Source organism: Apodemus sylvaticus, chromosome 1 (genome assembly GCF_947179515.1).
Source record: "Apodemus sylvaticus chromosome 1, mApoSyl1.1, whole genome shotgun sequence".
NCBI classification, from domain to species: Eukaryota; Metazoa; Chordata; class Mammalia; order Rodentia; family Muridae; genus Apodemus; species Apodemus sylvaticus.
Window position 1 is genome coordinate 173036574 of NC_067472.1, and position 144179 is coordinate 173180752.

The 144179-nt window shown below is 38.8% G+C and overlaps 1 protein-coding gene and 1 pseudogene across 1 annotated transcript; both read right to left on the reverse strand.

Moving 5' to 3' along the window:
* Nucleotides 1-21563: 21563 nt before the first annotated feature.
* LOC127670538 (vomeronasal type-2 receptor 116-like) lies at nucleotides 21564-92803 on the reverse strand. The gene is made up of 6 exons (XM_052165058.1): nucleotides 92595-92803; nucleotides 63048-63339; nucleotides 61908-62714; nucleotides 59728-59955; nucleotides 58484-58607; nucleotides 21564-22501 (listed from the first exon to the last, which is right to left on the reverse strand). The coding sequence occupies exons 1-6, from the start codon at nucleotides 92801-92803 to the stop codon at nucleotides 21564-21566; spliced, it is 2598 nt and encodes an 865-aa protein (XP_052021018.1).
* An 8807-nt stretch (nucleotides 92804-101610) lies between these two features.
* On the reverse strand, nucleotides 101611-122165 carry LOC127694681 (vomeronasal type-2 receptor 116-like; annotated as a pseudogene).
* Between the last annotated feature and the right edge of the window lie 22014 nt (nucleotides 122166-144179).

The following is a 144179-nucleotide window of genomic DNA, read 5'->3' on the forward strand; positions in this document are numbered from 1 at the left end:
TCAATATGATGTTTTTCCTTTTATATTATTATACTTTATTTTATTATTTTTGTGGTTAACTCATACAACTCTGTTCTATTCTAATGAGACAACTAAGGAATAGGTATGGATGAGAGAGAAGATGGGAAGTAATCAGGAAGAAATTGAGGAACAGGAAATATATTCAAATTACATTGTATGGGGAAAGGATTTATGTTCAATAAAAGGGAAGAACATTTTAGATGAACACATAACATGAAATAAGTAACACTGACACACAGGCTTGCAGAAGAGACAAGTCACAGTCAGAGACAGCAAGACCAGTAAACACAAGAGGTAACCAGATGGTGAAAAGCAAAGGCAAGAATGTGCAACAGAATCCATGGCTACTTGGCATCACCAGAACCTTGTTCTCTCATGACAGCAAACCCTGGATACCCAAACACTCCAGAAAAGCAAGACTCTGATTCAAAATCACATCTCATGTTGATGATAGAGGACGTTAAGAAGGATATAAATAACTACCTTAAAGAAATACAGGAGAACACAGGTAAACAGGTAGAAGCCCTTAAAGAGAAAACACAAAAATCCCAAAAAGAATTAGAAGGAAACACAATCAAACAGGTGAAGGAACTGAACAAAACCTTCCAGGATTTAAAATTGAAATAGAAGCAAAAAAGAAATCACAAGGGAAGGCAACCATGGAGAGAGAAAAATGTAGGAAAGAGATCAGCAGTCATATAGATGCAAGCATCACGAACAAGAGATAGAAAAGAGAATCTGAGGTGTAGAAGATACCATATAAAAAATGACACAACAGCCAAAGAAAATGCAAAATGCAAAAAGCTCCTAACCGAAAACATCCTGGAAATCCAGGACACAATCAGAAGACCAAACCTAAGGATAATAGGTATAGAACAGTGTAAAGATTCCCAACATAAAGGGCCAGTAAATATCATCAACAAAATTATTGAAGAAAACATCCCTAAACTAAAGAAAGGGATGAACATAAACATACAAAAAGCATACAGAACTCCAAATAGATTGGACCAGAAAAGAAATTCCTCCTGCCACATAGAAGTCAAAATACAAAATGCACAAAATATTTATTATTAAATCTGTTAGGGAGAAATGTTAAGTAAAATATAAAGGCAGAACTAACAAAATTAGAGCCAACGTCTCGCCAGAAACTATAAAAGTTAGATCTTGGACAGATGCTATATGGACTCTAAGAGAACAAAAATGCCAGCCCAGGCTACTATACCTAGCAAAACTGTCAATTACTATAGATGAAGAAACCAAGACATTCTATGACAAAGACAAATCTGTGCAACATCTCTCCAAAAATCCATTCCTACAAAGGATAATGATAGAAAACCCCAACACATGGAGGAAAATTACACCTAGAAAAAGGTCTGGAGTGCCTATGTGTCTGGAGCTATGGGTAACTCCATGTGAACTCTCTGGTTGATAATTTTGTCCCTGGAAGCTCTGGGAGTACTGGGTGGCTCATATCATTGTTCCCCATGTGGTGCTGAAAAACCCTTAAGCTCCTTGAATCATTTCTCTAGCTCCCCCCATTGGGGATCCTATAGAAGAAAGTAATCTTCTTTAAACAAACCCAAAAGAAGATATAAACACAAACATAAAAATAACATAAAAATAGAAGGAATCAATAGTGGCAGTTCCTTAATATATCTTAACATCAACGGACTCAGTTCCACAATAAAAAGACATAGACTAATGGACTGTATATGTTATTTTGGCTGTAGACAGGAAACATACCTCATTGTCAAAGACAGACACTTCCTCAGAGTAAAGTACTGGAAGACAATTTTCCAAGCAAATGATCTCAAGAAACAAGTTGGAGTAGCCATTCTAATATTGAATAAAACCAACTTTCAACCAAAAGATGTCAAAAAGAATAAGGAAGGACACTTCATACTCATGAAAGGAAAAATCTACAATAAAGAACTCTTTTTTTTTACATTTTTTATTAAATATGTTTTTATTTACCTTTCAAATGTTGTTCCCTTTCCAGGACACCATAAAGTCTCATAACCCATCTCCCAATTTCCCAATCAACCCTCTCCTCTTCCCTGTCCCAGTATTCCCCAAACACTGTGGCATTGAACCTTTCCAAGACCAAAGGCCTCTCCACTCTTTATTTTTTTATTTATATTTTAATTATTGAAAAGAGAAGTAAAGGGAAATAAAAACACTTTATGATAAAATTAAAGATTTGCATGGAAAATATTTCAGATAAACACGTTAAATTTACAAATTTCATGGAAAATTAAAGAGTAAAGTGTTAGACATGTAAAATATTGCTAAATAAATTGAAATGTGGGATAGAAACATTTTATGATAGAATTGAAGATTTACATGGAAAATATTTCTGATAAAATTATAGAAAATGTAGAAAACATGTTAGAATTGAAGATTATCATGGAAATTTTCATATAGATATAATAATGGTATGTATAAAAGTATTCATAAGTTGATTGAAAATGGAATTATAAACATTTTCTGATAAACTTGAAGATATACACGGAAAATATTTCTGATAAAACAAGAAATATATAGAAAAAATGTTGAAATTAAAGATTATCATGGAAATTATATAGATAAAATGATAGGCATAAAGATACTTCTATGTTGATTGAAGGTGGAATTATAAACATTTTAAGATACCATTGAAGATTTACATGGAAAATATTTCTGATAAAATTCAAGAAATAAAAAGACAAACATGTTAAAGTTAACTATTTCATGGAAAATTTTACATATAAAATGGTAGATATAAAAACTTTTTCTAAATTAATTGAAGGTGGAATTAGAAACATTTGTGACAAAATGAAAGATTTACTGGTAAATTGAAAATATTTCTGATAAAAGAGGAAGTATATAGAAAGACATATTAAAATTTAAGATTATCATGAAAAATAATGCAGATAAAATGGTAGGCATAAACATTACTAAATTAATTAAAAGGGGAATTATAAAAATTTTCTGATAAAATTGAAGATTTACATGAGATATATTTCGGGATTCTATGGCTTTTTATGAAGAGTTGAGTCCATTCTTGTTAAGAGGTATTAGGGAATAGTGATTGTAGCTTCCTGTAATTTTTGATGTTATTTTTATATTTCTGTGGATATCTTCTTTTGGGTTTGTTGGAAGATTACCTTCTTGCTTTTTCTAGGGTGTAGTTTCCCTCCTTTTGTTGACATTTTCCATCAATTATACTCTGTAGGGCTGGATTTGTGGACAAATATCATATACATTTGGTTTTGTCATGGATTATCTTCTCTCCAGAGATGTCTCACTTTGTGATTTCTTTATTGTTTCTACTTCCACTTTTAGATCCTGGATGGTTTTGTTCAGTTCCTTCACTTGATTGTGTTTTCCTATAATTCTTTAAGGGATTTTTGTGTTTCTTCTTTAAGGGCTTCTGCCTGTTGACCCATGATCTTCTGTATTTCTTTAAGGGATATTTGTTTTTCCTCTTTAAGAGCTTTTACCTGTTGACTTATGTTCTCCTGTATTTCAGTAAGGGAGGTATTTAAGTCTTTCCTGAAGCCCTCTATCAGCATCATGAGATACAATTTTAAATCCAACTCTTTCTTTTCCAGTGTGTTGGGATATCTGGGACTTGCTGTGGTGGGAGAACTGGGTTCTGATGTTGCCATGTGGCCTTGGCTTCTGTTGGGAGGGTTCTTGTGCTTACCTTTTGCCATCTTGTTGTCCCTGGTGCTAGTTGGTATTGCTGTCTCTAGCTGGAGTTCCTCCTATGGGCCTGTAAACCTGTGTCCTTACTCCTCTGAATTCACAGTGAAAGCACTCCTGGGAGACCTCTTTCTCCTGGTGGGCTATGCACAGAAGGCTGTGGAGTTTCCTGGCTCTCTGGTGCAAATGGTGGCGGGAAGACTTCCGTCCCAGCTGCTCTACTGATCTTAGGCCCTATGTGCTCCTAGCTGGTCCTCTCCAGAGAGAAGTTGGAGATCTCACCTCTGCGCTCAGAAGTGAAAGCACTGCTGGGAGATCTCTCTCTCCTGGCAGGCTATGCATAGAAGGCTGTGGAGTCTCCTAGCTCCCTGGTGCAAATGGCGGCAGGAAGACTTCAGTCCTAGCTGCTCCCACTTTGCTGGTTTCTTACCACATTCTGTTTTATTTTTGCTGCCAAATGCTTTACCATATAATGGCTATGTAAATCTGCAATAAACTGAGACTTGATCCTGTCTTGTCTCTATTTCTTGCATCTCTTGCCCCTAGGTCCTCACTACACTGCTCAGTAACCTCTTAGAGAATCTGCAGACAGGTTCACTTGGTCCCAAACTGCCTCTCCTCTCTTTGATGTCCAACAAGGCCATCCTTTACTGCCTATGTGTCTGGAGCCATGGGTAACTCCACGTGCACTCTCTGGTTGATGGTTTTGTCCCTAGGAGCTCTGGGAGTACTGGGTGACTCATATTGTTGATCTTCCAATGGCACTGCAAACCCCTTCAACTCCTTGGATCCTTTCTCTAGCTCCCCCATTGGGGACCCTGTGCTCAGTTCATTGGCTGGCTGAGAGTGTCCCCCTGTGTATTTGTCATGCACTAGAAGAGCCTCCCTGGTGACAGGAGTCCATATATCCAGTTCCTATCAGCAAGAACTTGTGGGCATCTATAATAGTATCTGGGTTTTGTAACTGTTTATAGGATGAATCACTAGGTGGGGGTAGTTTCTGGATGGCCCTTCCCTCAGACACTAGTCCATACTTTGACTTTGTATCTCCTTCTGTGGGAATTTTGTTCCCCCTTCTAAGAAAGACCAGAGTATCCATACATTGTTCTTCCCCCAAGAATAACTCTTAATTCTGAACATCTGTGCTCCAAATTCAAGGTCACACACATTCATAAAAGAAACCTTACTAAAGCCAAAAGCACATATTTCCCCTCACGCAATAATAGTGGGAGATGTCAGCACCCTAATCACATCAATGGGCAGATTATGGAAACACAAACTAAACTGAGATTCAGTGAAACTAACAGAAGTAGTGGATCAAATGGATCTAACAGATATCTATAAAACATTTCATCCTAAATCAAAAGAATCAACCTTCTTCTCAGCATGTCATGGTACCTTGTCTAAAACTGACCATAACATTTGTCACAAAGCAGGCCTCAACAGATACAACAAAATTGAAATAATTCCATGCATCACTTTGACACAGTGCGCCATCTCCAAGCAGCACAGGAAGACAGATATCTACCCAGCAGCCAGCACAGAAGAGGCAGCCTGCACAACTGAGACCAGCTCTGAAGATCAGAGGATCCTGTCTGAAGGTCTCTGGCAGAAGCCTTCCGGTATCCGCCTCCAGATCAGAATATCCTCTGCCACAAAAACACCATCTCCAAGTGGCTAAGGAAGCCAGCTATACACCAAGCTATGCAGAAGAGACAGCCAGCACAGCCTGCATCCAGAGTTGATTGGGGCCACAGAGCTACATACACAAATACAACTATAAGAGAGTGGGTCGTGGCTGCCATCTTTGCTCCTGTGACTGTAACAGATTGGCAGGCAGGGATCCCCAGAGTAGAGGATTGCTTGGGACACACTCCACCAGGACTCCACCTTCACCCAGGAACACAACAACACCACAGCAATTTGTGCAAGGGGAAAGAAGGTCACCAAGAGTTGCTGAGATAGGCCTGCAGGCACACAGGAGGGGGAAGCACCAGCCAGTGACAGCAGGACCAACTAACACCAGAAATAACAAGATGACAAAAGGCAAACATAGGATCATTGCTAACAGTAATTAAGGCAATATGGCACAATCTGAACCCCATTCTCCCACAACAGCAAGTCCAGGATACCCCAACACATCAGGAAAGAAACATTTGGATTAAAATCACAAGTAATAATGCTGAGGGAGGGCTTCATGGAGGGCTTCAAGAAGAACATATTTCCCTTAAAGAAATACAGGAGAACACAAGTAAACAGGGAGAAGTCCTTAAAGAACTAAGGAAAAACAGAATGAAAGAGATGAAGGAATTAAATAAATCCATCCAAGATCTAAAGAAGGAGGTAGAAACAATAATGAAATCAAAAAGGGAAACAGCTCCAGACATAGAAAACCTAGGAAAGAAGCCAGGAGTCATGGATCCAAGCATCAACAACAGAATGAAACTAACAGAAGTTTTGGACAAAATGGATTTAATAGATATCTATAGAACATTTCATCCTAAATTAAAAGAATATACCCTCTTATCAGCAACTCATGGTACCTTCTCCAAAATTGACCATATAATTGGCCACAAAACAGACCTCAACAGACATAAGAAGATCGAACTAATTCCATGCCTCCTATCAGATCACTATGGAGTAAGGGTGGTCTTCAATAGCAACAAAAAAACAACTGAAAGACCACATACACATGGAAGCTGAACAATGCTCTGATAAATGATACCTTGGTCAAAGAAAAATTAAGGAAAGAAATGAAAACCTTTTTAGAATTTAATCAAAATGAAAGCCCAACATACCCAAATTTATGGGACACAATGACAGCAGTGCTAAGAGGAAGACTCATAGCTCTGAGTGCCTACAAAAAGAAGCTGGAGAGAGCATAAATTAGCAGCTTAACAGCACACCTGAAAGCTCTAGAGCAGAAAGAATGTAGTAAACCCAAGAGGAGTAAAAGGCAGGAAATCATCAAACTCAGGGCTGAAATCAACCAAGTTGAAAAAAAAAATGGAAGAATCAACAAAGGCAGGAGCTGGTTCTTTGAGAAAATCAACAAGATAGATAAACTTTTAGCCAGATTAACCAGAAGACACAGAGAGAGTTTCCAAATTAAAAAAACAAAACAAAACAACAACAACAACCAGAAATGAATGGAGAGAAATAAAAACAGAAACTGAGGAAATTTAAAAAATTACCAAATCCTACTACAAAATGCTATACTCAACACAACTGGAAAATCTGGATGAAATGGAAAATTTTCTAGACAGTTACCAACTACCAAAATTTAATCAGGGTCAGATAGACCATCTAAATGGTCCCATAACCCCTAAAGTAATTGAAATCATCACTGACAGTCTCCCCATTTAAAAAAAAAAGGCACAGGACCTGAAGGTTTTAGAGCAGAATTCTGTCAGACCTTAAAACCAGACCTAATACCAATACTCTTCAAACTATTCCACATAATAGAAACAGAAGGAACACTACCCAACTCATTCTATGAAGCCACAATTTTGCTGATATCAAAACCACAGAAAGTTCCAACAAAATAAGAGAACCTTAGATCCATTTCCCTTATGAATATTGATGCAAAAAATACTCAATAAAATTCTTGCCAACTGAATCCAAGAACACATCAAAATGATCATTCACCATGATCAAGTAGGCTTCATTCCAGGGATGCAGGGATGGTTCAATATACAGAAGTCCATCAATGTAATCCACTACATAAACAAATTCATAGAAAAAACACATGGTTATTTCACTAGATGCTGAAAAGGCATTTGACAAATTCAGCATCCTTTCATGCTAAAGGTCTTGGAAAGAACAGGTATTCAAGGCCCATACCTAAACACAATAAAAGCAATATATAGCAAACCAGTAGCCAACATCAAACTAAATGGAGAGAAACTTGAAGCAATCCCACTAAAATCAGTGACTAGACAAGGCTGCACTCTCCATATTTATTCAACATAGCTCTTGGAGTCCTAGCTAGAGCAATTAGACAACATAAGGAGATCAAAGGGATACAAATTGGAAAGGAAGAAGTCAAATTATCACTATTTGCAGATGATAAGATAGTATACTTAAGCGACCCAAAAATTTCCACCAGAGAGCTCCTAAAGCTGATAAACAACTTCAGCAGAGTGACCAGATATATAATTAAATCAAGCAAATCAGTGGCCTTCCTATACTCAAGGGAAAATCAGGCTGAGAATGAAATTAGGGAAACGACACCCTTCACAATGGCCACAAACAATATAAAGAATCTCTGAGTGACTCTAACCAAACAAGTAAAAGATCTGTATGGCAAGAACTTAAAATCTTTGAGGAAAGAAATCCAAAAAGACCTCAGAAGATGGAAAAATATTCCATGGTCTTGGATTGGCAGAATTAAGAGAGTAAAAATGGCCATCCTGCCAAAAGCAATATACAGATTCAGTGTAATCCCCATCAAAATCCCAACTCAATTTTTCATAGAATTAGAAAGAGCTATTCTCAAATTCATCTGGAATAACAAAGAACAGAGGATAGCTAAACCCATCCTCAACAATAAAAGAACTTCTGAGGGAATCAGTATCCCAGACCTCAAGCAGTACTACAAAGCAATTGTGTAAAAAACTGCATGGTATTGGTACAGTGACAGGGAAGCTGATCATTGGAATAGAATTGAAGACCCAGAAATGAACCCACATACCTATGGTCACTTGATCTTTGACAAAGTAGCTACAACCATGCAGTGAAAAAAAGATAGCCTTTCAACAAATGGTGCTGGTTCACCTGGAGGTCAGAATGCAAAAGAATGAAAATCTAGAGGGCTAATATCCAATATATATAAAGAACTCAAGAAGTTAGACTCCAGAAAACCGAACAACCCTATTAAAAAATGGGGTACAGAGTTAAACAAAGAATTCTCACCTGAAGAACTTCGGATGGCGGAGAAGCATCTTAAAAAATGCTCAACTTCATTAGTCATTAGGGAAATGCAAATCAAAACAACCCTAAGATTTCATCTTACACCAGTCAGAATGGCTAAGATTAAAAATTCAGGAGACAGCAGGTGTTGGAGAGGGTGTGGAGAAAGAGGAACACTCCTCCACTGCTGGTGGGGTTGCAAATTGGTACAACCACTCTGGAAATCAGTCTGGCGGTTCCTCCGAAAACTGGGCACCTCACTTCCAGAAGATCCTGCTATACCACTCCTGGGCATATACCCAGAGCATTCCCCACCATGTAATAAGGATACATGCTCTATTATGTTCATAGCAGCCCTATTTATAATTGCCAGATGCTGGAAAGAACCCAGGTATCCCTCAACAGAAGAGTGGATGCAAAAAATGTGGTATATCTACACAATGGAGTACTATTCAGCCATTAGAAACAATGAATTCATGAAATTCTTAGGCAAATGGATGGAGCTAGAGAACATCATACTAAGTGAGGTAACCCAGACTCAAAAGGTGACTCATGGTATGCACTCACTAATAAGTGGTTATTAACCCAGAAAACTGGAATACCCAAAACATAATCCACACATCAAATGAGATACAAGAAGAAAGGAGGAGTGGTCCCTGGTTCTGGAAAGACTCAGTGAAACAGTATTCGGCAAAACCAGAACGGGGAACTGGGAAGTGGTGGGAGGGAGGACAGGGGAAGAGAAGGGGGCTTATGGGACTTTCAGGGAGTGGGGGGGGCTAGAAAAGGGGAAATCATTTGAAATGTAAATAAATTATATCAAATAAAAAAATAAAAAAAAAAGAAAATCTATCCATTCTTATCTCCTTGTACTAAGCTGAAGTCCAAGTGGATTATGGACCTCGACATAAAACAAGACACACTGAAACTAATAAAAAAGAAACTGGGGAAGACCCTTAAGGACATAGCCACTGGGAAAAAATTTCCTGAACAAAACACCAATAGCTTATGCTCTAAGATAAAGAATTGACAAATGGGACCTCATAAAATTACTGAGTTTCTGTAAGGCAAAGGACATTGTCAAAAGAACAAAATGGCAACCAGCAAATTGGGAAAACATCTTTAGCAACCCTACATCTGACAGAGGACTTATATCCAAGATAAAAAAAGAACTCAAGAAGGTAGACTCCAGAGACCTGAATAACCCCATTAAAAATAGGATACAGAGCTAAACAAAGAATTTTCACCTGAGGAATATTGAAAGGTAAAGAAGCACCTAAAGAAATCTTCAACATCCTTAGTCATCAGGTAAATGCAAATCAAAACAACCCTGAGATTTCACCTCACAGCAGTCAGAATGGATAAGATAAAAAACTCAGGGAAAAAAACAGGTGCTTTTGAGAATGTAGTGAAGAAAGAACACTCCTCCACTGCTGGTGGAGTTGCAAGCTTGTACAGCCACTCTGGAAATCAGTCTGACAGTTCCTCAGGAAAGTGGGCATGATACTGCACACCAGAAGACCCAACAAGCAGCTGAAAAAGTCATATGTAGATATTTGCACCCAACCAATGGACAGAAGCACCTGAACCCTGTTGTTGAATTAGAGAAGCCTGAAAGAAGCATAGGGGCTACCCTGTAGAAGGATCAGCAGTCTCAATTAATCTGGATTCCTGGGATCTCTCAAACACCAGACCACCAAACAGGCAACATATAAGAGCTGATATGAGGTCCGTAACACATACAGTAGAGGACTTCAGAGCCTGTGTCCATTCAGAGATTATGTACCTAACCCTCAAGTGACTGGAGGCCCCAGGGAGCTTAGAGGTCAGGTGGGGTGGGAGATGATGATATCTGCGTGGAGACAGGAGGGGTATGGGATATGAAACAGTTGGAAGGTGTGGAACAGTGGACGGGGTGGTAGGGTGGGGAATAAAGTGTGGAGTGTATAAACGTAATTCATTAATAAAAGAAAGGAAAAATAGAAACGTCAAAACTTAAAGCTGAGTCTTTGAGAGAATTCACAAGATAGACAAACCCCTAGTCAAACAAATTAAGGGCACATAGAGAGTATCCAAGTTAACAACATCAGAAATAAAAATGCGACAATTCTACAGAAACTGAGAAAATTCAAAAAAAAAAAAATCATCTAATCCTACTACAAAAGCCCATACTTAACAAAACTGGAAAATCATGCTAAAATGGGTGATTTTCTAGAAAGATACCATGTACTAAAGTTAAATCAAGAGCAGATAAAATATCTAGATAGGCCCATATCCCCTAAGGAAATAGGAAAATTCATTAAAACCTCCCAAATTAAACCGACAAAAAAAAAAAAAAAAGACCAACACCAGAATTCTATTAGAACTTCAAAGAAGAACTACTCCCAACACTCCTCAACATTTCTGTTTTCTGTCTTCTGTTCTGTTTTGCTAGCACCTATGATTCCTGATTTCTTTCCTAGGTTTTCTATCTCCAGGGTTGTCTCCCTTTGTGATTTCATTATTGTTTGTATTTTCATTTTTCAGGTCTTGTATGGTTTTGCTTGATTCCTTTATCTGTTTGATTGTGTTTTCCTGTATTTCTTTAAAGGATTTATGTGTTTCCAGCTTAAGATGTTCTACCTATTTATTTGTGTTCTCCTGTATTTCTTTAAGGCAGTTATTGATGTCCTACTTAAAGTCCTCTATCACCATCATGAGATGGGATTTTAGATCTGAATTTTGCTTTTCTGGTGTGTTGGGGTATCCAGGGCTTGTTGTGTTGGGAGAACTGGATTCTGATGAAGCCAAGTAGCATTGGATTCTATTGCTTATGATCCTGTACTTGCCTCTAGCCATCTGGTTATCTTTGTAATTACCTAGCCTTGCTTTCTCTGACTGGAGACTGTCCCTTCTGTGAGTCTGTGAGCAAGGGTGTGTCAGATCTGGAGATCAAGCTGTCTCTGTGATCCTGTGATCCTGTGATCCTGTGAGCCAGGATTTGTCAGCACTCCTGGAGGTCAAGATTTCTCGGGGTGGAATTGGGGTTGGGGTGGGGCTGTAGCACAGTAACAGCTCCAGGGCATAGATGAAAACAGGAAGCTCAATATTTCTTTCTATCTAAGATCAAATGTTCTTTTTCTAGGGTCTTAAATGCAGAGTTTGTAATGTATTGTTAGTGTATGACTCCTTCATGGTGGAGGTACTTCTTCTGCAGACATTCATGTGAAATCATTACTTTCTGTATTTTGTACATTTTAGTAGAAGGATGAGAGTAAGATTTTAGTAGAAGGGGGATGACTAAGTTTTTAGTTTGAATTCTCATTCTTTATTGTTATCATCATCATCATCATCATCATCATCATCATCATTATTTAATCTCTTTTTACAATGCAGTCATCATGCCCCTTCTTGACCACCCTCTAACAGTTCCTCATTCCATTCCTCCTACCCTGTCTCCATCCCACATCCACACTCTATGAGACCTCCCTCCTCCTTGGGGTCTCAAGTCTCTCAAGAGCTAGGTGCTTCTACACTCAATGAAGCCAGACCAGGCAGTCCTATACTGTATATGTGTCAGGACCTCATATCATCTAGTGTATGCTGCTTGGTTTATGGATAAATGTCTGAGAGATCTCTGGTTTCGGGTTAGTTGAGACTGCTGGTCTTCTTATGGGGTTGCCTTTCTCCTCAGCCTTTTACAGTCTTTCCCTAATTCATCCACAGGTATCAACAGCTTCTGTCCATTTGTTGGGTGTAAAAATCTGCATCTGGTTCTTTCAGCTGGTTGTTGGGCCTCTCAGAGGGCCACCTTGTTAGACTCCTGTCTGTAAGCACACCATAGAATCAATAATAGTGTCAGGGCTTGGAGCCTCCACCCCTTGAGCTGCATTTCAAGTTGAGCCAGTATCTGGACTGCCTTTCCTTCAGTCTGTTCTCCATAGTTGTCCCTGCAGTTCTTTTAGAAAGGGACAATTCTGGGTCAGAGTTTTTGACTGTGGGATGGCAAATCTATCCCTACAGATGATGCCCCCATTTTTCTCCTCACTGTCCTCATTGTTTAGCATTTCATCTAAGGTCCCTTTCTCTGATTTCTGAGCATTTCTCACCTCCCAGGTTTCTGGTATATTCTAGAGGGTTTCCCTTCAACTCCAATGGTTGCCTGCTTCCCTTCATTCTGCTGTCCTTCTAGACTTCAGTCTTGACCACCCCCCAACCTGATAATGTTCCTCTTTCTGCTTCCTGTCCCTAAACCACCAAAGTCACACCATCCATATATCCTCCCTGTGATTGTGTCTTTTCCATCCAAGTGGGATTGAAGTATCCTCACTTGGGCTTTTCTGTGGATTGTATCCTGGGTATTCTGTAATTTCTTTTGCTAACATCTACTTATTAGTGAGTACTTACCATGCAGGTCCTCTTGGATATGAGTTACCACACTCAGGATGATACTTTCTAGTTCCATCCCTTTGCATGCTAAAGTCATGATGCCCTCATTCTTAACAGCTGAATAATATTCCATTGGGTATCCATTCTTTCATTGTGGCATATCTGGGTTGTTTCCAGTTTCTGTCTATCTCAAATAAGGCCACTATGAACATAGTGAAACATGTGAAACCCTCAATGACTATAGGGTATGGAACTAAATGGAGAACTCACAGCAGATGAATCTTGAATGTTTGAGAAGCACTTAAATACTCAACATTCCTAGTCATCAGGGAAATGCAAATCAAAATGACCCTGAGATTGCACCTCACAGGAGTCAGAATGGCTAAGATCAAAACAATAAGTGACAACAGATATTGCCTAGGATGTGCAGAAAGAGAACACTCCTCCATTGCTGATGGGATTTCAAGCTAGTACATATACTCTGGAAATCTATCTGGAGGTGCCTCAGAACATTGGGAATAGGTCTACCTGAAGACCCAGCTTTACCACCCATGTGCATATACCCAAAAGTTGCCCTATCATGCACATGTTTGATTATGTTCATGGTGGTCTTATTTGTGATACCAAGAAGCTGGAAAAAACTCATATGTCCCAAAATGACAAAATGGATACTGAAAATGTGATTCATTTACATAATGGAATAATATTCATCTATTAAGAACAGGGGCCTCATGAGTGTTGGAGGCTAATGGATGGAACTATTATTAATGGATGGAATATCCTGAGTGAGGTAACCCAGTCACAAAAGAACATACATGGTATGTACTCACTGATAATTGGATATTAACCAAAAATATTGGAATACCCATGATATAACTCACACACCATATGAAGCTCAAGAAGAAGGAAAAGTAAAATGTGGATCATTCAGTCCTACTTAGAAGGGATAACAAACTAATCATGGGAGGTAGAAAAGGAGGAACCTGGGAGGGAGAGAGGATGGTGATTTAAAAAGTAGAGCAGGATCCAATGTGAGAGGAGATGGAGGAGAAGTGCAGAGGCTCAAGAAATTGAATGGAGTTGTGTAGCAGTGGAGAATGGGTAACTGGGAGTAGCCACTTGAAAGTCCCAGATGACAGGGAAGCAAGAGTTTCTCAGGACACAGTTAGGATAACATTAACCAAAGTACCCAACAAAGGGGACATAGAAACTGTAGAGACCATATCTATTGATTAGGCACAGCTGCCGTTTGAGGAATAGGGCCATACATGCATCTCAAAATATTATCACAGAATTACTCCTATGTAAAAAAAAAAAATCAGGGATACATAGTGGAGCCAAAGCTGAAGGAAATGCCACCCAGAGACTGCCCCACCTAGGGATCCATTCCACCTGCAGACCCCAAACCCATACAATATTCCTGATGCCAAGAATATTCTTGCTGACAGGAGCCTCATACAGCTGTCCCCTGAGAGGCTCTGCCAGTGTTGATCAAGACAGATGTGGTTGCTTGCAGGCAATTATCAAACTAATCAAGGGGACCCAAATGGAGAAGTTAGTGGAAGAACTGAAGGTGCTCAAGGGGGTTGCAAGCCCATATAAAGGATAGCAATATCAACCAACCTGAACCCTCAGAACTCCCAGGGACTAACCACCAAACAAAGTGTGAAGGGACCCACAGCTCCAGATGCATATGTAGCAGAGGACTGACTGCCTTATCTGGCATCAACAGGAGGAGTGTCCCTTGGTTCTGTGGAAGCTTGATGCCCCAGTGAAGGGGAATGCTAGGCGTTGAGGCAGGAGTATGTGGGAGGGTGGATGAGTAACCTTATAGAGAGAGAAGGAAGGATTTGTAGAGAAGCAAGTAGAAAGGGGGACAATATGTTATATAAATAAAATAAATTAAAAAAGGAAAGTTTCTTGTGCATATTTTAAAATTGGACATATTCTTTATTTACATTTCAAATATTATCCCCTTTCCTGGTTCTCCCCCTGCTGGAAACCCCCTTTCCAATCCTCCCTGCCCCTGCTTCTATGAGGGTGTTCCTCCACCCACACAACTCTCACCTCTCCATCCTCAATTCCCCTATAATGGGGCATCTAACAAACCTTCAAATAACAAAGGACTGTCTTTCCATTGATGGCTGAGAAAGCAATCCTCTGCTACACATGCAACTGGAGCTATGAGTTCTTGTTACTTGATGGCTTAGTCCCTGGGAGCTCTAGGGAGGGGGTTGGTTGTTGTTACTCTTCCTATGAGGTTGCAAATCATTGACCTTAGCCACTCTGACTGATGTAAGGTGAAATCTCAGGGTTGTTTTGATTTGCATTTCCCTAATGACTAATGATGTTGAGCACTTCTTAAGGTGCCTCTCGGCCATCCAAATTTCTTCAGGTGAAAATTCTTTGTTTAGATCTGTACCCCATTTTTAATAGGGTTATTTGGTTCCCTGGGGTCCAACTTCTTGAGTTCTTTGTATATATTTGATATTAGCCCTCTATCAGATGTAGTGTTGGTGAATATCCTTTCCCAATTTGATGGTTGCCGTTTTGTCCTTTTAATAGTGTCCTTTGCCTTACAGAAACTTTGTAATTTTATGAGGTCCCATTTGTCAATTCTTGATCTTAGAGCATAAGCTACTGGTGATCTGTTCAGGAACTTTTCCCCCGTGCCCATGTCCTCTAGGGTCTTTCCCAGTTTCTTTTCTATTAGTTTCAGTGTGTCTGGTTTTACATGGAGGTCCTTGATCCACTTGGAGTGAAGTTTAGTACATGGAGATAAGAATGGATCAATTCGCATTCTTCTGCATGCTGACCTCCAATTGAACCAGCACCATTTGTTGAAAAGGCTATCTTTTTTCCACTGGATGTTTTTGGCTCCTTTGTTGAAGATCAAATGACTGTAGGTGTGTGGGTTCATTTCTGGATCTTCAGTTCTATTCCATTGGTCCACTTGTCTGTCACTGTGCCAATACCATGCAGTTTTTAATACTATTGCTCTGTAGTATTGCTTGAAGTCAGGGATACTGATTCCCCCAGAATTTCTTTTGTTGTTGAGAATAGTTTTAGGTATCCTGGGTTTTTTGTTATTCCAGAAGAATTTGAGAACTGCTTTTCCTAACTCTGTGAAGAACTGAGTTGGGATTTTGATGGGGATTGCATTGAATCTGTAGATTGCTTTTGGCAAGATGGCCATTTTAACTATATTAATCCTGCCGATCCATGAGCATGGCAGATTTTTCCATTTACTGAGGTCTTCTTCGATTTCCTTCTTCAGAGACCTGAAGTTCTCGTCATATAGATCTTTCACTTGTTTGGTTAGAGTCACACCAAGATACTTTATATTGTTTGTGGCTATTGTGAAGGGTGTCATTTCCCTCATGAGTCCTTTCTCTAACTCTGCCATTGGGAATCCCTTGCTCAGTCCAATGGTTGACTACGAGCATCTTCCTCTGTGTTTGTAAGGTTTTAGAAAGGCCTCTCAGGTGCTGATAAGGAGAGGGCTCTGCTCTTTGTCAGCAGAGGGACAAGTCTTGGTAATGGGCCCATTCTGTATTTTGAATATAGCCACGGCTGCCAAACTGAATGGGCCGTTAACTGATTCACAGGAGTTGAACTTAAACTATTTTCACCTTATTATGGTACAAGAGCAATTTGTGTTAGTACTGGTCATATGTAGTGTTTGCTCTTTTCCTGGGCACATGATGTCCCATACGGTCCACTCAATCACAGGAGGCACATGCAGTTCTCTCATACTGCATCTCAGAAGGCAGATGTAATTCTCAGTGAACCCAAGTTATAGGGAATGCAAGAGACACTGCAGTGTCCTACACTGCTCAGTGACGGTGTTTAGCTAGGTATAGTTAATGTATTTTCATCTTACTATAGCTTCCACTATATTATATATATAAAAGCTATATATAACTATATATAACTTCCCATGTATTCAGATGGAATGTACTATATATGAAGGACTATCTGTATGTAATCACCCAAACTTATAACACAATTAAATTTGTTAATTGTATTATATATAAATAAATCCTACCTCTATATAGCTGATTAAACTGTTTTGTTTTCTTTTAGTTTTTGTCTGTTTTTAGAGCTAGGGTTTCTCAGTCCTGAAACTCACTATATAAACCAGACTGGTCTCAGACTCACAGAGATAGGCCTGCTCTGTCTCCTGAGTGCTTGGATTAAAGCTGTTTGCCACTATGTGTGGCTCTGGTCAAGATTTTTAATCGGGTTCCATGAGGAAGATTTTACTTGAGAATAATTTCTAAATAAGCTTCAAAATTAAATACATACATATGGTGTGTGTGTGTGTGTGTGTGTGTGTGTGTGTGTGTGTGTGTGTGTTTGTGTGTGTGCAAGGTTGTTTTGACTGCATGTATGTCCAGGGACCACTTATGTGCCAGGTACTTGCAAAGGCCAAAGGTGGGTGTCAAATCTCCTGAAACTAGAGTTCTAGATGGTTGTGAACTGCCCTGTGGGTACATAGGAATTAGACCTATGTCCTATGGAAGAATTGTCAGTGCCCTTAACCACTGTTCAGCCATCTGTTCAGCCTCTTAATTTTTGTTCCTGTTTTTAACAGAGTTTTCCTATATAGCCTAGGCTCTCTCTCTCAGTCTTCCTGAATATTGCATGATTCTTTTAAAAGAAAGTACACTTTACTAATATTTTTTTATTCGATGTATTTTTTATTTATATTTCAAATGATTTCCCCTTTTCTAGACCCCCACTCCCTGAAAGTCCCATCATCCCCCTTCCCTCCCCCTGTTTTCCCACCCAACCCTTCCCACTTCCCTGTTCTGGTTTTGCCCTATACTGCTTCACTGAGTCTTTCCAGAACAAGGGGCAACTCGTACTGTAGATCTTTAAAACTTCTTGAACTGAGGTAGTAAGTTTGTCCTTTTGAATCTCACATTGCCCAGGCTGATTAAGGGTGTTTGCCACTATGCCTGGCTCTGATTAAGATTTTGGTCGGGTTCCATGAGGAGGATTTTACTTGAGAATAAGTTCTAAATAAGTTTTAAAATTGAATACATACATATGGTGTGTGTGTGTGTGTGTGTGTGTGTGTGTGTGTGTTTGTGTGTGCAAGGTTCTTTTGACTGCATTTGATCACATCGTGTGTCTTACTCCATGACTCGTAATGACCTTCAACTGCCGGTCCTTCTGTCTTCTTGTTCCAAATACAGACATCAGATGTGTCACCTCACTCAGGTAGGATTGTCAACAACTTAAAAATTACACAGAGATTTTAGTTCTTGTTGTTTTGAATTTGTAGAGAAGTGTTTTGGAAAATTAAATTAATAGTACCAGAGGTCCATATGAATGGAATTTCCACTTAGCAATGTTTTATGGCTTTTTTGTACCTTGGATTGCATATAACTCAGTGTAGTCATATGAGCCTCATCATTTTGATACTACTGTAAATAATATCCTGTCCCTTTCCCCCTCCCTCTGTCCTTCCTCCCCACCCTGCCCCCCACTCTCATATTGTGGCAAGGCTGGCCAGCCCACAAACTCCCAGGATTCAGGGGTTTCTGTCCTCCAGACACAGGGTTACAGCCACACCAGGACACTGGCTGTTTACATGGGTGCTAGAGATTCAAGCTCACCTCCCTATTCTTGCACAGCAAGTATCCTTATTTATGTCTCTCCAGGACACCTATATTATTTATTTATCTTTCATTTCCAATTGCATGATCTTAGTATTTAAAAATTCAATTGGTTTTATAGGTTGCTTTTGTAGCCTACAGATATATACCATTCATTTATTAATTTCAGTGAGGTTTTAATATATTTCTTACAGGTTGCTTTAATTTTTATTTTGTATGTGTGGGCATTTTTCCTGCACCACATGCATGCAGTTCCTGAGAAAGCCAGGAGAGGGAACCAGATACCCTGGAATGGGCCTTAGAGCTGTCTCTTAACAATTAAAATAGTGAAGGAAAAAAAAAAAGAAAGGCCTCTCAGGAGATAGCCATATCAGGCTCCTTTCAGAAAACATTTCTTGGCATCCACAATTGTGTCAAGGTTTGGTGACTGTATATGGGATGAATCACCAGGTGGGACAGTTTCTGGATGGTCTTTCCTTCATCTCTGCACTATGCTTTATCTCCCTATTTGCTTCTGTGATTATTTTTCCCTTCTCTGAAGAACCGAAGCATCCACAGTTTGGTCTTCCTTATTCTGGAGCTTCTTGTGATCTGTGAATGATATCTTGGGTATTGTGAGATTTGGGGCTAATAATAACGTATCAGTGAGTTAATATCCTGTGCGTTCTCTTGTGATTGGGTTACTTCAAACAGAATGATATTTTCTAGTTCCATTCATTTGCCTAAGATTTTCATGTATTCATTATTTTTAATAGCTGAGTAGTACTCCATTGTGTAAGTATATCACATGTTCTGTATCCATTCCTCTGTTAAAGGACATCTGGGTTATTTCCAGCTTCTGATTATTATAAATAAAGCTGTTATGAATATAGTGGAGATGTGACCTTATTACATGTTGGAAGATCTTCTGGGTACATGCCCAGTAGAGGTATATCTGGGTCCTTAGGTAGTACTATATGCAATTTTCTGAGGAGCTGCCAAACTGATTTTCAGAGTGGTTTTTCCAGCTTGCAATCACACCAGCAATGGAGAAGTGTTCCTCTTTCTCCAAATCCTCTCCAGCATCTGCTGTCACCTGAGTTTTTGATTTTGCCATTCTGACTGGTGTGATGTGGAATCTCAGGATTGTTTTGACTTGCATTTCCCTAACTATGTATGTTAAACTTTTCTTTTTCTGTTTTTCAGCCATTCGATATTCCTCAATAGAAAATTCTTTGTTTAGCTCTGTACCTCGTTTTTTAATAGAATTATTTTATTCTCTGGAGTCTGACTTCTTGAATTCTTTGAATGTATTTGATATTATCCCTCTATTAGATCTAGGATTGGTGATGAAATTTTTCCCAACCTATTGTTTGCCATTTTGACCTATTGATAGTGTCCTTTGCCTTACAGAAACTTCTCAATTCTATGAGGTCCCATTTGTCCATTCTTGATTTTAGAGAATAACCCATTAGTGATATGTTCAGGAAATCATCCCCTGTTCCCAAGTGTTTGAGGCTCCTCCCCACTTTCTCTTGAATAAGGGTCCATGTATCTGGTTTTATGTGGAAGTTCTTTTTTTATTTTTTATTTTCTTTTTTTATTCGATACATTTTTTTATTTACATTTCAAATGATTTCCCCTTTTCTATCCCCCCACTCCCTGAAAGTCCCATAAGCCTCCTTCCCTCCCCCTGTTCTCCCACCCCCTTTCCCACTTCCCTGTTCTTGTTTTGCCCTATACTGCTTCACTGAGTCTTTCCAGAACAAGGGGCCTATGTGGAAGTTCTTGATTCACTTGGTCTTGAGTTTTGTATAAGAAGATAATAATAGGTAAATTTGCATTTTTCTACATGCTGACTGCCAGTTGAATCAGCACCATTTGTTAAAAATGTAGTCTAGTTTCCACTGGGGGTTTTTAGCTCCTTTGTCAAAGATCAAATGACCTTAGGTGTGTAGGAGAATTTCTGGGTCTTCAATTATATTCCATTCATCTTCCTGCCTGTCTCTGTGCCAATACCATACAGATTTTATCACTATTGCTCTGTAATACAGCTTGAGTTCAGGGATGGTTATTCTCTGAGAAATTATTTTATTGTTGAGGATATTTTTCGATGTCCTGGGTCTTTTGTTATTCTAAATGAATTTGCAAAATCGAAAGATTTTTATTTTTATTGAAGTATATAACCTCCATATTACCTCTTCTGCAGAATTTTATAACTCCATTTTCCACAATGCTCTTGTTATCTGAAGTGGACTTGCATGCCTCTCTACAATGTGATGTGCTCATAAAAGCTTATGAAATGCCTGATCAGCCACTCACATCAGATTCCTTAGCTCTAAGTTAATAAAAAAAATGCTAGATACAACTCAGACATCTTTTGTAGTTTCCCAGTGTAAGATACTTCACTTCTTCTCATGTTACAAACCATTAAAATAGTGGGAATTTCTACCGTTATTTAAAACCATGGCATTATTTTTCTAAAAATGGGAAATAAGAACCTGTTAAATTGAATCTTGAGAGACACTTTACTCTAATAATATTAAGTTTACAGATTGTAATATAATAGCATTTTCTTGAGCTGAAAAACAAATAAATCAACCACAAGAATGTTTTTTAATGAAATAAGTACAAAATGAATCCCATGTGGTTGACATGGTGACATATCTTCCACAGCAGCATTTACTGTGCAGAGGAAAATACTTTGTATCCACCAGTTTATGCCGCACTGGCATAATTATGGGACAGAAGTCCAATAAGGGAACATAGTGTAACTATTTTACAAAAAACATATAATGAATGTGAAACATAAATCAAAATGAATGTTTTGAACACAAAGAGAGTTTAAAACAATTACATGAAGACATGATAAACATGCACAATCGCATAATATTATACCTTAATAAGATATTTAGAATGCTGTTACACTGGTTTAAACCACAATATTTAATTTAGTATCATAGATAAATTTTAATTTTTAACTAAATTTAAATGAATATTCCTTCTTGAATGTTTTTTGTGCCTGATGCCAAGAGAGGAGTTTTTTTCTGGCCTTAGCAAAATAATGTAGCACTTGGGGGCAAAAATCAATCCAAGCAGTGCTATACTAGAAGCCAATATGGAGAACATTTCCATAGCCACCATGACTTTCCCCTTTGTGCTATGGTAGACAGGAAGAAAACTGATCCAAACACAGAAGAATACCTGCATGCTGAATGACAGGAACTTGGCTTCATTGAATGTGTCAGGCAGATTCCTGGACAAGAAGGCCATGATATAGCTCCCAAGTGCTAAGGAGCAGAGGTACCCCAGGACAGTGTGGAAGGCAACTGTTGAACCCATGTTGCACACAATGATGATATGACCATGTTCAGCATGAGTATCTTGATCAATAAAGGGTGGAGCAGTCACAAGCCAGATTCCACAAATAATAAGTTGGATCAGTGTGCAGATTGGAATGATGAAATTAGGGGCTCTTGATATCATTAACCACCTCACCATTCTAGCTGGAACAGTGGCCTTGAATGCAACAACAACTGTAATAGCTTTAGCCAGCACTGTGGAGAGAGCCACAGTGAACAAAATTCCAAATACTGTCTGTTGCAAGATGCAGGTATTTGCGTTGGGCTGGCCAATGAAGAGCAAGGAACTAAGGAAACAGATGAAGAGTGTCAATAGCAGGGTGTAGCTGAGAGCCCTGTTATTGGCCTTGACAATGGGTGTGTCTCTGTGCTTCACAAAAACTACAAGAACCACAGCTGTGAGTACAGAGAAGCACAGTGCTGTGATGGTGAGTGCCATCCCCAAGGGTTCTTCATATGCCAAAAAGGTCACAGATTTTTGAAGGCAGTGATTCTTCTCTGAGTTGGCATAGTGACTTTCTGGACACTTCACACACTGATCCATATCTGTTCAGAAATGAGAATGATTGTGAATAAATCCTTAGATGTTCCATTCCCCATTAATATATTAATTATCCCCAGATCACTAATGTGCTTCCTGAGTCACCATTCTTTATTGTTTCAGAAAGTCATTTTTATAAGTACTCTGTGATTCATTTCAAACCTTTACATTTTTTTGCCTATGCTAATAAAAATTACAAAAAAAGAGGCATCATCTAGCAGAAACAAATGTATCTTCTTAGGAAGGGGAACACAATAATTATTGCAGTTGGGCTGGAAGCAGGTGCAGGAAGAAACAGGAAGAATCATTTGGGCATGGAGATGTAATGAAGGGAGAGAGTTTTGGAAGAGATGCTTGGAATTGGGAAAGGGAATTGCATTTATGTAGAAATATTTTGAATTTTAAAACTGATCCTATTGATGACTCCTAGTAATAGAGGATAAGAAATCTCTTGAAGCAAGGCTACAAGTGGTAGGACTGGATTGCTTTCAATTAAGTTTTTGGCCAAGGAAATCTAAGGAAATCACCAAATAATACTGGCTGATACAAAGACAAAGGCTTGCTCTCCACAAACCGACAGAATGGGTCCTTGTTTCAAAGGACAACATTCATGCAAATCATTGAACACGGACATTCGAGCTGGTTCACCCAGGGAGCCTTGATGCCTATGCAATTCCAGGCATTTTTGATTCCTCTATTGAATATTCTGTTTAGATATATACATCATTTTTCTATTGCTATTTCACTAAGTTGTTTATATATTCTGAAATTTAGGTATCTGGTTTTATGTGGAGTTGGTAAAAATAATTTATCACTCTTTAGGCAGCTGATTTCTTTGGTTGTTTTGTACCAAACCCAAGACACTATTGTCAAGAAGTACATGATGACAGGAGCCTGATATAGCTGTCTCCTGAGAGGCTCTATCAGAGCCTGACAAATGCAGAGGCAGATGCTCACAGCTGATCTTTGGACATAGCACAGGGTCCCAAATGGTGGAGTTGGAGAAAAGAGTTAAAAAAAACTGAAGGGGTTTGCAACCCCATAGGAAGAACAACAATATCAACCAACCATACTCCCCTCAGAGCTCCCAGGGACTAAAGCACCAACCAAGAAGTACACATGGAGTGGCACATGGCTCCAGCCATATATGAAGCAGAGGATGGCTTTGTGGGATATCAATGAGAGGAGAGGTTCTTGATCCTGTAAAGATTTAATGCCCCAGTGTAGGAGAATTTGAGGGCATGGTGGCTGGAGTGTGTAGGTGGGTAGAGGAACACCATCATAGATGCAGGGAGACTGGGATGTAATAGGGGCTTTCTGAGGGGGCTTCAAGAAAGGGGATAACATTTGAAATGTAAATAAAGAAAATATCCAACAAAAACTAACTTGGTCTGTTCTAATGGGAGAAAAAACAAGAGTTGATCCATAAGTGTGGAGGAACTGAGAGGAGAAGAGGGAGGAGAAACTATAATCAGGATAATCTGATTAAAAAATGTTTTTACTAAAAGAACAAAATAAAATAAAATCAGCAGCGAATTTGAAGAAAGCAAGGAAGAGGATATAGAAGGATGAAGGGGTATTAAATGAAGAGAAGAATATGGTAAACATAGTGTAATTTCAAAAATAAGAAAATTAACAAAATGAAAAAATAACTAAGCATTTAGTTTAGCAGAAGCAGAGGTCACAAGATCAGCACCTGATTTTGCATACAGATATATCTAGATACAATGTTAGCATTTATGAATTGGTGTATATAAAGCCATAGCTTTACAATGATAATAAGTGATTGCAAAACAGCATTTTAAGACCAGCACAATGGCAATACCAGTTGACATTCCAACATTTGTGCGGGAAGTAGAAAATCTGTCCACAGAGTTTTAGTACTATAAAAGAAGAATAGTTTAAACCACTTAGTTTAAACGTGGTTTTATTTTGAGCTATTTTTCAAGAAGCTAGCTAGTGCCTGTCCCGAGACCACCATGGTCTGGCTGTGGATCTGCAAGCATTAATCAGACCAACTAAAGAAGATAAATATATTATTCCAGATAAATTTGAGAATTTCTCTTTTTAGATCTATGAAGAATTTATTTGGAATTTTGATGGGGATTGCATTGGATTTAGGAAAATAACAAATGCAGTGGCCTTTAAAGAAGAACTGATAAACCCCTTAAAGAAATACAGGAAAGTACAATTAAATTGGTGAATAAATGAATGAAACAGTTGAAGACCTGAAATGGAAAGAGAAGCAAAAAAGAAAATACATTCTGAGGAAATCTACAAAATTTGTGACACAGAATATCTAAGAAAGACCAATCCTAAGAAACATAGGAATAGAAGAAGAACACCAGGCCCAAATATTGCAAAATGTTTTCAGCAAAATCATAGAAGAAAAATTCCCCAACCAAAAAAATAGATGCCTATAATCATAAAAGAATCTTTTACAAGATAGAAGTCTGAGCCAAGGTGGATGCCATGTTTCCTGCAGGAGAGTATCCATCTTCTACAGACCCCTGCCTTGCACACAGAAGCCATCTTCACTCCATGACAAAGCAGACAGGCATCACCAGGTACTGAGATATCCCGGGTATTAATCTTTGGAGGTGCAAACCGCCAGGGGTCTGACTGCACCCAGGACCTGGGCTGATCAGCAGTTTGTCTGTGTGTCAGCTGGTCATGGGTCCTGTGTCCTATGAGGTGATCAGCATTTGGAGTGACTCCCTGAAGCCATATTCTCTCCCTGACAGAGCAGAGGGCCAGCAACAGGTACTGAGATATCATTAGTTTAAGATCTCTGGGGAGGCAAACTGCCAGGGGTCTCCCTATGCCCAGGACCTGAGCAGATCAGCAGTTTGTCTGTGTGCTAGCTGGTTGTGGGTCCTATGCCCTAAGTGGTGATCAGCACTTGGAGTTACTTTCTGCCACCATCTTCGCTCCATGACAGAGCAGGCAGGGAGCACCAGGTTCACTGAGGTAACCTAGGTATAACATTGCTTGGGACAACACGCAGCAGGGCTCCAATGTAACACAGGAGGAGGGCAGCACATCAGCAATCTGGGCCAGGGGAAACACAGTCATCCAATGGTGCGTAAATAGCCTTACAGGCTCACAGGAAGTTGAAGAACCAGCCAGTGACAACAAGACCAACTAACACCAGTGAGAACTAGATGACAAAAGACAAACATAGGAACGTTACTAACAGAAATAAAGGCAATATGGCAGCATCTGAAGCGAATTCTCCAACAACAGCAAGTCCTGGATACCCCCAAAACACCAGAAAACAAGATTTGGATTGAAAATCACTGGTCATGATGCTGTTAGAGGAACACAAGAAGGACATAAATAAATCTCTTAAAGAAATTCAGGAGAAAATGGAACAAAAGTTAGAAGCTCTTACAAGGGAAGCATAAAAATCATTTAAAGAAATTCAGGAGAATATGGGTCAAAAGATAGAAGACAATGAGGAGGAAATGCAAAAATCACTTAAAGAAATACAGGAGAACTTTGGTCAACAGGCAGAAATTGTGAAAGAGGAAACACAAAAAATCTCTTAAAGAATTATAGGAAAACACAAACAAACAAGTGAAGGAGCAGAGCAAAACCTTCCAGGATCTAGAAACAGAAGTAGAAACAACTAAGAAATCGCAAAGGGAGACAACTTTGGAGATAGAAAACCTTGAGAAGAAATAAGGGCCATAGATGTAATTATCAACAACAGAATACAAGAGATAGAAGAAAGAATCTCAGATGTTGAAAATACAATGGAAACCATGGACTCAACAGTCAAAGAAAATGGGAAAAGCAAAAAGCTTGTAACCCAAAACATCCAGGAAATCCAGGACACAATGAGAAGACCAAACCTAAGGATTATCGGCATAGATGAGAGTGAAGATTTAAAACTTAAAGGGCCAGCTAATATCTTCAACAAAATTATGGAAGAAAACTTCCCTAACCTAAAGTGAGGGATGCCCACGAATATATCAGAAGCCTACAGAACTGCAAACAGACTGGACCAGAACAGAAATACCTCCCATCTCATATTAATCAAAACCCCAAATGTACTAAACAAACAAAGAATATTAAAGGCAATAAGAGAAAAAGGTCAAGTAACATATAAAGGAAAACCTATTAGAATTACACCAGACTTCTCACCAGAGACCATGAAAGCTAGAAGATCCTGGGCAGATCTCATTCAGAGTCTAAGAGAACACAAATATCAGCCAAGTCTTCTATACCCAGCACAACTCACAATCACCATAGATAGAGAAACCAAGATATTACAAGACAAAACCAAATTTACACAATATCTTTCCAAAATCCTAGCCCTACAATGGATAATAAGGGGAAAAAAACCAATACAAGGAGGGAAACTATACCCTAGAAAAAACAAGATAGTAACCTTCTTTCATCAAACCCAAAAGAAGATAACCACTCAAATATAAAATTAACATAAAAAATGACAGGCAGCAATAATCACTATTTCTTAATATCTCTTAACATCAATGGACTCAATTCCCAAATAAAAAGACAAAGACTAACAAACTGGATATATACACAGGATCCTACATTTTGCTGCATACAGGAAACACCTCAGTGTCAAAGACAAACACTACCTTACAGTTAAAGGCTGGAAGACAATTTTACAAGCAAATGGTCTCAGGAAACAAGTCAGAGTAACCATTCTAATATCAGATAAAACTGACTTTCATTTAAAGTCATCAAAAGAGACACAGAAGGACACTTCTTACAAGTTCAAAGGAAAAATCCACCAAGAAGAACTCTCAATTTTGAATAATTATGCTCCAAATGCAAGGGCTCCCTCATTTGTAAAAGAAACTTTACTAAAGCTCAAAGCATACATTGCTCCTAACACAATAATTGTTCCTGACTTCAACATCCCACTCTCTCAATGGACCAATCAGGAAAACAGAAGCTAAACAGGGACACAGTCAAACTAATTGAAGCTTTGGACCAATTGGATTTAAAAAAATATATATATATCTTTTAAATGTATATAAAACATATATATAAATATATATAAAACATTTGCTCCTAAGGCAAAAGATATATCTTTTTCTCAGCAATTCATGGTTCTTCTCCAAAATCGATCATATAATTGGTCACAAGACAGACCTCAACAAATATAAGATCACAATAATTCCATGCCTATCAGATCACTTTGTAGTAAAAGTGGTCTTCAATGGCAACAAAACAACAGAAATTCCACATACACATGGAAACTGAGCAATAATCTACTCAATTATACCTTGCTCATGGAAGAAATAAAGAAAGAAATCAAAGACTTTTTAGAATATAACAAAAATGAAGGCATATCATACCCAAATCTATGGGAGAAAATGAAAGAGTGTTAAGAGGAAAGCTCATAGCCCTGAGTGCCTCCAAAACGAAACTGGAGAGAGCATACACTAGAAGCTTAAAGGAAAAACTGAAAGCCCTGGAACAAAAACAAGCTAATTCACCCAGGAGGAGAAGAAGGCAGGAAATCATCAAATTCAGGGCTGAAATCAATGAAGTAGAAACAAAGGGAACCATACAAAGAAACAACAAAACCAGGAGCTGGTTCTGTGAAAAAAATCAACAAGATAGATAAACCCTTATCCAGACCAACCAAAGGGCACAGAGACAGTATCCAAATTTTAAAAAATAGAAATGAAAAGGGAGATACAACAACAGAAACTGAGGAAATTCAAAAAATGATAAGATCCCACTACAAAAGCCTATACTCAACACAGAATCTGGAGGAAATGGACAATTTCCTAGACAGATACCAAATACCAAAATTAAATCAGGATCAAATAGATAATCTGAACAGTGCCATAACCCCCTAAAGAAATAGAAGTGGTCGTAGAAAGCCTTCCAATGGAAAAAAAGCAGAGGACCAAATGGTTTTAGTGCAGAATTCTATCAGACTTCAAAGAAGACTTAACACCAATACTCTTCAAACTATTCCACAAAATAGAAATAGAAGGAACTCTACCCAACTCATACTATGAAGCCACAATTTTGCTGATACCAAAACCACACAAAGATCCAACAAAGAGAATTTCAGGCCAAGTTCCCATATGAATATCGATGCAAAAATACTCAATAAAATTCTTGTCTACTGAATCCAAGGATACATGAAAACGATAAGCCACCATGATCAAGAAAGCTTCATCCCAGGGATGCAGAGATGGTTCAATATATAGAAATCCATTAATGCTATCCACTACATAAACAAACTCAAAGAAAAAAGTCACATGATCATTTTATTAGATGCTCAAAAAGCATTTGACAAATTTCAGTATCTTTTCATGCTTAAAGTCTTGGAAAGAACAGAAATTCATTCAAGGCCCATACCTAAACATAGTAAAAACAATATACAGCAAATCGGTAGCCAACATCAAACTAAATGGAGAGAAACTTGAAGCAATCCCCCTAAAATCATGGACTAGACAAGACTGCCCCCTCTCTCCATATCTTTTCAATAAAGACCTTGACGTCCTAGCTAGAGCAATTAGACAACATAAGGAGGTCTAATGCATAGAAATTGGAAAGGAAGAAGTCAAAGTATCACTATTTGCAGATGATATGATAGTGTACTTAAGTGACCCAAAAAACCCCACCAGAGAACTCCTAAATCTGATAAACAACTTCAGCAAAGTGGCTTGTTATAAAATCAACTCAAGCAAATCAGTAGCCTCCCTACACTTAAAGGATAAGCAGATTGAGAAAGAATTTAGGGAAATGACACCCTTCACAATAGCCACAAACAACATAAAGTATCTTTGTGTGACTCTAACCAAACAAGTGAAAGATCTTTATGACAAGAACTTCAGATCCCTGAAGAAGGAAATTGAAGAAGACCTCAGAAAATGAGAAAATCTTCCATTCTCGTGAATTGGCAGGATTAATATAGTCAAAATGGCCATCTTGCCAAAAGCGATCTACATATTCAATGTAATCCCCATCAAAATCCCAACTCAGTTCTTCATAGAGTTAGAAAAGGCAATTCGCAAATTCATCTGGAATAACAAAAAACCTAGGATAGCTAAAATTATTCTCAAGAGCAAACGAACTTCTGGGGGAATCAGTATCCCAGACCTCAAACATTACTACAGAGCAATAGAGATAAAAACTGCATGGAATTGGTACAAAGTCAGGCAAGTGGATCAATGTAATAGAATTGAAGACTCAGGAATGAACCCACACACATGGTCACTTGATCTTCGACAAAGAAACTGAAAACATCCAATGGAAAAAAGATAGCCTTTTCAACAAATCGTGCTGGTTCAATTGGAGGGCAGCATGCTGAAGAATGTGAATTGATCCATTCTTATCTCCTTGTACTAAGGTCAACTACAAGTGAATCAAGGACCTCCACGTAAAACCTGACACACTGAAACAGAAAAGAAACAGGGGAAGACCCTTGAGGACATGGGCACAGGGGAAATGTTCCCGAACAGAACACCAATAGCTTATGCCCTTAGATCAAGAATTGACAAATGGGACCTCATAAAATTACAAGGTTTCTGTAAGGCAAAGGACACTTCCAAAAGGACAAAATGGCAACCAACAAATTGGGAAAGGAGCTTCACCAACCCTAAATCCAACAGAGGGCTAATATCCAATATATACAAAGAACTCAAGAAGTTAGACCTCAGAGAACCAAATAACCCTATTAAAAATGGGGTACAGAGCTAAACAAAGAATTTTCACCTGAAGAACTTTGGATGGCTGTGAAGCACCTTAAGAAATGTTCAACATCATTAATCATTAGGGAAATGCAAATCAAAACAACCCTGAGATATCTCCTCACATGAGTCAGAATGGCTAAGGTTAAAAACTCAGTAGACATCAGGTGTTGGAGAGGATGTGGAGAAAGAGGAACACTCCTCCACTACTGGTGGAATTGCAAGATGGTACACGACTATGGAAATCAGTCTGGCAGTTCCTCAGAAAACTGAACATGACACTTCCAGAGGTCCCTGCTATACCACTCCTGGGCATATACCCAGAGGATTCCCCAGCATGCAATAATGACACATGCTCCACTAAGTTCATAGCCTCCTTACTTATAATATCCAGAAATTGGAAAGAACCCAGATATCCCTCAGTGGAAGAACAGATACAGAAAATGTTGTATATTTACACAATGGAATACTACTCAGCAATTAAAAACAATGAATTCATGAAATTTTTAGGCAAATGGTTGGAACTGGAAAATATCATCCTAAGTGAGGTAACCTAATCACAAAATAATACACATGGAATGCAATCACTGATAAATGGCTATTAATTAGCCCAGAAGCTCTGAATTCTCAAGACACAATTAGCATATCAAATGATACCCAAGAAGAGGGAAGGAGAGGGCCCTGGAATGAAAAAACTTGATCCAGCATTGTAGGGGAGTACCAGGACAGAGAAATGGGAGGGGTGTGATTGGGAAATGGTTGGAGGGAGGAGTGCTTATGAGACTGATTGGGAGGGGGAAACTGGGAAAGGGGAAAGCATTCGGAATGTAAACAAAGAATATAGAAATTTTTTAAAAATTTAAAAAGCTAGCAAAGAAAAACAAACAAAAAAGAAGCTTATACAATAAAAATTATATCAGACCAGAAAAGAAAATCCTCCCACCACATAATAACTCAAATAAAAATCTCCAAAACAAATATTAAAAGAATATTAATGGCTTTAAGAGAAAAACGCCATGTGACATACAAAAGCCTATGTGAATTACATTTGACTTCTCAACCTCAACAGAGACTCTGAAAGTTAGAAGATTATGAAAAGAGAACTGTTTTACAGCCTTTAAGAAATCACAGATGTCCTCAGGGGTCTTCCCCAGTTTCTTTTCTAGTAGCTTCAGAGTGTCTGGCTTTATGTGGAGGTCCTTGATCCACTTGGATTTGAGCTTAGTACAAGGAGACAAGGATGGATCAATTCGCATTCTTCTGCATGCTGACCTCCAGTTGAACCAGCACCATTTGTTGAAAAGGCTATCTTTTTTCCATTGGATGTTTTCAGCCTCTTTGTCGAGGATCAAGTGGCCATAGGTGTGTGGGTTCAAAGGACACCATCAAGAGGACAAATCGGCAACCAACAAATTGGGAAAAGATCTTCACCAATCCTACATCAGATAGAGGGCTAATATCCAATATATATAAAGAACTCAAGAAGTTAGACTCCAGAAATCCGAACAACCCTATTTAAAAATGGGGTACAGAGTTAAACAAAGAATTCTCACCTGAAGAACTTCGGATGGCGGAGAAGCATCTTAAAAAATGCTCAACCTCATTAGTCATTAGAGAAATGCAAATCAAAACAACCCCAAGATTTCATCTTACACCAGTCAGAATGGCTAAGATTAAAAATTCAGGAGACAGCAAGTGTTGGAGAGGGTGTGGAGAAAGAGGAACACTCCTCCACTGCTGGTGGGGTTGCAAATTGGTACAACCACTCTGGAAAGCAGTCTGGCGGTTCCTCCAAAAACTGGGCACCTCACTTCCAGAAGATCCTGCTATACCACTCCTGGGCATATACCCAGAAGACTCCCCACCATGTAATAAGGATACATGCTCTACTATGTTCATAGCAGCCCTATTTATAATTGCCAGATGCTGGAAAGAACCCAGGTATCCCTCAACAGAAGAGTGGATGCAAAAAATGTGGTATATCTACACAATGGAGTACTATTCAGCCATTGGAAACAATGAATTCATGAAATTCTTAGGCAAATGGATGGAGCTAGAGAACATCATACTAAGTGAGGTAACCCAGACTCAAAAGGTGACTCATGGTATGCACTCACTAATAAGTGGATATTAACCTAGAAAACTGAAATACCCAAAACATAATCCACACATCAAATGAGATACAAGAAGAAAGGAGGAGTGGCCCCTGGTTCTGGAAAGACTCAGTGAAACAGTATTCGGCAAAACCAGAACGGGGAAGTGGGAAGGGGTGGGTGGGAGGACAGGGGAAGAGAAGGGGGCTTACGGGACTTTCGGGGAGTGGGGGGGGGGGCTAGAAAAGGGGAAATCATTTGAAATGTAAATAAATTATATCGAATAAAAAAATATTAAAAAAAACTAAAAAAAAAAAAAAAAAGAAATCACAGATGCTATCCTAGAACAGTATACCCAGCAGAACATTAAGACAAATATAATTTCTCCATATAGATGGAGAAAATAAGATATTCCAACAAAAAGCAAATTTAAACAATATATATCCACAAATTTTGCATTAGAGAATATACTAGAAGGGAAATTCCAACCCCAGGAGGTGAACTACACACAAGATAACACAGGTAATAAGTGATTCTACACAAATGTAAACAAAATAAGGGAAATGTGGAGGAAGAATACCATGTCAGGAAAGTTGTTGAAGTTGAGTGTATTTGGAAGCCTTGGAATTTCATACCAGAAGATGATCTGTGTTTCAACTTTTCCTGACGATGGCCCTGTCATGTGACCACAGCACGCCATGAAGATGATCCTGACAATCAGTCACATAGGGACTGTACTCCAAGCCCCTCTATATGTAGATGAGGCATTCCTAATATCGCAGACCAAGCCAATATGCAACATCTGTTTTAGACTCCAAACCACCTTAAAATGTATATAAGACCCTTTCCAGTAGGAATAAATGTGTGAGAATTATTCTATCAAAGATAATCTAAGAGCTTTTATTATGTAAGGGTTGTAACACTTCTGGGGGAATAGAGATCTTGCCTGAAGCACTGACACTGGAGCAGTGCCAGGGTTCAGATCAGATAGAGGCAAATGAGTAAAGATTTTCCTCCCTGTTTGTGTCAGTCCATCTGTCTTATAGTAGTGTCCACTGCTTGTATTAGTGCCTGTTGCTAGAGTAGCAGCAGTTACATAGAGAACAGTGGCTATCTTTACCTGACTCTCCTCTCCCCTTTAAAAAATATAACTTTTTTACCACCCTAGCCAGGGAAGAGCCTGCACATATCACTTTGAAGAGTGTATACATGCTAGTAATATAGATTCACAACTGGAAAACACATGGGGCAAGAACATCAGCCACAATAAAGCCAATACTATGGGAAGGTGAGCATTCCTCTCTCACCCCAACCCTAAAGACAAAGTGCTTTTCATCATATGTAAACATGCTAAAGGGACAACTTAGCTATAGTCTTCTGGCCAGAGATAATCTCTGGTATTGGCTGGAGGTCCCACTAACCCCTGTCTAAAATGCAACAGTCCCTAAAAGACATTAACAAAAGACTCTCTACCTAACTTCTCCTTAAACAAAACAAAACAAAATAAATAAATAAAAAAAAACCTAGAAACAGAACAACTTAAAAGTCGCAGGGGGCAGCCAGTTCTTAACTCAGCAGATAGGCTTAATGTTTTTTATCTCTATAAAATTCTCCCAAAGACAATAGCCCAAGGGTACATTCCCATCGGACCACACTTTTCTCCTCTTTTCTGTCGTGTCATCACATAAAATATACCACCAGGGTAGGGATATATATGCCCTACTAAAATCCCACAAAATAAAAATTGCCAAACCCAACTCCCTTTACTTTGGGAAAAAGTCCTTCAGATAGCACCATGCATGGCCAATGATAAAATATATAGCCCTGACTTATGGACTCAAGTAACTTCTCTCTCACCTCAAACAGAGATACAATAGAAGAAGAAAAAAAAATACCCTCCTGGGGTTTTTTTGCCAATCTTAGCTATAATTTGACAATACATAATACTATCTATAATAGTAGAGGTTAATAAAAACATAGTCCCAGAGTCCCCTCAGTCATATGAGCCCAAAGATAAAGGTACTAAAGACTATCCTCTCTCAGACGTCACAGTTCTTACCCCACTAACAAGAAAAATAAAATCTATCTACCCAGCACTATCCCCCTATCCCTCATAAAAGCACTAAAGCAACCATCTACTGCCCCTGATCCTCCTTCCCTCACCCAAAGATAGAGCTCCATTTTAAAAACTACTAAACTTCCACTCTTTCTCCCTGTAGTGCACCTTCCCCAGACCAATGGGGTAGAGGTATCTCTCCACCCCCATTCCCAAGCCACAAAAGCCAATGTCCTACCAAACCTTAAACCAAACCCACAAACTCCATAGTCCCCCACCCCCCCAACCATCTGCAGTACAACTTTATAATTTTCCTGACTCCCTGTCTCTTTACTACACAAGATTCTGATACAGAACTAAAATTCCAAAATGCCAAAATATTATCTTATAATATTAACTTCAAACTAAATAACTCAACTTTTACCCATTCCAAACCTCAGAATTAAAAACCATCAGACAGACAAAAAATAGCATCCATATGCCTTAGACAAACTCTTTCCTACAGATTCATATTGCTCTGTAAATCATATATATATTCATCACTCCTTCCTGCCCAGTCCAAAATTTTTACAATGAGAGACACTATTTCAAGATAAATATCTTTAACAAGTCAAAAAAGATAGAGACTGAGGTGACACCACATAGTGTTTTGATAATCTCTTTGGTCAAAACACTTTTCCACTAAAGCACAACAAACAACACAGGCAACAAACTATTATAAACATGTGTGCCTCTTTAGAACTGAAGCTTGAGATAGTCTCACATGCTTCAGGTTTAAAAGACCCTGCCTTCTCCTTGCTCTATCTCTAACAAACTCAAACAACAACAACAACTAAACCCCAAAATATATCTAATTGTGATATTTCCTAGGGAAGAAAGTTCACTCCTGAAGCTTTCAGCCTTGGAAACTTCCTGGGCCCACTACAGTCACTTCTCAATTAGTGACCCTGAACTTGATACTAGCCTAGCCACCCTCCACATATTTCCTCCTGTGCCTAACCCCAAATCATCTCTCTGCTTTTTCCTGGGAGCAGGCATTGGGGTCCCCTCTCTGCTCAAGCAGAAGTTGCCCTCCCTGCTAAGGCCAACACGCCCCACATCATAGCAATGTCTCCCCCACTCTAGAATAGCAGCAGCTGTGGAAGTGAATAGAGGCTACCTCAATTAGACTCCCTTCTCTCCTTGGTAGCTTTCAACTCCTTGACCACTCTAGCTGGGCCACAGCCCCCACAGATCTCTCTGGGTAGCATCCAGTATGCACACTGGCAGGAAAGCACACATGAATACACACATACACACACACAACACACAGACACACAGACACACAGACACACACACACACACACACACACACACACACACACTCACACTAATATCGCCAACATGAAAATAATAGAAATAAACCCTCATCAGTTGTTACCATCCCTCCACAACAATAGACTCAGTTCCCCAATAAAAAGACACAGGTTGAGGAGTGTTCTCACTCCTAAGACCAGAGGTGAGATCTCCACTTTCCCTCCAATAACTGTCCAAAGAGGGATTCACCAGAAGTGCATAGGGCAAAGAAACATTGGAGCAGTTGGGGACAGGATTCTTCTGGTTCCATTTACATGCCAGAGATAAGGATGTCCCTCAGCCCTGCACATCCAAATGCTGCCCAGGAGACAGCTGGTCTCCCAGGAGTGCTCTCACTCCTAAGGCCATAATTGTCATGACCATGTTTGCTCCAATAAATGTCCAACAAGGGACCCACCAGGAGTGCAAAGCACAAAGGATAAGGAGGTACTCATAGCAACCCTATTTATAATAGCCAGAAGCTGGAAAGAACCAAGATGTCCCTCAACAGTGGAATGGATACAGAATATATGGTACATTTCCACTATGGAATACTACTCAGCTATTAAAAACAATGAATTCATGAAATTCTTAGGCAATTGGGTGGAACTGGAGAATATCATCCTGAATGAGGTGACCCTACCACAAAAGAACCCACATGGTATGCACTCATTGATAAGTGGATATTAACCCAGAAGCTCGGAATACCCAAGAAGAAATTCACATATCAAATGATGCTCAAGAAGAAGGAAGGAGAGGCCCCTGGTCCTGGAAATGCTCTGTGCACCAGTGTAGGAGAATACAGAACAGGAAAGTGGGAAGAGGTAGATTGAGAAACATGGGGGAGGGAAGACAGCTTATGGGACTTTCCATGGATCCTGGAGGGGGATCCAGGAAAGGGGAAATCAGTTGAAATGTAAATAAAGAATATATGGAATAAAAAATATTAAAAAAGCATCAGGAGTTCTGATTTTAATTGAAAAATATCCATGTAGAATGAACACAGCACTTTTAGAATTTTTCATAACTCTTTTAGAATATTTTTCTAACAGGATTTCTGACCGTGGATGGAAATGCCAATAATTACTTAGAGCAATAACATAAGTTTTAGAACATTTTCCAGCTGCTATTCAGAAAAGGTTGTCTGAAGAGAGAACATGGCTCCATTAGAATGTTTTCTGGCTTCCTGATTTTAATCAGAAAAGCCATGAATTACTTTTAAAATTTTTCTAACAAGATTGCTAACTTGGTTAGGAAAGCCATACAATTTTATAGAAGCTTTTCTGACTTGGGTCAGAAAATCCATGAGCTATCCAAAGAACTTTCAGAAAGGTTTTATACAATGAAAGAGAAAAGAAAAAGCTGGAGAGAGAGAGAGAGAGAGAGAGAGAGAGAGAGAGAGAGAGAGAGAGAGAGAGAGAGAGAGAGAGATGAGAAAACTACAGACCCAAGAGCTATCTACAGAGAGCTGTCTATAGAGCCATCTCAGAAGATAGGTTATAAGTTTTGAACACAATATTTGACTTCAAGTCATCAAATTTGCTGCTTCCAGACACCCCCTCTCTCAGGCACCCCTCTCCAAGCAGAGGATGGACTTTGTCAGACTCTGAAGAAATTCAATGAGTCATTAAGCCTTACTCCAAAGGCCTCCACTCCACAAAATCGGAAAATTTATACAAAATGGATACTTTTCTAGATAGATGCCACATACCAAAGTTAAGTCAAGGTCGGGTAAAACATTCAGACATTCCCATAACCATGAAAAAAATAGAAGACATAATTAAAAGTATTCCAATCAAAAAAGAAAAGGGCCAAATGGTTTTGATGCATAAGTCTACCAAACTTTCAAAGAAGAGCTAATACCAATACTACTCAAATTATTTGATTACATAGAAACAGAAGGAACATTACCACACTCATTCTATGAGGCCACCAACAGCCCAATATCTAGATCACACAAAGACTCATCAAAGAAGGGGAACTTCAGAACAAATTCTTTAATGAACATTGATACAAAAATACTCATTAAAATATTCACAAAGTGAATAGAAGATGGCATCGAAAAAGTCGTCCATCATTATCAAGTAAGATTCAGCTCAGAGATGCAGGAAAGTTTGAATATATGCAAATCTGTCAAGGTATTCTATCATATAAACAAACTAAAAGAAAAAAGTCTCATGATCATCTCACTTGATGCTGAAAAAGTCTTTGGCAAAGTCTTTGGCAAAATTGAACACCCCTTCATGTTACAAGTCTTAGAGAACTTCAGGATAAAAGGTGAGTCCCTAAACATAATAAACACAAACTACAGCAAGACAGCAGCCAAGATCAAATTAATGGAGAGAAACTTCATAGAATTCCATTAACATGGCAATAAGAAAACTAAAGGTGTTCAAGAGGATACAAATTGGACTGGAAGAAGTTAAAGAATGACTATTCATAGAAGATCTTATAAAATACATATGTGACACCAAAAATTCTACCAGAGAAATTCTATAGCTGAAAAACATCTTTACAAATGAAGTTAGAAAAATAAACCTAAAAAATTCAATAGCACTATTTTAAACAGTACCTAGGCTAAGAAAATATTAGGGAAACAGCACCCTTCATAGTAGCCACAAAGACTATGAAGTATATTGCTGTCAGTATAGACAAGCAAGTGAAAGACCAGTATGACAAGAGCTTTAAGCCTCTGCTGAAGAAAGAAATTGAGAAAGATATCACAAACTATAAAGATCGCCCTTTTTCATGGATCTGGAGGATTAAAATAGTAAATACCAGGGGCCACTCCTCTGTTCTTCTTGTACCTCATTTGATGTGTGGATTATGTTTTGGGTATTCCAGTTTTCCAGGCTAATATCCAATTATTAGTGAGTGTATGCCATGATTGATCTTTTAAGACTAGGTTACCTCACTTAGTATGATGTTCCCCAGCTCCATTCATTGGCCTAAGAATCTCATGAATTCATTGGTTCTAATGGCTGTATAGGACTCCATTGTGTATATATACCACATTTTTTTGCATCCATTCTTCTGTTAAGGGATGCCTGGGTTCTTTCCAGCTTCTGTCTATTATAAATATGGCTGCTATGAACATAGTGGAGCATATATCCTTATTACATGCTGGGGAATCCTCTTGGTATATGCCCAGGAGTGGTATAGCAGGATCTTTCAGGAGGGACATGCCCAGTTTTCTGAGGAACTGCCAGAATGATTTCCAGAGTGGTTGTACCAATTTGGAACCCCACCAGGAGTGGAGGAGTGTTCCTCTTTCTCTGCATCCTCACCAACATCTGCTGTCTCCTGAGTTTTTAATCTTAGCCATTCTGACTGGTGTAAGGTAAAATCTCAGGGTTGTTTTGATTTGCGTTTCCCTGATGACTAATGAAGTTGAGCATTTTTTTAAGATGTTTCTCCGCCATCCTAAGTTCTTCAGGTGAAAATTCTTTGCTTAACTCTGTACCCCATTTTTTAATAGGGTTATTTGGTTTTCTGGGGTCTAACTTCTTGAGTTCTTTGTATATATTGGATATTAGCCCTCTATCTGATGTAGGGTTGGTGAAGATCTTTTCCCAATTTGTCGGTTGCCAATTTGTTCTTTTGATGGTGCCCTTTGCCTTATGGAAACTTTGTAATTTTATGAGGTCCCATTTGTCAATTCTTGATCTTAGAGCATTCGCTGTTGGTGATCTGTTCAGAAACTTTCCCCCTGTACCGGTGTCCTCAAGGGTCTTCCCCAGTTTATTTTCTATTAGCTTCAGAGTGTCCGGCTTTATGTGGCGGTCCTTGATCCATTTGGAGTTGAGCTTAGTACAAGGAGACAAGGATGGATCAATTCGCATTCTCATGCATGCTGACCTCCAGTTGAACCAGCACCATTTGTTGAAAAGGCTATCTTTTTTCCATTGGATGTTTTCAGCCCCTTTGTTGAGGATCAAGTGGCCATAGGTGTGTGGGTTCATTTATGGATCTTCAATCCATTGGAAAGGAAGAAGTCAAACTATCATTATTTGCAGATGATATGATAATCTACCTAAGTGACCCAAAAAACTCCACTAGAGAATTCCTACAGCTGATAAACAACTTCAGCAAAGTGGAAGGTTATAAAATCAACTCAAGCAAATCAGTAGCCTTCCTATACTCAAAGGATAAGCAGGCTGAGAAAGAAATTAGGGAAATGACACCCTTTACAATAGCCACAAACAGTATAAAGTACCTTGGGGTGACTCTTACCAAACATGTGAAAGATCTTTATGACAAGAACTTCAAGACTCTGAAGAAGGAAATGGAAGAAGACTTCAAAAAATGGAAAAACCTCCCATGCTCATGGATCGGCAGGATTAATATAGTTAAAATGGCCATTTTGCCAAAAGCAATATACACATTCAACACAATACCCATCAAAATCCCAACTCAATTCTTCATATAGTTAGAAAGAGCAATTCTCAAATTCATCTGGAATAACAAAAACCCAGGATAGCTAAAACTATTCTCAACAACAAAAGAAATTCTGGGGGAATCAGTATCCCTGACCTCAAGCAATACTACCAAGCAATAGTGATAAAAACTGCATTCTTATCTCCTTGTACTAAGCTAGTGTCTAAGTGGATCAAGTACCTCGACATAAAACCACACACACTGAAACTAATAGAAAAGAAACTGGGGAAGAGACTTGAACACATGGGTACAGGGGGAAAGTTCCTTAACAGAACAACAATAGCCTATGCCCTAAGATCAAGAATTATCAAATGGGACCTCATAAAATTACAGTTTCTGTGAAGCAAAGGAAACTGCCAATAGAACAAAAGGGCAACCAACAAATTGGGAAAAGATCTTTACCAAGCCTATATCCAACAGAGGCCTAATATCCAATATATACAGAGAACTCAAGAAGTTAGACTACAGAGAACCAAATAATCCTATTAAAATGGGGTACAGTGGGAAACAAAGAACTTTTACCTGAGGAATATTGAATGGCTGAGAAGCACTTAAAGAAATGTTCAACATCCTTAGTCATCAGCAAAATGCAAAGCAAAACAATCCTGAGATTTCACTTCATACCAGTCAGAATGGCTAAGATAAAAATCTCAGGAGACAGCAGGTTCTGGAGAGATTGTGGAGAAAAAAGAACTCTCCTCCACTGCTGGTGGGATTTAGAGCTGGTAAAAGCACTCTGGAAATCAGTTTGGCGGTTCCTTAGAGAACTGGGTATAATACTACCAGAGGACCCTGCTATATCACTCCTGGGCATATACCCAGAGGATTCTCCAGCATGTAATAAGGACACATGCTCTACTATGTTCATAGTAGCCCTATTTGTTTACAATAGCCAGAGGCTGGAAAGAACCCAGATGTCCTTCAACAGAGGAATGGATACAGAAAGTGTTGTATATACACACAATGGAGTACTATTCAGCCATTAAAAACAACGAATTCATGAAATTCTTAAACAAATGGATGGAACTGGAGAATATCATCCTGAGTAAACAAGTCACAAAAGAACACTCATGGTATGCACTCACTGATAAGTGGTTGTTAGCCTTGAAGCCCGGAATACCCAATACACAATTCATATATCAACTAATACCCAAGAATGAGGAAGAACAAACATATGGAACCTTGGGTACTTTGTAGAATGGGGAAAAGTACCCACAGAAGGAGATACAAAGACAAAAGTTTGAGCAGATTCTGAAGGAAAGACCATCAAGAGACTACCCCACCCAGGTAGGCATCCCATATACAGTTACAAAACCCAGACACTATTATGGGTGTCCACAAGTGCTAGCTGACCAGAATTGGATATAGCTATCACCTGAAAGGCTCTGCTGGTGCATGACAAATACAGAGGTGGGCACTCTCAGCCAGCCATTGAACTGAGCACAGGGACCCAATGGGGGAGCTAGAGAAAGGACCCAAGAAGCTGAAGGGGTTTGCAGTACCAAGGGAGGAGCAATAATATGAGTCACCAAGTATTCCCAGAGCTCCCAGGGACAAAACCATCAAAGAAAGTGTACACAGGGAGTTATCTGTGGCTCCAGACTCATCGGTAGCAGAGGATGGCCTTATTAGACACCAAAGGGAGGAGATACCCTTGGTACCAGAAAGACTTGATGCTGTAGTATAGAGGAATACCAGGACAGGGATCTGGGGGTGGGCTGACTGGGAAAGGGGAGATTGCTTATTGGATTTTGGGGGGAGGGGGAACGAGGAAAGGGGACAACATTTGAAATGTAAATAAAGTAGACATATCTAATATACAGTGCCAGGTATGCAGACATAGCCCAAGGCTAACACCGCTTGGGTCTCAGGCTCTCAGGCTTCTGCCTTCACCCAGGGCCTGGAAAGCTCTGCTGGCAATCTGTGTGCCAACACAGTCAGGGGTTGTTTGCCCTGCAGAGTGATCAGCACTTGAAAAAGGTCCTCACAGCATCCGCCATCTTTGATCCCTGACAGAGCAGACGGGCAGCACCAGGTTCACAGACACAAATTGAGTATAACATTGCTTGGGGAAAGACACACCAGGGCTCCAATGGCACCCAAAAGGAGGGCAGCACATCAGCAATCTGTGCCAGGGGAAACCCAGTCATCCAATGGTGCGTAAATAGCCTTACAGGCTCCCAGGAGGTTGAAGCACCAGCCAGTGACAACAAGACCAAAAAATGCCAGAGATAACCACATGGCAAAAGGCAAACATGGGAACGTTACTAACAAAAAACACAGCAATATGAGAGCATCTGAATCCAGTTCTCCAACAACAGCAAGTCCAGGATACCAACTTAAAGGGCCAGCAAAAACACACCACAAATACATGTTTTGCATTTAAAATCACTGGTCATCATGCTGGTAGAGGAACACATGAAGGACATAAATAAATCTCTTAATACAGGAAATACAGAAGAAAATAGATCAAAAGGTCGAAACCCTTACAAGGGAAACACGAAAATCATTTAAAGAAATTCAGGAGAATATGGGTCAAAAGATAGAAACCAGTACAGAGGAATGCAAAGATCACTTAAAGAAATACAGGAGAACTTGGGTCAGCAGGCAGAATTCATGAAAGAGAAAACACAAAATTTTTTCTTAATTTTTTTTATTCAGTATATTTTTTATTTACATTTCAAATGATTTCCCCTTTCCGAGCCCCCCCACTCCCAAAAAGTCCCGTAAGCCCCCTTCTCTTCCCCTGTCCTCCCACCCACCCCTTCCCACTTCCCCATTCTGGTTTTGCTGAATACTGCTTCATTGAGTCTTTCCAGAACAAGGGGGCACTCTTCCTTTCTTTTTGTACCTCATTTGATGTGTAGATTATGTTTTGGGTAATCCAGGTTTCTAGGTTAATATCCACTTATTAGTGAGTGCATACCATGATTCATCTTTTGAGTCTGGGTTACCTCACTTAGTATGATGTTCTCTAGGTCCATCCATTTGCCTAAGAATTTCATGAATTCATTGTTTCTAATGGCTGAATAGTACTCCATTGTGTAGATATACCACATTTTTTGCATCCACTCTTCTGTTGAGGGATACCTGGGTTCTTTCCAGCATCTGGCAATTATAAATAGGGCTGCTATGAACATAGTAGAGCATGTATCCTTATTACATGGTGGGGGAATCCTCTGGGTATATGCCCAGGAGTGGTATAGCAGGATCTTCTGGAAGTGAGGTTGAAAGACTTACATGAAAACACAAACACACAAGTGAAGGAACTGAGCAAAACCACACAGGATCTAAAAACAGAGGTAGAAACAACAAAGAAATCGCAAAGGGAGACAACTTTGGAGATAGAAAACCTTGGGAAGCAATCAGGGGAGATAGATGCAAATATCAACAACAGAATACAAGAGATAGAAGAAAGAATCTCAGGTGCCGAAGATACCATAGAAACCATGGACTCAACTCAAAGAAAATGCAAAATGCAAAAAGCTTGGAACCCAAAACGTCCAGGAAATCCAGGACACAAAGAGAAGACCAAACCTAAAGATTATAGGCATAGATGAGAGTGAAGATTTACAACTAACGGGCCAGCAAATATCTTCAACAAAATTATGGAAGAAAACTTCCCTAACCTAAAGAGAGATGCCCATCCAGAGCCGTAATGGGCATAGCCAGAGGCTAACAAAGCGGGGGTCTAGGCCACAAAAGGCACAGGACTGACCCCAAGAACTGGCCGGCTTGGTGGGCCATCTGTGAGTCAACCCGCCCAGGAGGTTGTTAGCACAGCAGACTCTCCCGGCGCTTTCAGGGAGCGCGGGCGCGCACGCCTGCCATCCTGGTCACCTGGCGGACCCAATTAACAGTCATAGCCCTAGGGGAACTTTGCTCGGACCTTGGCCTCCCAGGTTTTTGCCTGGACTCAGGGCCTGGGCAGCCAGGCTAACCTTGTGTGCACCAGCCCGGTTGCGGGAATCGGCTGCCCAGCGGAGTGAGCGGAACACAAGGGAGGTAACAACAGCATACAATGTTAGCATTCCCTACGGGTGCACACGGGCTCCATCGGGTCCACAGACACAATCTGGGGCAAGGCCTCAGGCGGAAGCCCTCAGTTCAACTCTCTCCTCTCCGCTTTCAGATCCAGATCAGCCTGGGCGGCCGCACCACATCTCCAGGTCCTGCCAGAGGCTAGCTGGGCTTCTGGGTGTCCAACTGGGAGAAGTCAGTGTGCTCCAGTGAATCCAGCGGGCCCCAGCGGGAGCCTTCGGGTGCCTGCTTCGGGATCTGATCAGCCTGGGCAGCAGCACCCTGTCTACAGGCAGTGCAGGGGGTAAGCTGTGCACCAGAGGCCAACGGGGAAGAGGCAGCTTGCACTGGTGAGTCCAGCACTGACAAGACAAACTAACACCAGTGAGAACTAGATGGCAAAAGGCAAACGCAGAAACGTCACTAACAGAAATCAAGGCAATATGGCAACATCTGAACCCAATTATCCTCTACAAGCATGTCCTGGATACCCCATCACACCAGTAAAACAAGATTTGGATTTAAAATCACTGGTCATGATGCTGGTACAGGAACACATGAAGGACATACTTAAAGAAAATCAGGAGAAAATGAAGCCCTTGCAAGGGAAACACAAAAATCATTGAAAGAAATCCAGGAGAATATAAAAGCCAACAAGGAGGAAACGCAAAAAACACTTAAAGAAATACAGGAGAACTTTGGTCAACAGGCTGAGGTTATGAAAGAGGAAACACAAAAATCTCTTAAAGAATTACAGGAAAGCACAAATAAGCAAGTGCAAGAGCTAAGCAAAACCATCCAGGATCTAAAATTAGAAGTAGAAACAACTAAGAAAACTCAAAGGGAGACAACTTTGGAGATAGAAAGCCTTGGGAAGAAATCAGGGGACAGAGATGCAAATATCAACAACAGAATACAAGAGATAGAAGAAAGAATTTCAGATGCTGAAGATTCCATAAAAACCATGGACTCAACAGTTAAAGAAAATGCAAAATGCAAAAAGCTTGTAACCCAAAATATCCAGGAAATCCAGGACACAATGAGAAGACCAAACCTAGGCATAGATGAGAGTGAAGATTTACAACTTAAAGGGCCAGCAAATATCTTCAATAAAATTAAGGAAGAAAACTTCCTTAACCTAAAGAGAGAGACGCCCATGAATATACAAGAAGCCTACAGAACTCCAAACAGACTGGACCAGAACAGAAATACTTCCCGTCACATAATAATCAAAACACCAAATGTTCTAAACAAAGAAAGAATACTAAAGGCAGTAAAAGAAAAAGGCCAAGTAACATATAAAGGAAGACCTATCAGAATCACATCAGACTTTTCACCTGAGACTATGAAGGCTAGAAGGTCCTGGGCAGATCTCATGCAGACTCTAAGAGAACACAAATGCGAACCAAAACTACTATATCCAGCAAAACTCTCAATCAACATAGATGGAGAAACTAAGATATTTCATGACAAAACCAAGTTTACCCAATATCTATCTACAAACCCAGCCCTAAAAAGGATAATAGGAAGACAACACCAATACAAGGAGGGAAACTTCACCCAGGAAAAAGCAAGATAGTAACCTTTCATCAAACCCAAAAGAAGTTAAGCAATCAAATTTAAAAAATAACGTCAAAAATGATAGGAAGTAACAATCACTATTCCTTAATATCTCTTAACATCAATGGACTTAATGCCCCAATAAAAAGACACAGACTAACTGACTGGATACGTAAACAGGACCCTACATTTTGCTGCTTACAGGAAACACACCTCAGGGTCAAAGACAAACACTACCTTAGAGTAAAAGGCTGGAAGACAATTTTACAAGCAAATGGTCTCAGGAAACAAGCTGGAGTAGCCATTTTAATATCAGATAAAATTGACTTTCAACCCAAAGTCATCAAAAGAGAACCTGAGGGACACTTCTTGCTGGTCAAAGGAAAAATACAAAAAGAAGAACTGTCAATCCTGAACATCTATGCCCCAAATGCAAGGGCACCCTCTTTCGTAAAAGAAACTTTATTAAAACTAAAAGCACACATTGCACCTAACACAATAATTGTGGGTGACTTCAACACTGCACTTTCCTCAATGGACCGATCAGGAAAACAGAAACTAAACAGGGACACAATGAAACTAATTGAAGCTTTGGACCAATTAGATTTAACAGATATATATAGAACATTCCATCCTAAAACAAAAGAATATACCTTTTTCTCAGCACCTCATGGTACCTTCTCCAAAATCGACCATATAATTGGTCACAAGACAGACCTCAACAAATATAAGAAGATAGAACTAATCCCATGCCTCCTATCTGATCACTATGGAGTAAAAGTGGTCTTCAATAGCAACAGAAACAACAGAAAACCCAAATGCATGTGGAAACTGAACAATACTCTACTCAATGATACCTTGGTCAAGGAAGAAATAAAGAAAGAAATTAAAGACTTTTTAGAACACAATGAAAATGAAAACACAACATACCCAAATCTATGGGACACAATGAAAGCAGTGCTAAGAGGAAAACTCATAGCCATGAGTGCCTCCAAAAAGAAAATGGAGAGAGCATACTTTACCAGCTTAATGACACACCTGAAAGCCCTAGAACAAAAAGAAGCTATTTCACCCAAGAGGAGTAGAAGGCAGGAAATCATCAAACTCAGGGCCGAAATCAATCAAGTAGAAACAAAGAGAACCATACAAAAAATCAACAAAACCAGGAGCTGGTTCTTTGAGAAAATCAACAAGATAGATAAACCCTTAGCCAGACTGACCAAAGGGCACAGAGAAAGTATCCAAATTAACAAACTTAGAAATGAAAAGGGAGAGATAACAACGGAAACTGAGGAAATCCAAAAAATCATCAGATCCTACTACAAGAGCCTGTACTCAACACAACTGGAGAATCTGGAGGAAATGGACAATTTCCTTGACAGATACCAAATACCAAAATTAAATCAGGACCAACTAGACCATCTAAACAGTCCCATAATGCCTAAAGAAATAGAAGGAGTCATAGAAAGTCTTCCAACCAAAAAAAGCACAGGACCAGATGGCTTCAGTGCAGAATTCTACCAGACCTTCAAAGAAGAGTTAACACCAATACTCTTCAAACTATTCCACAAAATAGAAACAGAAGGAACACTGTCCAATTCCTTCTACGAAGCCACAATTACGCTAATACCAAAGCTACACAAAGATCCAACAAAGAAAGAGAACTTCAGACCAATTTCCCTTATGAACATCGATGCAAAAATACTCAATAAAATTCTTGCCAACTGAATCCAAGAACACATCAAAACGATCATCCACCATGATCAAGTAGGCTTTATTCCGGGAATGCAGGGTTGGTTCAATATACGGAAATCCATCAATACAATCCACTACATAAACAAACTCAAAGAACAAAACCACATGGTCATTTCATTGGATGCTGAAAAAGCATTTGACAAAATTCAGCATCCTTTCATGCTTAAAGTCTTGGAGAGAACAGGAATTCAAGGCCCATACCTAAACATAGTAAAAGCAATATACAGCAAACCGGTAGCCAGCATCAAACTAAATGGAGAGAAACTTGAAGCAATCGCACTGAAATCAGGGACCAGACAAGGCTGCCCCCTTTCTCCTTATCTTTTCAATATTGTACTTGAGGTACTAGCTCGGGCAATTTGACAACATAAGGAGGTCAAAGGGATGCAAATTGGAAAGGAAGAAGTCAAACTATCATTATTTGCAGACGACATGATCGTCTACCTAAGTGACCCAAAGAACTCCACTAGAGAGCTCCTACAGCTGATAAACAACTTCAGCAAAGTGGCAGGTTATAAAATCAACTCAAGCAAATCAGTGGCCTTCCTATACTCAAAGAATAAGCAGGCTGAGACAGAAATTAGGGAAATGACCCCCTTCACAATAGCCACAAACAGTATAAAGTATCTTGGGGTGACTCTTACCAAACATGTGAAAGATCTGTATGACAAGAACTTCAAGACTCTGAAGAAGGAAATGGAAGAAGACCTCAAAAAATGGGAAAACCTCCCATGCTCATGGATCGGTAGAATCAATATAGTTAAAATGGCCATTTTGCCAAAAGCAATATACAGATTCAATGCAATACCCATCAAAATCCCAACTCAATTCTTCACAGAGTTAGAAAGAGCAATTTTTAAATTCATCTGGAACAACAAAAAACCCAGGATAGCTAAAACTATTCTCAGCAACAAAAGAAAATCTGGGGGAATCAGTATCCCTGACCTCAAGCAATACTACAGAGCAATAGTGTTAAAAACTGCATGGTATTGGTACAGTGACAGGCAGGAGGATAAATGGAACAGGATTGAAGATCCAGAAATGAACCCACACACCTATGGCCACTTGATCCTCGACAAAGAGGCTGAAAACATCCAATGGAAAAAAGATAGCCTTTTCAACAAATGGTGCTGGTTCAACTGGAGGTCAGCATGCAGAAGAATGCGAATTGATCCATCCTTGTCTCCTTGTACTAAGCTCAAATCCAAATGGATGAAGGGCCTCCACATAAAGCCAGACACTCTGAATCTACTAGAAAAGAAACTGGGGAAGACCCTTGACGACATCGGTACAGGGAGAAAGTTTCTGAACAGAACACCAATTGCGTATGCTCTAAGAGCAAGAATTGACAAATGGGACCTCATAAAATTACAAAGTTTCTGTAAGGCAAAGGACACCATCAAGAGGACAAATCGGCAACCAACAAATTGGGAAAAGATCTTCACCAATCCTACATCAGATAGAGGGCTAATATCCAATATATATAAAGAACTCAAGAAGTTAGACTCCAGAAATCCGAACAACCCTATTAAAAAATGGGGTACAGAGTTAAACAAAGAATTCTCACCTGAAGAACTTCGGATGGCGGGAAGCATCTTAAAAAATGCTCAACTTCATTAGTCATTAGAGAAATGCAAATCAAAACAACCCTAAGATTTCATCTTACACCAGTCAGAATGGCTAAGATTAAAAATTCAGGAGACAGCAAGTGTTGGAGAGGGTGTGGAGAAAGAGGAACACTCCTCAACTGCTGGTGGGGTTGCAAATTGGTACAACCACTCTGGAAATCAGTTTGGCGGTTCCTCCAAAAACTGGGCACCTCACTTCCAGAAGATCCTGCTATACCACTCCTGGGCATATACCCAGAAGACTCTCCACAATGTAATAAGGATACATGCTCTACTATGTTCATAGCAGCCCTATTTATAATTGCCAGATGCTGGAAAGAACCCAGGTATCCCTCAACAGAAGAGTGGATGCAAAAAATGTGGTATATCTATACAATGGAGTACTATTCAGCCATTAGAAACAATGAATTCATGAAATTCTTAGGCAAATGGATGGAGCTAGAGAACATTATACTAAGTGAGGTAACCCAGACTCAAAAGGTGAATCATGGTATGCACTCACTAATAAGTGGATATTAACCTAGAAAACTGAAATACCCAAAACATAATCCACACATCAAATGAGGTACAAGAAGAAAGGAGGAGTGGCCCCTGGTTCTGGAAAGACTCAGTGAAACAGTATAACGGGGAAATGGGAAGGGGTGGGTGGGAGGACAGGGGAAAAGAAGGGGGCTTACGGGACTTTCGGGGAGTGGGGGGGGCTAGAAAAGGGGAAATCATTTGAAATGTAAATAAATTATATCGAATTAAAAAAAAAAGAGAGAGAGAGAGAGATGCCCATCAATATACCAGAAGCCTACAGAACTCCAAACAGACTGGACCAGAATGGAAATACCTCCCATCACATAATAATCAAAACCCAAAATGTACTAAACAAAAAAGAATATTAAGAGTAGAAAGAGAACAAGGCCAAGTAACATATAAAGGAAGACCGATTAGAATTACACCAGACGTCTCACCAAAGACCATGAAAGCTAGAACATCCAGGCAGATCTCATGCAGACTCTAAGAGAACACCAATAGCAGAAAATACTACTATACCCAGCAAAACTCTCAATCACCATAGATGGAGAAAGCAAGATATTCCATGACAAAAACCAAATTTACACAATATTTTTCCACAAACCCTGCCCTACAAAGGATAATAGGTGGAAAATTCCAATACAAGGAGGGAAACTACACCCTGGAAAAAGCAAGATAGTGACCTTCTTTCATCAAACCCAAAAGAAGATAACCACTCAAATATAAAAATAACATCAAAAATTACAGGAAGTAATAATCACTATTTCTTAAAATCCCTTTGCATCAAGGGACTCAATTCCCCAATAAAAAGACAGACTAACAGACAGAATAAGTAAGCAGGAACCTACATTTTGCTGTATATAGGAAACACACCTCATGTCAAAGGCAAACACTACCTTAGAGTAAAAGACTGGAAGACAATTTTACAAGCAAATGGTCTCAGGAAACAAGCCAAAGTAGCCATTCTACTATCAGATAAAATTGACTTTCAACCTAAAGTCATCAAAAGAGACATGGAAGGACACTTTTTGCTGGTCAAAGGAAATATCCACCAAGAAGAACTCTCAATTCTGAACATCTATTCTCCAAATTCAATGGCAACCTCATTTGTAAAAGAAAAGTTACTAAAGCTCAAAGCAAATATTGCACCTAAGAAAATAATTGTGGGTGACTTCAACACTCCACTCTCCTCAATGAACTGATCAGGAAAACAGAAATTAAACAGGGACACGGTGAAACTAATTGAAGCTTTGGACCAATTGGATTTAACATTATATATATACTATATAATACCTTTTTCTCAGTACTTCAGGGTACCTTCTTCAAAATCGACCATATAATTGGTCACAAGACAGACCTCAACAAATATAAGATCAAACTAATTCCATGCCTCCTATCAGATCACTATAGAGTAAGAGTGGTCTTCAATAGCAACAAAAACAGCAGAAAACCCACATACACGTGGAGGCTGAACAATACTCTACTCATTGATACCTTGGCCAAAGAAGAAAGAAAGAAAAAAATCGGAGACTTTTTAGAATTTAATGACAATGAAGGCACAACATACCCACATAGGACACAATGAAAGCAGTGCTAAGAGGAAAACTCCTAGCCCTGAGTGCCTCCAAAAAGAAACTGGAGAGAGCATAAACTAGCAGCTTAATGGCACACCTGAACGCCCTGGAACAAAAAGAAGCTAATTCACCCAGAAGGAGTAGAAGACAGGAAAACATTAAACTCAGGGCTGAAATCAATCAAGTGGAAACAAAGAGAACCATACAGAGAATCAACAAAACCAGGAACTGGTTTATTGAGAAAATCAAAAGGATTGATAAAACCTTAGCCAGACAAACAAAGGGGCACAGAGACATTATCCAAATTAACAAAATTGGAAATGAAAAGGGAGATATAACAACAGAAACTGAGGAAATTCAAAAAAATTATCAGATCCTACCACAAAAGCCTATACTAAACACGACTGGAGAATCTGGAGGAAATGGACAATTTCCTAGACAGATACCAAACACCAAAATTAAATTATGGTCAAATATCATCTGAACACTCCCAAAACCCCTAAAGAAATAGAAGGGATCATAGAAAGCCTTCCAACCAATAAAAGCACAGGACCAGATGGTTTTAGTGCAGAATTCTATCAGCCCTTCAAAGAAGACCTAACACCAATACTCTTCAAACTATTCCACAAAATAGAAACAGAAGGAACACTGTTCAACTTGTTCTACAAAGCTACAATTACACTGATACCAAAAGCACATAAAGATCCAACAAAGAAAGAGAACTTCAGAAAAATTTTCCTTATGAACATGGACAGAAAAATACTCAATAAAATTCTTGCCAACTGAATCCAAGAAGACATCAAAATGATCATTCACCATGATCAAGTAGGCTTCCACACAGGAATGCAGAGATGGTTCAATACATGGAAATCCAACAATGCAATCTACTACATAAACAAACTCAAAAAAAAAAACACATGGTCATTTCATTAGATGCAGAAAAAGCATTTAACAAAATTCAGCATCCTTTCTTGCTAAAAATCTTGGAAAAAACAGTAATTCAAGGCCCATACCTAAACGTAGTAAAAGTAATATACACCCATCCAGTAGCCAACATCAAACTAAATGGAGAGAAACTTGAAGCAATCCCCCTAAAATCGGGGACTAGACAAGGCTGCCCCCTCTCTCAATATCTTTTCAATATAGTACTCAAGGTACTAGCCAGAGCAATTAGACAACATAAGGAGGTCAAAGGGATACAAATTCGAAAGTAAGAAGTCAAACTATCACTATTTGCAGATGATATGATAGTATACTTAAGTTACCCAAAAAACTCAGCCAGAGAACTCCTCAGCTGATAAACAACTTTATCAAAGTGGCTGGTTATGAATTCAACTCAAGCAAATCAGTAGCCTCCCTATATTCAAAGTATAAGCAAGCTGAGAAAGAAATTATGGAAATGACATCCTTCACAATAGCCACAAACAATATAAAGTATCTTGGTGTGACTCTAACCAAACAATTGAAAGATCAGTATGACAAGAACTTCAGGTCTGTGAAGAAGAAAATTGAGGAAGACCTCAGAAAATGGAAAAATCTTCCATTCTTGTGTATTGGCAGAGTTAATATAGTTAAAGTGGCCATCCTGTCAAAAAGAATCTACAGATTCAATGCAGTCCCCATCAAAATCCCAACTCAGTTCTTCATAGAGTTAGAGCAATTCTCAAATTCATCTGGAATAACAAAAAACCCAGGATTGCTAAAACTATTCTCAACAGTAAAAGAACTTCTGGGGGAATCAGTATCCCAGACCTCAAACATTACTACGGAGCAATAGTGTTAAAAACTTTATGCTATTGGTGCAGTGACAGGCAAGTGGATCAATAGAATAGAATTGAAGACCCAGAAATGAACCCACACACCTATGGTCACTTGATCTTCAACAAAGGAGCTGAAAACATCCAGTGGAAAAAAAGATAGTCTTTTCAACAAATGGTGCTGGTGCAATTGGAGGTCAGAATGCTGAAGAATGCGAGTTGATCCATTCTTATCTCTTTGTACTAAGCTCAACTCCAAGTGCATCAAGGGCCTCCACATAAAACCACACACACTGAAACTAATAGAAAAGAAACTGGGGAAGACCCTTCAGGACATGGGCACGGGGAAAAAGTTCCTGAACAGAAAACCAATAGCTTATGTTCTACGATCAAGAATTGACAAATGGGACCTCATAAAATTACTAAGTTTCTGTAGGTCAAAGTACACTGTCAATCAGACAAAACGGCAGCCAGCAAATTGGGAAAAGATATTCACTAACCCTACATCCAAGAGAGGGCTAATATCTAATATATACAAAGAACTCAAGAAGGTAGAATCCAGAGAGCCAAATAATTCTATTAAAAATGATGTACAGAGCTAAACCAAGAATGTTCATCTGAAGAACTTCAGAGGGCTGAGAAGCAGAGCTAAATGGAGAATTCTCAATAGAGGGATCTCAAATAAAAGTAAAAAAAAATGGGAAGAAACATTAAATAAAATATTTTCAAAGAAATACTTTTAATAACCATTTTCAGGGTCTACATATACAATATGATTAATGACTTGGATGTTATATATTGTTTATTCAAACTTTTTTCCTGTACAATATCCTAATTCAATTTTTGTCATCTAGTTCTCTGGATTCATTTAATCTGTACAAGATTTATTTTCACTGAATTCATTTTGACAGAATGATTTTCTATTGTGAACATTCTGGCCAAGAATTAGCAGTGTTCTTTTTCACTTCAATATGTTTAGTTTCAGTAGTTCAAGATATTCCTAGTTTGTTATTCAACTAACATTCAATAATGCAGTTACATAACATTATTTCCTTTTTCCGTGTTGTCACAAGACATGATTCTATATTAATCTGTCTAATAAGTGTCAAACATTCTGTTAATAATGTTTATGTCATAGACACGTTGGTTTTAATGAGATAATGATTATTATCACATTCTTTTGTTTGTTTGTTTGTTTGTTTGTTTTGAGACAGGGTTTCTCTGTGTAGTCCTGGATGTCCTGGAACTCACTATGTAGACCAGGCTGACCTAGAACTCAGAAATCCACCTGCCTCTGCCTCCCAAGTGCTGGGATAAAAGGCGTGTGCCACCACTGCCGGGCTATTATCACATTCTTGAAGGTTTAAAATCTTAACCTTTATGGGTGATATTCATTATTGGAATTTCAGAAGTGACCCAACTGTAGATTTAACATAATATATGAAAGTGTTTTCAGAAAATGATTCTTTTCATAATGAGTTGTCATGAATATATTTTTCATGTATTTCCCATGGTATTGTGTACATTACATGACAGCTTACTGAATAAGTTTTCATTGAAAACTGATCACATGATATTGAGTTTACTGTTTCGATATTAATGAAACAAAACAGTAAGAGGGAATCTTCAATCCTAAACATGCTGTGAAATGTACACAGTAAATTAATGGTGCTAGAAAAAAGAAAAATATGCTCTCTAATCACTTATGTGAGGCTTTTATCTGTTAAGTACTAGTGTAGTGGGCTACAAGAATCACCCTAGGAAGCAGAAATAAAATGTATAGTTATGGATGGATGGAATGTGAGACTGAAATAGGAAAATCAAATTAGGAATGGAGAGAAGAGGTGAACACAGAAGGGAATATGGGAATGGATGGATAAATCTAGGGATCATTTGGAGTGTTATGTTTGAAAACAAGTACAGTTAAAGTTACTTAAAATATGTACATATGTTCTAGAATGTATGAACATATTTTAAGTAACAGAAACCTGAGATTAGATAGACAGTAGACTTAGGAGAAAACTAAATTGTACTATTTCACAAAATCTAGCAATGTAATCCATTTGTAATGCAATTCTTCTATACACATAGATCAATATTTTTCTAAGCTTTCATCAGTGTCCTCCTATGCTAGATTAAAATAACACTAGAGGCACACACTGGAAAATGATAACAGAATAAGTCTTTGAAACATTCACTTCTAAACTGGAGATCTCTATAAGGATCCCTGGCTTCAGGGCTTAGGGGAAACAGTAGGAAAGTATTAAGAAAGATTGTAAGAAAAAGTGATGAGGGAAGACACTGACAAGAGACATCCTTCTCTACACATCAGGATTTATAATATATGAAATCATAGACAGAATGGCAGCATGCAAAGGTATTGTATATGTTTAAGCCAGATATGGTCTTAGCACAGAAATGGTAACTATACACAAGCCCCATCGCTACCACAGAAACTATTTCTAAATAATAACTGCTGACAGAGAAACATTTGTTTTTCTCAAAAGATTTCAACTAGGCAATCAAGTAAAACTTAAGGGCCAGCCCCAGTAGTTGGTGACCAACACCAAATTTATTCACTGGGATTTTGAAACGTTTTATTGTAGCACAATACTTTGTCTTGACAATTTTTTTTAACTTTACAGGTCTTGGAATATATTTTGAATATGTCTTACACTTTCTGATTTTGTTATTATGGGCTGTATAATCATGAAAATGTACATGTGTGTGTGTGTGTGAGAGAGAGAGAGGGGGGGGGAGAGAGAGAGAGAGAGAGAGAGAGAGAGAGAAAGTGAATGTCTGCATGTGAGAATGTCTGCATGTGAGAATGTCTGCATGTGATGCTTGCAATTTTTCTTACGGTGTTTATTTATTTATTTGTTTATTTATTTACTTATTTATTTGGTTGGATGGTTACTTAGTTTCATTGTATTCTGGTTTGATGATTTATATTGTATTTTATTTTATCACTATATATTAGATATCTTTTTATATTCTAATGAGAAGTAAAGGATACAGATTTGTGTGGTTGGGAAAGTGGGGAGGAATTAAAAAGGAATTTAGGGATGCAAACCCACAAGAATATATTCTATGAAGGAAAACTTCTTTGACATTTGCTCTTACACTTGTGAGAATGCCTAAGAACAACAATTCAAATAACAGCTCCTACTGGCAAGGATGTGAAACAAGGAGCACACTCTTCCAGTGTTGGTGGAAGAACAAACATGTATAGGCACTATAGAAATCAGTATGACATTTCTACAGAAAGATAGATATCAGCCTACCTCAAGTTCCAGCGTTACTGCTGTTAGGAAAATACCCAAAGTATGCTTCATCCTATCACCAGGATATTTGATTAACCATGTTCATTGCTGCTCTACTTACAAAACACAGAAACTGGAAACAACCTAGATGTTCCCTAACAAAAAATGTATATAGCAAATATGATACACTTACATAATGGAGTATTAATGCTCAGATGTTAAAAATTATATCATGAAATTAGTAGAAAAATATATGGAAATAGAAAAAATATCCTGAGAAAGGAATGGCAATGCTAGAAAGATAAATATTGTACATATTTGCTTATATCTTTTTATTAGCTATTAAATAGATTATAATAAAGATACATGCTATAGTGGTTATGAATAGAAGAAAGGAAGAGGCAGTCCCATAGATCTCCCTGGGAGGACAGAATTTCTGGGTGGAGTGAGCCAAGGGGGATGTAAATAGGATCAGTATGTAGGAAAAGGGGGTTGAGATGGAACTGAGTGATGAATGGGGACAAGGAAAGCTAGAAATAAAGGGCATTGAAGAAGAAACATTGAAACTTGCGGCAATAGAAACATTTCACAATAGATGAAGGTGATGCTAATGAAGTTTCCATATAGTGAAGGAAACAAAATCCCACTATCCAACTCGAGTCAAAAAATGAAGCTCTGAGTACTGGCACTGGGTTTCACAAATATGAGTTTTCCATTTAAAAGTTGCAGTGGAATCTGCCCTCCATATGCACTTCTCCCCAAAACAGGCTATTGCCAAGACAATAGATTGCTCTGCAAATATGGATACCAAAATCCCACTGCTCAAGGTAACACAAAACAACTCATCAAACATGGAGTGGTGAGACAGCCCCTGCTTCAGTTGCTGGAGCAGCCACATGAAGACCAAGGTGCACTTCAGCTACATATCTTCAGTGGGCCATTTTCAACCACAAAATTTTTAATCTATGTTTAGTCCTGCCCACAAACTATGCTAGGATATTGGCAGTAAAACCTTGATGGAACCAAAATGTCTTACTAGACTCCATTCTTCACAATATTGGAGCAAACCAAGAACCACAGACTAGATAGACCAATGATCTCGGATAATGCAAATACTACTCATATCAAAATATGACTCCTAAACATATTCTGCCATATTCATAGATCAATGCATCATTCAGCCATCATCAGAGAGGCTTCATTCTTTATTCCTGAATCAGAAATGGGTATATACAAAGACACACAGTCAAAATAGGAGAACAGAATTGAATAGAGGACATGAGGACAATGTATTCTATAAAAATATGCAATGCTTACATGTACACACAGAGACTCCAGCAGTGACCATACAGTGATCTACACAGGAATACACTAGGTCCTCTGCATACATACTAGAGCTTTCAGTTTAGTGCTTTTATGGGAATCCTAAACAAGTCTCAGATTCTCGAGAGCTCCCTCGGAACTTGTATTTTTACTACTGTCTTATGTACTACAGCTTCACTATGATGGTGTTTTAAAATATTATTGTACTTTATTTTATTATATTTTATTATTATCTCATAAGAAACATGTTTGAGCTGGAGAGATGGCCCAGCTTTTAAAGGCTAGGATCACAACTAAAAAATATAAGAAATATGTTCAATTTTAATGACAGACAGACAAAAAGTAGATCTGGATGAGAGTGAGGTGGTAGTAATCTGAAAGAAATGTAGAGAAGGAAAATATATTCAGATCATATTATGGGAGAAAAGATTACATGTTCAATAAAAGGGAGACAAACATTTTAAATGAGCTCATAACATGAAATAAGTAAAACAAAAGATACTTGGTAATGATAGAAATTAAATATATGTACTGGAAAAATCAACTGCTTAGTTATCTACTATGTAAAACAACAATGATAACAACAAAAACCCCTGTTCTGGAAATAATGATAAATAGAGAATGTGAGGAATCCAAGATTTAAGTGAGTGCCACATGTGCCTGAATATCCTTTGAAAATATAAAGAAATGGAGCTAAAATCACTGTGTCCATGGTGAAATTAAAACGACCATTAATTTGTGGGAAAGGTGAGTATTCAGGGACAAATAGGTGCAATGGATCAGCAATGTAAGTCAAGGATGATTTCAATATCTAGAGTTTGTGATTTCAAAAGGAATTAAACATATCAATGTTTAAATTTCTACTCAGGGCATAAGAGATAATCTCTTACTTATCTCCAGCCTTTTCCCATTGGCTTAGGTATAGCAGAATCCTGAGGAGAAGCTGGAAACTTCTCTGTAAACCTGTATTTACCTGTCTCATTGGTAATCTCATTGTCTGCACAGGGAGAACAATCAAAGCAGCAGACAGCCTTGCCTTCCTGGGCAGCTTTTCTGAATCCAGGCCTACAGCTTTCACTGCACACAGACTGAGGAATCTAAGAGAAATGAAAGCTATTAGCAAATTCCTGGGCTTCTATGAAAAATTGATTAAATAGAAAATTTCTGAGTATAAGAGCAATTAATTTTCAAAAGCTTATATTTACAATTGAAGGTAATGGGTTTTGATATTGCTAATCTCTTCAGGTTTTGGACTACTCAGTCCACATGTTTAAGTCTTGTCCAACCTGAAGATGTTGATAAGTATAGGTGTTTAAGGTAGTTTTCAAGAAAATAATGGTATCCATTCAGAGTCTACATGTTTGTATAGGATACTTTTATATGGACAGTGTTTGTTAATGTTTACTGACAACTTTAGAGGTCATGGATTCATCATGGAAGCAATCTTGTGCATCTTCATGAGTAGTTTTATAGAGGCACCTACCCGAGATAAGAACCACCACAAAATGGAGATCAGTATTTCACTGGCTACTGTCACACAGAAAATGAAAAGTTGATAAAACTGAGTGAAGTAAGCAACCACATTCTTTGATCTCTAGTTTCTCTCTAATTCTGGTCTAGGATCATGTTGTCATCACTTCCTCTGGCTTTTAAAACATCTTTTTCCCACAATGTAATGAGTGCTCACAGAGTCAGCCAAACCACCCTGCCCTCCACTCAGTTGTTTTTGTTGATTTACATGAAGTAGCAAGTCAAGCTTTACACACACACACACACACACACACACACACACACACACAAATATGCACATATGTTCACACACACACACATACACACACACACACACACACACACACACACATAGACACAAACCCTTGTCATACCATTATGCTTTTTCAGAGGCTGGAAAAGTAAAATGCCATCTTACCTTACTGTAATTTCTTCATCTAGGTGACAAAACAAACCTGTGTTCTGAGGCAGTAATTAATAGACATTCTATTTTTAAGAAATGCATGAGCTTAATGAAGATAAAGATAAATGTATCCATTGATCAGAGTCAAGAAATGGGTAATAGTCTATGTTATCTGCTTTTTATGTGAAGATCCTTATTGTTAGTTCAACATTTATTGATAGACTGAGAGTTCAATAATCACAATATCCTGAGAATTACCTTAGTTTTTATGATAGTTCAGGGCAGTGAGAGAAATGACAACTCACCTTTGTAAACCCTGTAGGCCATTGTATCATCTGCTCACATAAAGAGAATTTTAGATCCTGGCCATCACTCAGAGAGTAACTTCCTACTTTGACCTTTAATCCAAGACCACTTGGAAAATTCCAAAAATTAAGAATGTCATACTTTGCATCTAGGTTTCTTATGCCATTAATTACTGTGTGTTGTCTCACATGACTTTTCATTATTGTGTTCTTTAGGAAAGGAAGAAGCTAAAAGATTTACAAAAACATATGTTGAAAAACATTTGATATATTAAAAGATTTTTTACAGTACTACGAAGAATCTCAATTGAAACAGGCATGTGTAATGAAAATGGTGAAAGTCATGAAGCCAGAGCAGCTGATAGTCACAGTTTGAGCAAAGGTAAGCTAAATGGTTGGATCACTGTTATTCTGTTTCCCTTTTGGTTTTGGTCTCTGACTCTTGCATTCTTGGGAACATTCTGCATTATTATTCATTATATGTCTTTACCTGAGAACATTTCATCTAAACCTGTAGGAAAGTTATAAACGTCCTAGTCCTTCTGCTTTTTAAGGAAATAATTTTATTTTGCCCTATTTGGAATTCTTCCTTAAGTCCTTGAGATTGTGAGATGCACAGATAAGCACAAATCTGGAAATTTCTAAATGAGGCAGTGACTACAGGTATCTTCCTAGGTGTCTGCCCTTAACCAAATCCAAACATTATAAATGGAACAGATTAAATTTAGAAATATTTTATGAACTCTAACTGGCCAGGAGAACTGGTAATAACTCTAGACCATTACTATTACAATACACATAGAGCTCTCTGAAAATGTAGTTAAGAACATGGCATCATACACAGAATACAGATGGAGGCATAGAATCTATCATACTCAGTGAAATAAAATTTTACTATTTAACAGTAGACATGATAAAATGATAAAAAATAAAACATTACATATTAGTATTTACTGTTCATGAAACAACCAGTTCAGATATTTTCTATTTGTCTGGAGCACTTTAAAACTGGAAAAACTGTCAGCTTAAAAGCATACTGTCATTTAATATGTTTTCTTTGGTGGCTATATTCCTTATTGTTGAACTGGAGATTTAGGGTAGATAATAAAAATAAAATCTGTTCTCTTTGTACTTTCTAATTATGATTAAACATCTAACCCCAAAGGTGAAATGAAAAATCAAGAACATATTTGGACACAAAATGATTTAATCTATATATATATTGTATTATCATTAGGCTGTCTTTTTTTCTGTGGAACCTGTACAGATGAAGAAACAACCTGACTGCTAGTTAGACAAAGCTTTGAGATTTCCCCTTACAACCATGCCTGGGTCTCCTCTCTCTCTCTCTCTCTCTCTCTCTCTCTCTCTCTCTCTCTCTCTCTCTCTCTCTCTCTCTCTCTCTCTCGTACATTATCTTCTTCTGAGTTACCCTAACAACCCACAGTGTTGGACCCTAGCCTACAATTCTTTTAAGCCCATGTGATAAGTAGCATTGCTAAAGGAGCCATACAAGATGCTGTACTGATAAGATCAGCTAATGCTGAAAGATACATTGACTGAAGTACATTAAATTTCAGAAGTCTCATTCTGTACAAGATAGAACTTTAAACTAAACACAGCAAAGACACCATGACTCTAATTTACATGGACTGAGCAAATTCATATTTCTTTGATAAGCTAAGTTCACATATTCACTTTTGGAATACATTTAGGGCTTCTGTCCTTAAAAAGAGAGCGTGAAAGTCTAAAGTACAATTTCAATTAAGCTTTACTATATAACCTCGTGGTAGTGCTCAGGAATATTTTAATTCTTAAAGATCTACTGCTCTATCTTCTTCCATTATATATATATATATATATATATATATATATATATATATATATATATATATATATACAGGGAATCTCAGCTTTTCACATTGAATATATTATGAAAAAATGTGAAGCTAATTGTTACATGAATTCAATATTAACTAAAGCTTCTTTATTCTTCCTAGCACTCCATTTATAATGAACACTTACTTAAAATTTAACATTCATCTCCAGACAGAGAAACAATATTTGTTCCCTTGCTTATTGACAGTATGGTCTAAAATATGTGATGTTCAAATTAATGCCTTGAGAAATAATAAAAATGCCACATTGCTGACATTACAAAATACAGGAAGGGACATTACCTTCCAGGGGGAGAATACCATCTCTTCTCCCTTGGCATCTGGTTGGGTCTGTATTTGTTGAAGATTCATGTCATGGAGACTATAGGCCAACACATACACAGCATTGTATATATTGTAGCCTTCTTGACTCATGGCTGGGTTAAAAAGGTGTCTGGGAAGTAAATCCAAAGAAGCATTGGGTTGGCAGTTCTCCAAAAGTTGACAATCAAATTTAGAAAATGAGCACTTGAAAAACAAAAACCAAAACTTAGGAAGATAATTGTCCTCTGGGTATTTGTAGGGATTAACTGTTTGGACAAAATTCGTAAACTCAACCATCTCTTCATGGTGGTGTGAAAAAATGAGACTTCCATGAAATGACTCAACCATAAAATAATCAGAATGGGTATCAACATCCCATGAAGCGTTCAAGACCCAGACTTTCCATGTCACTAACAGTTGCACAATATGTCTCATTAAACCTTGTACGGAAATAACATCTCCATATATAACTATCACATTTGCTGATGATTCCTCAATCTTCTCCATATTTTTCCATAGTGCATTGGAAAATGCATTCCATGTGCCAGAGACCATTTTCAAAAAGGCCATGCAGATGCCATTTCTCTCCATATTTTCTCTCAAATCTGATAGAATCTGAGTCCCTCTGTGGTCATCTGGGAGGATTAGACCAACCCAGGACCAGCTGAAATGAATCAACAAAAGAACTATGGCAAGTGACAGAGTTGTGTCCTTTGGAGCCATCTGATAGAGAGAATTAAACTGACCTCGGTCATTCAAGACAGAATCAAAAGGCCCAAATGTGAGCTGAAGAGAAATCAAAATACATTGGAATCAGACACAATCCCAATATGAAATCAATAGATGGAAACAGTCAAGATAAACATGGACTTGTTTTGTAAGCCCATTGCCTTTTTCTACAAAATTGCTGAAAGGACTCCAGTTCCAATAACATAGCTGGTCTTAACCCAACTCTCCTTTCATTATATTTTAAGTAATATAAATATGAACCTAATAAAATGTATCTTCATACTTTTCTTTCATAGGTAATTAACTCCAGTGCTCCTATTTTAAATTTACAGACACCTATAATGTCAACAAAGGATACTTGTCTCCTACTTGCCACATAACTTTCCTCACCTGAGGTATTTTGTAGAGTTTTAGCAGTGTTCCAATGTGGGCAGATGTTGACCATGATGGTCCTGTGAGTACAGCAGGTGATTGTCTCTTGTGTCCACAATCACAATTAGGAAGGGGATGTCTTATCCCTGTACGCCAGAGAAAGGCACTATAAAGAATATTCTTTTCAGTATATGGAATATTATAGATATCATATCCAATAGTAGTATTGGGTAGAAGATGAGCATTTCTGTTGATTTCCTCAATGGCAAACATGAGAGCCAGAACAAACTGGTAGTTCTTAAACTTATACCTGCACAGATTTCACAAAAATACATAGGAGGAAGCAATAGATCATACAAATTTTCTATTTAGTGCTGAGGTTTAATAATATACATGCCAATGTTTCTATGAAATCACTATTATATTATCTTCTCAGAAATTACTGGATTTAGAACGGAAATTTTAAGCACATGAGGTAAGCAATACCCTACGCTCACTAATTATGGTCTCTGGGACTCTAGCTTATCATCACATTACTTTATTTATCTTTCATGTATTGAAGAAAAAACTGTCCATGAATAAGGAATTAGGTTCTGAAACACATCATAACTCTTATTGTTTGTATCTTTCCATTTCAGTCATTTCAATTATGAAAGAATAATATATCTTGATCCAATCATCCACTTTTCTGTGACAATATCCATCTTATAAATTAGCCCAAAATTAATTCAAATAATATATTGCCACAATGATCATTTCTATAACTTTTTTAATAGGGTGGTCCAGAACACACTATGTTGAACTGCTTGATGTGAAAGTAATGAAGAGTTTCCTGGCTCTGCCTCTCAATTGATGGAATTAATATATGTGAAACCATACCCAAATTTATTTCACCTTTGTGTGTATTTATGAGTTATGTGTGTCACTTATATCATTGTGAGGTTTTCCGCAGCTATAGTTTCATCAGTTTTATGATCTATGAGTGCAAGGCAAAGAAGGACATAAAGTGTCCGTTCCATATGTCCACATGATTTCATATGGAGTCTCTTAATCATTTGTTTAATTATTGACTCACTGACTAACTTATTTGATTGATTGAGACATAGTCTGACCATGTTACCTTGGCTGGCCTGGAACACAGTCTGTAAAGAAATTTGAACTCTAAATCATGAAGACTTTCTACCTCTCCTTCCCCTGTGCTACAGAGAAGAGAGAGTACCAGCCCAACTGACTTCACAGTTTCTGTATTGATTTTAGCACATAAGCCTTGAACTCTAGCCAGCAAACTTGTAGGGAGTCAAATCTCCTTTTTCAACTCTCCATATAATTGTTATATTACAAGTGTATGCTCACAATCTTTGAGAGGTCTGAACTTAGGTCCTAAACTTGAACCTAGAGCAGTTTACCTTATTAGGCAACTGTTGATTTGGCTACTAATAATAATGTGATAAGAGAAAAATTAGGCCTTTAATTTTGCAGAATACTCACACACAATGACAGAGCATTGCAGTTTAGTATCAAAGTACGCAGTTCCCAAAGCAGTTTGGATATAAAACTACTTCATAAGACATTTTCAGGGTTTCTATAGAAAAGCAGCATTATACTTTCTATATATAGGAAAGGTGAATACTTCTCCACTAAACGTATTTGAAAAGAAAATAAACAGGACATCTTTAGATGGAGTTTTCTGCAGAATTCTGTCATTCTAGTCACATATATTTTTATTAGATATATTCTTTATTTACATTTCAAACTATTTCCCCTTTCCTGGATCCCCCCTCCCTGAAAGTCCTATAAGCCATCTCCCCTCCCCCTGTACCCCAATAACTCCCCTCCCACTTCCCTGTCCTGGCATTACCCTTCACTGCTACATTGAGCCTTTCCAGCACCAGGGGCCACTCCTCCCTTTGATGTCCTACAAGGCCATCCTCTGCTGCCTATGCGTCTGGAGCCATGGATAACTCCATGTGCACTCTGCTTAATGGTTTTGTCCCTGGAAGCTCTGGGAGTACTTGGTGGCTCATATCATTGTTCCTCCTGTGGCGCTGAAAAACCCTTCAGCGCCTTGGGTCCTTTTTCTAGTGTCTCCATTGGGGATCCTGTGCTCAGTTCAATGACTGGCTGAGAGTGTCTCCCTCTGCATTTGTCATGCACTAGCAGAGCCTCCCAGGAGACAGCTATTTCCAGCTCCAGTCAGCAAGTACTTGTGGGCATCAATAATAGTGTCTGGGTTTTGTAACTGTTTATGGGAGGGATCAATAGGTGGGGTATTCTCTGTAAGGTCTTTCTCTCAGACTGTGCTCCACACTTTGTCTCTGTGTCTCCTTCTGTGGATATTTTGTTTCCCCTTCTAAGAAGGACCAGAGTATCCATACTTTGTTCTTACTTCTTCATGGTCAGCATTTGATATGTGAATTATGTACTGGGTATTCAAATGTCTGGGTTAATATCCACTTATCAGTGAGTGCATACCATGTGTGTTCTTTGTGATTAGGTTACCTCACTCAATATGATATTTTCTAGTCCCACCCATTTGCCTAATAATTTCATGAATTCATTGCTTTTTAGTCGCTGAGAAGTATTCCATTGTGTATATATACCATATTTTCTGTATCCATTTCTCTGTTGAGGGCCATCTGGGTTCTTTCCAGCTTCTAGCTATTATACGTAGGGCTGCTGCGAACATAGTGGAGCATGTGTCCTTATTACATGCTGGGGAAGCTTATGAGAAAATGCCCAGGAGTAGTGTAACAGGGTCCTCTGGTAGTATCATGGCCAGATGTCTGAAGAACCGCCAGATTTATTTCTAGAGTAGTTGTACGAGCTTGCAATCCCACCAGCAGAGGAGGAGTGTTCCTTTTTGACCATGTACTCACCAGCACCTGTTTTCTCCTTAGTTTTTGATCTTATCCATTCTGACTGGTGTGAGGTGAAATCTCAGGGTTGTTTTGATTTGCATTTCCCTGAGGACTAATGATGTTGAACATATCTTTAGGTGCTTCTCATCCATTTAATACTCCTCAGGTGACAATTCCTCTTTTAACACTGTACCCCATTTTTAATAATTTTATTTGTTTCTATTTAGTCTAACTTCTTGAGTTCTTTATAGATGTTAGATATTAGGCCACTGTCGGATGTAGGGTTGGTAAAGACCTTTTCCCAATCTGTTGTTTGCCATTTTGTCCTATTGACAATGTCCTTTGCCTTAAAGAATCTCTGTAATTTTGTGAGGTTCCATTTGTCAATTCCTGATCTTAGAGCATAGGCTGTTGGTGTTCTGTTCAATAAATTTTCACCGGTGCACATGTGCTCAAGGTTATTCCCCAGTTATTTTTCTATTAGTTTCATTGTTTCTGGTTTTATGTGGAGGTCCTTGATCCACTTGGACTTGAGCTTAGTACAAGGAGATAATAATGAAAATTTGCTTTCTTCTGCATGCTACCCTCCAGTTGAACCAGCACCATTTGTTGAAAAGACTATCTTTTATCCACTGGATGGATTTAGCTCCTTTGTCAAAGATCAAGCGGCCAAAGTTGTGTGAGTTTATTTCTAGGTCTTCAGTTCTCTTCCATTGATATACCTGTCTATCACTGTACCAATACCATGCACTTTTTTACACTAATTCTCTGTAGTACTGCTTGAAGACCAGGATGCTAATTCCCCCAGAAGTTCTTTTACTGTTTAGAATAGCTTTAGCTACACTGTTTTGTTGTTGTTGTTGTTGTTGGTAGTGGTGGTGGTGGTGTTATTTGAGATGAATTTGAAAAGTACTCTTTCTTACTCTATGAAGAATTGAGTTGGGAAATTGATGGGGATTGCATTGAATATATATATATATATATTGCTTTTGGTATGATGGCCATTTTTTACTATTTGACTCCTGCCAATCCACAAGCATGGGAGATCTTTCAATTTTCTGAAGTCCTGTTCAATTTCTTTCTTCAGAGATCTGACGTTCTTATCATACAGATCTTTCACTCCTTTGGTTAGAGTCACACCAAGATACTTTATGTTGTTTGTGACTATTGTGAAGGGTGTCATTTCCCTAATTTCTTTTCTTTTCTTTTCTTTCTTTCTTTTGTCTTGTTTTGTTTTGTTTTTTCAAGACGGGGTTTCTCTGTGTAGCCCTGGCTCTCCTGGAACTCACTTTGTAGACAAGGATGGTCTTGAACTCAGAAATATGCCTGCCTCTGCCTCCAAAGTGCTGGGATTAAAGGTATGTGCCATCACCACCCCACTGTTTCCCCAATTTCTTTCTTAGTCTGTTTATCCTTTGACTTTAGGAAGGCTACTGGTTTGTTTGAGTTAATTTTATATCCAGCCACTTTGCTGACGTTGTTTATCAGATTTAGGAGTTCTCTGGTGGAAGGTTTGGGGTTGCATAAGTATACTAACATATCATCTGCAAATAGTGATAATTTGACTTCTTCCATTGCAATTTGTATCCCTTTGACCTCCTTTTGTTGTCTAATTCCTCTAATTAGACCATCAAGTACTATATTGAATAAATATGGAGAGAGAGGACAGCCTTGTCTAGTTCCTGATTTTAGTGGGATTGTTTTAAGTTTCTCTCCATTTACTTTGATGCTGACTATGGATTTGCTGTATATAGCTTTTACTAGGTTTAGGTATGGGCCTTGAATTCCTGTTCTTTCCAAGAGCTTTGACATGAAAGGATGCTGAATTTTGTCAAATGCTTTTTCAGCAACTAATGAAATGATCATGTGAATCATGTTTTTTTCCTTTGAGTTTGTTTATGTAGTGGATTACTGTGATGGATTTCTGTATGTTGAAGCAACCCTGCATCCCTGAGATGAAGCCTACTTGATCATGGTGAATGATCATTTTGATGTGTTCTTTGATTCCTTTGGCAAGGATTTTATTGAGTATTTTTTTCATCTCCATTTATAAGGGAAATTGGTCTAAAATTTTATTTCTTTGTTGGATCTTTATGTGGTTTTGGTATCAGGGTAAATGTAGCTTCATAGAATGAGTTGGGTTGTGTTCCTTCTGTTTCTATTTTGTGGAATAGTTTGAAGAGTATTGGTGTTAGGTCTTCTTTGAAGGTCTGATAGAATTTGCACTTAAACTATCTGGTCCTGAGCTTTTTTTGGCTGGGAGACATTCAATGACCACTACTATTTCTTTAGGAGTTATGAGAGAATTGAGGTGGTCTATATGATCCTGATTTAACTTTGGTATTTGGTATCTGTCTAGTAAATTGTCCATTTCATCCTGATTTTCCAATTGTGTTAACTATAGGCTTTTATAGTAGGATCTGATGATTTTTTTTTTAAATTTTCTCAGTTTCTGTTGTTATATATCCCTTTTCATTTCTGATTTTGTTAATTTGGATACTGTCTCTCTGGCCTCTAGTTAGTCTGGCTAAGGGTTTATCTGTCTTTTTGATTTACTCAAAGAACCAGCTCCTGTTTTTTCTGATTCTTTGTATAGTTCTTTCTGTTTCTTCTTGGTTGATTTCAGCTCTGAGTTTGATGATTTCCTGCCTTCTACTCCTCTTGGGTGTATTAGCTTCTTTATGTTCTAAAGCTTTCAGATGTGCTGTTAAGCTGCTAGTGTATGCTCTCTCAAGCTTCTTTTTGGAGGCACTCAGAGCTTTGCTCACTGCTTTCATTGTGTTCCATAAATTTGGGTATGTTATGCCTTCATTTTCATTAAACGCTAAAATAGTTTTGATTTCTTTCCTTATTTCTTCCTTGACTAAGATATCATTGAGTAGAGCATTGTTCAGCTTCCATGTGTATGTGGTCTTTCTGTTGTTTTTGTTGCTATTGAAGACCACCCTTACTCCAGAGTGAACTCTAGGAGCCATGGGATTAGTTTGATCTTGTTATATCTATTAAGGTCTGTTTTGTTACCAATTATATGGCCAATTTTGTTGAAGGTACCATGAGTTGCTGAGAAGAAGGTATATTCTTTTGATTTAGGATACACACACACACACACACACACACACACACACACACACACACACACATATATATATATATATATATATATATATATATATATATATATATATATGTAGGTCCAATTTCTTCAATTAGTTTCACTGTGTCTCTTTTTAGTTTGTGTTTCCCTGATCTGTCCATTGAGGACAGTGGTGTGTTGAAATCACCTACAATTATTGTTTGAGGTGTAATGAGTGCATTAAGCTTCAGTAACATTTGTTTTACAAATGAGGGTGCCCTTGTATTTGGAGCATAGTTGTTCAGAATTGAGAGGTCTTGGAAGATTTTTCCTTTGATGAGTATAAAGTGTCCTTCCGTGTGTTTTTTAATGACTTTTGGTTGAAAGTCTATTTTATTGGATATTAGAATCCTACTGAAGCTTGTTTCCTGGGACCATTTGCTTGGAAGATTGTTTTCCAGCCTTTGACTCTGAGGTAGTGTTTTTCCTTGATGCTGAGATGTGTTTCCCCTATGCAGCAAAATGTTGGGTCCTGTTTATATATTCAGTCTGTTAGTCTATGTCTTTTTATTGGGTAATCAAGTCCATTGAAGTTAAGAGAAATTAAGTAATAGTGATTGTTGCTTCCTTTTATTTTTGAAGTAATTTTTATATTTGTTTGGTTATCTTCTTTTGGGTTTGTTGAAAGAAGATTAATTTCTTGCCTTTTCTACTGTATAGTTTCTCTTCCTTTTGTTGGTATTTTCCATTCATTATCCTTTGAAGGGCTGGATTTGTGGAAAGATATTGTCTTGGAATACCTTGGTTTCTCCATCTACGGCAATTGAGAAATTTGTTGGTTATAGCAATCTAGGTTGTCATTTGTGTTCCCTTAGTTTCTGTATGAATCTATCCTGGGCTCTTCTAGCTTTCATAGTCTCTGTTGAGAAGTCTGGAGTAATTCTGATAGGTCTAACTTTATAAGTTACTTGACCTTTTCCTTTTACTGCTTTTAATATTCTTTCTTTGTTTAGTACTTTTGGCATTTAATTATTATGTGACGAGAGGAATTTTTTTCTGTCCACATCTATTTAATTTCTGTAGGTTCTTGTATGTTCATGGCCATCTCTTTCTTTAGGCTATGGAAGTTTCCTTCTATAATTTTGTTGAAGACATTTACTGGCCCTTTAAGTTGGAAATCTTTGCTCTCCTCCATACCTATAATCCTTAGGCTTGGCCTACTCATTTTGTCCTGGATTTCCTGAATGTTTTGGGTCAGGAACTTTTTGCGTTTTTTATTTTCTTTGACTGTTGAATCAATGCTTTCTATAATATCTTCTGCATCTGATATTCTCTCTTCTATCTCTATTCTGTTATTTATGCTTGCATCCATGACCCCTGACATCTTTCCTAGATTTTCTATGTCCAGAGTTGTTTCCCTTCGTGATTTCTTTATTGTTTCTACCTCCATTTTTAGATCCTGGTTGATTTTGTTCAGTTCCGTCACCTGTTTTGTTGTGTTTCCCTGTAGTTCTTTAAAGACTTCTCCCTGTTTACTTGTGTTCTCCTGTATTTCTTTAAGGGAATTATTTATGTCCTACTTGAAGTCCTTTATCAGAATCATGAGCTGTGATTTTAAATTCAATTCTTGTTTTTTTCTTGTGTATTGGGATATCCAGGACTTGCTGTTGTGGTTCAGATGGTGCCATGTGGCTTTGATTTCTGTTAGTAACATTACTATGTTAGCCTTTTGCCATCCTGTTATCTCTTGTGTTAGTTGGTCCTGCTCTCTCTAGATGGTTCTTTTCCCTCCTGTGTACCTGCAAGTTTGTTTCAGCACCCCTGGGTGACTGGCTCTCCACTGGCACAGAGTGCTGTGGTGCTGCCTAGTTCATGGGGGCAGGTAAGGCCCTGGCAGACCAAGTCCCAATTGATCTTACACTCATGTGTTCTCTCTGTTCCTGGAGCAAAGATGGTGGCCTCACCTCTATAAGCTGGGACTCCCTCTAAATGTGGGCCTATCCTGGATGGCAGATGTCCTCTAGCAGGATAGGTACACAGATGAATGTGGCCTGCCCCTCTCCTGGGTGCAGGTGGGTTCCTGGCAGACTTAGTCCCAAGTGATCTTACACTGGGTTTTGTGTGTGTGTGTGTGTGTGTGTGTGTGTGTGTGTGTGTGTGTGTTCCTGGCTGAACCAGTCTGCTCAGTCAAAGGAGCAAAGATGGTGGACTCATGTCTAAATGCAGGACTCCCTCTAGATGCAGGACTCCCTGCAGTGCAAATGTCCCCTGGCAGGATAGGTGCACAGACGGCTGTGGGAGTGTGCAGTTCCTGGGTGCAGGTGGGGCCCTGGTGGACTGAGTCCCAACTGATCTTACACTTGGGTGATCTCTGAGTTCCCAGCTGCACCTATCTCCTCAGTCAGAGGAGTGAAGATGGTAGCCTTGCCTCTATACGCCAGGACTCCCTCTCCCACATATTTTTTTTATTCTTGTTTTTGTCGTTTTCTGTTTTGCTTCAATGAATTTTTGCATCTCAGATACTTCACACTTCACTACTCCTCTAAAGTTTTGTTTTCCCATTCATGTAGCTACTGATTTGCCACATATCTGACATGCATTATGGCTCAAAGAATATTGTCTTTGTTTCTCTCTCCTCTATACTTTCTGTGAAGCTGCTGAAATGTATAGATTACATACCCTGAGGTGTGTTTCTTTTAAACCAAGTAAATTTGTCTTGTAATATGACACAAAATAAAACAAAAGACATTGTGCATGGGCCCTGACAAGAGACAGCTAGTCTCTCAGGGGTGCTTTCACTCCTGGGCTCAGAGGTGAGCTTTTTACTTTCTCTCCAATAACTGTCCTTAGTGGGACCAGCTAGGAGCACACAGGGTGCTGGAATCAGGGAGCAGCTGGGACAGGGTCTTTCATATTACCATCTGCAGTCAAGAGCTGGGCCTGTTCCACAGCCCCCTGTAAACAGACAGAAGAAAGCTGGTGTCCCAGGAGTGATGACAATGGCTTACAGGCTTACAGGAGGAACAAGTTCCAGCCAGAGACAGCAGTACCAACTAACAATAGAGACAGCCAGATGGTGACAAGCAAGCACAAGAAAGCTGCCACCCGAAACCAAGGCTACTACTTGGCATCATTAGAACCCAGTCCTCCCACCACAACAAGTCCTGGATACCCCACACAGAAAAAGCAAGATATGAATTTAAAATCACATTTCATGAGGTGGATAGAGGATGTTAAGAAGGACATAAATAACCCCCTTAAACACAGGAGCTGGGCAGTTCTGGCACATGCCTTTAATCCCAGCACTTGGGAAGTAGGGGTGGGCAGATTTCTGATTTTGAGGCCAGCGTGGTCTATAGGATTGCCAGGGTAATAGAGAGAAACCCTGTCTTGAAACAAACAAAACAAGAAAGTAAGAAAGAAAGAAAGAAAGAAAGAAATAAACAAACAAACAAACAAACAAACAAAGACAGGAGAACACAGGTAAACAGGTAGAATCCATTAAAAAGGAGAAAAAAATTGCTTAAAGAATTAGAGGAAATCACAACCAAAGAGTTGAAGGAATTGAATGAAACCATCCAGGTTTTAAAAATGAAAATAGAAACAAAAAAGAAATGACAAAAGAAGACAACTCTGGAGGTACAAAACCTAGATAAGAGATCAGAAGTCATAGATGCAAGCATCAATAACAGAATACAAGAAAAAGAAGAGAGAATCTGAGGTGCAGAAGATACCATAGAAAACAGTGACACAATAGTCAAAGAAAATGCAGAGTGCAAAAAGCTCCTAACCCAAAACATCCAGAAAATCCAGGACAAAATTAGAAGACCAAATCTAAAGATAATAAGTAGAGAAAGGAGCAAAGATTGCCAACTTAAAAAGCCAGTAAATATCTTCAACAAAATTATAGAAAAAATGTCACCCAACCAAAAGATTGGACCAGAAATGTAATTCCTCCTAACACATAATAATCCCAACACCAAATGCAGAAAACAAAGAAAGAATGTTCAAAGCAGTAAGGGAAAAAAGTCAAGTAACATATAAAGGCCGACATTTCAGAATTAAACCAGACTTCTTGCCAGAGACTATGAAAGCTAGAAGATACTGGGCAGATCTCATGCAGAACCTAAGAGAACACTAATGCCAGCCCAGACTACTATACCCATCAAAACTCTCAATTGCATTAGATGGAGAAACCAAGATATTTCATGGAAAAAAAAAACAAATTTTCATATCTTTTCACAAATCCAGCCCTTCAAAGTATAATAAATGGAAAACTCAAATACATGGAGAGAAACTAAATCTTATAAAAAGTATGCAAATTATCCTCTTTTAACAAACCAAAAAAAAGATAGCTATATGAAAATAACACCACCTCTAACAGGAAAAATAACAGGAAGCAATAATCACTTTGCTTAATATTTCTTAACATCAATGGACTCAATTCCCCAATAAAAAGACATAAACTAACAGACTGGATACATAAATAAGACCCAACATTTAGCTGCATCTAAGAAACCCACCTCAGTGACAAAGAAACACACTGCATCAAAGTAAAAGGGTGGAAAAATTTTTTCCAAACAAATGGTCCCAAGAAACAAGCTGTAGTAGCGATTCTAATATTGAATAAAATAAACTTCCAACCTAAAGACATAAAAAAGGTAAGGAAGGACAGTTCATACTCATCAACAGAAAAATCTACAAAGAAGAATTCTCAGTTCATTACATCTGTGTTCCATATGCAAGGGTACCCACATTCATAAAATAAGCTTTACTAAAGCTGAAATCACCTCACACAATAATAGTGAGAGACTTTAACACCCCACTCTTGGCAATGGACAAATCATGAAACAGAAACTAAATAGAGAAACAATGAAACTCACAGAAGTCATGAATCAATGGATTTAACAGATATCTAAAGAACATTTCATCCTAAGTTTAAAAAATATACCTTCTTCTCAGCATCTCATGGTACCTTCTCCATAATTGATCATATAATATGTCACAAAACAGGTTCCAACAGATACAAGATGATTGAAATAATTCCATACACCCTATAAGATCACTATGGATTAAGGCTGATCTTCAATAACAACAAAAATAATAGAAAGCCCACCTAAATGCTGAAGCTGAGCAACACTCTATTCAATGATAATTGGTCAAGGAAGAAATGAAGAAAGAAATCAAAGACCTTTTAGAATTTAATGAAAATGAATCCACAGCATACTCAAACTTATTGGACACAATGAAAGCAGTCTTAAGATGAAAAATCAGAGCTCTGAGTGCCTCCAAAAAACTGGAGAGAGCATACACTAGCAGCTTGACAGCACATCTGAAAGCTCTAGAATGAAAATAAGCAAACACACCCAAGGGGATTAAACTGCAGGATATAATCAAACTCAGGTCTGAAATCAACCAAATAGAAAGAAAAAGAACTACACAAAAAAATAAACCAAGCCAGGATCTGGTTCTTTGAGAAAATAAAAAAGTTAGATAGAACATTAGCCAAATTAACTAAAGGATACAGACACAGTATCCAAATTAACAAAATCAGAAATGAAAAAGGATATATAACAACAGAAATAGAGGAAATCCAAAAAGTATCAGATCCTACTACAAAAGCCTTTACTTAACAAAACTGGAAAATCTGAATGAAAGGAACAATTTTCTAGAACAATACCAGGTACTGAATTTAAATCAGGATCAGATCAATGATCTAAACAGTCCTATAACCCCTAATGAAATAGAAGCAGTTGTTAATAGGTTTCCAACCAAAAAAAGACCAGGGCCAGGTGGGTTTAGTGCAGAGTTATATCAGATGTTCAAAAAAGACATAATACCAATACTCTCTGAATTAATCAGCAAAATAGAAACAGAAGGAAAACTACCCAATATGTTTTATGAACCCAAAATTACTCTGATACAAAAACCACTCAAAGACCCAACAAAGAATTTCAGACCACTTTCCCATATAAATGTAGCTGCAAAAATACTAGAACACATGAAACTGATCATCTGTCAAGTCGGCTTCATCCCAGGGATGCAGGGGTGGTTCAATATAATGAAATCCATCAACATAAACTACTATATAATCAACCTCAAAAAAGTTAGATGAACATTTCATTATATGCTGAGAAAGCATTTGATAAAATCCAACAACCCTTCATGATACAAGGCTTGGAAAGATCAGGAATTCAAGGCCCATACCTAAACACAGTAAAAGCAATATACAGCAAACCAATAGCCACCATCAAAACAAATGGAGAGAATCTTGAAGCAATTCCACTAAAATCAGGGACTAGACAACGCTGCCATCTCTCTGCATATCTATTCAATATAATACTTGAAGTCCTAGCCAAAGCAATTAGACAACAAAAAGAGGCCAAAGGGATACAAATTGGCAAGGAAAAATCAAATTATCACTATTTTCAAATGATAAGATAGTATACTTAAGTGATACCCAAAATTCTACCAGAGACGACCTAAACCTGATAAACATCTTCAGTAAGGTGGCTGGATATAACATTAATTCAAACAAATCAGTGGTTTTCCTCTACTCAAAGGATGAACAGGCTGATAAAGAAATTAGATAAACAAGTCCCTTCACAATAGCCACAAATAATATAAAATTCCTCAGTGTAACTCTAACTAAACAGGTGAAAGATCTGTATGACAAGCACTTCAAGTCTCTGAAGAAAGAAATCAAAGAAGATCAGAAGATGAAAAGATCTCTCATGCTAATGGATTGGCAGGATTAATATAGTAAAATTGTCCATCATGCCAAAAGAAGTCTACATATTCAATACAATCCCCATCAAAATTCCAACTCAATTGTTCAAAGAGCAAGAAAGAGCAATCTGCTAATTCATCTAGAATAATAAAACACCCAGAATAGAGGGTTTTCAACAACAAAAGAACTTCAGGAGGAACCACCATCCCTGATCTAAAGCTGTACTACAATGCAATTTTGATAAAATTGCATGGTATGGGTACAGTTACAGGCAGGTAGATCAATGGAATAGAATTGAAGACCCAGAAATGGACCCACACATATTGAAAAGACAGCATTTTCAATAAATGGTGCTAGTTCAACTGGTGGCTAGAAAGTAGAAGAATGCAAATCAATCCATTCTTATCCCCTTGTACAAAGCTTAAGTCCAAGTCAATCAAGGACCTTCACATAAAAGCAGATTCACTGAAACTAATAGAAAAGAAATCAGGGAACACCCTTGAGCACATGAGCACACGGGGAAACTTCTTGATCAGAACACCAATAGCTTATGCTCTAAGATAAAGAATTAACAAACGTGACCTCATAAAATTGCAAAACTTCTGTAAGGCAAAGAACACTGTCAAAAGAGAAAATGGTAACCAAAAGATTGGGAAAAGATCTTTACCAATCCTGCATCTGATAATGGACTAATATCCCATAAATACAAAGAACTCAAGAAGTTAGACTCCAGAGAACCACATAATCCTATTAAAAATGGAGTACAAAGCAAAACAAAGAATTCTCACGAGAGGAATACCAGATGGCTGAGAAGCAACTAAAGAAATGTTCAACATGCTTAATAATTAGGAAAAATGCAAATCAAAACAGCCTTGAGATTCCACCTTACACCAGTCAGAATGGCTAAAATCAAAAACTCAGGTGACAGCAGATGCTGGTGAGGATATGGAGAAACAGGAACACTGCTCCATTTCTAGTGGGATTTCAAACTGGCAAAACCACTCTGAAAATCAGATTGGCAGTACATCAGAAAATTGGACATAGTGTTACTAGAGAATCCAGTTATACCACTCCTGGGCATATACCCTTTAGTGGGAAATTATTAAAATATAATATCTTCCAGCCAGGCTTCTGCCCCAAGTCCCAATGGGTCTCTCTCTCCTTCCCAGCAGCCACTCCTTTCAAGTATCCAGCAAAGCTTGACTCTTAAACTTGAATAGTTAACCAAATATGTTTATGTATATGAAACTCCTAAATACATAATGACAAATAACAATGATAAAGTTTTATCCCAATATTTCTAACCTCTCCAAATTACCAGAAACACATCTGAGGACATGGGGATCTGTGCATCTCCTCCTCCCTCTCTTTCCACCCCTCCTTCTCTTAGCTCCTCTCTCCCCTCCAATAACTGACTTCTCAATGCCTCAAAGTGAATGGATAGGAAATATCTTGCATCAATACCCACAAAATGTTACAACATGTAATAAGGACACATGCTCCACTATGTTCATAACAGCCTTATTTATAATAGCCAGAACCTGGAAAGAACCAAGATGTTCCTCAACAGTGGACATGGAATGGATACAGAACAGTGGAATGGATACAGAATATGTGGTATGTTTACACAATGTAATACAACTCAACTATTAAAACCAATGAATTCATGAAATTTTTAGGCAAATGGATAGACATAGAATATATGCTCCTGAGTGAGGTAACCCAATCACAAAAGAATACACAAAGGTATACATTCCCTGATAAGTTGATATTAGCCCAGAAGCTAGGCATATACATGATATAATTTAAAGAGCACATGAAGCCCAAGAAGAAGGAAGACCAAAGTGAGGATACTTTAGTCCTTCATAGAAGAGTGAACAAAATACCCATTGGAGGAGATATAGAAACAAAGTGTGGAGCAGAGACTGTAGGAAAGGACACACAGAAACTGCCCACCTGGGGATCCATCCCATACACAGTTACCAAGCCTAGATACTATCATAGATGACAAGAAGTGCTTACTGAAAGAAGCTGTATATAGCTGTCTCTTACGAGGATCTGTCATTCCCTGAAAAATACAGAGGGTGGATGCCTTCAGCCAACAATTAGACTGAGCATAGGGTACCCAATGGAGGAGCTAGAGAAAGGACCTAAGGAGCTCAAGGGGTTTGCAGCCCCATAGAAGGAACAACAGTATGAACCAACCAGTTCCTCCATATCTTCCAGGGGCTACACCACCAATTAAGGTGTTCACATGGAGGGACTCATGGCTATAGCCATGTAAGTAACAGAGGATGACCTTGTTGGATATCAATGAGAGGAGAGCCCTTGGCCCTTTGATGGCTTCCAGTCCTAGTGTAGGGAAATGTGAGGATAGGAAAGTGTCAACAGGTGGATTAGGCAGCAGGGGAATGGAGTTGGGATAGGAGGTTTTTGGAGGGGAAATGAGGGAAGTTGATAACATTTGAAATGTAAATAAAGAAAATAATGCAAAAAACAAAAGTTTTATGTATATCATAATTTAAAACATGTATGTAAGGATGCACTCATAATCATTAGGATGAAATCATGGCAATCACAGAACTCATAAAGAGCAGGAGAGACTACAAAAACTAAAATAAGATTACAAAGAGTAGCTATGAACATATTATAAGTAAAAATGTATTATGGTGGAACCTAAGGAGGAGGGCAGTCCCATAGGAAGACCAGTAGTTTCAATACACCTGGATCCCAGAGATGTCTCAAATATTGATCGCTCAATCAGGCAGGTTACACCAGATGTTATGAAGCTCCCAAAACATATATAGCAGAGGACTTCCTGGTCTGGCTTCAGTGAGAAAAGATGTACCTAACCCTTGAGAGACATGAGGCCCCAGGGAGTGAGGAGGTCTGGTGGGGTGGACATTGGGCTGGGTTGGGACATACTCTTGAAGACGGGGGGACAAGTTGTGCGATAGGGAGTGGTTGGAAGCAAACCAGACTGTAAAAAAGGATTAAAGAATAATAAAACCTGCTGGTGGTAGTGCATGCCTTTAATCCCAGCACTTGGGAGGAAGAAGCAGGCGGATTTCTGCGTTTGGGGCCAGCCTGGTTTACAGAGTGAGTTCCAGGAAAGCCAGGGCTACACAGAGAAACCCTGTCTCAAAAAACAAAAAACAAAACAAAAAAACTGATAATAAAAAATTTACTAAATCAAAAACGCTAGAAAGGACAATTAACCACACTATAAGTCTGTACATCTCAGTGAACTTCCATACAATTAGAATAACCATTCTCAGCCACATTAAGAATGTCAAATATCACACATATCTCATACTCTTTATCTAGCATATATAACAGGAAGACACATGATCGGATCCTGTAGAACTTGATGGAAAGACTCCATTGCTGAGTACACTACATACTTGAATCACAAAACAGAGAAATCACAGAGTTACTCACCTACTTTATTTCTCCTGTCTAGATTTCATACTGCTGTAAGATACTATGCATGCTAACTAGGAAAATAAAATAATCATCATTCTCACTAAGCTGTGAACCATAATGGATATAGTAATGACTGGGTTTATTTGATAGTCCATCTGGTACTAAAATGGGCATACTTGTTACATGTGGATCCTATCATTGTCTGATTTAATATAAGATTCACTCCATAGAATAGATAACACATATGGCACTATAAAAATAGCAAGACTGTGATAAGATATATCATAGACCCACAGGAATTACTTACTATTATGCTAAAGTAAAAAATCAAACAATAATGACTTATTGATGTACTCATGGATTAGTGCAACCATCAGCCCTCCTCACAGATAGATTTGTAAGTGACAGTTCTCAAACAAATGAATGTATTATTATTACAGATAATAATAGATTATGCAGTGTTAATCCATCAATGTGGGTTAGATATCATACCTCTCCCAACAAGGTTGAACAATCTTGGCAGAAAAGAAGTGGGAAGATTGTGAAGACCAGAAGTTGTGAGTAACCTCAAGGAAAAAGTATTTTCAGTCCACAAGAGTTGCACATTTGAACCCAGTTTGACAGTGAAAGCATGTACAAGACCATGTGTGCTCAAACAAGACAAAATACATACATGTGTGATTTGGGCAAGAAATGTCACCCTGCACCAAGATCCTATTGAGATTAGATACTTTCTGGGTAAGTAATAGTCAATTTCTTCACTGTTGTGACCCTTAGGAAGGTTCCAGTAACAATAGTGCTTATAGAATTCAAATTGTAGGCTAATATCCATTTACCAGTGAGTGCATACCATGATTGATCTTTTGAGACTGGGTTACCTCAATTAGTATGATGTTCTCCAGCTCCATCCATTTGTCTAAGAATTTCATGAATTCATTATTCCTAATGGCTGAATAGTACTCCATTGTGTAAATATACCACATTTTTTGTATCCATTCCTCCGTTGAAGGACACCTAGGTTCTTTCCAGCTTCTGGCTACTACAAATAGGGCTGCTATGAACATAGCTGAGCATGTGTCCTTATTGCATGGTGAAGAATAATCTGGATATATGCCCAGTAGTGGTATAACAGGGTATTAGCCTAGAAACTTTGAATACCCAGGACATAATCCACAAATTAAATGATGTCCAAAAAGAATGGAGAGTGGCCCCTGGTTCTGGAAAGACTCAGTGCAAGAGTATAGGGGAATTCCAGAACAGGGAAGTGAGAAAGGGTGGATGAAAGAATAGGGGGACAGAAGAGGGCTTATGGGACTTGCGGGGAGTGGGGACCCAGAAAAGGGGAAATCATTTGCAATGTAAATAAAAAATAAATAAATAAATAAAATCCAAAAAAGAAGAATGCAAATTGTACTTTACTGGAATAAAGAAAAGAAAAAAGTTTGCTAAGAGGAGAAGGGTCAAAAGAGGGGAAATAAGAAGATGGACTGGCGTGTGGTTTATATGCTTAAAATATTCTGTGTAAAACTAGTAAAGAATTAAATGCTTTTCAAGGCAAAAGTAAATTAAAAAATATGTCTCATGGAAGGACATTTTGTCAGAACTGTGAAATGCAAGAAAAATAAACAGTTTTTGTCAGTAGACAATATAGATTTAAATGCATACATGTATAAATATAATATGTACCATTTTGACAATAACCCGCATGTAACCAAAGGCTTACAAACATGTTATAGACTGCAATCATCACTACATATTTCATGATGAAGGAGCACAGGGGACCCAAGCTTCTCAACATAATGCAGTGACAAGGAGATAGGGTCTTTTTTCCCAAGGTTTATTTTAAAGTAATATTTTGAGTAAACAGAGTGTTATAAATATGTACAATTCATATATGGTAATTAAAACTGTTTAAATGCAGCACAATTTTATTTGATTATTTATTCTTTTGACTATTGAGTTTAAATTTTCCATTATATTGATTGTTAAAACATTCATTTTAATAATAAGTGGATATTAACCTAGAAAACTGGAATACCCAAAACATAATCAACACATCAAATGAGGTACAAGAAGAAACGAGGAGTGGCCCCTTGTTCTGGAAAGACTCAGTGAAGCAGTATTCGGCAAAACCAGAACGGGGAAGTGGGAAGGGGTGGGTGGGAGGACAGGGGGAGAGAAGGGGGCTTACGGGACTTTCGGGGAGTGGGGGGGCTAGAAAAGGGGAAATCATTTGAAATGTAAATAAAAAATATATCAAATAAAAAAAGGAAAAAAAAGTACATGCTCATAAACATGTGTAATGTCTTTATTTTCTTATGATGACGAGACTTATTTTGCTTTTTCTCACTTTTTTCTTTTTTCCCAATATTACTACACATTGAGATCCATGATCTTTGTATGATTGTGTCTTTCTCTCTCTTTTTCTAGTGTGTGTGTGTTTGTGTTTAGAAAACAAAGAGAAAAAATGATAAAGGAAGCAAACAGTTAGTACAAAATACAGGGAAACTGGGTTTGATGGTACACACAATTAATACCACTGCCCAAAAGGCAAAGTCAGGTAGACCTCTGATTCCAAGGTTAGGCTGCTGTACAGAGTTTCAGTACAGTCAATGCGACACAACAGATCCATCTTGAAAAGAAAGAAAGAAAGAAAGAAAGAAAGAAAGAAAGAAAGAAAGAAAGAAAGAAAGAAAGAAAGAAAGAAAGAAAGAAAGAAAGAAAGAAAGAAAGAAAGAAAGAAAGGAAAGGAAAGGAAAGGAAAGGAAAGGAAAGGAAAGGAAAGGAAAGGAAAGGAAAGGAAAGGAAAGGAAAGGAAAGGAAAGGAAAGGAAAGGAAAGGAAAGAAAGAAAGAAAGAAGAAAGAAAGAAAGAAAGAAAGAAAGAAAGAAAGAAAGAAAGAAAGAAAGAAAGAAAGAAGCTAACAAAGAGACACACAGAGAGATAGAGGGTGAGAGACAGAGAGGGTGGGGCAGAGAGAGAGACAGAGAGAAAGAGAGGCAGAAAGAGATAAACAGAGAGAGACAGAGACAGGGAGAGAGATACACACACACACACACACACACACACACAGAGAGAGAGAGAGAGAGGAGAGAGAGAGAGAGAGAGAGAGAGAGAGAGAGAGAGATTTCACTGGGAATAGAGTGCATGCCTTCATTCCCAGCACTCAGAATGAAGAAGCACACAGATTGCTTCCATCCTGGTCTACATATTAGTGTTTAGGGCTGCTAGAGGTATATGAATTAAAGAAACTCTGTTTCAAAATAAAAAATTAAACCAAAACAAAATGAAATAACATATGAAACATCCCCCAACTCCACCTAACCCACCAAACACTACTTTTTTTTTTAGTGCTAAACAATGTGTTTTCTTTAGAGTTATCATATATTGGATGAAACACCATGACCAAAAGCAAACTAAGGAGGAAAAGATTATTTGCTATGTTTATTTTAATTACTCTTGGTGTGATAAAACACCATAAACAAAAGCAAGATGGAGAGGAAAGTTTTTATTAGGTGACTATCTACACATTATAATCCATCCCTGAAAGACATCAGGACAGAATAGCACACAGGGCCAATATGGGGAGACAGGAGAAGATACAAGACCACAAAGATGTTCTACTTACTGGCTTGCTCATAATGTATTTCTCAGCCTACTTCCTTATAGAATTCATTAGCCTCAAAATGGCTTCACCCCCAATGGGCTGAGCAGTAACACTACAGGTTACCCTACAACCCACTCTCATGGGTACATTTACTTAACTGATGGTTCCCTCCTTTCAGATGGCTTTAATATGTCTCAAGTTGATACAACACTTTGCAGCATATATAGTGTACACTTCTTCATTGCTGTTCATTATTGGAGGAAGTCAGGGCTGATATTCAAGTAGGACAGGAACCTGCATGAGGGAGCTGATCCACTGTCATGGAGCAATGCTATTTTTTGTGGCTTGCTCAGTCTGCTTTCTTATGGAATCCAGGACCATATTTGGAGAAGCAACATCCGACCCACAATGGACTGGGCCTTCCCACATCAAGGAATAATTAAGAAAATATGCTACAGACCTGCCTATTGCCTGTTCTTATTGGGGCAATTACTCAATTGAGTCTTTCTTCTCTACCATGACTGTAGTTTGTGTCAAGATGACATCCAACTGACCAACACACCAAGAAATAAAAGATAAAAAATCTACAAATGTTTTAGACAACATGAAAATCTTATAAAATGGTAATAATAGTTTAATGAAATTATAAGCTAATGAATACTAAAAAATAATCTTAGTGATTATTTTTAATATTTTTATTGGAATAATGATAGTAAAAGAACTTGCAACAAAGCTTTAGAAATTGGCAGAATTCTGAACAATTGCTTGTATTATTTCTAAATTATTACCACATCAGGTAACTTGCATTGAAAATTGGAGAATACTTCATGAATTATTCACTTATTCAATTAAAGTAGATGAAGCTGAAATATCAAACAATTCCACAATTTTGTAAATTGTGCATTTAAAAGAAAATTAACCTACAAGTTTCTAGATATTTTCTACATCTATTTCTGTAATCTATATCTATTTGTGCAAGTGATAGTTTGAGGTAAATACTAGAAAATCTCCACAGTTTTGGCAATAACTGCTATCAGCACTCACCTAAGCAAACCATGACGAAACTCTTAAATCAGACTGGTTGGTACAAAACTTGAAGAGCTGCTTGTATTTTTGTTTCCAGCTGTTCTGGAAATTACCTTTGTATATCAAAGCTTCTTTATTAATTGCACAGGGAAAAAAGAGAGCTAGCAAACACAACTTAAGTGCCAGTTAAAGAACAACGTGTAGATGACAAATTATCACAGAATACACTAAAGCAGACACTACAGATGTACTTCTCAAATAAATAAATACAGCCCCAATACATGATGGACCACCAAGAAAGGATTTAAAGGGCACTCAATGGCCATTATGACTCTGTAAGAATGAAAGATCACAGTGCTGCATTCATGGAAATAAAGACCTCAAATATGAGGCCACAGGCAAGAGTGGAGTGGTGTGCTAGGGATAAAGACACATTTAGGGGTAGAACTATTTTCACTGCCAATACACAAATGGATAAAACTGACAAAGTAAACTTGGATCACTTATGAGACATCATAGAAAACCTGCAGGAACAACAGTTTTCTATGATTTTACTTGGGAAAATATAATACAATTATAAGTGTATGCAGAAAAATATGTCTGAGAATTGTATAAGGCAATAATGTTAATATTTTATAGTGGAAATACTCTTCTCCAGTAATGATTTACTTTGATTTTTTGAATATATAAAATTTTACTATGGACTTCAGAACTCGGCCTGCCACCAGTCAGGAGAGGTGCATCCATCTTGGTTTTGGACTCCAGGGATCGGATAGACTGAGGTACACAAACATAAACTGAGGCCAACACCGCGGTGGTCTGAGCCCGACAGGCGTTGGCCTGTACCCAGGCCCTGGGCTGGTCGGGGGGCCATCGGGGTGCCAACCCAGCCAGGAGGTTTTTTGCCCAGGCCTGCGCGCGCGCGCCGCCATTTTGCCTGCAGGACTACAGAGAGCTCTGGCGGGCAGACCTGTAACAGGCATAGCCTGAGGCTAACAAAGCGGGGGTCTAGGCCCCAAAAGGCACAGGACTGACTCCAAGAACTGGGCGGCTTGGTGGGCCATATGTGAGACAACCCGCCCAGGAGGTTGTTAGCACAGCAGACTCTCCCAGCGCTTTCAGGGAGCGCGGGCTCGCATGCCCACCATCCTAGTCACCTGGCGGACCCAATTAACAGTCATAGCCCTAGGGGAACTTTGCTCGGACCTTGGCCTCCCAGGCTTTTGCCTGGACTCAGGGCCTGGGCGGCCAGGCTGACCTTGTGTGCACCAGCCCTGTTGGCGGATCGGCTGCCCAGCGGAGTGAGCAGAACACAGGGGAGGTCACAGCAGCATACACCATAGGCACTCCCCTGGGGGTGCACACGGGCTCCATCTGGTCCACAGACACAATCTGGGGCAAGGCCTCAGGCGGAAGCCTTCAGCTCTACTCTCTCCGCTTCCGGATCCAGATCAGCCTGGGCAGCAGCACCACATCTCCAAGTCCTGCAAGAGGATAGCTGGGCTTCCGGGCGGCCAGCTGGGAGAAGTCAGTGTGCTCCAGTGAATCCAGCGGGCCCCAGCGGGAGCCTTCGGGTGCCTGCTTTGGGATCTGAACAGCCTGGGCAGCAGCACACTGTCTACAAGCAGTGCAGGAGGTAAGTTGTGCACCAGAGGCCAACCGCTTGCACTGGTGAGTCCAGCACTGACAAGACAAACTAACACCAGTGAGAACTAGATGGCAAAAGGCAAACGCAGGAACGTCACTAACAGAAATCAAGGCAATATGGCAACATCTGAACCCAATTCTCCTCTACCAACATGTCCTGGATACCCCATCACACCAGTAAAACAAGATTTGGATTTAAAATCACTGGTCATGATGCTGGTACAGGAACACATGAAGGACACACTTAAAGAAATTCAGGAGAAAATGGATCAAAAGTTAGAAGCCCTTGCAAGGGAAACACAAAAATCATTGAAAGAAATCCAGGAGAATACAAAAGCCAACAAGGAGGAAATGCAAAAGACACTTAAAGAAATACAGGAGAACGTTAGTCAACAGGCTGAGGTCATGAAAGACGAAACACAAAAATCTCTTAAAGAAATACAGGAGAACTTTGGTCAACAGGCTGAGGTCACGAAAGAGGAAACACAAAAATCTCTTAAAGAATTACAGGAAAACACAAACAAGCAAGTGAAGGAGCTAAGCAAAACCATCCAGGATCTAAAATCAGAAGTAGAAACAACTAAGAAAACTCAAAGGGAGACAACTTTGGAGATAGAAAGCCTTGGGAAGAAATCAGGGGACAGAGATGCAAATATCAACAACAGAATACAAGAGATAGAAGAAAGAATCTCAGATGCTGAAGATTCCATAGAAACCATGGACTCAACAGTTAAAGAAAATGCAAAATGCAAAAAGCTTGTAACCCAAAATATCCAGGAAATCCAGGACACAATGAGAAGACCAAACCTAAGGATTATAGGCATAGATGAGAGTGAAGATTTACAACTTAAAGGGCCAGCAAATATCTTCAATAAAATTATGGAAGAAAACTTCCCTAACCTAAAGAGAGAGATGCCCATGAATATACAAGAAGCCTACAGAACTCCAAACAGACTGGACCAGAACAGAAATACTTCGCGTCACATAATAATCAAAACACCAAATGTTCTAAACAAAGAAAGAATACTAAAGGCAGTAAGAGAAAAAGGCCAAGTAACATATAAAGGAAGACCTATCATAATCACAGCAGACTTTTCACCTGAGACTATGAAGGCTAGAAGGTCCTGGGCAGATCTCATGCAGACTCTAAGAGAACACAAATGCCAACCAAAACTACTATATCCAGCAAAACTCTCAGTCACCATAGATGGAGAAACTAAGATATTTCACGACAAAACCAAGTTTACCCAATATCTATCCACAAACCCAGCCCTAAAAAGGATAATAGGAGGACAACACCAATACAAGGAGGGAAACTTCACCCTGGAAAAACCAAGATAGTAACCTTTCATCAAACCCAAAAGATGTTAAGCATTCAAATTTAAAAAATAACGTCAAAAATGATAGGAAGTAACAATCACTATTCCTTAATATCTCTTAACATCAATGGACTTAATGCCCCAATAAAAAGACACAGACTAACTGAATGGATATGTAAACAGGACCCTACATTTTGCTGCTTACAGGAAACACACCTCAGGGTCAAAGACAAACACTACGTTAGAGTAAAAGGCTGGAAGACAATTTTACAAGCAAATGGTCTCAGGAAACAAGCTGGAGTAGCCATTTTAATATCAGATAAAATTGACTTTCAACCCAAAGTCATCAAAAGAGAACCTGAGGGACACTTCTTGCTGGTCAAAGGAAAAATACAAAAAGAAGAACTGTCAATCATGAACATCTATGCCCCAAATGCAAGGGCACCCTCTTTCGTAAAAGAAACTTTATTAAAACTAAAAGCACACATTGCACCTAACACAATAATTGTGGGTGACTTCAACACTGCACTTTCCTCAATGGACTGATCAGGAAAAGAGAAACTAAACAGGGACACAATGAAACTAATTCAAGCTTTGGACCAATTAGATTTAACAGATATATATAGAACATTCTATCCTAAAACAAAAGAATATACCTTTTTCTCAGCACCTCATGGTACCTTCTCCAAAATCGACCATATAATTGGTCACAAGACAGACCTCAACAAATATAAGAAGATAGAACTAATCCCATGCCTCCTATCTGATCACTATGGAGTAAAAGTGGTCTTCAATAGCAACAGAAACAACAGAAAACCCACATACACGTGGAAACTGAACAATACTCTACTCAATGACACCATGGTCAAGGAAGAAATAAAGAAAGAAATTAAAGACTTTTTAGAACACAATGAAAATGAAAACACAACATACCCAAATCTATGGGACACAATGAAAGCAGTGCTAAGAGGAAAACTCATAGCCCTGAGTGCCTCCAAAAACAAAATGGAGAGAGCATACATTACCAGCTTAATGACACACCTGAAAACCCTAGAAAAAAAGAAGCTATTTAGCCCAGGAGGAGTAGAAGGCAGGAAATCATCAAACTCAGGGCCGAAATCAATCAAGTAGAAACAAAGAGAACCATACAAAAAATCAACGAAACCAGGAGCTGGTTCTTTGAGAAAATCAACAAGATAGATAAACCCTTAGCCAGACTGACCAAAGGGCACAGAGAAAGTATCCAAATTAACAAACTTAGAAATGAAAAGGGAGATATAACAACGGAAACTGAGGAAATCCAAAACATCATCAGATCCTACTACAAGAGCCTGTACTCAACACAACTGGAGAATCTGGAGGAGATGGACAATTTCCTTGACAGATACCAAATACCAAAATTAAATCAGGACCAACTAGACCATCTAAACAGTCCCATAATGCCTAAAGAAATAGAAGGAGTCATAGAAAGTCTTCCAACCAAAAAAAGCACAGGACCAGATGGCTTCAGTGCAGAATTCTACCAGACCTTCAAAGAAGAGTTAACACCAATACTCTTCAAACTATTCCACAAAATAGAAACAGAAGGAACACTACCCAATTCCTTCTACAAAGCCACAATTACGCTGATACCAAAGCCACAAAAAGATCCAACAAAGAAAGAAAACTTCAGAACAACTGCCCTTATGAACATCGATGCAAAAATACTCAATAAAATTCTTGCCAACCGAATCCAAGAACACATCAAAACGATCATCCACCATGATCAAGTACGCTTTATCCCGGGAATGCAGGGTTGGTTCAATATACGGAAATCCATCAATACAATCCACTACATAAACAAACTCAAAGAACAAAACCACATGGTCATTTCATTGGATGCTGAAAAAGCATTTGACAAAATTCAGCATCCTTTCATGCTTAAAGTCTTGGAGAGAACAGGAATTCAAGGCCCATACCTAAACATAGTAAAAGCAATATACAGCAAACCGGTAGCCAGCATCAAACTAAATGTAGAGAAACTTGAAGCAATCCCACTGAAATCAGGGACCAGACAAGGCTTCCCCCTTTCTCCTGATCTTTTCAATATTGTACTTGAGGTACTAGCTCGGGCAATTCGACAACATAAGGAGGTCAAAGGGATACAAATTAGAAAGGAAGAAGTCAAACTATCATTATTTGCAGACGACATGATCGTCTACCTAAGTGACCCAAAGAACTCCACTAGAGAGCTGATAAACAACTTCAGCAAAGTGGCAGGTTATAAAATCAACTCAAGCAAATCAGTGGCCTTCCTATACTCAAAGGATAAGCAGGCTGAGAAAGAAATTAGGGAAATGACCCCCTTCACAATAGCCACAAACAGTATAAAGTATCTTGGGGTGACTCTTACCAAACATGTGAAAGATCTGTATGACAAGAACTTCAAGACTCTGAAGAAGGAAATGGAAGAAGACCTCAAAAAATGGGAAAACCTCCCATGCTCATGGATCGGTAGAATCAATATAGTTAAAATGGCCATTTTGCCTAAAGCACTATACAGATTCAATGCAATACCCATCAAAATCCCAACTCAATTCTTCACAGAGTTAGAAAGAGCAATTATCGAATTCATCTGGAACAACAAAAAACCCAGGATAGCTAAAACTATTCTCAGCAACAAAAGAAAATCTGGGGGAATCAGTATCCCTGACCTCAAGCAATACTACAGAGCAATAGTGTTAAAAACTGCATGGTATTGGTACAGTGACAGGCAGGAGGATCAATGGAACAGGATTGAAGATCCAGAAATGAACCCACACACCTATGGCCACTTGATCCTCGACAAAGAGGCTGAAAACATCCAATGGAAAAAAGATAGCCTTTTCAACAAATGGTGCTGGTTCAACTGGAGGTCAGCATGCAGAAGAATGCGAATTGATCCATCCTTGTCTCCTTGTACTAAGCTCAAATCCAAATGGATCAAGGACCTCCACATAAAGCCAGACACTCTGAAGCTAATAGAAAAGAAACTGGGGAAGACCCTTGACGACATCGGTATAGGGAGAAAGTTTCTGAACAGAACACCAATAGCGTATGCTCTAAGAGCAAGAATTGACAAATGGGACCTCATAAAATTACAAAGTTTCTGTAAGGCAAAGGACACCATCAAGAGGACAAATCGGCAACCAACAAATTGGGAAAAGATCTTCACCAATCCTACATCAGATAGAGGGCTAATATCCAATATATATAAAGAACTCAAGAAGTTAGACTCCAGAAAACCAAACAACCCTATTAAAAATGGGGTACAGAGTTAAACAAAGAATTCTCACCTGAAGAACTTCGGATGGCGGAGAAGCATCTTAAAAAATGCTCAAATTCATTAGTCATTAGGGAAATGCAAATCAAAACAACCCTAAGATTCCATCTTACACCAGTCAGAATGGCTAAGATTAAAAATTCAGGAGACAGCAGGTGTTGGAGAGGGTGTGGAGAAAGAGGAACACTCCTCCACTGCTGGTGGGGTTGCAAATTGGTACAACCACTCTGGAAAGCAGTCTGGCGGTTCCTCCGAAAACTGGGCACCTCACTTCCAGAAGATCCTGCTATACCACTCCTGGGCATATACCCAGAAGACTCCCCACCATGTAATAAGGATACATGTTCTACTATGTTCATAGCAGCCCTATTTATAATTGCCAGATGCTGGAAAGAACCCAGGTATCCCTCAACAGAAGAGTGGATGCAAAAAATGTGGTATATCTACACAATGGAGTACTATTCAGCCATTAGAAACAATGAATTCATGAAATTCTTATGCAAATGGATGGAGCTAGAGAATATCATACTAAGTGAGGTAACCCAGACTCAAAAGGTGAATCATGGTATGCACTCACTAATAAGTGGATATTAACCTAGAAAACTGGAATACCCAAAACATAATCCACACATCAAATGAGGTACAAGAAGAAAGGAGGAGTGGCCCCTGGTTCTGGAAAGACTCAGTGAAACAGTATTCGGCAAAACCAGAACGGGGAAGTGGGAAGGGGTGGGTGGGAGGACAGGGGAAGAGAAGGGGTCTTACGGGACTTTCCGGGAGTGGGGGGGCTAGAAAAGGGAAATCATTTGAAATGTAAATAAATTATATCGAATTAAAAAAATCCAAACAACAAAAAAATAAATAAATAAATAAATAAATTTTACTATGAAAATTAATAATTTTAGCTGGGTGGTGGTGGTGCATGCCTGTAATCCCAGCACTCTGGGATGCAAAGGCAGGCAGATTTCTGAATCGAGGCCAGCCTGGTCTACAGAGTGAGTTCCAGGACAGCCAGTGATATACAGAGAAAGTCTTTCTAGAAAAAAACAATTCCAACCCACCCCCCAAAAAGAATAATTTTTATAGGACAAAATCCTTTCATTTACTCCAGAAAAGCCAACTACAAGTGGTTCATGTACATGAAAGTACACTTTTTCCACATAATGGGCTTGTTCCTGCATGGTCTACAAAACACCACATACACTTGTACATTGGTGCCTGGGCTACCGAAAGTATAGAAGAGAGGAAATCAAGAGGAAGAAGAGGCCTTAATTATAGTGAAATAGAAGGAGCTCCACCCAGCATCCATTGTTCCAAGGCTGCTAGGCATTTAACATATATTTATGATGTTATTTATGTAAGATGCATTTGTGTCTGACATCAATTACCTTGTTGAGATATAAATTTTGGCATGTAGATGTAAAATTTTGGATCTGTGGCAATCTTTGCTACATTATTCTCAAACTAAATATGTCAGCACCCTAAGTATCTCATGAGTTTTTATTTCTGAACATAGTTCTCTGTCTACTGCATCTGTTTTTTTTTTTTTTTTACTTAACACCATACCTAGGATTTAACACACAGCAATGTCACACTGAGCACAATTCATGTTCATAACTGTTTTCTTTCTTTTTATCCATTTTCTTCCTATTGACTTTCTCATATGTTCAACATTTACAAGCTCTAATTTTTCCACTTCACGGTCTTTTTCCTTTGATCCATAGAGATTCTAGATACATACTTTGAATAAGCACACTCATCTCCTGTATAAAGAGAAAAAACTTAATACTTGTCATTACTTTCCTAAGAAATCACGCTTTTCTGACACTATTTGTTAATATTGCAAATTTCAGGGAAGCTTAAAAATGCTCTTAAGTAGCCAGGCTTCCAGATATTTTGAGAGCACATACACATAAAGGGGGGAAAGCACTAGAAACATATATGGCAAGGAGATAACATTTTAAAATCTGTCTGAAAATAAAAAAGTTTAGGATGAAAAATAAGTAAATAAAAATAAAAAATAAAATAAAAATGTTTAGGACCAAAAAAACACAATGAAAAGAAAAAAATAGAAAGAAAATGTAGACAAAAACAAGTGTAGAATTGAACTTGCTTGCAAATGTTAATGGGGATATTCCTCATCTGAAATAAGACAGTGTGACATCCTAAGTATTTGTCACTCTAGCAACATTCTAGGCATCCAGGAGTCTCTTCACTCAGTTACATCATCTCTTCCCTCAAAAGCACATCTGGACTTCAAGAAAACCCAGAATTTCAAGGTAATACTTAGATTAACTTATCCATACTCTGAAATCATAACACAGAAAATTTTCAAATTACCTGGTGATACACACATGACAAAAAATTCATGGATATTGAATAACATCAGAGAAAGCAGGATGAATAGCATCAAAATTATCACTTTTCCTTTTTAAAGAGAAAAGTAAGTATGCAAGAAAATGTACTTGAAGAGATTTAAGAATAGAAAAGGACTGTGAAAAAAACTAAAGGAAGTTTTAATGCCTATATCCACTAAGTCATAAGAATTATGAAGTCTTACAATGAATAATTGTACTCACTGTATATGAAAGTCTTGGAAAAGGTAAGGCACATATTTATCAGGAACTTTGTTGCCTGTGTATAAAATATGAAGAGGGAAAAATGCACCAATTGTCACATCTCCTTTGTGGTAAAAGTAATCCTTGATTGTTACATAGCATTCATTGTCAGTAAAGGCACACACAAAATCAGGAATATGCAGGAGCCCCAAAACAAAAATACAGAACATTCTATTAACATATATATCTGCCCAAGCATCAGATTGATGGATACATATCCAATGATGTCCAGTAGGTATATATTTAGCTCATGTGTTAGTGAATATTTTGTGATTCTGACTGTTAATGATTGCAGCTATCATATTAATCACCCACAAGTTCTTAAGGACACTTCCTCCACTGACAATGAGCATTTTACATCTTCCCTTAGGCTCTGCATCTGAGGCCCTGTGTTCAACTTAAAAACAAATCAGAAAATATGTTTTGGATCTTCTACTTTAGCCACAGGCACCATGATTTCAGCTATTAAGACAGCAGGAACTAAATGATCAACTTCCTGACTGGGCTGTTTTGGTCAAGTTTGAAACTTTTAATTCAACAATTTTAGGTGATGAAATCCTGTTACCTCAGAGGTTGCAATCGTAGACAAAATGGAAGAAGGCCTGAAAATGTCCATGCTATTCATGTACAGGACAAATCAGTGGGTCACGCTATCACAAAAAAAGGAAGGCTTTTGGATTTTACTCTTCCTACTTACTGACTCCTGTCTTAGAATTTTCTTCTGTGATATTTTTTTCTGCAGAAAAAATATGTTGTCTGCACCCAGCACAACCAGTTGATTTCTCACTTTGGAAAATCTAATAGTCCTGTTGCATTTCTCACTTCAAAATTATCTACTTAATTTCAGTGAAAGAATGAAGTCTCCTCTTTATTTTCTAAATTGACCTTCTCTACTCCTAATCTTTTCTTTAATCCAAGGTTAATATTTGAGTAGAGGTGTTACTGTGGTCTATTCCTGTATCTACAGCAGTATGTTCATACAATGCTTACCGTGATCTGAAAATATGAGGGGAATTCTCATTTATGTAAAATGTAAATGCAAAGCACCACACTGTGTCCATTCACCTATGATACTGAGGCAAATTATCTTTAGTGGGGCCATATATTTAGCCACCAGGAGTTTAGATCAGTGAATGTACTTTATATTTTATTTTTTAATTTTTTATTTATTTATTTTCTATATTCTTTGTTTACATTCTAAAAGCCTTCCCATTTCCCAGTCCCGCCCCCCCCATATGTTCCACAACTCCTCTTCTCTCCATCCATTCTCCTGTCCTTCCCCCTCCCTTTTCTCTGTCCTGGTACTGCCCTAAAATGCTAGATCAAGCCTTTCCAGGATTAGGGCACTCTTCTTCCTTCTTCATGGGAATCATTTGATATGCTAATTGTATCTTCAGTATTCAGAGCTTCAGGGCTAATTAATATCCACTTATCAATGATTGCATTCCATGTGTATTCTTTTTTATTTATTTATTTATTTATTTATTTATTTATTTATTTTTTGCGTTACCTCACTTAGGGTGATATTTTCCAATTCCATCCATTTGCTTAAAAAAATTCATGAATTCATTGTTTTTAATTGCTGAATAGTACTCCATTGTGTATATATACCACATTTTCTGTATCCATTCCTCCATTGAGGGATATCTGGGTTCTTTCCAGTTTCTGGCTATTATAAATAAGGGTGCTATGAACATAGTGGAGCATGTGTCCTTATTGCATGCTGGGGAATCATCTGGGTACATGCCCAGGAAAGGTATAGCAGGATCCTCTGGAAGTGTCATGCCCAGTTTTCTTAGGAACCGCCAGACTGATTTCCAGAGTGGTTGTACCATCTGACAATCCCACCAGCAGTGGAGGAATGTTCCTCTTTCTCCACATCCTCGCCAACACCTGCTGTCTCCTGAGTTTTTAACCTTAGCCATTCTGACTGGTGTGAGGTGAAATTTCAGGGTTGTTTTGATCTGCATTTCCCTAATGGCTAATGATGTTGAGCATTTTTTAAGGTGCTTCTGGGCCATCCGAATTTCTTCAGGAGAAAATTCTTTGCTTAGGTCTGTACTGCATTTTTTAATAGAGTTATTTGGTTCCCTGGGGTCTAACTTCTTGAATTCTTTCCATATATTGGATGTTAGCCCTCTATCGTAGGGTTGGTGAAGATCTTTTCCCAATTCGTTGATTGCTGTTTTGACCTTTTGATGGTGTCCTTTGCCTTACAGAAACTTTGTAATTTTATGAGATCCCATTTGTCAATTCTTGATCTTAGAGAATAAGCTATTGGTGTTCTGTTCAGGAACTTTTCCCCTGTTCCTATGTCCTCAAGGGTTTTCCCCAGTTTCTTCTCTATTAGTTTCAGTGTATCTAGTTTTATGTGGAAGTCCTTGATCCACTTGGAGTTGAGCTTAGTTCAAGGAGATTAGAATGGATCAATTCGCATTCTCCCACATGCTGACCTTCAGTTGAACCAGCACCATTTGTTGAAAAGGCTATCTTTTTTCCACTGGATGTTTTCACTTCCTTTGTCGAGGATCAAGTGACCATAGGTGTGTGGATTCATTTCTGGATCTTGAATTCTATTCCATTGGTCCACTTGCCTGTCCCTGTGCCAATACCATGCAGTTTTTAACACTATTGCTCTGTAGTATTGCTTGAGGTCTGGGATACTAATACCCCCAGAAGTTCTTTTAGTGTTGAGAATAGTTTTAGCTATCCTGGGTTTTTGTTATTCCAGATAAATTTGAGAATTGCTTTTTCCAGCTCTGTGGAGAACTGAGTTGGGATTTTGATGGGCCTGCATTGAATCTGTATATTGCTTTTGGCAAGATGGCCATTTTAACTATATTAATCCTGCCAATCCATGAGCATGGAAGATTTTTCCATTTTCTGAGGTCTTCTTCGATTTCCTTCTTCAGAGACCTGAAGTTCTTGTCATAAAGATCTTTCACTTGTTTGGTTAGAGTCACACCAAGATACTTTATATGGTTTGTGGCTGTTGTGAAGGGTGTCATTTCATTAACTTCTTTCTCAGCCTGCTTATCCTTTGAGTATAGGAAGGCAACTGATTTGCTTGAGTTGATTTTATAACCTACCACTTTGCTGAAGTTGTTTATTAGCTGTAGTTCTCGGCTGGAGGTTTTTGGGTCACGTAAGTATACTATCATGTCATCTGCAAATAGTGATAATTTTACTTCTTCCTTTCCAATTTGTATACATTTGACCTCCTTTTGTTGTCTAATTGCTCTAGCTAGGAATTCAAGTACTATAAGCATGTTAAAAAATGCTCAACTTCATTAGTCATTAGGGAAATGCAAATCAAAACAACCCTAAGATTTCATCTTACACCAGTCAGAATGGCTAAGATTAAAAATTCAGGAGACAGCAGGTGTTGGAGAGGGTGTGGAGAAAGAGGAACACTCCTCCACTGCTGGTGGGGTTGCAAATTGGTACAACCACTCTGGAAAGCAGTCTGGCGGTTCCTCTGAAAACTGGGCACCTCACTTCCAGAAGATCCTGCTATACCACTCCTGGGCATATACCCAGAGGATTCCCCACCATGTAATAAGGATACATGCTCTACTATGTTCATAGCAGCCCTATTTATAATTGCCAGATGCTGGAAAGAACCCAGGTATCCCTCAACAGAAGAGTGGATGCAAAAAATGTGGTATATCTACACAATGGAGTACTATTCAGCCATTAGAAACAATGAATTCATGAAATTCTTAGGCAAATGGATGGAACTAGAGAACATGATACTAAGTGAGGTAACCCAGACTCAAAAGGTGAATCATGGTATACACTCACTAATAAGTGGTTATTAACCTAGAAATCTGGAATACCCAAAACATAATCCACACATCAAATGAGATACAAGAAGAAAGGAGGAGTGGTCCCTGGTTCTGGAAAGACTCAGTGAAACAGTCTGGGAACTGGGAAGGGGTGGGAGGGAGGACAGGGGAAGAGAAGGGGGCTTACGGGACTTTCGGGGAGTGGGGGGGGGCTAGAAAAGGGGAAATCATTTGAAATGTAAATAAATCATATCGAATAAAAAAAAAGATATGGAGAGAGAGGGCAGCCTTGTCTAGTCCCTGATTTTAGTGGGATTGCTTCAAGTTTCTCTCCATTTAGTTTGATGTTGGCTACCGGTTCGCTGTATATTGCTTTAATTATGTTGAGGTATGAGCCTTGAATTCCTGTTATTTCCAAGACTTTTAGCATGAAAGGATGCTGAATTTTGTCAAATGCCTTTTCAGCATCTAATGAAATGATCATAAGGCTTTTTTCTTTGAGTTTATGTAGTGGATTACATTGATGTATAGCCATACATTGAGCCATACCTGCATCCCTGGAACGAAGCCCACTTGATCGTGGTGGATGATTGTTTGATGTGTTTTTGGATTTGGTGGGCAGGAATTTTATTGAGTATTTTTGCATCGATATTCATAAGGGAAATTGGCCTGAAGTTCTCTTTCTTTATTGGATAGTTGTGTGGTTTTGGTTTCAGTGTAACTGTGGCTTCTTAGAACGAGTTAGGTAGAGTTCCTTCTGTTTCTATTTTGTGGAACAGTTTGAAGAGTATTGGTGTTAGGTCTTCTTTGAAGGTCTGATAGAATTCTGCACTGAAGCCATCTGGTCCCGTGCTTTTTTTGGTTGGTAGACTTTCTATGACCCCTTTTATTTCTTTACGGGTTATGGTACTGTTTAGATTATCTATTTGAACCTGATTTAACTTTGGTGTTTGGTATCTGTCTAGGAAATTATCCATTTCCTCCAGATTCTCCAGGTGTGTTGAGTATAGGCTTTTGTAGTAAGATCTGATGATTTTTTGAATTTCCTCAGTTTCTTTTGTTATATCTCCCTTTTCATTTATAATTTTGTTAATCTGGATACTGTCTCTATGCCCTTTGGTTAGTCTATCTTGTTGATTTTATCAAAGAACCAGCTCCTGGTTTTGTTGATTCTTTGTATGGTTATCTTAGTTTCTACTTGATTGATTTCAGCCCTGAGTTTGATGATTTCCTGACTTCTACTGCTCCTGGGTGAATTCGTTTCTTTTTGCTCCAGGACTTTCAGGTGTGTCATTAAGCTGCTAGTGTATGCTCTCTTCATTTTCTTTTTGGAGTCACTCAGGGCTAGGAGTTTTCCTCTTAGCACTGCTTTCATTGTGTTCCATAGATTTGGGTAGGTTGTGTCTTATTTTCATTAAATTCTAAAAAATCTTTTATTTCTTTCTTTATTTCTTCCTTGACCAAGGTATCATTGAGTATTGTTCAGTTTCTAGGTGTATGTGGGCTTTCTGTTGTTTTTGTTGCTATTGAAGACCACGCTTACTCCATAGTGGTCTGATAGGAGGCATGGGATTATTTCGATCTTCTTATACTTGTTGAGGTCTATCTTGTGACCAATTATATGGTCGATTTTGGAGAAGGTACCATGAGGTGCTGAGAAAAAGGTATATTCTTTTGCTTTAGGGTGAAATATTCTAAAAATATCAGTCAAATCCAATTGGTCCAAAGCTTCAATTAGTTTCACTGGGTGGGTCCCTGTTTAGTTTCTGTTTTCCTGATTGGTCCATTTAGGAAACTGCAGTGTTGAAGTCACCCACAATTATTGTGTTAGGTGCAATGTGTGCTTTGAGCTTTAGTAAAGTTTTTTTTTTTTTTTTTATGAATGAGAGTGCCTTTGCATTTGGAGCATAGATGTTCAGGATTGAGAGTTCTTCTTGGTGTGTTTTTCTTTGACCAGCAAGAAGTGTCCCTCGGTGTCTCCTTTGATGACTTTAGGTTGAAAGTCAAGTTTATCTGAAATTAGAATGGCTACTCCGGCTTGTTTCCTGAGACCATTTGCTTGTAAGATTGCCTTCCAGCCTTTTATTCTAAGGTAGTGTTTATCTTTGACACTGAGGTGTGTTTCCTGTATGCAGCAAAATGTAGGATCCTGTTTACGTATCCAGTCTGTTAGTCTATGTCTTTTTTATTGTGGAATTGAGTCCATTGATATTAAGAGATATTAAGCAATAGTGATTATTACTTCCTTTCATTTTTGAGGCTATTTTTATATTTGAGTGTTTATCTTCTTTTGGGTTTGATGAAAGAAAGTTATATCTTGCATTTTCCAGGGTGAAGTTTCCCTTCTTGCATTGGTGATTTCCTCCTATTATCCTATGTAGGGCTGGGTTTGTGGTAAGATGTTGGGTGAACTTGGTTTTGTCATGGAATATCTTGATTTCTCCATCTCCAGTGATTGAGAGTTTTGCTGGATATAGAAGTTTTGACTGGCATTTGTGTTCTCTTAGAGTCTGTATGAGATCTGCCCAGGATCTTCTGGCATTCATAGTCTCTGGTGAGAAGTATGGGGTGATTCTGATAGGTCTTCCTTTATATGTTTCTTGGCCTCTTTCTCTTACTAACTTTAATATTCTTTCTTTGTTTAGTACATTTGGGGTTTTGGTTATTATGTGACGGGATTTATTTCTGTTCTGGTCCAATCTGTTTGGAGTACTGTAGGCTTCTTGTATGTTCATGGGCATCTCTCTCTATAGATTAGGGAAGTTTTCTTCCATAATTTTATTGAAGATATTTGCTGGCCTTTAAGTTGTAAATCTTCTCTCTCATCTATGCCGATAATCCTTAGGTTTGGCCTTCTCAATGTGTCCTGGATTTCCTGGATGTTTTGGGTTACAAGCTTTTTGCATTTTGCATTTTCTTTGACTGTTGAGTCCATGGTTTCTATGGTATCTTTGGCATCTAAGATTCTTTCTTCTATCTCTTGTATTCTGTTGTTGATATTTGCATCTATGGTCCCTGATTTCTTCACAAGGTTTTCTATCTCCAAAGTTGTCTCCCTTTGCAATTTCTTAGTTGTTTCTACTTCTGTTTTTAGATCCTGGATGTTTTTGCTCAGTTCATTCACTTGCTTGTTTGTGTTTTCCTGTAATTCTTTGAGAGATTTTTGTGTTTCTTCTTTCATGATTTCTGCCTGTTGATCAAATTTCTCCTGTACTTTTTAAAGTGATTTTTGCATTTCCTCCTTATTGGCTACTATCATTTGACCCATATTCTCCTGGATTTTTTTAAGTGATTTTTGTGTTTCCCTTGTAAAGGCTTCTGGCTTTTGATCATTTTTCTCCTGAATTTCTTTAAGAGATTTATTTATGTCCTTCATGTGTTCTTGTAACAGCATCATGACCAGTGATTTTACATCCAAATCTTGCTTTTCTGGTGTGTTGGGGTAGCCAGGACTTACTAACAGAGAATTGGGTTCAGATGCTGTCATATTTCCTTGATTTCTGTTAGTAATGTTCCTACATTTGCCTTTTGCCATCTAGATCTCACTGGTCTTGTGAATGCAGGACTCACCCTTGCAAGATGCCTCCCTGCAGCTGGCCTCCAGATGCACCGCTGGCCCTCTGCACTGCTTGGGGATGGGGCCCGTGGCCCCAGCTTCTTCTGATCTAGAGGTGGCAACCTGAAGGCTCTCGCCAGAGGCCTCCGGATGGATCCTCCTCTCTGCCGGGTCAGACGGACTCACCGGAGCATGCAGCCTCCCTGTGGCCGGCCTCCAGATGTACCACTGGCCCTCTGCACTGCTTGGGGATGGGGTGCATGGCCCAGGCTGCTTCTGATCGGAAGGCTCCCGCTAGAGGCCTCCAGATGGATCCTCCACTCTGCCAGGTCAGATGGACTCACCTGAGCAAGGTGCCTTCCCGTGGCCAGCCTCCAGATGCACCGCTTTCCCTCTGCACTGCTTGGGGATGGGGCGCGTGGCTCAGGCTGCTTCTGATCCAGAGGTGGGGACCAGAAGGCTCCCATCAGAGGCCTCCGGATGGATCCTCTGCTTTGCTGGGTCAGACAGACTCACCAGAGCAAGATGCCTCCCCGTGGCTGGCCTCCAGATGCACCGCTGACCCTCTCATTTTATATTTTATTATTGTAATGAAATTATGCCCCTCCAATAAGTTGACTTGCTTACACATGAATGGGAGTGTAGAACGAACAAAATCCCAAATGAAATAAAAATAAAAAGCACTTCCCTAAGAAATATTAGCAGGTCACACTGTGACTTGTTGGACTGTCTTTTTGCTTTAGTTTAACAATATGCAATTAATAAACAGTAGACATAATATATCTATTATAAGACTGAAGTCAAACGAATAGGCAAAGGGAAAGTCACAGTAAGTCACAATTCAGTGCAATCAAGGGGAATAGAGGAAGTCTTTGTGTCACTCAATTCAAATAAGCTCTCTCCTTTGTAACTGAGTACTAAAGAGATGGCCAGCCTCCAACAGAGGCAGAGAGGGAGGACTGATGGCCGAGTGTCATCCCTAAACCCAATGGTCAGTTTCTGAAGTAGCCCTGTTTGATCTGTGTGTGAAATTAGTCATGATTTCAAGCTTTTGCATTACACTCTCAGTGAATGGGATGGCTTTTTCCTAGCTAAAAGTTTTGGGAACCTGATGGTTGAACAAAAGAGGGACAAAAACATTTATTTCATGGGGACAATGAATGGAGAGAGACTGAATGGGGAACTTCTTATAATTCAATGTCTCAGTCTATTATTGTGCATAGAAGATTTGGACAGAGTTTTCATGGAAACAGTGAAGTAAATGCAATTTTTTCTCCACATTCAGAAAGTGGAGGCCTTGGTGTGAGCATGATAGATTATGTATTAAGTTTCTCTCCTGCTGATACATTGGATTCTCGATTTAGGAAGAGAACTTTTGGTAGTAGAGATGCTGAAACATATGAACCTGAGAAAGGAGATCAAAAAGGCAAGGCTTCTCCATTTGAGGAGAACCAAAACAGAGATATTAAACAAGATGATAACATAAGATAAATTACAGAGGTTTGCCAAATAGAATGGATGCCAATTTCAAAGATATTATTCATACTCCTGGAAGTTGTCTATCCTCTCCAACTGAAATAGTTGAGTTCCTTTGCCATAGTACAAATCCCCCCAGAAGGATTGGGCCCTCTTCCTAATCTGATTGCAAATAAACCACTTGTTGAGGAGATTTCAAATAGCGAAACTCAGAATCTGGATGCAATGGACCAAGTTGGTCTGGATTCCTTACAGTTTGACTATCCTGGTATCCAGGTACCCGTGGATTCTTCAGGAGCCACTGTAGACATATTTTTACTACAATTCCCAAAAGCAGGTCTTTCAGAGAACTAATGCACTAACAGTTCAGCAGTTAACTGCAGCTCCACAGCAGCAATATTTATGATCAGCAGCTCAGCAGCCGCATATAGCTGGTCCATTATCAGCAGGCCTTGCTCCAGCTGCATTTGTGTCAAATCCATGTATTATTTGTGCTGCTCCTCCAGGCACTGACCCGTATACTGCAGTATGATTGGCTTCAGCAGCAACATTAGCTGTTCTCATCTAGATGACTTGTTTATTCCCCTGACCATATGAACACTTGTGTCTCACCTCTGTTTTAATATAACTCAGTTGCATGTAAGGATGGTAACTAGTGCTGTTTCAAACAGAAAAAAAATTTAGGCAAATGGATGGAACTAGAAAATATCATCCTGAATGAGGTAACCCAATCCCAAAAGAACATGCATGGTATGCACTCACTGATAAGTAGACATTAGCTCACAAGCTCCAAATATCCAATATACAATTCACAGACCAGATAAAGCTCAGTAAGAAGGAAGAGCAAAGTGTGGGTGCTTCAGTCCTTCTAGAAGGGTAACAAAATACTCACAGGAGCAAATATGAAGATAAAATACAGAGCAGAGACTGAAGGAAAGGTCATCCTGAGACTGACCCACTGGGGGATTCAACCCATATACAGTCATCAAAGCCCAACACTATTGTGGATGCCAAGAAATGCTTACTAAAAGGAGCCTGTTATGGCTATCTTCTGAGCCATAACAGAGCCTTGCAAATACGGAGGCAGATGATCACAGCCAACCATTGGACTGAGCACCGGGTTCCCAATAGAGAAATTAGTGAAAGGCCTGAAGGAGCTGAAGGAGTTTGCAACCCCATAAGAAGAACAACAAAATCAACCAACTAAAGTCCCTCCCCCGCCCCCACTGCACCCAGGAACTAAGCCATCAATCAAGAAGTACTTGTGGCTCCAGCTGCATATGTAGTAGATCATTGTCATGTCAGGCATCAATAGGAGGACAAGTTCTTGGTCCTAGGAAGGCTCTATAGATGCTCCAGTGTAGGGCAATCAAGGGCGTGGAGGTGGGAGTGGGTGGGTGGGTGGAGGAACACCCCCACAGAAACAAGGGGAGGAAGGATGGAATGGGGGTTTCTGGGAAGGGGGAAGCTAGAAAAGGGATAACATTTGGAATGTAAATAAAGAAAATATCCAATAAAAAAGGCTTAAAGTTCATATACTGTGGGAGATAAAAACTGAGTACTAAATCTGTAGAACAGGAAGTACATTAATGAATTCTTTTTTTTTTCTTTTTTTTAACTGAGTATCTTCTTCATTTATATTGCCAATGGTAAAACCTTTCCCAACTTCCCCCTCCCAAAAGACCCCTCCACAATGATTCCCTACCCCTCCTGTCTCCCCCTGCCTCCATGTATATGCCCCTCTACCCAACACAGTCCCACGTTTCCCCCAACTTCCCCCCATCTGTTTCCCTTTGTTGTGACCTCTATTGAGCCTTTAACGGACCAAAGACCACTCCTCCCACTGATGCCCAAAAAGGCATTCTTCTGCCACATTTTTGGCTGGAACCATGTATACCCCTTGATTGATGTTTCAGTCCCTGGGTGTCATGAGGTGTCTGGTGTCCGAAGTCATTGTTTTTCCCATGGGGTTATATACCCCTTCAGCTCCTCTGGACAACCCTCCAGATCCTCCGTTGGGGACCCCAAGCTCAGTCCAAGCTTGGTTGCTAGTTTCTGCTTCTGAATTCATAAGACTCTGGCAGGGCTCTATCCATTTGCCTAAAAATTTCATGAATTCATTGTTTCTAATGGCTGAATAGTACTCTATTGTGTATATATACCACAATTTTTGCATCCATTCTTCTGTTGAGGGATACCTGGGTTCTTTCCAGCTTCTGGCTATTATAAATAAGGCTGCTATGAACATAGTGGAGCATGTATCCTTATTACATGCTGGGAAATCCTCTGGGTATATGCCCAGTAGTGGTATAGCAGGATCTTCTAGAAGTGAATTGCCCAGTTTTCTGAGGAACCGCCAGACTGATTTCCAGAGTGGCCATAACAACCTGAAACCCCACCAGCAGTGGAGGAGTGTTCCTCTTTTTCCACATCCTCGCCAACACCTGCTGTCTCCTGAATTTTTAATCTTAGTCATTCTGACTGGTGTTAAGGTAAAATCTCAGGGTTGTTTTGATTTGCATTTCCCTAATGACTAATGAAGTTGAGCATTTTTTAAGATGTTTGTCCACCATCCGAAGTTCTTCAGGTGAAAATTCTTTGTTTAACTCTGTACCCCATTTTTAATAGGGTTATTTGTTTTCTGGGGTCTAACTTCTTGAGTTCTTTGTATATATTGGATATGAGCCCTCTCTCTGATGTAGGGTTGCTGAAGATCTTTTCCCAATTTCTTGGTTGCCAATTTCTCCTTTTGATGGTGATTTTTTGCCTTACATAAACTTTGTAATTTTATGAGGTCCCATTTGTCAATTCTTGATCTTAGAGCATACACTACTGGTGTTCTTTTCAGGAACTTTCCCCCTGTACAGATGACCTCAAGGGTCTTCTCCAGTTTCTTTTCTATTACTTCAGAGTGCCTGGCTTTATGTGGAGGTCCTTGATCCATTTGGAGTTGAGCTTAGTACAAGGAGATAAGGAAGGATCAATTCGCATTCTTCTGCATGCTGACCTCAAGTTGAACTAGCACCATTTGTTGAAAAGGCTATCTTTTTTCCATTGGATGTTTTCAGCTCCTTTGTTGAAGACCAACTGGCCATAGGTGTGTGGTTTCATTTCTGGATCTTCAATCCTGTTCCATTGATCTGCCTGCCTGTCACTGTACCAATACCATGCAATTTTTAACACTACTGCTTTGTAGTATTGATTGAGGTCTGGGATACTGATTCCCCCAGAAGTTCTTATATTGTTGAGAATAGTTTTAACTATCCTGGGTTTTTTGTTATTCCAGATGAATTTGAGAATTGCTCTTTCTAACTCTATGAAGAACTGAGTTGGGATTTTGATGGGTATTGCATTGAATCTGTATATTGCTTTTGGCAAAATGGCCATTTTAAATATATTAATCCTGCCGATCCATGAGCATGGAAGGTTTTTCCAATTTTTGAGGTCTTCTTCCATTTCCTTCTTCAGAGTCTTGAAGTTTTTGTCGTACAGATCTTTCACATGTTTGGTAAGAGTCACCACAAGGTACTTTATACTGTTTGTGGCTATTGAGAAGGGTGTCACTTCCCTAATTTCTTTCTCAGGCTGCTTATCCTTTGAGTATAGAAAGGCTACTGATTTGCTTGAGCTGATTTCATAACCTGCCACTTTGCTGAAGCTGTTTATCAGCTGTAGAAGTTCTCTAGTGGAGTTTTTGGGTCACTTAAGTAGACTAACATATCATCTGCAAATAATGATAGTTTGACTTCTTCCTTTAAAATTTGTATCCCTTTGACCTCCTTATGTTGTCTAATTGACAGAGCTAGTTCCTCAAGTACAATATTGAACCTTACACCAGTCAGAATGGCTAAGGTCAAAAACTCGGGAGACAGCAGGTGTTGGCAAGGATGTGGTGAAAGAGGAACACTTCTCCACTGCTGGTGGGGCTGTAAGATGGTACAACCACTGTGGAAATCAGTCTGTAGGTTCCTCAGAAAACTGGACATGAGACTTCCAGAGGACCCTGCTATACCTCTCCTGTGCATATACCCAAAGGATTCCCCAGCATGCAATAAAGACACATGCTCCATTATGTTCATAGCAGCCTTATTTATAATAGCCAGAAGCTGGAAAGAACCCAGATGCCCCTCAAAGGAGGAATGGATTCAGAAAATGTGGTATATTTATAAAATGGAATACTACTCAGCAATTAGAAACAATGAATTCACAACATTTTTAGGCAAATGGTTTGATCTGGAAAATATCATCCTATGTGAGGTAACCCAATCACAAAAGAATACACATGGAATGCAATCTCTGATAAGTGGATATTAATTAGCCCAGAAGCCCTGAATACCCAAGGCACAAATTGCATAACAAATTACTCCCATGAAGAAGTATGGAGAGGGTCCTGATCCTGGAAATGATGGATCTAGCATTGGAAGGGAATATAAGGACAGAGAAAAAGGAGAGAGGTGATTGGAGTAGGGATGGAGAGAAGAAGGTTTATGAGACATATGGGGAGGGGGGATCTGGGAAAGGGGAAATCATTTGGAATGTAAACAAAGAATATAGAAAATAAAAATATTTAAAAATATAAAAGAAAAGATAAGGAGAAGGGGGGCAGACCTGTCCAGTCCCTGATTTTAGTGGGATTGATTTAAGTTTCTCTCCATTTAGTTTGATTCTGGCTACTGGTTTGCTGTATATTGGTTGTATTATGTTTAGGTATGGGCCTTGAATTCCTATTCTTTCCAAGACTTTAAGCAGAAAAAGATGCTGAATTTTGACTAATGCTTTCTCAGCATCCAATGAAATGGCCATGTTTTTTTTTTCCTTTGAGTTTGTTTATGTAGTGGATCGCATTGATGGATTTCTGTATATTGAACCAACCACGCATCCCTGGGATAAAGCCTACTTGATCATGGTAAATGATCATTTTTATGTGTTCTTAGATTCGGTTGGCAAGAATTTTATTGAGTATTTTTGCATCTTATTTTTCATAAGAGAAATTGGTCTGAAGTTCTCTTTCTTTGTTGGATCTTTGTGTGGTTTTGGTATCAACATAATTGTGCCTTCATTGAAGGAGATGGGTAGTGTTCTTTCTGTTTCTATTTTGTAGAATAGTTTGAAGAGTGTTGGTGTTAGGTCTTCTTTGAAGGTCTGATAGAATTCTGCACTAAAACCATTTGGTCCTGTGCTTTTTTTGGTTGGAAGACTTTCTATGACCCCTTCTATTTCTTTAGGGGTTATAGGACTGTTGAGATGATCTATTTGGTTCTGATTTAATTTTGATATTTGGTATCTGTCTAGGAAATTGTCCATTTCCTCCAGATTCTCCAGTTGTGTTGAGTATAGGCTTTTGTAGTAGGATCTGATGATTTTTTTTAATTTCCTCAGTTTCTGTTGTTATATCCCCCTTTTCATTTGTAATTTTGTTAATTTGGATACTTTCTCTGTGCCCATTGGTCAGTCTGGCTAAGGATTTATCTATCTTGTTGATTTTCTCAAAGAACCAGCTCCTGGATTTGTCGATTCTTTGTATGGTTCTCTTTTTTCCACTTGATTGATTTCAGCCCTAAGTTTGATGATTTCCTGTCTTCTCCTCCTGGGTGAAGTAGCTTCTTTTTGTTCCAGAGCTTTCACGTGTGCCATTAAACTGCTAGCATATGCTCTCTCCCTTTTCTTTTTGGAGGCATTCAGGGCTATTAGTTTTCCTCTTAGCACTGCTTTCATTGTGTGCCAAAGATTTTGGTATGTTGTGCCTTCATTTTCATTAAATTCTAAAAAGTCTCTGATTTCTCTCTTTATTTCTTCTTTGGCCAAGGTGTCATTGAGTAGAGTATTGTTCAGCCTCCATGTGTACGTGGGCTTTCTGTTCTTTCTGTTGCTATTGAAGACCACTCTTATTCCAAAGTGATCTGACAGGAGACATGGGATTAGTTCGATCTTCTTATATTTGTTGAGGTCTGTCTTGTGACCAATTATATGGTCAATTTTGGAGAAGGTACCATGAGGTGCTGAGAAAAAGGTATATTCTTTTGCTTTAGGGTGAAATGTTCTATAAATATCAGTCAAATCCAATTGGTCCAAAGCTTCAATTAGTTTTACTGTGTCCCTGCTTGGTTTCTGTTTTCCTGATCGGTCCATTGAGGATAATGAAGTGTTGAAGTCACCGACAATTCTTGTGTTAGGTGCAATGTTTGCTTTGAGATTTAGTAAAGTTTTGTTTATAAATGAGGGTGCCCTTGCATGTGGCGCATAGATGTACAGAATTGAAATTTCTCCTTGTTGTATTTTTCCTTTGACCAGCAAGAAGTGTCCCTGCATGTCTCTTTTGATGACTTTAGGTTGAAAGTCAATTTTATCCGATATTAGAATGTCTCCCCCTGCTCGTTTCCCCAGACCATTGGCTTGTAAAATTGTCTTCCAGCCTTTTGCTCTAAGGTAGTTTTTGTCTTTGACACTGAGGTCCTTTATGCAGCAAAATGTAGGGTCCTGTTTCCTTATCCACTCTGTTAGTCTATGTCTTTTTATTGGGTAATTGAGTCCATTGATGTTAAGAGATATTAAGGAATAGTGATTATTACTTCCTGTCATTTTTGACGTTATTTTTATATTTGAGTGGTTATCTTCTTTTGGGTTTGATGAAAGAAGGTTACTATCATGCTTTTTCCATGGTGTAGTTTTTCTCTTTGTATTAGAGTTTTCCTCCTATTATTCTTTGTAGAACTGGGTTTATAGAAAGATATTGTGTAAATTTGGTTTTGTCATAGAATATCTTGGTTTCTCCATCTATGGTGATTGAGAGTTTTGCTGGGTATAGTAGTTTTGGCTGACATTTGTGTTCTCTTAGAGTCTGCATGAGATCTACCCAGGATCTTCTAGCTTTCATAGTCTCAGGTGAAAAGTCTGCTGTGATTCTGATAGGTCTTCCTTTATATGTTACTTGGCCTTTTTCTTTTACTGCCTTTAATATTCTTTCTTTGTTTAGTACATTTGGGCTTTTGATTATGTGATGGGAGGTATTTCTGCTCAGGACCAGTCTGTTTGGAGTTCTGTAGGCTTCTTGTATATTCCCGGGCATCACTCTCTTTAAGTTAGGGATGTTTTCTTCAATAATTTTGTTGAAGATATTTGCTGGCTCTTTCAGTTGTAAATCTTCACTCTCATCTGTACCTATAATCCTTAGGTTTGGTCTTCTCATTGTGTCCTGGATTTCCTGGATGTTCTGGGATACAAGCTTTTTGAATTTTGTATTTTCTTTGACTCTTAAGTCAATGGTTTCTATGGTATCTTTGGCACATGAGATTCTTTCATCCATCTCTTGTATTCTGTTGTTAATGTTTGCATCTATGGCCCCTGATTTCTTCCCAATGTTTTCTATCTCCAAAGTTGTCTCCCTTTGTGATTTCTTAGTTGTTTCTACTTCTGTTTTTAGATCCAGGATGGTTTTGTTCAGTTCCTTCATTTGTTTGCTTGTGTTTTCCTTTAATTCTTTAAGAGATTTTTGTGTTTCCTCTTTCATGACTTCTGCCATTTGACTCTCTTTCTCCTGCATTTCATTAATTCTTTTTTGCATTTCTTCTTTATTGGCTTCTATCTCTTGAGTCTTATTCTTCTGAATTTCTTTAAGTGATTTTTTGTGTTTCCATTATACAGGTTTCTAGCATATTCATGTTCCCCTGTATTTCTTTAAGAGATTCATTTATGTCCTTTTTGTGTTCTTCTAGCAGCATCATGACCAGTGGTTTTAAATCCAAATCTTGTTCTTCTGGAGTGTTGGCATATCCAAGACTTGTTGATGTTGGAGAGTTTGGTTCAGATGCTGCCATATTGCCTAGATTTCTGTTATTATTGTTCCTACATTTGCCCTTTGCCATTTTGTTATCTCTGAAGTTAGTTGGTCTTGTCTCTGACTGATGTTTGAGCCTCCTGTGATGCTGTAGGTCTATTTCTGCAACACTGAATGACTTGGTTTCCCCTGTCACAGATTTCTGATGTGCTTTCCTCCTCTTGGGTGCCCTTGGAGCCCTAGTGTGCTTTGCCCCAGATTGTGTCTGTGAACCAGGTGGTGCCTGTGAACCAGTTTGCTCCTTCAGTGAGTGCTTATGGTGTATGCTGCAGGGACCTTTTCTGCAGGACTCAGCAGAGTGCTGATCACTGCTGAGCAGTCGCTCCCCCAATCGGGTTGGTGCACACAAGGCTAGTCTAGCTGCTCAGGCCCTGAGTCTAGGCAAAAGCCTGGAAGACTTAGACCCAAGCAATGTTCACCTCGGGCTATTACTGATAGCTGGTTCTCTCTGGTAGCCAAGATGGTAGCGTGCCTGTGCTCCCTGAAAGTGCCGGGAGAGTCTGCCTGGCTAACAACCTCCTGGCCGGGTTGGCACACAGATGGCCCACCGGACAGCCCAGGACTTGGGTGCAATCCAATGCCTGTAGGGCTTAGACCCCCGCTATGTTATCCTTGGGCTATAACTGTTAGCCAGCTTTGCCTGCTAGAACTCTCTGGCATCCCATAGCCAAAATGGCAGCGCACGCTCCAGGACAGACTGCCGGGCAGATAACCTCCTGGCCTGGTTGGCACACCGATGGCCCCCTGGGTACAGGCCAATGCCTGTCAGGCTTAGACCCCCACCGCAATGTTAGCCTCAGGCTAAGTCTGTGTACCTCGGGCTGTTGGTTCTCTTTGGTGTCTGAGAGCCAAGATGGTGGAGAGTCTCTCATAACTGACTGGTGGGAGGCAGAGTTCTGATGTGGCTTCAGTGCAATGAAAGGTGCTGTAAATCCATAGCTACTTGCAGCCCAGCTGGCCATCGATGGTCAGTGGTAGCAGGCACAGGGCCTGCCAGGACCCTGTCGCCTTGGTTTCTACTGCTGATAGCCCTTCTGCTGGACATGCTGCCACCACCACCACCGCTGCCACCACCTGGATTGCAAGCTATTAAAGCCACTCTGGAAATCAGTTTGGCGGTTCCTCAGAAAATTGGGCATGGCACTACCTGAGGACTCAGCTATACCACTCCTGGGATATACCCAGAAAGTGCTCCAACATGTAATAATGACACATGCTCCACTATGTTCATAGCAGCCTTATTTATAATAGTCAGAAGCTGTAAAGAACACAAATGTCCCTCAACAGAAGAATGGATACAGAAAAACGTGGTACATTTACACAATGGAATACTACTCAGCTATTAAAAATAATGAATTCATGAAATTCTTAGGCAAATTGATGGAGGTAGAAAATATCATCCTGAGTGAGGTAACCCAATCACAAAAGAGCAAATAGGATATGCACTTGCTGATAAGTGGATATTAGTCCAAATGTTCGGAATACTCAAGATACAACTCACAAACCACATGAAGCTCAAGAAGAAGGAAGACCAAAGTGCGGATACCTTGATCCTTATTGGAAAGTGGATCAAAATGACAATGGCCTCACAACCATCCAGTAGAATAAGCATAGGATCCCCAATGGAGCAGCTAGAGAAAGGACCCAAGAAGTCGAAGAGGTTTGCAGCTCTGCAGGAGGAACAATAATATGTACCAACCTGTACTCCCAGAACACCCAGGGACTAAACCACCAACCAAAGAGTACATATGGAGGGACCTATGGCTCCAGCTACATATGTAACTCAACATGACCATTTCAGGTATCAGTGAGAGGAGAGGGCATTGGTCCTGTGAAGGCTCAATACCCCAGAATAGGGGAATTCAAGTCAGGAAACTGGGTGGGAGCAGTGAGCAGGGGGAGAGGGAATGTAATAGGTAGCTTTCAAAGGGTTAACAAGAAAAGGTGATACCATTAAAATGTAAATACAGCAAATATTTAATAAAAAAGAAAAAGATAAAACACAGTAATGGTTATTACCTGCCGGGGGGAATACTATCTCTTCTGTATTGGCATATGGTTGGGTCTATGTTTGTTGAAGATTCATCTCATGGAGACTATAAGCCACAGAATGCACAACATTGTATATACTGTAGCTTTCTTTACTCATGGCTGGGTCAAAAAGATGTCTGGGAAGTAAATCCAAAGAAGAATTGGGTTGGAAGTTCTCCAAAAATTGATAATCAAACTTAGGAAATGAGCACTTGAAAAACAAGAACCAAAACGTAGGAAGATAATTGTCCTCTGGATATTTTTAGGGATTAACTGTTTGGACAAAATTTATAAACTCAACTATCTCTTCGTGGTGGTGTGAAAAAATGAGACTCCCATGAAATGACTCAACCATAAAATAATCAGAATGTCTATCAACATCCCATGAAGAATTTAAGACCCAGACTTTCCATGTCACTAACAATTGTGCAATATGTCTCATTAAACCTTGTGCAGAAATAATATCTCTGTAAACAATTATCACATTTGCTGATGATTCCTCAGTCTTTTCCATATTTTTCCATAATACATTGGAAATCGCATTCCGTGTGCCAGAGATCATTTTCAAAAAGGCTATGCAGATGCCATGGCTCTCCATATTTTCTCTTAAGTCTGATAGAATTTGAGTCCCTCTGTGGTCATCTGGGAGGATCAGACCAACCCAGGACCAACTGAAATGAAGCAACAAAAGAACTATGGCAAGTGATAGAGATGTGTCTTTGGGGGCCATCTGATAGAATTAAACTGACCTCGGTCATTCAAGATAGAATCAAAAGGTCCAAAAGTGACCTGAAAAGATAACAAAATACATTGATAACAGACACAATCCCAGTAGAAAACAGATGGAAACAGTCAAGATGAAGATGGACCCGTCCTCTAAACTCATTAAATTTTTTTCTACAAAAATTGCTGACAGGTCTCTAGTTCCAATAATGTAGCTTCTCTTACCCACCTATCCTTTCATTATAAGTAATGTAAATATGGATCTAATATAAAATGTCTTCATACTTTCCTTTCATAGGTGAGTAACTCCAGTGCTCTTATTTTAAATTTACAGATACCTGTAATGTCAACGAAAGATACCTGTCTCCTACTTCCCAAAATATCTTTCCTGAGGTATTTTGTAGAGTTGGAGCAGTGTTCCCAAATAGACAGATGCTGACCATGATGGTCCTGTGAGTACAGCAGGTGACTTTCTCTTGTGTCCACAGTCACAGTTAGAAAGGGGATTGATTATCCCTGTACATCAAAGAAAGGCACTATAAAGAATATTCTTTTCAGTATATGGAGATATATATATATATATATATATATATATATATATATATATATATATATATATATCATATCCAACAGTTATATTGGGTAGAAGATGAGGGTTTCTGTTGATCTCCTCAATGGCAAACATAAGAGCCAGAACAAACTCATAGTTCTTCAATTTGTATCTGCACAAATTTCACAAAATTACACAGGAGGAAGCCATAGACCACACAACTATTTAGTACAGTGATTTTATAATGTAAATGCCAATGATTCTATGAAATCATTATTACAGTATTTTCTCAGGAATGACTGGTAGTAGAATGGATATTTTAAGCAGATGAGGTTAGTAATATCTTATAGTCATCAAGTTATGGTCTATGGAACTCTAATTTATGATCATATTGCCTTACTTATCTTTCATGTATGCAAAAAAAATTTAAAAACTGCCCATCAATGAGGAATTATGTTTTGAAAAACATTAGAACTCTTGTTGATTGGATCTCACCCTTTGGGTCTCTACAATTATGAAAGAATTATGTATTTTGATCCAATAACCCACTTTTCTGTGTGAATATCCACCTTAAAACTTAGTACAAAATTAATTCAAATAATATATTTCCACAGGTGTTATTTCTATGTATTTTTAATAGGGTGGTATGGAATACACTATGTAAAACTTCCTGATATGGAACTAATGAAGGTCTTCCTGCCTCTGCCTCTCAATTAACTAGATTAATTTATGTGAAACCAGGCCCAAATTTATTTTCTCTTTGTGAGTATTTATGAGTTATGTGAATTCACTTATATAGGTATGAGGTTTTGTTTGGGTATAAGTCCATCAGTTTTATGAACTATGATTGCAAGGCAGCGAAGGATAACCAGGAACAGTCCTGAATATCCACATTATTTTATATGGAGTCTCTTAATCATTTGTTTAATTATTGATTAACTGACTAATTTATTTGATTGATTGAGGCAGAGTCTGACCATGTTGCCTTAGCTGGCCTAGAAAACACTCTCTAAACAAATTTGTCCTTAAAATCAATAAGAATTTTTACATCTCCTTCCCCAGTGCTGAAGAGAAGAGAGAATACCATGCCAACTGACTTCACAATTCCTTTATTGTTTTCAGCACATACACCTCTCATTTAAGCCAGTAAACTTGCAGTGAGTATACTCATAAAATTGTTAGATTACCCCCGGGCGGCGGCGGCGGCGGCGGCGGCGGCGGCGGCGGTGGTAGCAGTGGCTGCTCCAGCTGAAGGACCATCAGCGGTGGAACCAAGGCGACACAGGGTCCAGTTAGGCCCTGCGCCCACGACCACTGACCTTCGCTGACCAGCCAGGCGGCAAGCAACTGCGGTTCTGCGGAGCCTTTCGCTGCACGGAAGACACTTCAGAACTCGGCTTCCCGCCAGTCAGGAGAGACTCACCTCCATCTTGATCCCGGGCTCCAGAGATCGGTCAGACTGAGGTACACAAACATAATCCTAGGCCCAACACCGCAGGGGTCTGAGCCAGACGGGCGTTGGCCTGCACCCAGGCCCTGGGCTGTTCGATTGGCCATCGGGGCGCCAACCCAGCCAGGAGTATTTTTTTTGCCCCGGCCGGCGCACCCGCCGCCATTTTGCCTACAGGAGCCAGAGTGCTCGGGAGGGCAGAGACTGCTAACAAGCGTAGCCTGAGGCTAACAAAACGGGGGTCTAGGCCCCAAAAGGCACAGGACTGACCCCAAGAACTGGGCGGCTTGGTGGGCCATCTGTGTGTCAACCCGCCCAGGAGGTTATTAGCACAACAGACTCTCCCAGTGCTTTCGGGAAGCGCGGACGCGCACGCCCGCCATCCGGGTCACCTGGCAGACCCAAATAACAGTCATAGCCCTAGGGGAACTTTGCTCGGACATTGGCCTCCCAGGTGTTTGCCTGGACTCAGGGCCCTGGCGACAAGGCTAACCTAGTGTGCACCAGCCCGGTTGGGGAAATCGACTGCCCAGCGGAGTGAGCGGAGCACAGGGGAGGTCACAGCAACATTCACCTTCGGAGCTCCCTGGGGGTGCACACGGGTTCCACCTGGTCCACAGACACAATCTGGGGCAAGGCCTCAGGCAGAAGCCCCCAGCTCAACTCTCTCCGCTTCAGATCAGCCTGGGTGGCCGCCACATCTCCAGGTCCCTCAAGAGGCTAGTGGGGGCTTCCGGGCGGCCAGCTGGGAGAAGTCGGTGTGCTCCAATAAATCCTGCGGGCCCCAGCGGGAGCCTTCAGGTGCCTGCTTCGGGATCTGAACAGCCTGGACAACAGCACCCTGTCTACAGGCAGTGCAGAGTGTAAGCTGTGCACCAGAGGCCAACGGGGAAGGGGCAGCTTGCACTGGTGAGTCCAGCACTGACAAGACCAAGTAACACCAGTGAAAGCTAGATGGCAAAAGGCAAACACAGGAACGTCACTAACAGAAATCAAGGCAATATGGTAACATCTGAACCAAATTCTCCTCTACCAGCAAGTCCTGGATACCCCATCACACCAGTAAAACAAGATTTGGATTTAAAATCACTGGTCATGATGCTGGTACAGGAACACATGAAGGACATTCAGGAGAAAGTGGATCAAAAGTTAGAAGCCCTTGCAAGGGAAACACAAAAATCATTGAAAGAAATCCAGGAGAATACAAAAGCCAACAAGGAGGAAATGCAAAAAACACTTAAAGAAATACAGGAGAACTTTGGTCAACAGGCTGAGGTCATGAAAGACGAAACACAAAAATCTCTTAAAGAAATACAGGAGAACTTTGGTCAACAGGCTGAGCTCATGAAAGAAAAAACACAAAAATCTCTTAAAGAATTACAGGAAAGCACAAACAAGCAAGTGAAGGAGCTAAGCAAAACCATCCAGGATCTAAAAACAGAAGTAGAAACAACTAAGAAAACTCAAAAGGAGACAACTTTGGAGATAGAAAGCCTTGGGAAGAAATCAGGGGACAGAGATGCAAATATCAACAACAGAATACAAGAAATAGAAGAAAGAATCTCAGATGCTGAAGATTCCATAGAAACCATGGACTCAACAGTTAAAGAAAATGCAAAATTCAAAAACCTTGTAACCCAAAATATCCAGGAAATCCAGGACACAATGAGAAGACCAAACCTAAGGATTATAGGCATAGATGAGAGTGAAGATTTACAACTTAAAGGGCCAGCAAATATCTTCAATAAAATTATGGAAGAAAACTTCCCTAACCTAAAGAGAGAGATGCCCATGAATATACAAGAAGCCTACAGAACTCCAAACAGACTGGACCAGAACAGAAATACTTCCCGTCACATAATAATCAAAACACCAAATGTTCTAAACAAAGAAAGAATATTAAAGGCAGTAAGAGAAAAAGGCCAAGTAACATATAAAGGAAGACCTATCAGAATCACAGCAGACTTTTCACCTGAGACTATGAAGGCTAGAAGGTCCTGGGCAGATCTCATGCAGACTCTAAGAGAACACAAATGCCAACCAAAACTACTATATCCAGCAAAACTCTCAATCACCATAGATGGAGAAACTAAGATATTTCACGACAAAACCAAGTTCACCCAATATCTATCCAAAAACCCAGCCCTAAAAAGGATAATAGGAGGACAACACCAATACAAGGAGGGAAACTTCACCCTGAAAAAAGCAAGATAGTAACCTTTCATCAAACCCAAAAGAAGTTAAGCAATCAAATTTAAAAAAAAACGTCAAAAATGATAGGAAGTAACAATCACTATTCCTTAATATCTCTTAACATCAATGGACTCAATGCCCCAATAAAAAGACACAGACTAACTGACTGGATACGTAAACAGGACCCTACATTTTGCTGCTTACAGGAAACACACCTCAGGGTCAAAGACAAACACTACCTTAGAGTAAAAGGCTGGAAGACAATTTTACAAGCAAATGGTCTCAGGAAACAAGCTGGAGTAGCCATTTTAATATCAGATAAAATTGACTTTCAACCCAAAGTCATCAAAAGAGACTCTGAGGGACACTTCTTGCTGCTCAAAGGAAAAATACAACAAGAAGAACTCTCAATCCTGAACATCTATGCTCCAAATGCAAGGGCACCCTCTTTCATAAAAGAAACTTTATTAAAACTCAAAGCACACATTGCACCTAACACAATAATTGTGGGTGACTTCAACACTGCACTTTCCTCAATGGACCGATCAGGAAAACAGAAACTAAACAAGGACACAATGAAACTAATTGAAGCTTTGGACCAATTAGATTTAACTGATATATATAGAACATTCTATCCTAAAACAAAAGAATATACCTTTTTTTCAGCACCTCATGGTACCTTCTCCAAAATCGACCATATAATTGGTCACAAGACAGACCTCAACAAATATAAGAAGATAGAACTAATCCCATGCCTCCTATCTGATCACTATGGAATAAAAGTGGTCTTCAATAGCAACAGAAACAACAGAAAACCCACATACACGTGGAAATTGAACAATACTCTACTCAATGACACCTTGGTCAAGGAAGAAATAAAGAAAGTAATTAAAGACTTTTTAGAACACAATGAAAATGAAAACACAACATACCCAAATCTATGGGACACAATGAAAGCAGTGCTAAGAGGAAAACTCATAGCCCTGAGTGCCTCCAAAAAGAAAATGGAGAGAGCATACATTACCAACTTAATGACACACCTGAAAGCCCTAGAACAAAAAGAAGCTATTTCACCCAGGAGGAGTAGAAGGCAGGAAATCATCAAACTCAGGGCCGAAATCAATCAAGTAGAAACAAAGAGAACCATACAAAAAATCAACAAAACCAGGAGCTGGTTCTTTGAGAAAATCAACAAGATAGATAAACCCTTAGCCAGACTGACCAAAGGGCACAGAGAAAGTATCCAAATTAACAAACTTAGAAATGAAAAGGGAGACATAACAACGGAAACTGAGGAAATCCAAAAAATCATCAGATCCTACTACAAGAGCCTGTACTCAACACAACTGGAGAATCTGGAGGAAATGGACAATTTCCTTGACAGATACCAAATACCAAAATTAAATCAGGACCAACTAGACCATCTAAACAGTCCCATAAAGCCTAAAGAAATAGAAGGAGTCATAGAAAGTCTTCCAACCAAAAAAAGCACAGGACCAGATGGCTTCAGTGCAGAATTCTACCAGACCTTCAAAGAAGAGTTAACACCAATACTCTTCAAACTATTCCACAAAATAGAAACAGAAGGAACACTACCCAATTCCTTCTACGAAGCCACAATTACGCTGATACCAAAGCCACACAAAGATCCAACAAAGAAAGAGAACTTCAGAACAATTTCCCTTATGAACATCGATGCAAAAATACTCAATAAAATTCTTGCCAACCGAATCCAAGAACACATCAAAACGATCATCCACCATGATCAAGTAGGCTTTATCCCGGGAATGCAGGGTTGGTTCAATATACGGAAATCCATCAATACAATCCACTACATAAACAAACTCAAAGAACAAAACCACATGGTCATTTCATTGGATGCTGAAAAAGCATTTGACAAAATTCAGCATCCTTTCATGCTTAAAGTCTTGGAGAGAACAGGAATTCAAGGCCCATACCTAAACATAGTAAAAGCAATATACAGCAAACCGGTAGCCAGCATCAAACTAAACGGAGAGAAACTTGAAGCAATCCCACTGAAATCAGGGACCAGACAAGGCTGCCCCCTTTCTCCTTATCTTTTCAATATTGTACTTGAGGTACTAGCTCGGGCAATTCGACAACATAAGGAGGTCAAAGGGATACAAATTGGAAAGGAGGAAGTCAAACTATCATTATTTGCAGACGACATGATCGTCTACCTAAGTGACCCAAAGAACTCCACTAGAGAGCTCCTACAGCTGATAAACAACTTCAGCAAAGTGGCAGGTTACAAAATCAACTCAAGCAAGTCAGTGGCCTTCCTATACTCAAAGGATAAGCAGGCTGAGAAAGAAATTAGGGAAATGACCCCCTTCACAATAGCCACAAACAGTATAAAGTATCTTGGGGTGACTCTTACCAAACATGCGAAAGATCTGTATGACAAGAACTTCAAGACTCTGAAGAAGGAAATGGAAGAAGACCTCAAAAAATGGGAAAACCTCCCATGCTCATGGATCGGTAGAATCAATATAGTTAAAATGGCCATTTTGCCTAAAGCACTATACAGATTCAATGCAATACCCATCAAAATCCCAACTCAATTCTTCACAGAGTTAGAAAGAGCAATTATCAAATTCATCTGGAACAACAAAAAACCCAGGATAGCTAAAACTATTCTCAGCAACAAAAGAAAATCTGGGGGAATCAGTATCCCTGACCTCAAGCAATACTACAGAGCAATAGTGTTAAAAACTGCATGGTATTGGTACAGTGACAGGCAGGAGGATCAATGGAACAGGATTGAAGATCCAGAAATGAACCCACACACCTATGGCCATTTGATCCTCGACAAAGAGGCTGAAAACATCCAATGGAAAAAAGATAGCCTTTTCAACAAATGGTGCTGGTTCAACTGGAGGTCAGCATGCAGAAGAATGCGAATTGATCCATCCTTGTCTCCTTGTACTAAGCTCAAATCCAAATGGATCAAGGACCTCCACATAAAGCCAGACACTCTGAAGCTAATAGAAAAGAAACTGGGGAAGACCCTTGAGGACATCGGTACAGGGAGAAAGTTTCTGAACAGAACACCAATAGCGTATGCTCTAAGAGCAAGAATTGACAAATGGGACCTCATAAGGTTACAGAGTTTCTGTAAGGCAAAGGACACCATCAAGAGGACAGATCGGCAACCAACAAATTGGGAAAAGATCTTCACCAATCCTACATCAGATAGAGGGCTAATATCCAAGATCTATAAAGAACTCAAGAAGTTAGACTCCAGAAAACCGAACAACCCTATTAAAAAATGGGGTACAGAGTTAAACAAAGAATTCTCACCTGAAGAATTTCGGATGGCGGAGAAGCATCTTAAAAAATGCTCAACTTCATTAGTCATTAGGGAAATGCAAATCAAAACAACCCTAAGATTTCATCTTACACCAGTCAGAATGGCTAAGATTAAAAATTCAGGAGACAGCAGGTGTTGGAGAGGGTGCGGAGAAAGAGGAACACTCCTCTACTGCTGGTGGGGTTGCAAATTGGTACAACCACTCTGGAAATCAGTCTGGCGGTTCCTCCGAAAACTGGGCACCTCACTTCCAGAAGATCCTGCTATACCACTCCTGGGCATATACCCAGAGGATTCCCCACCATGTAATAAGGATACATGCTCTACTATGTTCATAGCAGCCCTATTTATAATTGCCAGATGCTGGAAAGAACCCAGGTATCCCTCAACAGAAGAGTGGATACAAAAAATGTGGTATATCTACACAATGGAGTACTATTCAGCCATTAGAAACAATGAATTCATGAAATTCTTAGGCAAATGGATGGAGCTAGAGAACATCATACTAAGTGAGGTAACCCAGACTCAAAAGGTGAATCATGGTATGCACTCATTAATAAGTGGTTATTAACCTAGAAAACTGGAATACCCAAAACATAATCCACACATCAAATGAGATACAAGAAGAAAGCAGGAGTGGTCCCTGGTTCTGGAAAGACTCAGTGAAACAGTATTTGGCAAAACCAGAACGGGGAACTGGGAAGGGGTGGGAGGGAGGACAGGGGAAGAGAAGGGGGCTTACGGGACTTTCGGGGAGTGGGGGGGGGGGGCTAGAAAAGGGAAAATCATTTGAAATGTAAATAAATTATATCGAATAAAAAAAAGAAATTTATATAATTTGATATAATTTGTATAATTTTAATACATGTGTCTATTAATAATAAAAATTGTATAATTTAAAAAAAAAGAGAGAAAACAGAAATTCATACAAGTGAGAGTGAGATATTATAGGAATTAAAGCCTAGTTGGAAACCTCAGTTACTCCCTGGTTACCACGGTGAGTTATCTGCAGCCAGCATCCTGTGCCAAAAAGTCCCGTTGCCACAGGCTTCTGAAGGAATGTCTACACTCCTGTGTTTTGGACATGTTCCTGCTTCCTAGCTGTAATCACACGTTGGCCACATTCCTTTCTCTTCCCTGCAGCTGCTCCTCTGAAGGAACTTCAAGTGTATCACCATTCTGGGAGCCCCTCCTGGTGCATCTGGAACATGGGGAACATTTAAATCAGCTGGATCATGAAACACTAAGATTTAGAGCAAGGCCGTGTCAGACTGCATGCTGTTAAAATATCTCTGCAGACGTCCTCAAGCTAGGAGGCTCATGGCTGTGCTTAAGCTCCTAAGGAGAGGAAACAGAATGCAAACACCTTGCCAGATGCCCCAATGTGGGAACCTAAGGGACAGTAATACTGGTGTTCAGGTCAGCAGAGCCAGGTAGATGTGGTAGCCTGTCGGTAATTCCACTATTTGCAAAGTAGAGATATAGGATTCTTTGAGCAAGCTAGCAAGCTACACTAACAAAATTTACCAACTTTCACTTCCAGTGTGAATTACTGCCAATGCCCTGCAATCCAGAACACTTCAATTTTTTGTGGCACCCAGGTATATCATCGCCTACCCATCAGCTGGTCAGGAGTTTGCACGTTGGTACTCCTTTTCGCTAAACTGGGAGTAATCCAGGGAAGTGAGTCCCTGCCAATCCCAGTTCTAGATATGATAATGGCCTGACATAACAGGACACTTCAGATCATGCCATTCTTGGTCATTATGGGAATAGCCATATCTGTTGGTACTGGAGTTGCAGGGATAACAACTTCCATGACCCAATATAATACATGCACTTCCCAGTTTAAACGCTATCTTCAAGAAATGACTGAAACTGTGCTTACTATCCAGAAACAGATATAGTGTTTCAGAACCAACAGGGCCTAGATATCCTGACCGCTAAAGAAGGTGGTGTTTGCATGTTCCTTCAAAAAGAATGCTGTTTCTACATCAACTAATCTGGGATAGTGAGAAATAAAATCCAGGAGCTACAGTCAGACATAAAGAATTTCAGGGATCTTGAGACCTCCAGTTCTGGGATTTTGGAAAACCCTATATGGAAGTGGATTCTCCATTTTGTAATGACTTTTCTGATCATCTTCCTGGTGTTATTATTTGCTCCCAGCATCGTTAGTCTTGTTTCTACATTTCTCCAATGGCAAATACAAAAAAATTTCTAACCAAACTGTTAATCAGTTGCTATTATAGGATTACCAGTCTCTGCCCACAGAGGAGCCACTGCCCACAGAGGAACTTTTGATGCAAAAGTTTACCAGGTGGATCCTGATGGTGAAAGACAGCTACATCCTAAAACTGATGATGCCCCTACTCAGCAGGAAGCAGTTTAAGAGACACAGTGCCTTCATCCCATTCACTGTCGGCTTCCCCCTCCTCCTTTTCCTTCTCATTATAATAAGAAGGAATGAATGCTGGTACCAGGATCTCTGAAACCTGTAACATCACATAGGTGACAATGTGACCTGTACACCTGTTGTCAAGGCAACATCCACCATATTCCCAGAATCCGTTGGGCTCACCTTTACTTATGACCATATCACCATACATGTATATATAAGAGGGATGCCTCTCCCTCTCCCTCCCCTCCCTCCCTCCCATAGTCCCCCCCTCTCTCTCTCTTGCTCTCTTGCTCTCTCACTCTCTCGCTCTCTTGCTCTCACTCTCTCCCTCTCTCGTTCTCTCTTCCCGTCTTATCTTTTTGCCTCCATCTTTGCACTTTCCCCTCTCAATAAACCTCACATGGAACTGTTTGGCTTGGTGTGGTCTTTCTGGAGCCATTGCCACCCTACAAGTAAAGTGGAAAATATACAGACACCAGCCTCAGACCTCAAAACATACCCACACATGTACACCCAAACATAAGAATATTCACATGTCCATGCATATGCACCGTGTATATTCACTATAAAAATGGGAACAGTAATGATTGTTAGGTCATGCAATGTCTTTTTGCAGATGTTGTTACCAACAGGAAGAGATATTCCCTAAACCTGTATAAGGAAATTATGTATGTATCATCAGTTACTTTAGATTTGAGTGTCACATAAAATGTACTGTATAGATATATTTAAAGAATCTGTAATAATTTCTTGTAATGTGGACAGGATTACATAAATAAGTGGTTCTCAGCTTTCCTAAAAAAAAAATTGTTAGATTACAAGAGAATACTCATGACCTTTGGAAGATCTGAACTCAGGTCCTCAGCGTGCACCTAGAATAGTTTACCTTGTTAGGAAACTGTTGATTTGTCTAATAATGTGATAAGAGTAAAGAATCAGAACTTTAATGATGCCAAACACCCACACACAAAGAAAGAGCACTGCATTTTAGTCTTAAGCTAGGCTGTTTCCAAAGCAGTTTCCTTACAATTATATTTCGTAAATTGTTCTTCAGTTGTATATCAAAAAATTTCTTAATAAAGCATTTTCTATGGAAAAACATAACACACACGTGGAAAAATATTTCATATTTATCCATTAAACATATTTGAAAAGAAAATAAACAGGGCATCTTTAGATGCAGCAGTTTTCTGTAGAATTCTTTCATTTTAGTCACTTTTTTTTTTTAATTTTTGGTTTTGTCCTTTTCATTTTTGCTTCAATGAGTCTTCACATCTCTGATACCCTGTACTTCACTGCTCATTTTCTAAAACTTCCTTTTTCTATTCATGCTGCTGTTGGTATGCCACATATCTGACATGAATGAGGACTCAAAGATATTGTCTTTGATCCTTCCTCCTCTATCCTCCTTTTCTGGGAAGCTGGCTGAAACTCATAGGTTGCATGCCATGAGGTGTGTTTTTTTAAACCATGTGGATTATTCTAGTAACATGACACAAAATAAAACAAAATACTTTCTGTACATTATAATTTAAAACAAATATGTAAAGAATCACCTGTATTTATTAGGATAACATCGTGGTAATCACAGAACTCATAATGAGCAGGAGATATTACAAAGACTGAAATAAGAGTGCAAAAAGTAGCTATAAAAGTAGTTAAGTAAAAATGTATTATGGAGGAAGCTGAGGAGTCTCAACAGACTTGGACCTCTGAGATGTCTCAGACACTAATGCACCAACCAGGTAGAATACACTCTCTAATATGAGACTCCTGGTACATATACAGCAAATGACTACCTGGTATGGCATCAACAAGAGAAGATGAACCTAACCCTGGAGAGACATGAGGCCCCAGAGACTAGGGAGGTCTCGTGGGATGGGGCTAGGGGTAGGGACATATTCTTAAAAATGGCATTGGAGTAAGAAGTTATGGACTAGGGAATGGTCAGGGAGTTGACTACAAAATAGGAGTAAATAACAATAATTAAAAAGAGAATTATCAAATAAAAAACAGGGGGAGGGAAGGGAGCTGATGGGACTTTTGGGGAGTGGGGGGCCAGAAAAGGGGAAATCATTTGAAATGTAAATAAAAAATATATCGAATAAAAAAAATTAAATAAAAATAAATAAATAAATAAAATAAAAAACACTAGAAACCAAAATTAACCACACCATAAGTAAGCATATCTCATTGAATTTTCATACAATTAGTATAACCATTCAGAGACACATCAAGAAAGTTCCTGCTTGATCTACAAAACACCATATACACATGTACATTGGTGCCTGGGCTGACGAAAGTATAAAAGAGAGGAAATTTAGAGGAAGAAGAGGCCTTAATTATAATGAAATAGAAGGAGATCCACTCAGCATCCATTGTCCCCAGACTGCTAGGCATATAACACATATTTGTGATGTTATTTAAGATGTGATCCTTAAGCAATTGTGTTTGCCATCAATTATATGGTTGAGATATGAATTATGGCATGTTGATATAAAATCTTAGTCCATCTTTGCTAGATTAGTTTCAAACCAAATATATCAAGACCCCAAGAATCTCATGAGATTTTACTTCTTAACATAGTTCATTGTCTACTGTCTTTGACTTTTTTTTTACTTAACACCCTGCCTAGTATTTAACAATTACACAACAATGTCACACTGAACACAATTCATATTTATAAATGTGTTTTCTTTCTTTCTTTTTATCCATTTTCTTCTATTGATTTTCTCATGTATTCACAGACATTTCAGGCTACTTTTATAATTCATGGTCCTTTTCCTTTGATCTATAGAGATTCCAGATATGTCCTTTAGATAATCACACTCTATCTCTTCTATAAAGAGAAAGAACTTAATTCTGGTCATTACTTTCCTAAAAATTCATACTTTTCTTAAGCTATTTCGTAATATTGCAAATTTCAGAAAAGCTTAAAAAATGCTCTCAAGTAGTCATGCTCCCAGATAGAGTATTTGGGAGCACATACACATAAAGGGGGAAAAGCTCTAGAAACGTACATGGCAAGCAGATAACCTTTTAAAATTTGTCTGAGAATAAAAAAGTTTAGGACAACAAAAAAATAAATAAAAATCAAAAAATAAAATAAAAAGTTTATGAAAAAACACAATAAAAAAAAGAAAGAAAATGTAGACAAAAACAATTGTAGAATAGAAATTGCTCACAAATGTTAATGGGGAAATTCCTTGTCTGAAATCAGCCAGTGTGATATACTCAGTATTTATCACTCTGGCAACATTCTGGGCACTCAGGAGTCTCTTCATTCACTTACATCACCTGTTCCCTCAAGAGCACATCTGGACTCCCAGAAAACCCAGAAGTCGAAGGTCATACTTAGATTAACTTTTCATACTCTGAAATCATAACACAGAAAATTTTCAAATTATTTGGTGTTACACACATAACAAACAAAATTGCATGGATATTGAATAATAACAGAAAAAACAGAATGAATGACATCAAAATTGTCACTTTTTAAAGAGGAAAGGAAGCATTGAAGAATGTACTTGAAGAGATTTGAGAATAGAAAAGAAGGATTGTGGAAAAAAACTAAAGGAAGTTTTAACCCTATATCCACTAAGTCATGTTATGGCACATATTTATGAGGAACTTTGTTGTCTGTGTAAAAAATATGAAGAGGGGAAAATGCACCAATTGTCACATCTCCTTTGTGGTCAAAATAATCCTTGATCGTTACATAGCATTCATTGTCAGTAAAGGCACATACAAAATCAGGAATGTACAGGAATTCAAAAGTAAAAATCCAGAACATTCTATTAACATATATGTCTGACCAAGCATCAGACTGATGGATACATATCCAATGATGCCCAGTACATATATATTTAGTTCGTGTGTTTGTGAACATTTTGTGCTTCTTACTAGTAATGAGTACAGCTATCATATTAATCACCCACAATTTCTTAAGGACACTTCCTCCCCTATCAGTGAGTGTTTTACAACTCTTTCTTCCCTTAGGCTCTGCATCTGAGGCCCTGTGTTCTCCTTAAGAACAATTCAGAAACTATGTTTTGGATCTTCTACTCTAGCCTGAGGCACCATGATTTCAGCAATTAAGATAGCAGGAACTGAAGGATCAACATCCTGAACAGTCATTTTTGTCCAAGTTTGAAACTTTGATTCAACACTTTTGGATGAAGAAATCATGCTACCTCAGAGGATGCAATGGAAGATGAACTGGAAGAAGGCCTGAAAATGTCCACGTAAGTCATGCACAGGTCAAATCAGTGGGCCATCCTATCACGAAGAAAAGACAGCTCTTGGATCTTACTCTTCCTACTTACTGACTACTGTCTCACAATTTTCTTCTATGATATTTTTTATCTGCAGAAAAATATGATGTCTGCACCCAACACAACCAGTTGATTTCTCACTTTGAAAAGGCTAATAATACTGCCACATTTCTCACTTCAAACTTATCCACTTAATTTCAATGAAAAAAATGAAGTTTCCTGTTTATATTCTGATTTGAATTATTCTACTCCTACTTTTTTTCTTTAATGTAAGGTTAGTCTTTGAGTAGAAGTGTCACCCACCGTGATCCACTCCTTTATCTACAGCAGTATGCTCTCCCACTACTTAGTGTGCTCTAAAAACATCAGGGCATTTATCATTTATGTAAAATGTAAATGAAAAGGCACCACAGTGTGTCCTTTCACCTATGATACTGAGGAAAATGATCTTTAGTGGGGCTCCATATTTATCACCACTAACTTAGGTCAGTGAATGTACTATATATTTTTATATTATGAAGAAAGTATGCCTCTCCATTAAGTTAACTTGCCTACACAAGAATGGGAGAAGAGAGTTAACAAAATCCCAAATGAAACAAAAATAAAAAGCACTACCATAAGAAATGTTAACTGTTACACTGTAGTTTCTTTGGCCTGTGCTTTTGCTTTAGTTTAACAATACCCAATTAATAAACAGTAGACACAATCTGTCTATTATAAGACTGAAGGCAAATGAACAGGCAGAGGAAAAGCCTCAGTAAATCACAATTCAGTGCAATCAAGGAGAACAGATCAGGCCTTTGTGTCACTCAATTCAAATAAATTCCTCCCTTTGTAACTAAGTACTAAAGAGGTAACCAGGCTCCACCAGAGGTGGAGGGGGAGGACAGATGGCTGAGTGTCATCACTGGTGCCCAACGGTCAGTGTCTGCAACACCCCTGCTTCGTCTGTGAATGAAATGAATTATGATTTTCAAGCTCTTGAATTAGAATCTCGGGGAATAGGAGAGTTTTTGCCTACCTAAAAGATGTGGGAACCTGATAGTTCAACAAAAGATGGACAAAAAGGTGCATTTTGGGGGGATGATGAATGGAGAGAGACTGCATGGGGACCTTCTCATCATTCAATATCCCAGCTTATTATGGTGCACAGAAGATGTGGACAGAGTTTTCTTGGAAACAGTGAAATAATTATAATTCTCTGTCTGCACTCAGAAAGTGGAGGCCTTTCTTGTGAGCATGATAGAATATGTATTAAGTTCCTCTCCTGCTGATAAATTGGATTCTCAATTTAGGAAGGGAACTTTTGGTAATAGAGATATTGAAACAGATGGCCCTGAGAAAGAAGATCAAAAAGGCAAGGCTTTTGCATTTGAATAGGAACAAAATAGATCTTAAACAAGATGATGGGGACTGTAAAATAAATGGCAGAGGTTTGCCAAATGGAATGGATGCTAATTGCAAAGATTTTAATAGTACTCCTGGAAGTCGCCAAGCCTCTCCAACTGAAATAGTTGAGCCCCCTGGCCCTAGTGTTAATCCCCCAGAAGGTTTGGGCCCTCTTCCTAATCCAATAGTGAATAAACTGCTTGTTAAATGCTTTTCAAATCCTGAATCTCAGCATCTGGATGTAATGGACCAAGTTAGTCTAGATTCCTTAGACTTTGCCTATAGTGGTAATCAGGTACCCGTGGATTCTTCAGGACCTACTGTAGGCATTTTAGACTACAATTCCCACCATCAGGTCTTTAATAGAACTAATGCACTAACATTTCAGCAGTTAAATGGAGCTCCACAGCAGCAATATTCATGAGCAGCAGCTCATCAGTTGCATATAGCTGGTGTATACTCAGCAGGCCTTGCCCCAGCTGCATTGTGCCAAATCCATGTATTATTAGTGCTGCTCCTTTTTGCACCGACTCAAATACTGCAATAGAATTGGCTTCAGCAGCAGCATTAGCAGTTCCCATCTAGATGACTTGTTCATTCTCTTTACTATATGAACATTAGTGTCTCACATCTGCTTTCTTTTTTTTAATTTTATTCGATATATCTTTTATTTACATTTCAAATGATTTCCCCTTTTCTGGTTCCCCACTCCCTGAAAGTCACATAAGCCCCCTTCCCTCCCTCTGTTCTCCCACCCATCCCTTCCCATTTCCCTGTTCTGGTTTTGCCTTATACTGCTACACTGGGTCTTTCCAGAACTAGGGGCCACTCCTCCGTTCTTCTTGTAACTCATTTGAAGTGTGGATTATGTTTTGCATATTCCAGTTTTCCAAGCTAATATCCACTTATTAGTGAGTGCATACCATGATTGATCTTTTGAGACTGGGTTACCTCACTTAGTATGATGTTCTCCAGCTCCATCCATTTGCCTAAGAATTTCATGAATTCATTGTTTCTAATGGCTGAATAGTACTCCATTGTGTAGATATACCATATTTTTTGCATCCATTCTTCTGTTGAGGGATACCTGTGTTCTTTCCAGCTTCTGGCTATTATAAATAGGGCTGCTATGAACATAGTGGGAACATGTATCCTTATTACATGCTGGGGAATCCTCTGGGTATATGCCCAGGAGTGGTATAGCAGGATCTTTCGGAAGTGACATGTCCAGTTTTCTGAGGAACCGCCAGACTGATTTCCAGAGTGGTTGTACCAATTTGCAACCCCACCAGCAGTGGAGGAGTGTTCCTCTTTCTCCACACCCTCTCCAACACCTGCTGTCTCCTGAGTTTTTAATCTTAGCCATTCTGACTGGTGTAAGGTGAAATCTCAGGGTTGATTTGATTTGCATTTCCCTGATGACTAGTGAAGTTGAGCATTTTTTAAGATGTTTCTCCACCATCCGAAGTTCTTCAGGTGAGAATTCTCTGTTTAACTCTGTACCCCATTTTTAATAGGGTTATTTGGTTTTCTGGGGTCTAACTTCTTGACTTCTTTGTATATATTGGATATTAGCCCTCTATCTGATGTAGGGTTGGTGAAGATCTTTTCCCAATTTGTTGGTTGCCGATTTGTCCTTGTGATGGTGTCCTTTGCTTTACAGAAACTTTGTAATTTTATGAGGTCCCATTTGTCAATTCTTGATCTTAGAGCATAAGCTATTGGTGTTCTGTTCAGGAACTTTCCCCCTGTACCGATGTCCTCAAGGGTCTTCCCCAGTTTCTATTCTATTAGCTTCAGAGTGTCTGGCTTTATGTGGAGGTCCTTGATCCATTTGGAGTTGAGCTTAATATGAGGAGACAAGGATGGATCAATTCACATTCTTCTGCATGCTGACCTCCAGTTGAACCAGCACCATTTGTTGAAAAGGCTATCGTTTTTCCATTGGATGTTTTCAGCCCCTTTGTCGAGGATCAAGTGACGATAGGTATGTCGGATCATTTTTGGATCTTCAATCCTGTTCCATTGATCCTCCTGCCTGTCACTGTACCAATACCATGCAGTTTTTAACACTATTGCTCGATAGTATTGCTTGAGGTCAAGGATACTGATTCCCCCAGAATTTCTTTTGTTGTTGAGAATAGTTTTAGCTATCCTGGGTTTTTTGTTATTCCAGATTAATTTGAGAATTGCTCTTTCCAACTCTATGAAGAATTGAGTTGGGATTTTGATGGGTATTGCAATGAATCTGTATATTGGCAAAATGGCCATTTTAACTATATTAATCCTGCCAATCCATGAGCATGGGAGGTTTTTCCATATTTTGAGGTCTTCCTCAATTTCCTTCTTCAGAATCTTGAAGTTCTTGTCATATAGATCTTTCACATGTTTGGTAAGAGTCACCCCAAGGTACTTTATACTGTTTGTGGCTATTGTGAAGGGTGTCATTTCCCTAATTTCTTTCTCAACCTCCTTATCCTTTGAATATTTTCATATAGCTCAGTTGCATGTAAGGATGATAAATAGTGCTGTTTCAAATAGGAAAAACCCTTTTTGTTTGTTTTATAGTATGTTTTTATTTTTAAATATATATGACTTACTTCTGAACAGGAGAATCATATGCTGTCATACTTGTTAGATTTCCTAAATTAAAGTGCTTTATCACATTAGAAGAATGTTTTATAACTCCCTACTAAATTTCTTCATCTCTCATATATTCAATCTTTTCCATAATCCTGAAAGGAAGATAAAGGAAACATGAACACTCTGATATCCACAAAAGAAAATAAATTATAAAAATGTAGTGGAAGGTTCTGCTACAAATAAATGGAGAAGCCAAAACATAAACTGGAATTCACTCCACTGATAATTTCTATATATCCACATGGAGTCCTCTAACTTCAAACTTCAATCAACTAGCATCCCAATGTGTTGGATAACTGTGTCCAGCTCAGGCTTTTCCTGGGTAGAACAGCAAGGTATAAATGAAATTCTATCAGATGAAAACATTTAGTTCTATTTCAAATTCAACTGTGGAAAATTACAGTCCCTAGTGACTGCTGATCCAATAAATGACTCGTGTCTCTGTGCAGATATACGGTAATTCCATCAGAAAGACTAGAGTGAATCTTCTAGAATTTCTCCATATGGTAACTGATTGATAAAACAATAGAACAAAATGCACCTCAGTGAGATTTTTGGTCAAGGTGGACACCACCACTCTTTTTTTCCCAAGACAATAGTTTTCATTATTGAGATGATTGGCATGCAAGTGAATACAACTTGCAGCTATGAGCAGACATTAACAACTAAATTTTCCATCAAGTGCTTATGGAAATTTTGTTCTATGAATGTCTCAGCCATATATTAATTTCTTTTGCTTTTTTTCTTCTCTTGAGTTTTTTTGAAACAAATATTACACCTTAACCTAAGCTGGTCTGCAATTAATGGTGTGTGCACCATGCCCAGGTCTCCCTTACTTTTGTCACATCACTAGGACTATTAGTAATATTAACCATAAGATGGCCTATTATATTTTTTCTCCACTTTCACTGACATGATTGAATAAAAATTGCACATGGTATTTTTCTTCTGAAGATGTGAAAATTGTGTCTTCTAATAGTCAAGAGGATAATAAACTGAGACACTGAGTCACCTACTATTAAACATGTATATATTCTGGTTTGTGGCTAATTATTTTTGGTTTTTAAGTTTTGTGGGTTTTTTGCTGCATTTTTTATTGAAAAGGAAAATAAAAATACTGTATAATAAAAGTAAAGATTTACATGGAAAAGATTTCAGATAAACATGCTAAAATTGACAATTTTCATGGACAATTAAAGAATAAAGTGGTAGAAATGTAAAACATTGCTAAATTAATTGAAATATGGAATAGAAATATTTTATGATAGAATTGAACATTTGTGTGGAAAATATTTCTGATAAAATTGTAGAAAAATGTAGAAAACCATGTTAGAATTGAAGATTATCATGGAAAATTTTATATAGATATAATAATGGTAGGCATAAAAGTATTCCTAAATTGATTGAAAGTGGAATTATAAACATTTTCTGATAAACTTGTACATTTCCATGGAAAATATTTCTGATAAAATTGAAGAAATATATAGAAAAACATGTTAAAATCAAAGATTATGATGGAAATTATACAGATAAAATGATAGGGATAAAGATATATCTAAGTTGATTGAAGGTGGAATTATAAATATTTTCAGATAAAATTGAAGATTTACCTGGAAATTATTTCTGGTAAAATTCCAGAAATATAAAGACAACACCTTAAAATTGACTGTTTCATGGAAAATTTTACATATAAAATGGTAGCTATAAAACTCTAAATTATTGAAGGTGAAATTAGAAACATTTGTGATAAAATCAAAGATTTACATTGAAAACCTTTCTGATAAAATAGAGGAAATATATAGAAAGATATTAAAATTGAAGATTATCCTGAAAAATGATGCAGATAAAATTGTAGACATAAAAAAACTTTACTAAATTAATTAAAAGGGGAATGACAAATATTTTCTGGTAAAATTGAAGATTTACATGAGAAATATTTTGTTAGTCTGTATCTTTTTATTGAGGAGTTGAGTCCATTGTTGTTAAGAGATATTAAGGAATAGTGATTGTTGCTTCCTGTTATTTTTGATGTTATTTTGATGTTTGTGTGGGTATCTTCTTTTGGGTTTGTTAGAAGATTACTTTCTTGCTTTTTTTAGGGTGTAGTTTCCTTCCTTGTATTGGCATTTTCCATCAATTATCCTTTGTCTTGCTGGATTTGTGGGCAGATATTGTGTAAATTGGGCTTTACCATGGAATATCTTGCTTTCTCCATCTATGATGATTGAGAGTTTTTTCGGGTATAGTAGCCTGGGCTGACATTTGTGTTCTCTTAGGGTCATATGAGGTCTGCCCAAGATCTAGCTTTCATCGTCTCTGGTGAGAAGTCTGGTGTAATTCTGATAGGTCTGCCTTTACAAGTTATTTGCCCTTTTTCCATTACTGCTTTTAACATTCTTTCTTTGTTTAGTGAATTTGGTGTTTTGATTATTATGTGCCCGGAGGACTTTCTGTTCTGGTCCAGTCTGTTAGTAATTCTGAAGGCTTCGTGTATGTTCATGGGCATCTCTTTCTCTAGGTTAGGGAAGTTTTATTCTATAATTTAGTTGAAGATATTTACTAGGCCTTTAAGATGTAAATCCTCACTCTCATCTATACTTATAATCCTTAGGTTTGGTTTTCTCATTGTGTTGTGGAGTTCCTGTATATTTTGGGTCACCAGCTTTATGCATTTTGCATTTTCTTTGACTGTTGAGTCAATGTTTTCTATGGTATCTTCAGCACCTGAGATTCTTCTATCTCTTGTATTCTGTTGTTGATGCTTGCATCTATGACTCCTGAATTCTTTCCAAGGCTTTCTATCTCCAGAGATGTCTCACTTTGTGATTTCTTTATTGTTTCTACTTCCACTTTTACATCCTGGATAGTTTTGTTCAGCTCCTTTACTTGTTTGTTTGTGTTTTCCTGTAATTCTTTAAGGGATTTTTGTGTTTCTTCCTTAAGGACTTTTGCCTGTTAACCCATGATCTCCTGTTTCTTTAAGGGATTTTTGTGTTTCCTCTTTAAGGGCTTTTACCTGTTGACCGATGTTCTCCTGTTTTTCTTTAAGGGAGTTATTCAAGTCTTACTTGAAGCCCTCGATCAACATCATGAAAACGATATTAAATCCAGCTCTTGCTTTTCCAGTGTGTTTGGGTATCCAGGACTTGCTGTGGAGGGAGAAATGGGCTCTGATGTTGCCACGTGGCCTTGATATCTGTTGGTAGGGTTCTTGTGCTTGCCTTTTTTTTTTAATTCGGTATTTTTTTATTTACATTTCAAATGATTTCCTCTTTCCTAGCCCCCCCACTCCCAAAAAATCCCGTAAGCCCACTTCTCTCCCTCTGTCCTCCCACCCACCCCTTCCCACTTCCCCGTTATGGTTTTGCTGAATACTGCTTCATTGAGTCTTTCCAGAACAAGGGGCCATTCTTCCTTTCTTCTTGTACCTCATTTGATGTGTAGATTATGTTTTGGGTAATCCAGGTTTCTAGGTTAATATCCACTTATTAGTGAGTGCATACCATGATTCATCTTTTGAGTCCGGGTTACCTCACTTAGTATGATGTTCTCTAGGTCCATCCATTTGCCTAAGAATTTCATGAATTCATTGTTTCTAATGGCTGAATAGTACTCCATTGTGTAGATATACCACATTTTTTGCATCCACTCTTCTGTTGAGGGATACCTGGGTTCCTTCCAGCACCTGGCAATTATAAATAGGGCTGCTATGAACATAGTAGAGCATGTATCCTTATTACATGGTGGGGAATCCTCTGGGTATATGCCCAGGAGTGGTATAGCAGGATCTTCTGGAAGTGAAGTGCCGCCAGATTGATTTCCAGAGTGGTTGTACCAATTTGCAACCCCACCAGCAGTGGAGGAGTGTTCCTCTTTCTCCACACCCTCTCCAACACCTGCTATCTCTGGAATTTTTAATCTTAGCCATTCTGACTGGTGTAAGGTGAAATCTCAGGGTTGTTTTGATTTGCATTTCCCTAATGACCAAAGAAGTTGAACAATTTTTAAGATGTTTCTCCGCCATCCGATGTTCTTCAGGTGAGAATTCTTTGTTTAACTCTGTACTCCATTTTTTAATAGGGTTGTTTGGTTTTCTGGAGTCTAATTTCTTGAGTTCTTTATATATATTGGATATTAGCCCTCTATCTGATGTAGGATTGGTGAAGATCTTCTCCCAATTTGTTGGTTGCCGATTTGTCCACTTAATGGTGTCCTTTGCCTTACAGAAACTTTGTAATTTTATGAGGCCCCATTTGTCAATTCTTGCTCTTAGAGCATACGCTATTGGTGTTCTGTTCAGAAACTTTCTCGCTGTACCGATGTCCTCAAGGGTCTTCCCCAGTTTCTTTTCTATTAACTTCAGAGTGTCTGGATTTATGTGGAGGTCCTTGTTCCATTTGGAGTTGAGCTTAGTACAAGGAGACAAGGATGGATCAATTTGCATTCTTCTGCATGCTGACCTCCAGTTGAACCAGCACCACTTGTTGAAAAGGCTATCTTTTTTCCATTGGATGTTTTCAGCCTCTTTGTCGAGGATCAAGTGGCCATAGGTGTGTGGGTTCATTTCTGGATCTTCAATCCTGTTCCATTGATCCTCCTGCCAGTCACTGTACCAATACCATGCAGTTTTTAACACTATTGCTCTGTAGTATTGCTTGAGGTCAGGGATACTGATTCCCCCAGAATTTCTTTTGTTGCTGAGAATAGTTTTAGGTATCCTGGGTTTTTTGTTATTCCAGATGAATTTGATAATTGCTCTTTCTAACTCTGTGAAGAATTGAGTTGGGATTTTGATGGGTATTGCATTGAATCTGTATATTGCTTTTGGCAAAATGGCCATTTTGACTATATTGATTCTACCGATCCATGAGCATGGGAGGTTTTCCCATTTTTTGAGGTCTTCTTCCATTTCGTTCTTCAGAGTCTTGAAGTTCTTGTCATACAGATCTTTCACATGTTTGGTAAGAGTCACCCCAAGATACTTTATACTATTAGTGGCTATTGTGAAGGGGGTCATTTCCCTAATTTCTTTCTCAGCCTGCTTATCCTTTGAGTATAGGAAGGCCACTGATTTGCTTGAGTTGATTTTATAACCTGCCACTTTGCTGAAGTTGTTTATCAGCTGTAGGAGTTCTCTAGTGGAGTTTTTTGGGTCACTTAGGTAGACTATCATGTCATCTGCAAATAATGATAGTTTGACTTCTTCCTTTCCAATTTGTATCCCTTTGACCTCCTTATGTTGTCGAATTGCCTGAGCTAGTACCTCAAGTACAATATTGAAAAGATAAGGAGAAAGGGGGCAGCCTTGTCTAGTCCCTGATTTTAGTGGGATTGCTTCAAGTTTCTCTCCATTTAGTTTGATGCTGGCTACCGGTTTGCTGTATATTGCTTTTACTATGTTTAGGTATGGGCCTTGAATTCCTGTTCTCTCCAAGACCTTAAGCATGAAAGGATGCTGAATTTTGTCAAATGCTTTTTCAGCATCCAATGAAATGACCATGTGGTTTTTTTCTTTGAGTTTGTTTATGTAGTGGATTGCATTGATACATTTCCGTATATTGAACCAACCCTGCATTCCTGGGATAAAGCCTACTTGATCATGGTGGATGATCGTTTTGATGTGTTCTTGGATTGGGTTGGCAAGAATTTTATTGAGTATTTTTGCATCGATGTTCATAAGGGAAATTGGTCTGAAGTTCTCTTTCTTTGTTGGATCTTTGTGTGGTTTTGGTATCAGCGTAATTGTGGCTTCATAGAAGGAATTGGGTAGTGTTCTTTCTGTTTCTATTTTGTGGAATAATTTGAAGAGTATTGGTGTTAACTCTTCTTTGAAGGTCTGATAGAATTCTGCACTCAAACCATCTGGTCCTGTGCTTTTTTTGGTTGGAAGACTTTCTATGACTCCTTCAATTTCTTTAGGCATTATGGGACTGTTTAGATGATCTATTTGGTCTTGATTTAATTTTGGTATTTGGTATCTGTCAAGGAAATTGTCCATTTCCTCCAGGTTCTCCAGTTGTGTTGAGTACAGGCTCTTGTAGCAGGATCTGATGATTTTTTGGATTTCCTCAGTTTCTGTTGTTATATCTCCCTTTTCATTACTAAGTTTGTTAATTTGGGTACTTTCTCTGTGCCCTTTGGTCAGTCTGGCTAAGGGTTTATCTATCTTGTTGATTTTCTCGAAGAACCAGCTCCTGGTTTTGTTGATTCTTTGTATGGTTCTCTTTGTTTCTATTTGATTGATTTCAGCCCTGTGTTTGATGATTTCCTGCCTTCTACTCCTCCTGGGTGAAATACCTTCTTTTTGTTCCAGGGCTTTCAGGTGTGTCATTAAGCTGGTAATGTATCCTCTCTTCATTTTCTTTTTGGAGGCACTCAGGGCTATGAGTTTTCCTCTTAGCACTGCTTTCATTGTGTCCCATAGATTTGGGTATGTTGTGTCTTCATTTTCATTGTGTTCTAAAAAGTCTTTAATTTCTTTCTTTATTTCTTCCTTGACCAAGTTATCATTGAGTAGCATATTGTTCAATTTCCACATGTATGTGGGTTTTCTTTTGTTTTTGTTGCTATTGAAGACCACTTTTACTCCATAGTGATCTGAAAGGAGGCATGGGATTAGTTCGATCTTCTTATATTTGTTGAGGTCTATCTTGTGACCAATTATATGGTCAATTTTGGAGAAGTTACCATGAGATGCTGAGAAAAAGGTATATTCTTTTGCTTTAGGATAGAATGTTCTATATATATATATATCTGTTAAATCTAATTGGTCCAAAGATTCAATTAATTTCATTATGTCCCTGTTTAGTTTCTGTTTTCCTGATCTGTCCATTGAGGAAAGTGCAGTGTTGAAGTCACCCACAATTATTGTGTTAGGTGCAATGTGTGCTTTGAGCTTTAATAAAGTTTCTTTTATGAATGAGGGTGCCCTTGCATTTGGAGCATAGATGTTCAGGATTGAGAGTTCTTCTTGTTGTATTTTTCCTTTGACCAGCAAGAAGTGTCCCTCAGGGTCTCTTTTGATGACTTTGGGTTGAAAGTCAATTTTATCTGATATTAAAATGGCTACTCCAGCTTGTTTCCTGAGACCATTTGCTTGTAAAATTGTCTTCCAGCCTTTTACTCTAAGGTAGTGTTTGTCTTTGACCCTTAGGTGTGTTTCCTGTAAGCAGCAAAATGTAGGGTCCTATAAGTTAGTCTATGTCTTTTTATTGGGGCACTGAGTCCATTGATGTTAAGAGATATTAAGGAATAGTGATTGTTACTTCCTGTCATTTTTGACATTATTTTTTAAATTTGATTGGTTAACTTCTTTTGGGTTTGATGAAAGGTTACTATCTTGCTTATTCCAGGGTGAAGTTTCCCTCCCTGTATTGGTGTTTTCCTCCTATTATCCTTTGTAGGGCTGGGTTTGTGGATAGATGTTGGGTAAACTTGGTTTTGTCATGGAATATCTTAGTTTCTCCATCTACGGTGATTGAGAGTTTTGCTGGATATAGTAGTTTTGGCTGGCATTTGTGTTCTCTTAGAGTCTACATGAGATCATCCCAGGATCTTCTAGCCTTCATAGTCTCAGGTGAAAAGTCTGCTGTGATTCTGATAGGTCTTCCTTTATATGTTACTTGGCCTTTTTCTCTTACTGCCTTTAATATTCTTTGTTTGTTTAGTACATTTGGTGTTTTGATTATTATGTGACGGGAAGTATTTCTGTTCTGGTCTAGTCTGTTTGGAGTTCTGTAGGCTTCTTGTATATTCATGGGCATCTCTCTCTTTAGGTTAGGGAGGTTTTCTTCCATAATTTTATTGAAGATATTTGCTGGCCCTTTAAGCTGTAAATCTTCACTCTTATCTATGCCTATAATCCTTAGGTTTGGTCTTCTCATTGTGTCCTGGATTTCCTGGATATTTTGGGTTACAAGCTTTTTGCATTTTGCATTTTCTTTAACTGTTGAGTCCATGGTTTCTATGGTATCTTCCGCGTCTGAGATTCTTTCTTCTATCTCTTCTATTCTGTTGTTGATATTTGCATCTATGTCCACTGATTTCTTCCCAAGGCTTTCTATCTCCAAAGTTGTCTCCCTTTGAGTTTTCTTAGTTGTTTCTACTTCTGATTTTAGATCCTGGATTGTTTTGCTTAGCTCCATCACTTGCTTGTTTGTGCTTTCCTGTAATTCTTTAAGAGACTTTTGTGTTTCCTCTTTCATGACCGCAACCTGTTGACCAAAGTTCTCCTGTATTTCTTTAAGTGATTTTTGTGTTTCCTCATTATTGGCTTTTGTATTCTCCTGGATTTCTTTCAATGATTTTTGTGTTTCCCTTGCAAGGGCTTCTAACTTTTGATGCATTTTCTCCGGAATTTCTTTAAGTATGTCCTTCATGTGTTCCTGTCCCAGCATCATGACCAGTGATTTTAGATCCAAATCTTCTTTTACTGGTGTGATGGGGTATCCAGGACATGCTGGTAAAGGAGAATTGGGTTCAGATGTTGCCATATTGCCTTGATTTCTGTTAGTGATGTTCCTGCGTCTGCCTTTTGCCATCTAGTTCTCACTGGTGTTAGTTGGTCTTGTCCATGCTGGACTCACCAGTGCAAGCTGCCCCTTCCCAGGTGGCCTCTGGTGCACAGCTTACCTCCTGCACTGCCTGGAGACAGGGTGTTGTTGTCCAGGCTGTTCAGACACCGAAGCAGACACCTGAAGGCTCCTGCTGGGGCCCGCTGGATTCACTGGAGCACACCGACTTCTCCCTGCTGGCCGCCTGGAAGTCCCACTTGCCTCTTTCAGGACTTGGAGATGTGGTGTTGCAGCTCAGGCAGATCTGGATCCGGAAGCGTAGAGGTCCGAGGGCTACCACCAGAGGCCTCAGGACTGAAGCCTAAGCTCTGTGCCACAGGGAAGGAGCTGTGCTGTGAGCTCCCAGACTGCCTCTGGGCGTTGTGCTTGCCTTTTGCCACCTGGTTATTTCCAGTGCTAGTTGGTATTGTCATTGGCTGGAGTTTGTTCCTCCTTTGGGCCTGTAAGCCTGTGTCTTTACTCCTCTGACCTCAAAAGTGAAAGCACTACTGGGAGATCTCTCTCTCTCTCTCTCTCTCTCTCTCTCTCTCTCTCTCTCTCTCTCTCTCTCTCTCTCTCTCTCTCTCTCCCTCTCTCTCTCTCTCCTGGTGGGCTATGCACAGAAAGCTGTGGAGTTTCCCCCGCTCCCTGATGCCAATGGCACAGGAAGATTTCTGTCCCAGGTGCTTCACTGATCTTATGCCCTGTGTTCTCCTAGCTGGTTCCCTCCAGAGAAAAGGTGGAGAACTCACATCTGCACTTAGAAGTGAAGGTTCTGTTGGGAGAACACTCTCTCATGGTATGCTGTGCACAGAAGGCTGTGGAGTCTCCTGGCTCCCTGGTGCAACTGGAAGCGGGAAGAAAATGACAATGTCATTTTCTTATAGGTGTTCGTAGGACAAAGGATTTTTTCAGAAATATTTTACTCTGGTTTTTAAGACACGTTAAAGAGCATTCTTACATGTGATTTAAAACAATTAAATGAATAAATAGACCATCTCATGGCAGAGAGTTATTTCAACTCTGCACTGCTAATACATGAGTATTAACATGGCCAAAAATAGGAAATTGAGCAAAAGCAGTTGGTTTGTTCTAGTCTGTAATGGGATATATAATTGTAAGCTATGTAGTGCATATTACAGATTATTCTCTTTGCTGTGGTAGACTTGCTCAGGAACACTTGTCCTTAAGAAAGAAGAGACTCACCATTTCTATAAGGCCTCTCTACCACTTAGGGGTTTATAACTCACTCTTACATTCCTAGTGACATTTGGTCTTTTCTTAGGTTATGTTTCATGAAAATTTGTGGGTAGGGTCCTTTTCAACTTAAGTGTCAATTATTTTAATAGTGTCTTTAATAATCTGCACTAACATCTCTGATTTTGTCTACCTGATATTGAAAAATAATACTATGATTACTTGTGTAAAAGGTGTGTCTGATTGGACTTGTTTAGAAGTCCTTTTATAATCAACCCATTAGATTGAAGATATATATTCTAATTATATGTTGGTTGGGTTAATGGTGTCTCAAGTGAGCACACAGGCTCTAAGTGATCTTTGTTTTCACTTTTTTAGTGGCTTATAGCAGTCTGGTTTTCCCTTCAATCATGCATGCAAACAGGAAGTCATGTAATGTGAATCAACTAAAAACAGGTGCTCAGCAGTTCGGTGTAATAATGACATGAGAGTATTTCCATATACTCAATACTTCATAATAACTGGCCCTTGGCACCTCCCTGGCTTCCTGTCTGTCCTATCTCTCTTTTTCTTTTTCTTTCTAGTGTACCTATAGTGAAGTGTCTATGTATTCACTGTCCTTATTTGCAGTGATCAGAAATGGGATGTTCATTAGAAGGTGCTTGTCTGTTACCAAAGCTTAGCTTGGTTTACCTATTTAATAGATGCAGTAGTTCAGCTAACACTACATTCTAGTTCTCAAGGCTATATTTAAAGCCTTTGTCTACTCCCTGTCAGAAATGGTAGCCTCTGTATTGCCTAGTGGCTACTTACTGCTGCTTTTAACATCCACCACTGATGGGGTTTGGAAGAAAAGACCCAAAGGGTATATTTTAAACATCTGCAGAAACACTTAACTGCTTTCCGTACCTCCCTCTCCATATTCACCTTACAAAGGAAAAGTAATGGTAGGATGAATGCTTCTTTTTAGAAGACAGTGAGAGAATCACCACAAACATCTTACCAAAACCTCAGTGTTTTGAATAACCCAGCCTGGCCTTGAACTTGCTACTTGGCTGATCTTAAACTCATGTTTTGTTTTTTTCAAAATAACTGATTTTTTTCCTGTCTTCAATGCTTATATATGGTACTAGTTCAGATAGTATTTTCTTCCACACAAAAATCAGTGTAATTTGAGGTTAAAATCTAGAAGGACTTTAATGAATATAATCAACTGATCTTGACCTTTTTCTGAAGCCTTATTTCACTTCATAGTCTGTCTGGAAATCTTGCTCCCCCCACCTCCCACCCCTCAATCACGTAGTGCTGGGATTAATTCCACGATGACAGGTGACACTTTTTAAAATGGGATTTTCTTATTTTTATGTCCATAAAGATGTATCTGGCATGTTAGAGAGGGAAACTGTGTAAACAAAACTCAGGCTTAAGGGCCCCTGCCAGATCAGATTTGAATAGAAGAAACAAAACTTTGTTGCTGTTGTGAACCAGTGCCGGGTTGGACAGATTTCTTTGCCAGTAGCACCAGAAACTACACAAGAAACATTCCCCCTGTGACTGGGTAGGAAGAATTGCAGGCTAAGCACTTCATGGTGTATAGATAAAGGTCAGAAACAAGCCAAAGGGAAGGGAAAGTTCTTTGTTTATATTCTGAATGCTTTCCCCTTTTTCTGTTCCCCCCTCCCTATCGGTCTCATACACTCTCTTCCCTCCATCCATTGATATGCTAATTGTGTCTTGAGAATTCAAAACTTCTGGGCTAATTAATATCCACTTATCAGTGATTGCATTCCACATGTTTCCTTCGGTGATTGGGTTACCTCACTTAGTATAATATTTTCCAGTTCCAACCATTTGCCTAAGAATTTCATGAATTCATTGTTTTTAATTGCTGAGTAGTATCCCATTATGTAAATATACGACATTTTCTGTATCCATTCCTCCATTGCGGGACATCTGGGTTCTTTCCAGCTTCTGGCTATTATAAATAAGGCTGCTATGAACACAGTGAAGCCTGTGTCCTTATTACATGCCGGGGAATCCTCTGGCTATATGCCCAGGAGAGATATAGCAGGGTCCTCCAGAAGTGTCATGAAATCAAGGCAACATAGCACCATCTGAACCCAATTCCCCAACAACAGCAAGTCCTGGATATCCCAAAACACCAGAAAAAGCAAGATTTGGCTTTAAAATCACTGATCATGATGCTGTTAGAGGAACACATCAAGGACATAAATAAATCTCTCAAAGAAATTCAGGAGAAAACAGATCAAAAGTTAGAAGCCCTTACAAGGAAAACACAAAAATCATTTAAAGAAATTCAGGAGAATATGGGTCAAAAGATAGATGCCAATAAAGAGGAAATGCAAAAATCACTTAAAGAAATACAGGAGAACTTTGGTCAACAGGCAGAAGTCATGAAAGAGGAAACACAAAAATCTCTTAAAGAATTACAGGAAAACACAAACAAGCAAGGGAAGGAGCTGAGCAAAACCATCCAGGATCTATAAACAGAAGTAGAAACAACTAAGAAATTGCAAAGGGAGACAACTTTGGTGATAGAAAACCTTGGGAAGAAATCAGAGGCCATAGATGCAAATTTTTAATTTATTATCAATGATAAACTTCAATTTTAACTAAAATTAGGCATATAGTCCTTCTTGATTATTTATTGTGCCTAATGCCAAAACAGGAGTTTTGTTTTGTTTTGTTTTGTTTTGTTTCTGGCCTTTACAAGACAATGTAGCACTCCTCAAAATAATCCATAAAATAGAAACAGGGGGAACACTACCTAATTCATTCTATGATCCCACAATTATTCTAACATGTAAACCATACAAGGATAGAGAAAAAGAGAAAGAACTTTAGAGCAATTTCACTTATGAATATTGATGCAAAAATACTCAATAAAATTCTTTCAAATGGAATCCAAAAACATATCAAAAGCATCATTTACCATGAGCAAGTAGGCTTGATCCCAGGGATTCAAGGTTGGTTCACTATATGAAAATCCATTAACGTAATCCACTATATAAACAAAGTCCAAGAAAAAAATCACATGATCATCTTTTAGATGCTGAAAAACCATTTGACAAAATAAAACTTCATTTCATCTTAAAATTATTGGAGATATCAGGAATTCAATGCCCATATCTAAACATAATAAAATCAATTTCCTTCAAACCAACAGCTGATGTATTCTGTAGTTGCCTGCAGCTACTATGAACTGGGTTGCTGGAACAGAAGCTGAGGGATAGATGGGGAAGGGGCAAAAAGAACGAGGCCAGATCGAGGCCCAACTTTAATGGTGGTCAGACCATTTAACAGTTTGGGCAAGCTCCTCCCCGCTGACTCCGGGCTGAGTTCCTGGGAAGTCTTCTGATGGTCCTTGGTTCTATTGCTCAGGCAGCTGCATGGGTCACCTGCTTAATTCAGGAATTTGTAGACCTGGAGGAATGATGAACATAGACTTCACTCTGAGATTCTCCACCCTAGGTGGAGCAGGATCCTGACTAGCATGGGAATCCGTGCTCAATGTAGGCTGGGAGAAGTTCACCATGACCAATGTCAAGTACACTTTTAGCACTCCACCCTAGGATAAAAATTCCTGCTGTAACCTACTTCCCTATTATGCCCTAATGTCAGATTCCTGCCAGAAGCAACTGTCCTTGGCCAATGTCGAGTTCCTACCCTGTGGCATAACACCCCAATATGGCTCTGTACAAACAGCTAATATCGAATTAAATAGAGAGATCCTTGAAGAATTCCCACTAAAGTCAGGGACAAGACAAGAACTCTCCCCATATCTATTCAATACACTACTCAAAGTTCAAGCTAGAGCAATAAGACAACAAAAAGAAATTAAAGAGATACAAATTGGTAAAGAAGAAGCCAAGGTATCACTATTTGCAGATGAAATGTTTATATATATATCAAAATTCTACCAGACAAGGTCTAACACAGATAACTTCAGTCAAGTGGCTGGATACAAAATTAACAACAAAAAAAATCCCATAGCCTTCCTTTACACAAAAGATAAATGGTCTAAGAAAGGAATTAGAGAAAAAATACTCTTCACAATAGTCACAAATAATATAAAGTATCTTAGTGTAACTCAAACCAAATAGATCTATGCTCATGGATTTCTAGAATCGACAC

What these genes read in the sequence shown, in the direction of transcription:
- LOC127670538 (XM_052165058.1), bottom strand. Translation starts at nt 92,803, where the DNA reads ATGTTCTGTATTTTTGTTTTGGGGCTCCTGCATATTCCTGATTTTGTG. An exon ending in AACTCTACAAAATACCTCAG is followed by an intron (nt 62,715 to 63,047) that starts GTGAGGAAAGTT and finishes ATTTCTCTTCAG; the next exon opens with CTCACATTTGGGCCTTTTGA. An exon ending in GGCCTACAGGGTTTACAAAG is followed by an intron (nt 58,608 to 59,727) that starts GTGAGTTGTCAT and finishes CATTTCTCTTAG; the next exon opens with ATTCCTCAGTCTGTGTGCAG.